Source organism: Megalops cyprinoides, chromosome 19 (genome assembly GCF_013368585.1).
Source record: "Megalops cyprinoides isolate fMegCyp1 chromosome 19, fMegCyp1.pri, whole genome shotgun sequence".
NCBI lineage: Eukaryota > Metazoa > Chordata > Actinopteri > Elopiformes > Megalopidae > Megalops > Megalops cyprinoides.
In genome coordinates this window covers 21244566-21365985 of record NC_050601.1, presented here as the reverse complement: position 1 = coordinate 21365985, position 121420 = coordinate 21244566, and the positions used below count along the sequence as shown (strand labels likewise).

Sequence of the window (121420 nt, the reverse complement as noted above, 5' to 3'; positions counted from 1 at the left end):
ACTGTTTTCACTCTAAGAACGGATAGCGGTTTTGAACAAATGACAGATGAAGACCACCACTGTGTCTTCTTCATATCTTGTCCCCTATGTGGAATTCATATCGAACTTTCCAAACGATTATATGTATTTGGTATGCTTGGGTGTTTGCAGAAAGCTGCTTAGCTTATGGTTAAAGGGTCCTCTTTCTGTTAGATTACAGTCCCACAAAGTACAAAGGCTATCCCAATCATTGATTAGTTTAAAACCATCCCATCAGAATTCGCAAGAAAGCCCAGGGCACTGGCAGAACTAGATAGATGGAAGGCAACTGAATTTAGGCAATTTCTACTATACACAGGGCCAGCAGTCCTAGCACCTATATTGGACATATCTATTTACAATAATTTCATGCTGCTCTTTACATGCATAATGATTTTAGCCAGTCCATCGTTATGCAATAAATTCAATGGTTATGCTCTTAGCTCTTATGGTCTAGACTGTACTGTTATTCTCAAGAAATAAAAAGTAAAAAAAAGAAAAACAGAGAATGCCTGGGTGCTAGCAGTGATGAATCTGCCCAAAGAAAGTCAGGAAAAGTGGAAGCAGAAGCTGGAGAAACAGCAGGAGAAGGTAGAAGTAAAACAGCACATGGATAGGATAGGAAATGAGGACACTGAGCAGCCCCGCCTCAGGTGTAGCCACACCCTCCAAGAGGGCAAGGGCAAGAAGATCACTCACTTACCAGCAGCTAGGTCAGAAGACCACCCAGGTTTTTTTTTTTTTTTTTTAACATTTATTTGAATTGCTACATGTATACAAAAGTTTCATTTTCTTAGGTTTAGAGTGTCCAACAGAAGAGTCTGGACTTTTTTTTTGATTGGTTTACTTCTAGAATTAGCTAGCCAGTGTAGGGCAATGTACTAGCCTAATAAGTTGTTTCCAAGTGCACTAACTGGCTGATGGAAAAACTGATTGACAAAAATTTAGCTAATTTGTAATGCAGCAATCTAGCAATGTAACTGGCAAGTTTATGACATAGCTAATCAGCAGATTAGCTGCCTAGTATTATCTGTCCAAAATGAACAGAACATAAAGTTAGCTTGCGAGCAATCTAGTTAGCCCACATGATAGCTGGGTAGTAGGCTACTAGTTAGCAAGCTAACTGGTTACAACTAAAATTAGTTATCTAGCTATCTGATATGCTAGCAAACTAACATGTTAGCTAGCATGATGGCTAACGGAAAGCTGGCTGAAAAAATTAACCAGCTAGTGATGGCAAAGTCACTAGCGAGTAGGTCAGATGTTAGCCAGCTAGACAGAGAGCCTGTTAGAAAGCAAATTCTCTACCTAGCTAGAATTAATTACTTAGCTTGCTAATATGCTGGCAAAGTAATGTGTTAGCTAGTGTACTGGCTAATGGGAACACTGACAGTAAAATTTACCAGCTAGTGATGAAGCTGTAAATACCAAATCACTTCATGTGAGGACACATTTGTGGTAAACCTCACAAGGTGGAGAATGCTGGATGCTGGCTGTGAAGAACGTGGCTGAAGGAAGTCAGGTGAAGCTGGATAAACAACAGGAGATGGTCAAAGTAAAGCAGCAGCTCTTGCCCAAGTGCGAAAATAAGAGTGATGCGTGGCCTCACCTCACACACAGCCACCCAGCACCCAGCTCAGCAAGACCACCTGACCCCAGCCTCTCCCAGCAGGCCCAGTGCACTGAGACGCGGAAGGTCAGCTCTACCGTAGCATTCAGTGGAGACATAGAGCTTCAAAAGACCAGGAATGCTTGGAAACAAGCAGTTAAGAAGCTGGTTGGAGGCGACCAGGACAGGGGGGAGGACCCTGAGAAGGCCAGGACTGAGGAGCGGAGCGCTTCACAGGTGTCATCAAAATCATCTTTGAGAAAGCCATCTATGAGCCCCACTTTGCTGGCACATGTGCCAAAATGTGCCACTCCCTAGGCAAGGTGAGTGTTTGGTGAGGTTTGTCCATTTCTGTCCAGCAATAAACCTCCTGTTTGTGTCACATGTCTGGTACACTGACACTTCCAAAGTGATGGAATAAGGAACTAATGTTCTACATGCTGTCAGATTAGTGCTCCTCTACCTGTACACAGCCTTTCTCTCAACACATACCTTGTCCACACTATCACACCTTGGCCTCAGTTGTATATTCGTTGATCCAAAGGAATGTGGTTTCCATCTTGAATTCCTTTTCTCCCCCTCTGCTCAATATTCTCATTGTCAACGATTTCACTCTCACAATTTAACTTCACTTTTGCTGAATCTCTGCCGCACAGAGTTTTATACAGTTAGTGAAAAAGTTGACGTCTTTCAGGAAAAACAGAAGAGGCTGCACGCTTCCACCTTGGTAACTAAGGGTGGTGTAGTGTTGGTATCATTCAGAGGGTGATAGGGTATAGGGTTCCTGCTGAGGGTGTGACTTGTTTAAGGATATGTTAGCAGTGCTGCACAAGCGATGATACAGACCCACATAACCACATTACTTAATGAGGAGCTAAAGGGCCAGATGCTGTCTGTTTGCCCATTTGGCTACACAGCCTTTCTCTACACCTTTACCATGCAGCCATCTTGGAATTATCAGCAGATGCTGGGATGCATAGGACTGTGGCCTCCCTTCTAAAATCTTTTTTCCCTTTCAGCTCAACGTGTCCACCAGCAGCAATGCAGGAGTCACAGTGAATTTCCGCTTGCTCCTGCTGAATCTCTGCCGCATGGATTTTGAGAAGGGGAACGAAGATGGCAATAACATGCATGAGAAAAATGACCATCGCCGGCGGTCTCTTGGCAACAAGAAGCTCCTCAGTGAACTGTTCAGAGTGGACATGGTGAAGGAGACCAGAATTGAGACCTAGAATAGATCAGCGACCCAAGATAATTAGTCAGGTCCATAAGGAAGCAGAACTGGAGAAGGAGACAGAGAGGGTTGAGGTGCAGCAGCAGCACCTCCTTCTCAAAAACGACAACAAGGGCAGTGGAGGATCATTCCCTGCCTACAGAAGTAGTGGCCTGCAACAGCTGAGAACTGAACCTTAGAGCAGGTCTGCATTGGCTGTATATCAAAGAGTATGTTTAACAGCAGGCTGTTTCAGTTAAGAAATCCCTTAGCCTAATGTAGAAGATGTACCTACTGAATGTTGAGTCTATTTCAGTGCAATCAGACGATTGTTCATTCCGCTGTCTGCCACAGCCTGAAGCATTATAACAGTCAACGTCACACTTCCATTGATAACGCCCTGAGCAGCAGACCAAGTAGGTCCACGCCCTTTGTAACACAAGCTGTGTTATGCCAGCACAGACGCATGCACACTAATAGCGTGCTTTATGTTCCGCTGTGTTGTGAGAAATTTAGTATCTAAATAGATGTTAAAAAAGACCCCCATAAATTTTTTGTTATTATTTTATTTACAGATTGTCTATATGCTTGTTAGCATTTGCAAAAGAAGAGTAGTGAAGAGTGCCAGTTTATCACAGCTAGCAGTCAACATTGTAATATCCTGTTAGTTTGGGTGAAATAAACCTAAAATTACCAATATACGCGTGTTCTTCTTCAAGTGTGCAACAGTGGATTGGCGCATTTTGCATCTATACTGCTTGACTTACATGTAGGTGACGTTTTATGGAATTGAGAAAATGTCACTTCGCCTGACACTTGGCACCAGTGGGGAGAAGCTGTCTGAAGCGATATCTCTGAGTGAGGCTGAGGTTTTTACCCCTCCTGCCACTTTTCTACAGAGCAATTTGCACCAGGACCCGACTACTCTAGTTAATCCCAGCCCGCAAAAAAAGTCTCAGTGCACCTATGACTACCTCAGCCCTAGTTACCCCAGGCTGAAATTATTTTAAAATTTATTATTTATTCTTATATTTTACAAAGTTAATTCTACATAAATGTAATTTAAACATTAACATAAATTAAACATGTACCAAATCCATATTTTCAGGGTTCTGCTGACTCTCGAACTCAGTGCTAAAGATTCCACCGAATCCAGAATTCTATTTTTTTCTTTGACATAAACATCAATACAGTCCTAAACAACAATAAAGCACAAAGCATAATAATGGATATTATTTTTTGCTGAGTTGAATCTTTTTTATTTTCACAGCACGTTTCAGTATATTTTATATACATAAGCATATCCTCGACAATGTAATAATAAAATCAAGAGAAAACAATAGGCTACAATATTAAATACAAACTTCTTGCTCAGATTTGTCTTATTATAGAGAATACTATAACTCATGGTAAATTGTACCAGCAGGACATTCAGCCTTTATAAAAACATAATAAGCTTATAATAATCACATTTACACTTTCTTTGTGACTATAAAGTAAGTCATTACAAATTTGTTACATGTATAAATTATGTTCTCAGCACAATAGTATGCTAAAATATGAGCTCTCATAACAAATTACAACCTGTATTGTTTAATTTTTTTTTTCAGTAAATAAAGAAAATTATGTTGTTTGCTTTACTAATCATTAGCATACAGCATTTTGCTATTGTTTATTTATTTATTTTTTTTGATTCATTTTAAATTAATTAGATATAATAGGACATGACCTGCTGTTTTCGCCAGCAGTGGGAAAGCAGATTCGGTTTGCCTTCTGCCACCGAATTGGGTCCTCTGTTTTAGCAATTCGATAAGTTTCGAAGTAGATGGCATTCATCTCCATCTCAAGAGCATTTGAAAGGGCTGTTTTTGAGGTGCTGAGGTTCAGCGTGTTTTAGTTGAAGCTGACGGGATGAGTCGATATTCAGACCATTGCACTGCTGTAGTGGCAGTTGCTTCTGTGGTTGAATCAGACTGACAGCCAAGGGCCACAGCTTTACCCGGCACTGCTGTCTTTCACTCACATAAATTTTCGCTTTATATCTGGGGTTCAGACTAACTGCCACAACTGGCAAGTCATTTACCTCATTTCACTCAAACCTGTTTCTAACAGAAGACAGCATTGGGCTTTTTTTAAACCTAATTCCATGGTCCTCCATGTATATTGATGTAGATTATGGATGTGCAGATGTAAATAAATTATATGTAAAGCAAATGATAGCAAATGCTATCAATATGTCAACACATTCTTGTTTGTGTTACAGATACAAGGTCTTAGGAACATGTAAACAGATAATATTGTTCCTGTAAGACAGGTACAAGTGATACCACAGGAGAATTTTGGCTTTTACTGAAGTGCTTCAGTCTTAAGTATTTATTAAACACATTCGAAGTGCCTAAAAATAAGACAGTCTTGTAATTTGGTCTTTGTTTTAAGTGTAAATTTCATTTTATCCTGAGATTATTCTTATTTACAAATTACATTGTATTAAGAATCACTATTCGTATAGTTTCACACAAATTTATTGTAGCCTCCAAGCTTTTGTTTCGGCCCGGACATGGAAGAAAAAGTCGGGGACAGAGGATTGCCATCCGAGAACATTTATTACCTGATGTTACAGGCTAACTGTAGGTTGTGCGAGTCATCGAAAACGAAGTTGCCTATGGTTTTCTAACGGTCGAAGCAACTTATTGGAGGAAAAGGGGCGCTGCTTATAAAATGGCATAGCACTCACACTCTCAGGCGACAAGAACCGCCAAATGTCGAAACATCAACGTGTGACGCACTTTAATTAGATGTCCCCGCCTTCTAACCCATAACTGTCCAGTAGCGACCACGCACCCCTTGAGATTGGGAAAAGAAACCCCGTAATTTTGTGTGCTGCCACTGAACCTAACTATTTGTGTGTGTGTGTGTGTGTGTGTGTGTGTATGTGTGTATATATATATATATATATATATATATATGTACACAGTACATGCTATACCATATTGTTACGTAATTATGATGTAATAATGGCGCAATAATGATGTACATCTATAATAACGATTGTTCTTTACTGTCGGTGTTGGTTGTTTGGTACAACTGTGATAATCGAAACTTTGGCTTGTTTATCAGTGATATTGGCGTCAATTCACCCAGAATTAGGAAAGGATTTTGGCCTTGGGATTCGCCTGGATTAGTTCATTTTCAGGGTCAAAGGTAATTAACATCTCACTTGTGTACATACATTTATGTGTTTTGTTTTTTTCCTTAGTAGAATAGAGTTAATTCAGAAACAACAGAAAAGTTTAACTAAAAGGAAAACCCTTTTAAACGTATTTATTAATTTATTTTAAAATGACTATTTTATTTTCGCGACAGAAAATCAGTAAGTTAATTTCCTTCGCGTTTGTCGTCCAGCAGAACGGTTAAGACACACCTGATATCTTCTTTCGTGGCTCAGTGAAATCTTGTCAATATTACGAAAAAACAACGAATTGGAAAGACTTTATAAATAAGGTGATATTTACAACGAGCGATTCACACTATTCAAACAACCTGTCGACACATTACCTAGGTAGTTAATTAGCTAGCTGGCCAAACCAAGGACTGATTACCTTGCTACCTACTGTGCTAGATAGTTAGCTTATGGGAAACGTCACCGACGATATTGCTCATGACGTGGTTGCCTAGCAACGAAGTTAGATAACGGTTTAACCACCTAACCGTCATGCTAGCCAAATACGAATAACATAGGAAATAGAAAATAAAATTTGCTAGCGAGTGATCTAGGTATCCTGTAACTTGGTCACCCAGTTAGCTGTTGAGCTAAGGTTAAGTGCCTTAAACTAGTTACCCAGCATACTTGCAAACGAATCTGTTAGCTTGCGTGCTCTCCTATTTACGGCCATTTGCATGCAGCTAGTAGATACCAGGGAGTCAGGTGTAGCTACATTTTAAAACACATTGTCATTAATTGAAATGGCAGTTTGTTAACTTTTACAATAATTAATAGAAGACAGAGATCCTTCCGATAAAATATAACTTAGAAATGAAACAGTTCTCTGAGTGCGATGCTAGTTTAATGAGTCAAAACCACAATATATCCTCATAATGTGAAATTGTTGCATCCCTAGTCACCTCTGTCCAGTGATCATAGAAACCCCCCAGTTTGGTGTGTTGGAATGCACTGATTATCTTCTTGATGAATACATGAACCCAGGTAAAATGACTTTATGAGAGGATGCGTTTGTATTAATACTCCTTCTCTCCTGCCTCAGTCCTCTGAGATGGGTGGTCGCGACCTGTCCCAGCCGGGACAGCGCTCTGGGCCACAAAAGATCATAACCGGCGTGTCATTCAGTGGACACGTGCAGCTCCATAGGACAGAGAATGCATGGAAACCGGCATCGAAAATGCAGGTCAGAGGTGGCGAGGACAGGGGGGCCGAGGACCGTGAGGAGGTCAAGACTAAGGAGCTGTTTGGCCGTGTGCGCAGCATCCTTAACAAGTTGACCCCCGAGATGTTCCAGCAGCTGGTCAAACAGATGATCGAGCTGACCATCGACACAGCGGAGCGCCTCACAGGCGTTGTGGACATTATTTTTGAGAAGGCCATCTCTGAGCCCCACTTCTCTGGCACCTATGCCAACATGTGCCACTGCCTCAGGGAGGTGAGTATGTCAGTCTGTCCTTTCTCTCTGTTCCATTTATAATCTTCTGATTGAGCCACAAGTGTAAAATACTGACTGACCTTTTATTTTACTTAATGAGGAGGTAAAGGGCTAAATGCTATCTATTTACCCATTTCACTACACAGCCTTGCTCTATCATACACCTTGTCTGCGCAGCCACCTTGGCTGAACCAACAGATTCTGGGATGTATAAAACTGTGGCTTTGCTTCTAAAATCCTTTTTCCCTTTCAGCTCAACGTCCCCACCAGCAGCAATGCTGCAATCATGTTGAATTTCCGCTCACTCCTGCTGAATTTCTGCCGCATGGAGTTTGAGAAGGTGAACAAAGATCACCGGCGGTCTCTTGGAAACGTGAAGTTCATCAGTGAACTTTACAGAGTGGACATGGTGAAGGAGGCCATTGTGCACATGTGCATCACCACTCTGCTGGAGAACCGCAGTGAGGAGGCGCTCGAGTGCCTGTGCTGCCTGCTGTCCAACGTCGGCAGGAAACTGGAGTTTGAGAACAGCAAGGTACTGCACAGCGCGGCATATCCTTCAAACAGAAACACACACGCATACACACACACACATGTTCAGTCTGACTGTTCCCTTTCCTCTCTCTATCTACAGCCTCGTGTGGATCAGTACTTCAGGCAGGTGGAATGGATTGTAAAGGAGGGGAAGACCACATCCCGAATCCGCTTCAAGTTGCAGGATCTGATGGACTTGAGACAGGTAATACCTGTATTTGATTAGTCCCTGCCTGTGTTCTTCGTCTCCCCCTTCTCAAAAATGTCCTTTCTCAATTAATCTATATCCCTCTCCCTGGTCAGTGTGGGTTATCTAACTGTTCTCTCCGTTTTTTCCCCTCTGTCCTCCAGAATAACTGGGTCCCCAGGAGAGGTGATCAGGGGCCCAAGATGATTATTCAGGTCCACAAGGAGGCTGAACTAGAGAAGGAGGCAGGGAGGGTTGAGGTGCAGCAGCACCTCCTTCTCAAAGAGGTCAGCAACGGTAGAGGGGGGCCATTCCCTGCCTACAGAGGCAGTGGCCTGCAGCAAGGTGAGGGTAAAAGGACCATCCCTACATCCGCCAAGTGCAGCCCCGTTATCCGTGGGAAGCTCGGCAAGACCATACAGGTGAGAAGAGAACCACCCATAATAGGTGTAAATTGGCTGGAAAATGTGTAGTGCAGGATGAGTTTGGCCATACGTGTCACGACCGTTCCCCCAATGTAGTCATACAAGATTCATGCCCTATGTATTAATTCTAGATCATAGTTTACCAGCACAGAGAGGTAATTACAAGTTTTAGCATTGCTGATTCAACCTTGAGTATATGGGTCTGATCTTTCCTTCCTTGGCTTGGATGATAAGAATTTTCCCGTCACCATCTTGTTCAAGGGGACAGACACTGTTGGGGAGCTAGGGCAGGGGCAACGTAGTGGATTTATGCTCCAACCCAAAGACATGAAATCACTTTATGTGAGGATACAATTGTATTAATGCTCCTCCTCTCCTGTCCCTGACCCCAGCCCTCTGAGATGGGTGGCCCCAGCCTATCCCAGCAGGCCCAGTTCACTGAGCCGCATAAGGTCGTCTCTACCGTAGCATTCGGTGGAGATGTACAGCTTCACATCGCTGGGAATGCTTGGAAGCCAGCAGATAAGAAGTTGGCTGGATGCAACCAGGACAGGGGGGTGAAGGACCCCGAGGCGGCCAGGACTGAGGAGCTGTTTGGCCGTGTGCGCAGCATCCTTAACAAACTGACCCCCGAGATGTTCCAGCAGCTGGCAAAACAGATGACTGAGCTGACCATCGACACAGCGGAGCGCCTCATGGGCGTTGTGGACATTATTTTTGAGAAGGCCATCTCTGAGCCCCACTTCTCTGGCACCTATGCCAACATGTGCCACTGCCTCAGGGAGGTGAGTGTGTCAGTCAGTCCGCCTCAGTCTGTCCTTTCTCTCTACTCCATTTATAACCTGCTGTACGAGGCACAAGTGTAAAGTACTGACTGACCTCTTAATTTACTTAATGAGGAGCTAAAGGGCCAAATGCTGTTATTTTTTATATTTAACTATACAGCCTTGCTCTATCATACACCTTGTCTGCGCAGCCACCTTGGAGCCAGTATCAGCAGATTCTGGGATGCATAGGACTGTGGCCTCCCTTCTAAAATATTTTTTCCCTTTCAGCTCAACGTCCCCACCGGCAGCAATGCGGGAGTCACAGTGAATTTCCGCTTGCTCCTGCTGAATCGCTGCCGCAAGGAATTTGAGAAGGGGAGCGAAGATGGCAAGAACATCCGTAAGAAAACTGACCATCGCCGGCGGTCTCTTGGGAACATAAAGTTCATCAGTGAACTTTACAGAGTGGACATGGTGAAGGAGGCCATTGTGCACATGTGCATCACCACTCTGCTGGAGAACCGCAGTGAGGAGGCGCTCGAGTGTCTGTGCTGCCTGCTGTCCAACGTCGGCAGGAAACTGGAGTGTGAGAACAGCAAGGTACTGCACAGCACGGCATATTCTTCAAACAGGAACACACACGCATACACACCACACACGTTCAGTCTGACTGTTCCCTTTCCTCTCTCTATCTACAGCCTCGTGTGGATCAGTACTTCAGGCAGGTGGAATGGATTGTAAAGGAGGGGAAGACCTCATCCCGAATCCGCTTCAAGTTGCAGGATCTGATGGACTTGAGACAGGTAATACCCCCCTCTTATTTGTCTCTGGCCCCCTGCACATCTCCATCTGCCATTTCTCAGAAATGTCTTCTGTTAATTTATTTCTCTCCCTCTCCCTGGTCAGTGTGTGGATTAGCTAACTGTTCTCTCCCTTTTTTGCCCCTCTCTGCTCCAGAGTAACTGGGTCCCCAGGAGAGGTGATCAGGGGCCCAACACGATTAGTCAGGTCCACAGGGAGGCCAAACTGGAGGAGGAGAGAGAGAGGATCGAGGTGCAGCAGCAGCTCCTCTTCAAGAAGAGCCAGGGCCGTCCTGACATCCTGAGCAGCAGACCCAGTAGGTCCACATCCTCTCTGACATGCACTGTCTTAAGCCTGCACCGGCACTCTCACACTCGCACTCTCTCTCAGACACAAAAGCCTCAGATGTAAAGTCTCCTGGTTTGTGTGTCCCCTCCACCAGGATCTGGACGTACCTGCAGCATAAGGGTGGAACATATTAGTGGGAGGGGCTGAGAGGGTGGGATGAGGGAGGTTCAGTGGGAGGGTTGGAGTGGCTGGATGGGATGGTCCTGACATAGACCATGTGCTCCTTCTTTGCAGAAAGTGAAATTCACACTGGGAGAAGATGGAGGCAGGTTTGCTAAGGCACAACAGTCATACAGGAGCGACAGAAAAACCAGCTTTGCTCGCTGATGCCCCCTAGAGTGAAGGAGGAGAAGCTCGTGGTGGAGCAGGCAGGACAATAATACTGAGGATTCTTCAGCTAGAACATACATTTTATGTATTACCCTATTTGTTTTCTTTTAACTCATGTATATACAATAAAAAAGAATACTTCAAATGAATGGATATATATATATATATATATTTTATATACAAGAAAGTGCTGAGTCTTGGATCCATCATTTCATCGCATCTGTACATAAGCCCTTTTGTCTTTAATAAAAGCAAAGCTAGTGTGACTGTTTCTAACAGTGACAATACTTACAGCAGTTTAATTAGTCATACTGACCCCCTCTCACAATCATATTGACTGGAGCTCAGCTTCAGCACTCTCTGTCCTCCTCTCTCCTAGCGAGTGATTATAGCTGAAATGCAATGCATAATTTTAATTATGATTATCCTAAAATGAAGTTTTGCCACATTTAAGCAGGTCTTAAAAATGTTTGCATGGACAAAAAGTAAGACTGGGGTTGTTCTGGGAGTCAGGGCTGTGCAGAGATGACCTCTGAAATCAGGGGTCAGTCTGGTGGGAAATCCCAGTTTCCTGGGAAGATAAAGGAGACATTAAAGATGGACGGGGGAGGTCCTTATGGGAGAATCATCCTAGTTACTCACAATCAGGCTACAGAGCACATCTCTTTCACAATGCAGAATGATGAGAGCTCATTTCACTTCAACACTAACATTACAACAGCCCGTATGTATTGAGTGTAATATAAATAAATGGGCTCCAAGTGCTCAAAAATTCTGAGAGTGATGACAGGTTGGTACTTTTATGCTTAAGAATAAAATATATTTTTCAAGATTTAGACTTAAAAAGTACCCTTATTTTGGCAGGTATTTAAGATTCCTCATGAGTTGTCCCAACCTGTTCAAAGTTGCCACCAGATGGCCTCGTTTATGTGGCGTGGATGCATTTTTCAGGAGAGGGAAGATGTTTTGCAAATATTTGACAACACAAGGCTGTTTAAAATATATAGCCTGGTTAAAGAGGGTGTTTTGTCACTCACCTCGTCAGAGACATTGCCACTGAGTAAATGGGAAGAATGTCAGCATTTAACCACTAAAACGAAGGTAATGGTGTAGTATAGTAATGGAAGTGCGGAAAAGCTTTTCCTTCACTAGGATTTCATCTGACCATACAGAAAGAGTGGCAATGAAAAGGTACTGAAACTGACATGAGGAACAAATGTAGACAGTGAGAGCGTATTACTGGAGAACATTCTGCCAGAACACTGAGGAGCACACTTACAAAACAGGATCAATGCAGAGGAAATAATATGGCACCATTACTATACAAATGCAATTAATAATAATTAATAACCCGGACCTCACCTTAAGAGACCTAGAGATCCAGACCCATTTTGCTTTACAAACGAATGAGAGTTGAGAGAGGGGGGAACTGAAGAGCTGTCGAGGGGTAATGCGCTTTATCACCGTAAGAGGGTGTAAGAGGCTGAGATTTCACCTGACCAGTTGCACACAGGCTGAGAATTAGCCGTCTGACAAGTGATATACAAGCCCAGTCTAAAGCGTTTCAAGTTTTTATTGTACGAATATTTTGTTTTATTGGCATCGCGCATGGTTTTTAAAGTGGACTACACAGTTGCGGAACACTTACAGACGAAGCGAGTATTCTACTGTCAGTCCGGCTAGCTAGGTTCAGCAGTTCCTCTGCAGGCATGCTATGCAATGTAATTGGAACTGCTCAAACACCGGACCTCATGCAATCGCAGACAGTATGGCGTCCCATTGTCAGCCTCGTCGCACATGCGCAGTAGCATAAGGTGGTGACCCCTTAAACATTAGGCAACCTAGCCGCTATTAGCCCACAGCTGGACCGCGTGCACCCTGGTTGTGAGAGAGCCGCTGCGCTGCGGACCCAAGAGTAGCGTACCAAGTGCTTTCAGAGGAAACGCATAGCAGAACAGTCTGTTTAATTAAGTGACGATTGTGTTTGTATGGAGGGCGTCCATTTCACTGCAATATCCATGCAGTGGTGATATTTAATGTAGTGTGAATTGTACACATCCTTGACTTTACTCACCTAATTCCTTGTTCCTGCTCATTCCCTTGCAGAAGCACACACATACACAGACAAACATTCTGTTAGGTGGGCCTGCTCTCTCTCTCTCTCTCTCTCTCTCTCTCACACACACACACACACACACACACACACTCACACACACAGTCAACTACACATCACCTCAATAAAGCTCTGAACCAGAAACCTGACTAGAAGCCTGGTGTTCTGACCGACACACCACCATGACAGCAACCTTCTGAAGCTAGTTCACAGGTGAAACTGCCCCTTCAGTTTCAGCTGATTTATTGAATATTTTACCCGATGTAGTCTTTGAAAGTCACTTCTCACGTCCAGTCAGCATGAAAATCAATAACCAATGACATGATTAAAATGAGTAGATGCTTACCATATTCCATACTCAGTAAACTGACATAATTTGCTTCATTGTGCAGTAAAATCTAGACTTCTAGTCTGAAAGTGCCATCAATGCACAGACTTAATCTACAGCACACACAAAATTTCATACTCAAGCTGTTGGCGACCCTACAATTACATGCAAGTTACGCCCAATAGGTTCCTTAGGTTCCTTTCCTGTGCAAGCACCCATAGTTTTGGGTTGTTGTAGTCAGCATTCAAAGTACAGACAAAGTTCAAACTAATACTTGCAGAACAGAAGATAAGAGAGCTTTATTGTCATTGTCCAGGACAACAAAATTACAGTTTCTACCCCATGTCAGTGCGATGACAACATATAACAAAAAAATTTAAAACAACAAGAATATATACAAAATGTGTGAATATATAAAATATGAGTGTATGGAACATAAATAAATAAATAATAATAAAGTGTCTGTGCATTGGCAGGAACGGTCAGCAGAGTATGTAGAAGTATCTACACACCTGAAGTGCTGGTATGGTAGGAATGTACTCCATAGCTGATACCATAAAAATCTCTGTTTCACGTATATCTGATTATTGCACATGCCCGTATTATTGCATTAGATTGTGTTGTATTAAAGTGCAGTGCACAAGGTGTCAAAATTTTGCAGAAAAGGTAGTTTGCATTGCATTGCAGATAATAATGTTATTATTGCACATGTCCATGGTTCGTTGTTGCCTTCTGTGGGAGGTGGGGGGGGGGGGATGTATTCAGCTGTATTACAGCTCTGGGGAAAAGCTGTCCTTCAGTCTGGTTGTGCAAGCTGAAATACTTCAGAGTCTCCTGCCAGACGGGAGGAGATTGAACAGGTAGTTACTGGGGTTAGTTGAGTCCCTGACAATGTTGTGTGCCCGTCACAGACAGCATGATCTGTAAATGGTCTTGATGTCTAGGACTCCTGATTACTCGCTGTAGTGCTTTCTGGTTGTTCCTGTTGCAGCTGGCATACCATACAGTTATACAGTATTTCAGTATGCTCTCTATGGCAGACCAACAAAAGTTCACCAGTAGCTTCTGGGGCAGATTTGCTCTGTTTAGTTTCCTGAGGTTCCTGAGGTCATGGGTGAAAAGTGCCCCTGAGGTACTCCGGTGTTCAAGGTCAGGGTGGATGACGAGTACTTGCCTACTCTGACTGTCTGGGGGCAGTTTGTTAAGAAATCCAGGATCCAGTTGCAAACTGATGTATTGAGACCCAGGCTATACAGTTTGTTGGGGATTATGGTGTTGAAAGCAGAACTTTAGTCAATGAAAGCAGAGCTGTAGTCAATTTTAGGCAGCATGTACAAATTTGTGCAATGGCGTCTGAGAAAACGTCATTGTGCAAAGGGTGAGGGCAGACTACAAAACACAAAAACGGGAAACCGAGCCATTTCAAACCACATCACAAAAATCAAAAACATTCAAATATGCCAAGGCAGCATCTGATTTTTAGGTCATTTTAGGTCATTCACAGTGAACCTGTGCTAGCACAATACAACTGTACTAGTTGTATTTCGCCTTCAGCTAGCCCATGCAAGACAAACAATGTTGACACAGGTGCGATTGTGGCACACTTTTTATTCCAGCTTTTCATGAATGCAGTGGTCGATGAGAGAAAACTGGCCTAAATGTCAAGCCAGAATGCAGGTAATTTGTTAGTAAGTGACAGACACCCTCGCTTCAGGGAAACTGTGATTCATCTCACATGCACGTCCCCCCGCAAGTTCTTCTTTCATTTGTCATGAATTGGTAACAGAGCTGGGGGACTTTTCGGGGAAAGACAAAGGAGGGGTTATGTGTACGTATTTCAATTCTAGATCAGCTCCTTGCTTTCTGCATCACATTAAATGAGCATCTGCTGAATGACAAAATGTATAGCAAACATATATTTCATACGGCTTTCTTCCAGCATTTGCAACAGATGGTTATCTTGCTCTGCTGTTCAGAATTGTGATGTATGCAAGTGACTGAATGCTTACTGTAATTCTGTCAAAAAGTCACTTGCTGGTGGCCTTAAGGACAAAGGATCACTGGAATAAACCACTATTTATCTATTTATAGACTAAAATTATGACATATTAGTATAACACTAAATTGTAATTTACTGTGCTGTGTGTTATGTATAAATAACTATAAAAAGGCCATCCACCACTATGGATTATTCTATTAAAGTTCTAGAATATGAGAGTAGTAAAAATTCTGAAGGAAGAGACAGACATTAATCCCATTTCCATACTGTCTGCACATCAATCCCATTCATACTGACTGCAAATCAGCCACATTCCCATGCTGATCACAAGTGCATCCTGAGCCCATATAAATTCCACTGTGCACTAACTAAACATGAACTGCACTGCACACACTGACCACACCTGACCTGTACCCAGAAGTGTGCTGATCGCTGAGTGCACTTCAACTGTGTGCACACTAACCACACATCAAAATATTTCTGCAGCCTGAAACTTATACTTGAGAGGATGGCAGTGTAGCATAGTGGCTAAGGAGCAGGACTCATAACTGAAAGGTTGCTGGTTTGATTCCCCTGCTGGGGCACTGCTGTTGTACCCTTGAGCAAAGTACTTAACCCAGAATTGTCTCAGTAAATGTCCAGCTGTATAAATCAGTAACTTTAAATATTATTACCTATTTAAGCTGCTCTGGATAAGAGCATCTGCTAAATGCCAACAATGTAAAGACTGTAACTGCTATGACTGGATAAATATCAGCAAAGGCAATCAGTTTTGATCAACGACCACAAAACTTTATTGGCTATTGCTGTGGTGAAGGCACAGATGAAAGATAGGTTACACATACACAGACAGAACCAGTTGTGGCATTTCTCTCCACAATGTGACATACTGTGATTCCCACATTATTACATTATCTTTCAGGACATCTCCCTCTTAGCAGTCACGTCAGCAGCCCAGGACTTCACAGTCAAGACCCCAGTTTGAAAAAAGGCCTACAATGCCATACCCCTAAAGAAAGACCCATTTTCAAGGAATGATGAATAAACAGCTGTACAGTGACCATTTTACCCTACATATAACGTAAGTTAGCACACTATTAGCATACATAGCACTTACATAGATCACAAATACCAACCCTACTGTTAGTAAATTAATGGAATGTTCGAAAACAAAAAGGAGTGTAATGGTAAGAGCTTTATTCTTAATGTTATGTTTAAGATGATGAAAGATTTTTTTTATTATATAAATTTAAGGATGCTAGCTGAGCTGGTTGCCTCACAAAGATCAGAGGTTCAGGCCCACGTCTTCATAGACCATCTTGTGGGGGCCTGAGTGAAAATCTTGCAGCCTCTTGTACAGCCTCTTCACCTGGGGGGGATGCAGAGTAGAAACTGAATATTGCCATGGCAACAGGTTGACCTCGATGCGCAAAGAGCGACCGGTGCAAAGATGTGCGTGTGGCTCGTGTTGCAGACTGTAATCCCGAACCCCATGAGGCGCGGTGGGGTCAGTGCCCACGAGCCCCGCCCCCCACCCTGCAGCGATACTAACCCTGGGGGTGCCATTACGATGCAGAGCAGGACCACGGCGCCGGCGGCCAGGGCGCTGACCATCACCAGAGCGGAGGACACCTGGGCCCGTTCAGCCCGCCCCTCTTCTGCACACCGTCAGACGGGACAGAGCTTTGTTATTCGACAGAGGAAATCAAGCCCTGTTGTCACTTTCATCAAACATTTCCCTCACTGATGACATGGAGCTGAGAATCCGCACAGTCACTCTCTCTGTGACAGAAAAATCACTCACCCTTCTTCACGGAGGCTGTGGGGGTTCCTTCCGTTAAGGTGGGAGGTGAGGGCCCCACTGTGTGAAAGCATTCAGAAGATCAGAATTCTGCTCTCATAGGTACACTCACTATATCAGAACTCTCCTCTTACTGATACACCAAAATTCACAAGACCAAAACTGCACTTAGTACAGAAAAAGGTCTGTGTCTGGATCAGCACCGGAGCAGAAAGCAACAGGCTTCGAAGACCTTGCTGAGCCTGTCTCCACAAACTGGTTCTGTTGCCGAGCTGTTGATCAGAGCAGCGACCACAACTTGAGCTATCACTCTGGTACATGAATGTGCATGCAAAAACAGTTAAACCATGTATACTCTTACCGGTCACATGAAGCATTGTAAACTGCCCATCACCTTGGACTGTCTTCATGTTGTGGTCTACGAATTTATTGTACAGGCACCAGTAAAGGCCAGAGTCATCCTCCATCAGGTTGCTGATTGTGACGGTGAAGTTTTCGAGCTGTCCTTCTGTCTTAAGCCTGTGTTCGAATCGACTGCCTAGTGTTAGTTTATTGGTATCCTTGTCCAAGTACAGAACACTTTTCTCATCAGGCAGGCTATGATACAGGTAAAGCCCTTCTTGGTCCCGCAGTGTGGTGGAACACACCACAGTGAACTCCTCTCCAGGCTTCAGCTGCAGGAACCTCATGCTCCTGATCCCTATGGATTAGAGAGAAACACACAGACACATTAGCACCGGTGGAGCATTGTTTCATGCTACCCATCCTTGGCCAGCTTCAACGGCCAAAGTTACATGGTCACTGCACAAAATGACATCTTGTTATCCTAAACAATATGTTATATTGTTAGATATTTATACATTCAATTTTATCATATTTAATTACATTTTAATAACTATACAAAACTGGTGGAAGCAGATAAAAATACAGATCTTTTAGCAACAGTGTTTATCAGACGTGAATAAAGAAGTGTTGAGCTTTCAGGGCTTAGCTCATACCACATATTCAAGGCCTTAGCCTAAAAACAGAAACTGCTCCAACTCCATTAGGTTCAAAGGACAACAGCATGGAGAACCTATTCATACTCACCTTCAGCCCAGGTGCTGAGAGGGACCAGTAGAAACACAAAAAACTTCAGAGGTCTAACCATTGCATCAAATAATGTAAAGCCACTGTGCGCTGCAGCGGTAAGCGTGCGTCCTCAAAGCTCAGGAAATAAGTGACAGCTTCGCCTCTGCCTCCTCAACCAATAAGAGCACCCAAAAATATCAGCACTGTGTCACGTCATCTTTTTCTACATGGGGGGAAAAAAAAGTGATATGTGATTTTATCTTATTGTGCACAGAGGGTAGAGGTTGGGTGAAAAAAAGCAAAACTTTAAACCTCAGGCTCATCAATATTTCCAAAATGTATTAGAAACAGATCTTTTCACACATGGTTTGTGAATGAGAAAATCGGCAGCATCAGTATAAACACACGAGTTGTACAACAGCACCAGCTTTTCACAATTTATTTCAACCTGCTCTGGAAACATTTGAAAAAGTCAGGGAACATGACTTAGACTCATGATATAGTTTATATTAAAGGCTGGTATTCTCACCAGCCACTTTTATAATGAATATAGCTCACTTGCAATTGAATAGTGCCAAACACCATGCAAAACAATATCCTAATGTTTTGCACAAGACATTGACTAATCGATGCAAAAACAGTAACACGTTCTGAAAGAATCTAAGTAAGATTCTACACAATACATAATATTAATAGCATTATTTGTTAATTGTTCCACTTCTTCGCTCGTTGTTTGGTGATGCACTGCCCTCTGGTGGAAGAGGTTTTGAGGTATCTCTTCCAATAAATGGAAGATCGAACTGTGTTTTTAACATTTTTTTTTTAAATGAAGTATGACTGTGTATGCACCAAATGTCAAATGTCACCATAGTCAAGCACTGGGAGGAATATTGTTGAGACCAATGCCTTTTTAGCTTTGAAGCCTAACTTCACCTGTAGCTTTTGGACAAAATTTTCAATGTGAGATTTAAGATTTAGGCCAAGTAGTTAACCCGGGTATTTTTAGGTTTGGACTTCCTTAGTTAATATTACAACACAAATTGCCATAAAACAGGATAAGCGCTCTGCCAAGACAACATAGCCCAATGCCACTGTTTATGCACCATTATGCTACAAGAAAAAAAAGGAGTATAGGTGCCAGTATATTATTGGGGTTATCAAGTGGGCACCTGCCTTCATCAATGTTTCGTTGAGTTAGGCCCAAGTCACTTCAGGAAGGCTCAACAGTTAGTTCTGGTGTCCCAGAACCATCCCCCTCCATACCTGCTCTCACCACCTGTGCTACCAACCTACTCTATTAAACAGCTAATAATGTAATGAAAAACAACTGATTACCTAAGTGGCTAGCCACGTACTCATCTCAACCACACTGAAATACACAGCAATAATCCAGCAAACTGACAACGCTAACATGGACAATAATTTAAACTTCCCCACTGCTGAGTCACACCAAAATGCACACGCTAGCATGTGTACATTGATCCTAGTCCTACCAACTACTCACCACTAATAAAGCTCCCTAACTTAGTACCAACTCAGCATACAAACACTAGCGTACTGTGGGAAGCTGGGTTTTTGCTTTGGAATGACAACTCTGCAAATGCTCTATTTAGCAACTAACACCAAAACCAAGAAACACACACTGACTGGGTAGGAGGGAACTACATAAAAGGGGAACACAGTCACACTCACGGTGGGTAAAACAACACACAACAGTCCATCACCCAAGGCTTGCTGGGAAAAGTCTGCCCACCACCCCCAACGCTCTACAGTACTTACTACCGACCTTATACTTATCCTACCATCGAACAATTGGCGTTGTACTACCATGTTCCTTAAATCAAAACCAACAGAAAAACACATATTTTGCGTTATACATCTCTCTGGCCCCTGCTGAATCTACGTATCTAAGCCTTTTATTTTTGTAAGCCTCGTCCACTGAGTCTTCCCTCGGCACCGTCAGCTCTATAAAACATACGACCTGCTGACTAACCAACCATAAAACTATATCTGACCTCAAAATAGTGCAATTTCCGACAGAAATACACTCCCAAGTCTACTTGCATCCCCCATTACCTGCTCCCCCTAACTGTCCTAGCTCATGCCTGTCTGAAACCTTTATTCCTCTACTTTTCTCTACCTCACAAACAAAATGAATTGCTAGACTCTCAGTCCCATTACATATTGAAATCACCTGTCTTCTCCTCCTCTCAATTTCAGCTGCTGTATACTGCAAAACCTGGTTATGCCTCCAAGCATACTGCCCCTGTGAGAGACTGGACTACTACCTGGACTCACACACATTAAGATGGTGTTGCTAACTGCTTACTGTCGGATGCCCCTTCCCACCCCCACCCACAAGGAGCTGCCTCTGCCACCACCCCTTGCACTCTCCTTACCCCTTCCTATGACCCCATTTGACTGGATGCCACTAACTGCCACACAAATTTCCATGATGCGCTTTTACTACATTGTATGCCTTACAAGCAGTTCAGTCGGTTACTATCAAATCAATAGTAAGATATCTATTTAAATCTTTATTATTGTACAAGCCCCCATAATCTTGCGTGGTTTAGAAGTATTTTTATTGTTAATTAATGAACAAATTAATGGCATCATTTCACCAAAATTAGGAAAGACTTTGGCCTTAGGACAGTTGAAAGCCTCCAGTTCATTCAGATTTAATTTTCATTATGATTATCAAAAAACGGCAATATTCAGTTTTGCCACATTTAAGCAGGTCTTAAAAACTGCATTTGTACTGATGAAAAGTAACACTGCGATTGATGTGGGAGTCAGGGCTGAGAAGAGATGACCTCAAACCATGGGCAATCTGATGGGAAATCCCAGTCCCCTGAGAAGACAAAAGAGAGATTAAAATTGGATGGAGAGGTTCTTTCAGGAGAATACATCTTCTCTCTCACAGCTAGTCTACAGACATCTTTTACAGTTCAAAAAGAAGCCAGGCAACAGTTTAAACTGGCCCAGTGCTGTACAAGGCATTTCTTTGTTCTTTATCTTGTGCTGGAGTGCCTTATCCCAAATAAAATATTATAGCAGAAACATATTAAGGACAATATCTCCCTAACAATCTGCATCTATAATATTTTTTTCCGAGTATCTTAAGACACTTTAACCACAGTGTTGACATACACTCCTCCCCCCATGGATGAGTAAACGCTCAAGTAACCAAACTGTGATAAATAATCTTTTATTTGCAGTACTAAAAATATAACAATATATGTTATAAAACAGACACCTTATAAGCAAGATTCTGAACACTGCAATCCTTTTGATATTATACCTGTGCGGGGTCCATTTTTTACCCATTTATAGAGACCATGGTTCTACAGTGATAAATTCACAATTGTCCATACATATTTACAAAGCAGGTACAAAAGTAGTACATTGCAGAAATGTGTATATAAAACATAGAAACCCACATGTTCACACACATGCTGACAGTCATCCTTCACTCAGTGCTCATTTTGCTAAACTGAAGGGACATTTTAAGCAGAAAAAAAAACTAAACAAAAAAAAAAGATTTTGTCTGGAGTTTTTTTACAGGTTAGTCTGATAGAGGGGAGAATGCTGGATCTCGAACGTGACCAAAAGGATTTCCCAAAAACTCCCAAAAACGATTCCACCGTTCCACACTGCGGCATAAAGGACAGAGAGGAGTGAACGAGGTGAACTTTAACACGGCGCTCAAATGGTCTCGCGTGTCGCCTGCGGTGTTTTCCAGTGCAGTCATTTCCCGCCATCAGTAAACACAGAGCGCGCATGTTTCATTAAGAATGCCACAGACGAGAGAAGCTACGCTACCATGGAAGACCGTTTCTAGACTAAAACAAATCGGAGATTTTCCTTTTGTGTCCAAATAGCGCCATGGCTAAGCTTAACGAAAGTAGTCCGACAGCTGGCACGGTCCTGTATTACACTGTCTTGTCTGGGGGGAACGCAGATCTTGCTTCTGCGTGGGAGGTACCATGCCGTTAGTGCAGGTCAGGTCTCAGCTGCGGCTGTGGCTCCAGATCCACACAGTCAACCACCAGAGAGCTTTCAGTTCACATTCTACAATAGGTGAATTTCTGATTCATAGCAATACCATAATACTGTAGGTTTATATATGAGAAAATGTAATTACATATGTATCCATTGATTGTCATATGTTCCTTCTTTGGAGCTTCATTAAACTGGGGGTTAATACCTTGATATCTGTGGTTAGATAAGTGCTTAAAGCACTGCTATAATGTTCTATATGCACTATAATGCATTTATGGAGAATGATTTACATAGTTTTCCATACCATACATTGATATAGTGACATTACACTGAGTACCCTAACTAAGTACACGTTCTGTAAACTGAACTTGTAACAGTTGCCTTTTATTTGGCCCTGTCTCTTTAAGAATTTGATATGTTTGTTATGAAGAACCGGGGGGAATGTTGGGTAGTTGTGCTTCGTCCCCTTTGGGGGAGACTTTGCTTGTTCGTTTATCCCTGCACGAACAGTGAATAACTGTGGCAGAACCTAGTGGGCTGGTTTTTGTAACCGTACTAATTTCTTCATTAAAGGCTGAGGTGCACCGCTGCTCCATGGACGTCTCATTGTTTTTCATTACCTTCCCTCTCACCTATGAGCTAGCGGAGTCACGCGTTTTCCTAAGCCTTGTCACCCCGCCGCCATTACCGGGGTGGTAGCGAGGGCTAACAAGGACTGTCACAAACTGGTGACCTTTGGGTTATGACCCCTGCATCACACTGGTGCCTGCTGGCACATGGATTCTGACAAAGTGTCACTGTCATGGTATAACAGCTTTAGATTCTTCTTCTTCTTCTTCTTGTTATTATTATTATTATTACTATTATTATTATTATTTAATTAACAGACATGATGATCTAAGAGGACTCATTATAGTTTGAGACCTTATGACACTCTGAGACTCTGAAAATGATAGTTCGGACCAGTCCGGGCATTCACTGTACCCCTTAGTCACTGAATCACTGTGTGAATCACTGTGTCAAAATAAACACAGCCAAACATATCCATTATGAAATGAGTCATCAAAATATAACCACATTTCACTTGTGACACCTCATAGCTACCTTTGGGAAATGGTCCTGGTTGTATGGCTGTCTCTGTTCCACGTTCCACATCTCTGATCCACGTCTCTCTTCCACCCGCAAGATTCACAGGCCAATAAAATGATGGCCAATTTCTGATGGTCAAAGGTGAAGTTCCACTAATCAGTTAGAAATTCATCAATATTGAACTGTATCCTATTTACTTAATATGTCCAATTATATAACAATCATCATTTCTGTGATATTTCTTGTAATAGCCCATCATTTCCCCCTAGAATTTATTGTACTTTGGCTTATCAATAACCTTCAACTGCCTGCACATTCTCATATTCTATATAATTATACTATATTATACTATATTATAATTATTTTACATCTTTTTACATCTATAGTATTTTCACATTTTATTGTAATGATATGTAATTTTTACTTCTCAGTTTATTTTACATTGTGATTGGTATTATAATAAATCTACTTCACTGGTGTCTGCCATGTGACTTCACAAGCATTACATAACTGTAATAATTATAACGGTGTACTGTAGGTCAACAGCACATTTAATTTTCCAGCAGTCAAGGTAGCACAGGAACAGGAATACTTTGGTGCTGCTGGCTTTAAAGAAAGTGCAAAATAAAAAAATTAACAGTTCATACATCATTTGTAATGTATTACACATGACAACATAGCAGCCATTTTGAAGTGCAAGCACAAAGAACCATTCCATAACATCCAATGTACAGCTTCCTCGAAATTAATCGTTTAAATAAATCAGTGCTCTGATATGCCTTGTAAATCAACATTTAAGTACAAAAAGTGCAGAGGGTGATTGTGTGGTGCAACACGCAACAGCAGATACAGTATATCAGTCATTACGCCTCTGGTGAAGAAGGCACCTGCATAGAATTTTTCAGCTCATTGCTTTCTCTTAGGATCTAATAGGAGGTGATTATTCTTTGCAGTTGACTCTTATCATTAACCAAGATAATTAACACATTAAAGCAACAGCTACATTTTTGTGGTATTGACACAAAACCATGAATTTAGCTGTCACTGAATTATAATATGTTCAATGTGAGAAGTGTGTCAGCATGAAAAGTATACTTTCAGCATTCAAAGTTTGAACAGTCCCATGCTGTATAATCTCAGGGCAACATAAGATCAGTTACCACGAGACACATTCAGTGAATCTCAACCTGCATGCTCTCCCCTCAATATGTCACACGGGCCTGCTAAACAAGTAGCTGTTCCTGGCTAATGGCACATTCAATCTGTTTACTGAAAGAAACAATTATTATATTCCTGCTCTGACCAGCTCAGCCAGGAAGTCATTCTCCCTTTTGGCATCTGGGCTGCATGCTGCAAACAACAGGGTGTGGCCATCAGTTGTTAATGTGTGTGAACCAATCAGTTGGCTCCTTGTGTTTAAAAAAATGGGTTTATTAATCTGAGCTGTGTATTAGTTACAGAGGCACTTAACTGTCACAAAACTACAAAACAAAAAAACATTTAAACATTTGTGCAATTGAAAAAAATGCCCATTCTGATCAGCTGACCTAAGTCATACCCCACGCCATGCTCCCCCTTACAGTGACACCAAGGCCCCCACCCCCCCCCATGACATCACAGGGGCCTCCTGTACCACAGAGGACCACCCACGGTTTTATGCCACTTATGGTGCTACTGATGTGCTGAAGTGGTCAGAAGCTGGACTCAGGGACCGGCCTCTTTCTGCCAAGTGAGGCGGTGCTGTAGCAGACTCTCTGCAGAGTGATGTGGGTGGGGTTTCGGGGGGGTGTGGCCACAGGGACTCTCTTGCACAGCGGGGCGGTGATGCGCGGTGTTGCGTCCAGCCGGGTCGGGATGTGCGAGGAGCTTTGGGAGCGCCGTATGTCCGCGAGGCCACGGCCCATCCCGCCGTTGGCCATGTCCCCGTAGTGTCTGCCGCCACCTCTGGGGGCGCCATTGGCGTTCTGCTTGGTCAGCCCGTTCGGCGTCCCGTTAGGGGACGGGTGGGACGGGCTGCTGTCGACCCCCTCGTTTCCGCGGCACTTCCTCGGCCCGTCCCTCCTCAGGAAGCCGGGAGTCAGCAAGCAGAAGAGGCCGTCGTCTCTCCTCCCTCTACCGTCCTGGGTCAGTGCTGTCGGCTGCTCCCCCTGCCCTCCTGCCCTGGCTGCTGCCCCCGCCTGGCCCGTGGCTCTCCTCAGCACGCAGTCCGGGTGGTGTTCGAGGGCGGAGCCACAGTCGGACCCGAGCTGGGGGGCTGCGGCGGGGTTCCTCTGGGACCGGGCGTCCTGGTTCACAGCCTGGTCTTGCTTGGTCTTTTTGGAGACCCTCTTGGCGAGGCTCTTATCCTGCTTGAGGCTGCTGCTCCTCTCTGGGGGCTCCATGCGCTGGCCCTCCTCGGCCGGGCCGGTCATCAGCGGGACGATGGACTCCTTGGTGCAGCGCGGCCGCCGCCCCGACTCCAGGTACTCCACCAGCTCTCCTGGTGCGGCTGTGGGCCTGTGCCGCTCTTTGGAACCCAGTGACCAGCGCAGGGGCAGCACTTTGCTCAGGCCCTCCCTGGCCTTGGTGGGTGTCCTCATGCTCCTGCTCCGGCCCGGGGTCCCGTGCACAAACGGCCGGGTCTCAAACCCTCCTGCAGCCAGAGAGGGCAGCATTGGTTAATGCTTTAAAGCGCCACAGGCACGCCTCTATGAAGGAAGCAACCCAGGGAACGTATTTAGTCAGATACTACTAAGTAAGTGCACACCCACCCATTTCGCACAGGCCACCTAACTGGTGCACAGCACAACTGCAAACAGAGGGCTACACAACTAAAAGCTTTCACTGGGTTTCATCACCAGGCTCTTATCCGTATTCAAGAGAACTGCGACTCAGTCCCAGGTTTCAGTTAGACAAGTATGGAATACAATTAGTAAGGTAAAATCTTTATAACATTCCAGAGCAGAATTAAGGGTGCACTTCCTGTTCTTTTTATATGCTGCACACATACTGTTTAACTCATACATGTTCTGACTATTATACTACCCTACTGCACACTCTATAGCTTGAAACAATCAAAAATTCAACCAAAGTAAACTTATTTTGAGTCCACTGTCACAAAACGCAGGACGCTATGTTTTTCACAGACAACTGGAAAACTCAAAATTCTGGAAAAACTCAAAATTCTGGAAAAAAAAAAACTGGAAAACTGGAAAATCAAACAGCACGGAAAAGGTGGTTGAAAGACATACCTGAAAAGGCAGTGGAAATGAAAATTAACAGGTGGAGCAGAAACAAATGATGTAATAGTCAGTAATAATGTAATATGTATGTAATGTATGTAATGTAATAAGTCAGATTCTAAAAAAAGACTTTTTACTGTTACTGTCGATCATTCCAGAGTGCAGGTCTTTACTGTGTAGATATTTCAGAGTGTTTCACTGTGCAGAGATTTAAGTGAGCAAAGAGCTGAGCATTATAAGGTGGAAAACACATGGAATGCTGGGAGTTACGGTCGGCACACAGATGCTCACCCCTCTCTCTTTTAGGGGTGTCGCCGTGGAAGACGGGGGACTCCGGAGTCTGCGGCCCGTGGGAGGGGCAGCTGCTGGACACCCTGGAGACCAGGCTGCCCCTTTTGCTGTCTCCGGCCAGGCGAATCAGCCAGTGGTCTGACGCTGAGGAGCAGGTGGAACCTGCAATGAGAGGGTTCCAGAGTCATCCCGCACAGACCAATCCTCACTCAACAATGCCCGGGTTGCCCCATCCACTGGCTTGTGACTCCAGCTGCTGGCAACGAGACTTCGCCTACTGGCACGTGACCCCCACCCACTTGCATTGTGAATCCACCCATTGGTAGGGTGACCTTGCCCATGGTCCTGTGACTCCTCCCACCTGCAGTGAGAGAGACTCACCCTTGACGGAGCTGCTGGCTGACCAGGGTGGGATGGAGTTGCGCTTCTGGTAGAAGAGGATGTAGGCCCCCCGGGTGCACACCTCCCCCTCCGGCACCATGTCCACACTGCTGTCGTCAAAGCTGTACCACTGGCCGTCCACTGAGTTCCTGCAGTACGCTACACAAACACGCGGATACAGCACACACACACACACAACGAGGCCACATACACACACACACACACACACGCACACACACACACACACACAGAGGACCGCAACCACACAGACAGACATACACAGGGACACACAAACACAAAACAAACACACACACACCCACATACACACAGTTCTAAAGTTCATAAACGTCCCCCTGATTCTGTACTCCCATAGCCATGCTGCTGCCATCCCTTTTGTAGCCTTAGCTTGCTACACCTCACTCCCATCAGAGATTTATAACCAGATTTATCCTGCACTGCATGACGTCTATTGTAATATATTACAATAATTTATGGGAAGGCACAACACAATAGAATAAGTAACAGATGCATTGTTAATTTATGTTCTTTTATGCTGTTCCTTTGTTATGTTCTGTACTGTTGCCTTTCTGTTTTTTGCATTGCTATGGAGATGCGTTTCCAACACCAGTGCCCTAGATATATTCATAAAACTGAATATGGTAAGACTGAATATGGGTACTTGGGGTACTCCAGAGGGCAGAAGGGGGTTAATGACTCAAACATAAGGGACAGGCATTATGAATTTGGCTGGGGTGAAATCCTTGGGCTGAGAAGGGAAAGTTCCAAAGTGATGCTGGAAACCTCTGTGCTGGGAGGTTCATGCGTGTCTAATTCTCCCGCCAGCGCCCGCCCGGGCCTTACCTGTGTAGTGCCCGCCGTGCATGCCGCCGTGGTGGTTACAGACGGCGTACAGGTCGTAGAGGAAGTCGTGGGGCGGGTCGGCCTGCCTCCAGGGGGCGGGCCAGGGGCCGAGGGGGCGGGCGCCACGGCCCCCCTTGCCCACGTGGGGCGCCATGTCGAGGCCGGCCAGCGGGAAGCGCACCAGCGTCAGCAGCTTGGTGCGGCGCTCGCCGGCCTGCCGGAAGCGCTTCAGGTGGAGGATGAGGATGTCGGGCAGCGTCCACAGGCTCATCTTCACCGTGCCCTGCTGAAGCTGCTGGCAGTGCGGGCAGCGCCAGGCGTCGTCCGGTGCCAGCTGGCCAGGGCAATGAAATAACGATGAGCGAATGCCCCTACATGTCACCTGACTTTAAACACCACCCACAGGTGTTTTTCACGAAGGAACTGTAGCTTACATTAATTCCAGTCTACAATTCTATTTAACATACGTAACATATGTGGCAGATTTATTAGCCTGGTCTGACACTGTTGCTCATTCAGCTTGAACAGACACACTTATGTATGTAAAGAGTATATAAGCATATATGAGATTACCACGTTGGGTTTTAACTTGAATGGACACATAGACATAATATGTTCTACTGTGCTGGACTCTGGATAACAGCATCTGCTGAGCCTGGGTTTTAGAGAGTAATTACAGTGACAGGGGTCTCTGAAAGCAAAGATACTTTGGAGACAAAAGGTCTTTTACAAAGGTACTTTAGAGACATTTCAGCGACTGACAAAAGAACAATGCGTGCCTTAACCACGCTTCAGAGGCAACCACCCACGAAGCTGTGACGTCCATTTATTAGGGAGCCAAGCACAGCAGGTGCGTCTATGTTTTTCTGCCACTTTGTCCACAAAATACACAGTTTATCAACCACACACCCACACTAACTTCACTGCAAAAAACAGCCCTTCAAAAATAAGAAATAAAATAATTAATACAAGGTGTTTTTTGCTAGTAATAAGTGAAAAAATCTGCCAATGGAACTAGTGGAAATACACAGATATTCAAATGCACCGTCTGAAAACAAGTCCTTGTAGCTCAAGGAAATTTTGCTTGTTTGGTGACTGTGTCTTATATTAAGTGTAAAGAGATATTTTGACTTGAAAAGACACAAATATGCTTGGTGAGATTTGGATTTTTTGCACTGTTCTTTCAGAAATGGAGTATTGTGAGGATAGAGCACACAAATCAATTTGTGATTTGACAGTTCTTTCTTCCCTGTACTGCACTTCTCCTAGGTGCTGTTATAAACTCAAGCTAGACAAGTGACCACTGTGAAGACTGATACTGAACCGCTACTTTTATTCAAAATTAGGCTAATGCATTAATTCATGAAGGTATTACTGCTTCCTTATGTATCATTGATTCCTTAAGTGTTAACTTTAGAATTTATTTTAATATTTATGTAAATATTACAAAGGGACGCATTTTGCGCTGGATTTACTAAATTGTTAAGTCATAGGTTCATACAGTACATGTTCTTTTAGGTTGCAATGTATGATCATTCTCATGTATGTTTGTATGTCTGTATAATCACAACATTTCGGGCTCAACACTTTGATTGCCTGACTTCCAAAAAGTAGAAGACTAAAGAGCAAAGAGAAGCAAACATGACTTTCTGTGATTTACGGGGAAGGCCAAGCTAGGCCAAGCCATCTCCTTTCCTCTTTAACTCCCCTCTCTGCTAAGTCTCTAAAGTAGGCCACTACAGCTTCTCACTAACAGCCTGATCTGAGGTTTCAAACGCTCAGGCTTTCCAGATAGCCATTCGAGGGAGTAACTGCCATCATAAACTGAAGGGGAAAGGGGCGATCTTCAGACAGACTAAATGGCCAGGTTTTCTGTTACCGTATAGCCCCAGACCACTCCATTGAAATGTGCTGCGCAGATACTGTTTCATGCTTTAACCTGAGGAGTTTAGACACTGTGTACAAAGCTTGCCTTCTGGGACTGTGACGGACAGAGCTTAGTGAGGTAGTCAGGTGGGAAGGGCTGTCCCTGGACGTGGCCATTTTGGCAGGTGGGTAAGAAGGCTACCTGCTCCTCTTTGGTGTAGAGCTGGAAGCACTCGTCCAGGGTGCAGCTGTGCTGCTGGAGGTGCTGCTGGTGCTGGATCCTCACGCTCTCTGCATCCCGGGTCACCTCCTCCTGGATGTTACCAAACACGCTGTGCACAGAGAGAGAGAAAGAGAGAGAGGCATGGGCACACATGGATGCACACACACACGCACACGCGCACACACACACACACACACACACACACACACACACACACACACACACAGACACACACACACACGCACATGCATATACGCACACACACACAGACACAGACACACACACACGCATGCGCACTGGCACACACACACACACACACACATGCACGTGCACAGGCACACACGCACAAGCATATGCACACACACACACACACACACAGACACAAAATACATGCAAACTCACATGCTCACATGCTACTACACATGGGCATGCGCATACGCACGCACACACGAAGACGGAGGCATATTCTCGTGTCAGTTTCATAAATCACCATTTTATAAGTACAGGTATTAGCACTTTGAAAATAATCCTGTAGTAGTATAAAGCTTGGCGAATGAACTAAAAGACAACAGAGTCCAGTGCCTACCGCTCTTTGGTCTTGTGGTCCCACTCGATGACAAGCTTGACATGGGGCGGTCCCCCTGTCCCGCAGAACTTCAGGGCTCTGAGAATAGAGTGGGGTGGAGGTCACTGCCTTACACCAGGAATATCACTCTCCACATTTTGGCTGCCTAAGCTACACTCCTACTCTCCTCTTCTTCCAATCTGCATGCACTGAAGAACTAAACACCTGATACCATCTTGGCTGCAGTCTGTCTACATAAAACTTTACATATGAGATAATACACTTTCTCAAGAAATGGAACCTGCTTTCTGTGATTATGCACTGTAGCCAGTTACTGAGGTGAATCTACTTTAAGTGTGTGGCCACCACGCACTAAGCCAGCTAGTGTTAGCTAACTGAGAAGGAAGAAGTGAAGCAATGGCATGGAGTACATGTAAATGGTAGCTCTTCATATAAGCGGTAGGTCCCCTTTGGTCATTTGGTCAATCATAAAAACCCATATATATGGTTGGTCCTAGGTTTCCTAGGACTAGGAAACAGAAACAATATTCCACAATAAACTTTTAATATTCTTGGAGTGCATTTAACTGTACATCTTTACATTATGTTATGTCATATATGTGTGTTAATATTTGTCACATAAACACTTACTTATTCAGATAGCTGACTGCAGAGCAATGACACCAGGTGCAAACTGATGAATTGCAATGACCACAAGGGGGCAATATTTGACTAAAAATGGAAATTGAATGCTTTAACAGAATATTACACATACAAACACATATGCATATGCATATGCACATGCACTCATATGCGCAGGCACACGCACACACTAATTGAAGCTCCTGAATTAACTAATTAATTAATTTGCAATTAACTGTTGCTTCTTCCTATAATAAACTTTGAAATAATATTCAAATTTTTTCCATCTTTGTACATAATGAAATTCATGAAATTTAACAAAACTACCCCACAAACCCACCACAACATAAAAATATGTTATGATTAAAATAATGCTGAAAGTGACTATTGTGACACAGCACTTAAAACATATTCAGTTTCTGTATACGTTTATTGTTCAGTTCAGTTAAACAAATTCAATGCAGATTTCACATAAAATCCAAAGATGAAAACCCTGCAGGCTGGGTGAGGGAGGCGAATGAAGCGGGCCTCATGTGCTGAACGCTCAGGGACCCAACACCTCCGAAAACGCCTAATAGTTTCTCAGTGACAGAGGTGATGTGGCAGGTCGCAGTCACATTCATTTGAGCTCACGCGCAAACGCGCGGCTGGGCGCTCTGCCCAATGCTAAATGGACTGGGGTGTGGAGCAGCCCTGCTACTGTGGCTCCAAAGCACCTTTCACTCAGCAGAGCTACCGGTTACTCAGTGTCTCACTCAGAGTGACCTCCCCACACCTTTTCAAGAGGGAAATATTGGTCAAAATGAACATAAATCTTTATCTTTAAATTTTGAAACAAAGACACACTGGGATGCCACCTGCACTTCAGTAAAATGCTGACGAGATGATTGGCCTTCATCATGGGCCAATCACAGTGACTCTCTGGGTCGCACATTCACTCAGGACGGGCGCAGCTCATTTGCAGAAAACAAAAGGAAGTTGCAGGGGGCTTTCACTGAGCACAGGCTGTCTCACTTCCAGAGTTAGTTACTTGTTGCTGCTTGTCTTTAATATCTTGTGCTTGCAAATTTATTAGATGCATGGTGTTCTCTTTCTTAGCAAGTCTCTCTGGATAAGCGAGTCTGTTAAATGACGAAATGTAGGGTAAACATGCTTTGCCAACATAATATTTATTAACACTAGTGTCTATTTCAACATGTTATGATCTTCACTAGTTTGTTCAGATCTGTTGCTGTCAAGACATTGCCACGTGACATATCTCCCCATGAGGTCAACAAAGCTGACTATAAAGAGCGTTCTAAATGTGCAGCCACAGCGGTCCGCTGTTCTACATTACATTAGCTTAGCAGATGCTCTTATCCGGAGCAGCTTATTTTACATTTCACTCACTTTTACGGCTGGATTCTTACGGAGGGAATCTGGGTTAAGTGCCTCGCCTGAAGATACAACTGCAGTGCACCATGTAGGAACTGAACGTGCAATCATTAGGTTACGAGCCCTGCTCCTTAACCACTACCCCACACTGTCTCCCCAGTTTGCCCCCATAGCTCACACCTGTTCCGCGCAGGGACTGGGTCCTACACTGCCACCTTCACACCTGCTCAGTTTGCCTGTACCTCTGCCTCCACTCCACCGCTCCAAGGTGAGCTTCTCCATTCACAGTGTAGTGGGCACTGTGGAAAATGTAACCTTTTTCAGAAATGAAAAAAAGAGTGGACGCGTACAGATGCCACGGACCCTTATAATTCAGATAACATTCAGATAACTCCATTCTTGCGTTAATCAAATCCGTTATCCTTATCTCTGGGTATAATTTCTTTACGATGACATAAATGTGTGGGGGGAAAAAACACAGGCAAATAGACCGAGATTTCTATCAAGCTGGCACAGAGGCTGATGCGTAGTCTTTGAAAGTGCCGGGATGTGTTTAGGCATATCCGCGACCTGGTGTGGGAACAGCCCTTTGGACTCCACCGTTTAATGGCTGATGCATCATAATGAAACCTGCTGGAGGCTACACTTCCCAGAAGCATCACGTGGGAGTTACTCACCACCCATAAACTGCACGCAGTCTCTGCAATTCCCATCAGCTAAATTCCAGCCTCCTCTTCCATCATGCTGCTCACCGATCGATTATCAAAGTCTCGCTGCCCATCATATTTTGAAGCAAGGGGTCTCAGCAGAACATCAGAATACAAGAACCCACAAGACACAAGAGGGGGCCATTCAGACCCTCTTATTTTATTTTATCATTTAAAGCTTGTCATCTAGAATGAGTCCATCACATTGCCATTTTGTGCTGAAGGACCACAGTGCCTCTCTCTACAAATGTGATATACCTCTGCGGGTCCTGGTAAGTCATTCCATGCACTCAACAGCCCGGAACAAAGACAAGCGACATTCCCTTTCTCCAAAATGTTCACCCCTGCCCTCTGGTTCAGCTTACAGAATAAACACAGGCGCTAAAGGGTTTGGGACAAGACAAAAAGGACAAATAATCCACCTTCACAAACAGCAGAGGAATCTGAACTGTGAGCTCCGGAACGTACAGAAAGCCCCTGGAAATGACCACTCACAAAACGCGGATCAATATCAGCTGCTTTCTGAGGAGATGGTGACTGAAATCTAGCAATGCCAGCAACTGAGCTTATCTATTTCCTCTCTGTGAGACTCAAAGCGGTGTTCCACTGTGAATTCCCAGAGGATGGACCCTCAAACATGCGTTCAATTGACTTGCCCGAAAGCATGCGTCCTTTTCTGGGAATATGGAGTCAGCTGATGCCAAAGCAGCATTAATTATCATGCTCTGGGGTCTGTAGGTCTCTAATTAACAAATAATGCATCCAAATTCCCACTGCTCTGTTTAAAGTCAGACAGAACCCAAAATTAACATAGCCAGTGATCTAAAAATCTAAGTTTTAAAACTAGGGATTTTTTTTTTACAAAATTGATGATACATAACTGTCTAGGGAAGCTGACATGTGGATCTAGTTAAGTGTTCTGAGTAATATTTTCATGAGAATTCCACACAGTGACACAGATGGGCCACCTACACTGCTTCTTGGCAAAGCCAGCGATTGTTGTGTGGCCAGCAAATATCGCAAACTGATCTCATCTTTCAGCTTACCGTATCTTGTAACAAAGTGAGATGAATACAATGGTAGGCTATTCATTCATATCGCATTGCTGTGCATAGTCTAGTAGGCATGCATTCTTTTACGTGTTTGAGCACTATGTCTTTAACATTCATCAGTGCTGAAAGGTCTAGCTCAGAATAGGGTAGGGAGTGGGCAGAAGGGCACTCTGCTTGAGGTGCCAAACTGTGAATTAGATGCTCACAGCTAAGAAATGATATTAAAAAAATCAATATGACAAGAAGGCCTACGTCAGGGCTAGTGTTTGTTTTTCCCGGTTTTTAAGCTATGTTTAGTTGCAGCTAGATAACTGCCCCGCAGGCATAGGTGAGGGATACAGGTAAGAAATGGTGCTGGCCTCACCTGTCCACTGCGGGGTGACAGAGTGGCCGACTGTCCTGAGGGGACAGGTAGCTGTGGGGCGCCAGTCCTCCGACCACGCGGATCTTGAAGAGCACTCCTGCATTCTGCACGAAATCAGAAAACACACACACACACACACACACACGAAAATCACATTACCAAAATACAAAATTCCTCCAGAACTTACATCAGCAGGTACCTTCATAAGATCTTCATAGCACTTCATAGAATACACTTACACAGTAGAATTATAATAATATAATATAATAATACTACATTGTGGCGCATTCATAACAATTTTGGTGCTTTGTGACAGATTACAGTTATGCTGCGCTTTATGTAAAAAAAAAACATGCCATACAGTAAGCCACCTTCACCAGCCAGCATAAAGTGCCTTTGCTTACATTATGCAGGCTTTATAATATAATGATGTCATGCTTATAAAGATGTTGTGTATGTTATATGAAGCCCTTGAAATAAAGCGTAATCTAAGTGATGGCTCTGTGGTACTAAGTGCACTGAACTCTTTTAGGGGACATGAGTCTATTGACTTGCTGGTGATGGAAATATATTAGAAATATAGAAATGCATTTTAGTCCGTCCTGTTGGCATTGTATGGCTGTATTGTCACTAAGCCTTCTAGCTTCCCAGCACAACAAAGATGGTGGTCACCTCTTTTCTGCCAAGGGCAGATGATGACTTGTAGTTGGCTGTGATGAACAGGTGTGTCTATTGGCTGAATGTGAGGAGAAGCCAATGATGTGAATCAAAAGGCTGTGGACCACAGCATCTGAAATAATGCAATGCTGTGGGAAAACCGAGATGGAGGTGAGAGAGAAGTCAGTTAAAATGGCCCTCAGGTTTGAGTATGTGTCCAGCTGCTACATGAGACTACGCAGACTGTGTTTAATGGTAGTTAGATGGTACGAAAGTACAAGTCTTTAATGAGTCAGAAATCAGTATCAATGTGGTTATGTACAATATATAGTACATACTGTACAGGTGTGTGGTATGCCCTGCCAACCTGTAACTTCTCAATATTGTGTAACATTGCCAGCTGTAATTGGCGAGTTGCCTTTGGTCAGTGCGTCGGGCATGCTATTTGGTGTAGTGAGCTTTCATAATTCATTGAAAACGTGTGGGTGAATGGTACTAAAACATCGTGCTCACCCTTAACCCAGAACTGCCGGTCTGTGCAAGGGGTCTACGATGTTTTGTGCTGCCTCGGAAAGGGAAAAACTACAAAAAGCTATATCTCCTCCATGTTTTGGCTACCTGCCTGGCTCTCTCACACAGTGCCAGCTCTGATGGTCTCTGCCTGAGTGCAGAAGGACCGCGAGAGAGCCAGGCGGGTAGCCAAAGGATGGAGGAGACGAGCTGAGTCACTGGCCACACGAGGACAGCGGGGCATAAATCTGGAGAGCGTTGGAGCTCGCCAACCAGCAGCCAGCACAGACCAGCAGAGTGCAACAATAAGCCACCGCTACCGCTGGAGCGGTTTGTTAGCTCGATAGCACACATGAGCCTTGTGCTAAGAATTGACATTTCCTGTTGCTGCCACCCCCCTCCAATTACGCATTCCTATTTTGGCATTGCAGTGTACTGTATGTCAACAACTTCAGGATGCACTCTGTTCTGACTTTAAAGATGATTGAGACAGAGGATTGTTATTAACATTAGGGACAATGCAGTGACACGGTTTCCCGCTGACTGATGCGGACAGGTAGTGATAGGAGCAACAGCAGACCAGCAATGGATGGAGTCCGCACGGATGTGGGGCGGAAAGAGGGGTACCGGTCAGGGATAAAAGTCGCAACCACATTTAGGGGGCATGGAGGCCGACGATCATGATTCGTCAAAGTGCATCTGCATTTATGTCCATTTAAAAAGATTCGCTATCATGGAAAAAAACCTCTTTCTTTACTACTACTACGGTACCTGTGCGAGCTGCGAAATACCCGGTTACATCATGTTACTTGCTTAGCAGGTGCTATTATCCAGAGCAGTTTATGTAGCATATGTTAACAATGTTGGCTATTTATTGAAACAATTAAGTGCCTTGCTCAAGGGCACAACAGCAATGCCACATAAGGGAACTGAACTGGCAAACTTTGCTCTTTACCACCAGCCATGTTCCTTATCACTATGGCGCACTCATGCCTAATTCAAGTCTTCATTTTTTAGTGAAAGTTCAGGTTTTGTTGGCTGATTGCCTTCCTGCCCAATCCTCCACATCCTGTAACAGACCAGGATAAAGCCCCTTGAGATCAAGACAGCTCCAGGCTTTAGAGCTCAGAATAGCCATGATTCCATCAGCAGACAGATCTCTGCAGTGGTTGTACATAGTTTGACTTGTTAGATACTACCAACAGAGACCTGTAGAATTCTCTAAATTTAACTAATCTCTCAAGAGTTCTTTTTAACCTCCACAGAAAACCTCCTTGACATCCTGTACACTTACATACAACATGGTGAATATGGGTTCTATGTGCTAAATTTAGGAAGGAAAATTCACTGCAACTGAAGGCCTGCCTAAATGCGACTGCTACAGAAAAGTAAAGTGGTGCAGTTATTTGGATTTGGTCAATTTCCCTTCCATTTCCCCTGAGTTCCACACCACCCCCGGCCCCAAACCCGAACATTTCACACCGTAAACAAACTTACTGTAGTGTGTACGTCTGGGTGCAGGGCACATGCAGGCACCAGGTGCTCATAAGTGCCATTCTATGCTGATGAGTGCCACTGCCTCTGCTAATAAAAAAAAGCCCAGAGTCTCAAGAAGTTATTGTGTTGGAAGTCGCTCTGAATAAGAACATCTGCTAAATGAATGTTAATGTAATGTACTGTAATGTAAAGTTCATAAAATCATTGTGCTGGAAGTCGCTCTGAATAAGAGCGTCTGCTAAATGAATGTAATGTAAAACGAATAAATTAAAGTTAACATAATGTAAACAAATACATTAATAAAGTTAATAATTTCTAGATTCAAGCCCACGAAAATTAACAGAGAGACAGGGAGAGGTGTGACGAGCTTTGAAGTGGAGGGCTGTACTGCAAATTGCACATAGCTGAATTGCCGAATAAAAGCTGCCTTTTGTCCTTGGTGCTGTCTGAAGGGCCAGCTGGACTGAGGAGAGGCATATGGCATGGTGGTGTCAGACAGTCAGTGCTCCTGTTAAGGACATGCGACACGGATCCAAAATGGGTCACGACCAAACCAAATCAGCAGGTGTGCAGATGGAGCACTTTAAATATGTCTCGCTCTCATCGAGACTTGAGTCATTGAACTTAAGTGATGTTAGCTGATGCAACAAAACAGAATACAGGAAGACCGGCGTGCTAAGGCCTTCCTGGGGTTTCAGTGAGACTGCGCAAAGCCACACGGCAATGGGCCAATTGGAAGTGCCCCACCACACAAAGGACCACGTCTTGACTATGAGTCCTTTGCTTCCCTCACACCATTCCTCTGTGATGTTCCCCTTGCCTCCAGACTCCCGAGATGCCTGAAGGCACTTGCATATATCTCACAGGCCCCATGACAGGACGACAAAGGGGAGCCATGGAGTGTGTGTGCTGGGCTGAACTCTTACAGCGTTTATTCTTAAAACTTCATAAAACTGTCTCCTAGCGACCGTCCTGAGGTTTCAGGCAACTTATCTACACTAATTTCAGGCAACTTATCTAGCTTTGTGTCTCTGGGTAGCCAGCAGGGGGCGACAGAGTTACTTATAGTATCAGGCCTTCCATGTTTCTACAATAAACTGATAGAATACACACAAATAAAACTCCATTTGGAAACATGTAAGAATGCTGTGGGGTGACCGTCTGAGGGAAGTCTGACACCTAAAGCATCATCAGAAACAAAAAACACTTTCAGATCGTGAGAGTCAAGCTGTACAAAATGTATCTTCATCTGTTCGAGCTCTTCCAAAATGATGTGTGGCAAATTTGATCCACGTGAATGCACTGTTAGGAACAAAGCTTGAAAGTGTAATTTGAAACATGAAGAAAAATGTTGTGCTTCAAGTACCAGTATCACTTTTGAAATGTAACATTCCTGCATATGGCTTTGTGAAGCAGTTGGTTCAAAAGGGGACCAGAGATAGGGTGTTGAGGGAACTGTTGATCTAAATGCTACGCTAAACCCCCCTTCTGCTGAAATTTTCACACTGAGAGAGCTGAGTGATTCTTCCATAACTCTAAACAGACTGGGCAGGCTTTTTCTATATATTACATTCCGAGTTATGTACCTGTCATCATGTAAAAGTTGCCTAAGAGGAACTCCTTAGGATCAACTGTAGGATAACACCAGGAACTCTTTAGCTGAACCAGGAAGCAAAGCAGGGTCCATAGTCTCCCTGGTGATAAATTATCTCTGGTGCACATAATATACTCAAAGATAACTCACAGTTAACTTTAACCTCAGCTTAGTTGGGTCTGTTCAGCATGTGAGTGTGCCAACAACAGCCAAGCAAAAAGCAAAGAGAGCCCTGCACTGCCCTCCTCAGCTCATCTGAAAGCACAGTGCATACCTAAGGATGATTAGAACAGTGAGAGAAACCTTTCACTGTTTCTCCTGGCAGACACATTATCTTCCCTGTCTCTCTGCTTGTGCTCTCAGGCAGCTGGAAATACACTGTTTCCAATTAAAAGCACTTTCCTGGTCCCTGAAGTTAATTAGTGTCCACAGATTCATATTCAGGACTATTCTGATTGCATTTTAAATTATTTCTTTTTTCTTTGTTAAACTTTGCTTAATACCTTGGGTATCTCTCCTAAATCACTGGCGAATGATGAGACACGAGTGCACACGCGCACACACACACACACACACACACACACACACACACACACACACACACACACACTCCTGAGTTGTGTCCTGTGGCATCACATTATGAGTGTGTCCACTAGAGGCCCCTGTTGGTTGCTATGACAGCCAGGACTCTATAATACAAGCTCTGACATTAATAATGTCAGGGATGTCAACTGACACGGAGATGACAGTGAGAGTCTGGACCTAATACAAGTTCAGCTCTGAAGAAAACCAACCGAACAAACACACAGTCCAAGGCTGGAGCCAAGGCCAAAGGCACTGAGACAAGCCCAACCCTTATTAACAAGCTCTCTTGTCTTTCACAGACTGACGTGCGAGTGGGCACCTTCTGTCCCTGTCAGCTCACCTCAGCTAACCCATGGATCTTAAGTGCTTGATTATGTATACAGAAGAGAGAATGATGAGGCAAGGGGGAGTGAAAACCTAACGTGTGTGTGTGTGTGTGTGTGTGTGTGTGTGTATGTGCGTGCGCGTGTGTGTGCATGTGTGTGTGTTGCACTCACATTATTACCTAACCTCCGCAGACACAGGGTGGATAAGCAAGCACCTTGATGAAGGTGCACCCTGGTCAATAGATGAATTCAACACTGAATTCCACTCACCATGTATTACAAAGCATTACAAGACATTTGTCATATTCACTCTACCCATTTGTAACATGATGCACCTTAATGCGGTTTCAGACAGATAATCTTCACCCTGTAGCATTAACTTTCATCAGTGTTCCATTCTCCTAATCAAATCATTTCCTTCCTAAATGATCTGATAAATTACTGCTCTGAATCACAGATAAACCAAGGAAATGTTTGCAAGCACCACTTTTTCATTGAGCAATGAAATGCTCGGTTAACTGTCACATACAGTGCCAGTCAAAAGTTTGGACACAAATTTCTTACTTTATTTTCACTATTTCCCACATTGTAGAATAATTGTAAAGACATCAAAGGTATGAAATAACACAAATGGAATTATGCAGTGACAAAAAACAAATCAAATCAATCTTATATTTTACATTTTTCAAAAGACTCAAAAATATTTTTTTGTTAAATTTTTTTGGAAAATACATGTATCATATGCCTTTTATACATACATATGCATCAACTTCGCTATTTATATTTACAATTGTCTATGAAAAAAATTTCAAGCATTTAAGCTTAAGTCTTTAGATAAAAATGTCTTTGAATGCATGTTTAACATTATCTTAACATTATCAGGTGTGTCCAAACTTTTGACTGGTACAGATTTTAAAATGCTGGTTATTTCATTGCTGGGTTTTGGGGGTTTTCTGTGTCTTATTTTGAATGTCAAATAGAAAAGTAATGTTGTGCAGGGTATCATTTTCTATTGATGTTAACAATTGGGCACTAGCATGTCCTACGATCAATGCCAAAAATGTTGGCCTCAACGAAAGACTAACATACTTTGGAGGTAAAGATTGACACTTTTAATGTGAATACCTTGCCTTCATCTGCACCTTGTTAATTTGGATGTTCATTCTCTGCTTTTTAACTCAAACAACAGGCATAAATAAAAAGCACTTAATATCCTTAACCACCATTTCCCTATGCATGCCACTGACGCCATTCGGTTCAGTTTTGAAGATTTAACTTCCCTATTCCCTTCTCGGCATGATCCCAGTAATGATTTAACAAATGACATCTGAATCAATTAGCCAAATGAGAAGAGAACAAAAAGCCATGTATACAAATCATAATGAAATTCCTCTCCTTTGCTATTCCACGCCCAGAACCGCTCTTGCCCTCCCCATTCGTACTTTGTGATACAAACTGATGCTCATTTCTCCCCTTCATGCATTTCAAACACATTCCTTACATTTTCCACACTAACTCATACCAATTTCCAGCAAGGGGCCTCACGTGTAGGCGGAATTCACACCGAATCCGTCTCTCGGTTGCGGCCGTCTCCGTGGCTGTGGGTCTCGGCGGGGATGCCTACCTGCACCTGCGTCCCGTTGATCATCAGGTAGCGGAGCTTGGCGAGGACGCTCTGCTGGAGCTGCTCCCAGGGAATGTTCCGGTCCTCGAGCATGAAGTACGGAGGACCGAATCTGCGGACCGGAACACATAAACTGCTCACGCACAGAGGAAGCGCTTCACACGTAAAACACGCAATAAAGCCCCCACCAGACAGCTGACGCATTTCCCACTTTTGTGGCTAGAAGCGTGTTGGGGGGTTTTCTGTGATATTCTGTCCTGGAGTCTGGGATTCAAACCCGACACCTGCTGGATACAGCGCACTGCAACGGCAGCTGCTCTTGTCCACAGCACAGAGGGGAAAGGCGGTGAGCTTTAGTACAGGCACATTTTAACTGATTAAACTGGTGGTGTTTAAGTGTTTAGGCCATGGCTGCCACTATCCAATTCCAAAAACGACCCATCAGTATTTCTGCAGCAACCGAAATGATCAGGATGGATTCAAGACACATCACACTTAAGAATACAGAATAGACTACAACGGGTACAATCTTCCAAAATGACAAACAATGAAATGTTGAAACAAACGAAATCTGTAAAACCCACAAAATAATCACTAAATCTCTTTTCAGAATGACTTAATTTGTTTTGTAATGATCAATCAAACTGTATGTGTTTGAGATCAGAGGACATTTGCATTTGACTGGGGAGAACACTAATGTGTAAGGAACTTGGAAATCTGAAAATCATAGAGCTGACTGGGAGAGTCTCAAGCCTTTACTGACACATCACACTCTTGTTACTGAATTATAGAAGCAGCAGGAAATATAGCCTTGGGGCTTTGGAGGTGACAAGCAGCAGTAGTTGTTAATGACAGGCTGCAGCTGCTGTTCCTGTGAGTACAGCCAGTGCTGTCCATGGTCCTGTAGCAGCCCTGTGAGTAGGACCAGAACTATCTGTGATTCTGAAGCACGCCAGTGAGTGTGGTCAGCAATGTTCATGGTCTTGCAGGTAGTCTGCCAAAGCACTTGGGGTCTAAATGCTAGCCTCATCCCATCAAGATTAGGAATTCTGCTAAACATATTATTGTTCCTATTGTATCCTATTATAAGTAATAATGTTGCTTAAGGACAGGGGCTGGGGAAATGAAAAAAACAAAGCTTAGTACAGCAATTCAAAACAACAACCATTGTTTTTGCATCGTGGCACAAATGCCAAACACCCTGAGAGAGTAGGATCCGTTTCATCCACCTTCCTTCTCTCTCTCTCTCTCTCTCTCTCTCTCTCTCCTGATTAATCACTTCAGTGTGTCGCCTATCATTCCAACATGCCCCTCTCATTAATGCACGGGCAATACCTTGAGAGGTCTGCAATTTGCATCTAAATCGATACGACACAGCATAGCACACCCTTAAACCCAATTTATGTTATTATCACTCACCCAAGGGAAAAGGTTTCATTAGGCTACAGAAACAGTGAATGCAATCACGGTGCACGCAGCCTGATCACTGTTAACACGGCTCCCTGTTCTCATTATTAATACCCCTGGCCTGCTTTCCCTCAGCTGTGTGTGACATATTTTCCATGAATAGCATGTTCACTTGCAATCCTTGGCTAATATGTGAAACAGCCCTGGTAAATATAAAGGGGCAAACAACTCACACATAGTAGTATTAGATAATTATGAAGGGGGTCACAGAGACACCTGGAGCAATCCCCATCTGAAAAGGCCCTGGGTTTTCATTGGATTCATTGGATGTGGCCTTACCAAAGATGTTTTCTTTGTACAACTCATCTCTGATGAGAAATTGGGTTTTAGTCAGGCAAACGTAAGTGTTTAAGTATATTTCTTACCAAGCATGACTACCAAAAGTGCACTCAATATGATTAGGCAATTAGCTTCACAGATGCTAAAATGTTAGTTGTATCCTCCAAATGTTGCGCCGTTGTGGGACACATTGCCACAGTAGGATTAGGTGCTGACAATGAGTGTCAATGCCACATCTCCAGAGGTTTTAATCAAAGAAAAGCTTAGCAAATGTGACTGTTAAGGGACTGGCACCTGAGCTCCAGGTACGGTATTCAGGAATACACTTCACGACTTTCTCCTCTCCAAAAGTTAGAAGCTAAGTCCAGCTGCATAACTTTGAGGGAGCAGACAGCAATCACTGAAGCAGCTGGACAAGGCCATGTTTTCTCATAAACCACATTAGACCCAAGACTGGAGCAGTTAGATTTATTTGATAGCATTTTGGGTGACAATGGGCATTATTATATTATCAATACTATCATCATCAAAACATAACTCTCTAATTTGACATTTGAGGCAACGACATTTTCATTGCTGGGGGTTCTGTCCTGGTGATTCAGAATGGCAAACATAGTGAAAGTGAAAGGGGTGGTTTGCTTGGTCATTTTGTTTAGGAGCAAGACTATGATTGATGCGATCACCCCTCACAACACAATCCATTCTAACTCAGACCACCTTTTCAAAAGTCAGAAAATCAGGCACTATATTCCATCTATTTTCCATCACTGTGATGGAAAACTTTAAGCCATGTATTTGAATGGATTACCTTCTGTCAACTTCTCAATTTTCATAAAACATACACAGTGTACAACAGCCATCCTCTCTGATCTCAGAATCTGACATGGTCACACGGAGTAGCTAGACCCATTGGAGACTGAAGATGACACATTTACAGTACATTACATTTGCTTAGATATTCTGATGCTGGATAATTTAGATAGCTATGCATTTTTACAGGTATTCATCCATTTACAGAAGTGGATACTTACTGAGTCAATTGAAGCAAGGTACCTTTCCCAAGGGTACAACAGCGATGGCCTGCTTTTGGAATCAAACTAGCAACGTTTGGGTTAGGAGCCCCGCTCCTTACCACTACACCACACAGCCACAGACCTTCATAGTCACACAAATGGACTGGTGAATTTAAACAGCCTACTTGCCAAATGCAAATTGCCTCCTTTCACAACTACCGTAAAGCTGTGCTGTGCGCAGCCTGAACCTGGGGGTGATACAGCGGTGCAGGAGAAATGAAGGGTCAGGGTCAGAAGATGGGAGAACCCTCATTACTGGAGTTGCCTTGGGAGTGCATATCTACCCTCAGATTCTCCAGCACTTGAGAACCCATTTGGAGCACAGTGCACTCTGTCTCCATGAGGGCCCTCAGCCCAGAGTGAGCTTTATTTGATTATTTAAAGCTCCATAAAGGTATCCATAATTGGGTTCATCCTGGGACTCATTTCCCACAGAGACACTCGAGGAGAAAACAAGGTGAGGTTAAGTGGGATTGGGCTTGGCTGACTTTGCCTCTGGATTTTATGCAGCAATAGCTGGTAAGTCGTATTCTCCCATCAGGGGGTGAATTATGAAGCGCAAATTCTGGCACATCCTCCTAAAGTCTCGTCCCACAAAAGGCAGGCAGGCGAGGGGATGGTACTATTTGGATTCTCCAATGATCCCCTTTCCTTTCAATCCTATGTTGTACTATATGGAAAACAACCCTAAAATCAGCCCGGGGTGGGTTCGGTGTGTTTACTTTGATGTGAGGTGGCTTTGCAGCCCCATCATGGCAAATGGAACATGCAAATTTCCTTCGTAAGAAGAAGTGGTTTGAGATCCCCATAAACTCAAGAAGGACGAGACTCCTTTTTTACACGTAATGACTGTGGCATCCAAATATTTGTGGCGCTGCCCATCCATGGAGTAGAACCGTGTCCACATGTGTCCCACACTCGCCACAGCTGGAGCAAGGTGCGCAGATCCTCACATACTCAATCACGCGTGGCACTTAAAGAGCACTTATGACAAGTGGGGAAGCAGACTGATCATGTGATTCTCAGGCCCAATGAGATGGCACAAGACGAAAAAAGAGGCTCAAGGTCGATGCAATTGTGCGTGAACTCAATCAAGCAATCGTTCATGCGAGATCCTGACATAGGAGGTTACACTGGAATCAGACAAGCTCTGGTGCATTAATTCAACTGCACACCTGTAAAAGCTATCCCTGGTTTTGTCAGCTCATTAAAATTCAAACGTATGGCTTATTGATCATTATTATTTCATGCACAGTCGAGTGGAAAGATGAAGTAAATCTGCAACATGGTGATGAGGCCGACCACCTCCTTGTTGACCCAATGGCTTCAATCACAGGATGCAGCTCGGAGTGCAGGTAAAAAAAAAAACAAAAAAAAACAAAGAACAAAACAAAAGACAAAAGCAACCACAGGCGGGCAAACCAATGATCGTAACAGAAAACATGCACACACAAATTCTCACGCCCATGGCAAAACCTTTTCTTGATCTAGTCTTAAAATATGACCATAAGGTCTTCATTCTGAGAAAAAATGAAGAAAAAAGATGAAAAAATACAAAAGGTTTTGAGCTGGAAAAAGGAGAAAAAAAGGAGAGCTTAAGAAATGAAAGCAGCAAATTCCAAAATTCAACCTATAGTGTTCTTGCATTGGAACAGTCTGGTAATGGGAAACATTGCAAGATCACGGACCGTCACTGCCGTGCAGTTTGTGCTAATCGTGCATTCCCAGAGCTGCCGCTCGGCTTACTGCTTGCGCTTTTGTCTGCATAAAGAGGTGGGAAACAGACCAGCCACAGGGCCCACTGCTATGAGTCTCACCCTATCTGGATCGAACACTGACAATCATCAGTCAGTTCACAAGGCAGATGAAAGCTGTGGGCAGTGGGCTCTCTGTGTGGAGCATCTCCCTCACCTCACAGCGTGCTGCCCTGTCCCCGCGGCGTTGCACACCAGGAGCAGCACCCTCCCCGCGCCGCCGTGGTTCAGGAACTCGGACGAAAGGAAGCCCGAGGGAGGTAGCCTTTGACCTTCGGGCCCGGAGGAGAAAGGAGAGGAGGGGAGGCTGAGAGGGTACCCTGTAATGACAGAAATGAAAAAAAAGGGGGGGGGGGTTCAGCACAAGGCCATTCACTTCCCTCGATCACTGGCTGTGTTTGGAGACCAGCCCGGAGCCACACAGGGCACAGATGAGCTGCAGACGGCGGCCCCGTATATCCTGCAGCTGCCCGATGTAGCATCTTCAAGCAACTCATCCATGCTTTTGGAGAGCTTTTAACGGGAGTGACGGAGCATGGACTGCGACCACCACCAGCTCTCTCAGGTACCTCCCACCCCAGTGTGATCAGCGGTGTAACTGAGGTGTCACGCGTCATCAGGTCCCCCGCTGTGATCAATCAGATGGGTAATCTTGCTCCCTGGACACAAAAGTGCAAGTATTGATCTCCTCCAGTTCATTGACCTGACACAATCTGGGGATTTAATTACATGCAGGTGTCTTCCTCCATTGTGGCGCAATTAATCGCTGCCGGGGTGGAAAGTCGCCCTATCACCTGCTGTTGATCTCCACTCAGTAAATAATTCCTCCCAAAAGCAGGTCTGTCTAACAGAATGTGCTTATAGAATATGTCTCATATGTTACTAATCAAACATTATTATGATGCCCACAAAACTGACCATGACAGGACCACAACATTGGAGACGTTTGGCACATCCTTTGCTATTCATTAATGAACAGTGCACCCTGATTCACTACAACAGGCTTTACATGCTGACTGACATTTGTCCTTTGTGGTTGCAAGTTATGACATAAATTTCAACAGTGATACCTATAAGGGGTGAAATACAAGTTCATACCATCTAAAGATTAGTGCGTATTTTATATGAGTCTGACACAGCACATGATTTCCCCCCTCTGTGTCTAAATCCTAGGAAAGGCATCATAGTTATAGTTTGTCTCTAAATCTTAAAAATGATATTGAATTTCTATTGAATATAAAAGGTTTCAAAAGGCCACAGATGATTTCATCATTCACATAATCTAAAGACATCATTTAGAACAAAGTGGATGATGACACAGTGCTTGCAGTCAAGTATGCACACACGAGCATGCATACATGGACACACACACACACACACACACACACACACACACACACACACACACACACACACACTCAAAGCAGTCCCGTTCTACTTGATGTACATCACCAGTTTAACAGAACCTTAATAGTTTTTCAGCAAACTTTGCCTGCACTTAGCATAGCATTCATATACTGTGGCAACACTAACAGCATGCTGACTGTAATGCCATGCCTTAACACTCCCGTACAATCAAGAGAAGCTGAGGGTTGCTATGTGGCAAAGCAAATTCCAAGGGACTGTTTGAGTTTACATTCTCAATGTTTACAGAATGTGTAAACTTGTAAAGGTCACTGATCTGGTATGTATTCGGCACCTCCGATGGAACAGTTCTTCTGGGGATGATTTTCAAACGCTTAGACTTTTTCAAAAAGAGCAAGAGCATCACATGACACGATACACTAAATACACGACTCACTGGGGCAACAGGGATGCTGTAACAAGACCATATAAAAAGAGGAGCCAGAAATGACAATAAATTGGCACCAAGCTCACAGCAGGGCTAACATTAAAGTATATGAGTAAAACACGGCCCCTAACAATTATCCCCAAGAACAATGTGTTTTCATGATGCTACCTTTAAGTGATACATAAACACATTACAATATAAACACAACACTGTCACTGTTGACAGATACAACTGATATGGCTGATACGACCTAAATTAACTTGGATCACACAGCTATTGTCATGGTGACTAACATGTGAGTAATCACCTCAGAGAGCTGCATCACACTGCATTAGAGCTCACTAAAGGATGGGGTGATCATAAAAGCAATGCTAGGCATAGCACAGGCCTATACACTAGAAACCAGGGCCAGGCCACAACATGCATTTTAAGGCGGTGTTGAAAGATGGGGAGTGATTCTGCAGTTCTGACAGTTACAGGGAGTTCATCACCTGTTATGATGATAACTCTAACAGCCAGACTAACTTGCTCATAGTCACTGTGCTTATGGCAGTAGCTGGCTGATAAGTGCCAACAGTGGAATGGAAAATTTACGTCGCTACATCATAACCACTATTAGTTCCCATATTCTGGACTCAGTGACCTATCTAGCTGACTAGCAAATTTCATTATAGCTGGTTAGCTCCAGGCTGCTCACCACACAGGCTAATGAGGTGACATTTGCTTTTCTGTTTACCAGTGAACTTTAACAAACTTTAACACTAGCTTTGTGTTGCATTATTGCGATACGCAATAATAACTTTCATTTGTCACTCAACTGGCCTGGTGACAGATGGCCTGGCAATGGTGGCTTGACTTGGTCTCCAAGTATGATATTTCTTCAAACATGTACAGATGGCATATAAATTCATTTTTAAAGCCTACAAATTAAACAGTCCAAAGTATACCAAAAAGTTGTACACAGCACAAGTCAGATATAGTGCTATGATTTGAAGATTGTAGGAGTATGTTTCATCCACAGATCAATGGTCTGTGTCCTGCACTTTTTGGGTGTTGGTAAGAATCCTGCAGTCAGAGTTTCATCTGACCTCCTGTACCCCCTGCCAGCTGTGAAGAGAGGGAGGGAGGGGTGTTGATTGGATGTGAGGCTAAACACTCAATGCTGCGAAGGCCGTAATTAAACTGCTCAGCCCCTGAGGACACCCTCAGCCGAGCCTCCCCGGCGGCTTCCCCTCCTCCTCGCTCCGCCGTCTGTGCGGATACGCTCACCTCAGGCAACCCCCCAGGAAAGATGCAGTCCAAAACCTCAGAGCTAGGCCGGGATCATTCCCACGTTTTATTTTAGAAACAGGCCTTATCCTTGAATATGCCAACCAAACACGCATCGATCTGTTCAGATTAAGTCAGTAAGATTTGCTCTCACAGAGAAATGAATATCCTCTCACCAAAACCGTTTAGCGACCATACAGGAGGCAGCACACTCATACTCACAGAACTCACGGAACTCAACACAGGTGTACCTACAGATTTAAACTTTAACATTAGCCACAGCTTAAAACAGCACTCGCTTTGCCCTGCTTCATGCAGCTGTGTGACATGTGTCTACATCACACCTGTTTAGTTTTTCAAGGATTTTCAGCCTGGGTCCCATGCCAGTGGTGCCTGATTGGATGCTCCTGCTCCCAGTCACCTAGTGCAATGAAATACAAGCAGGGACCGACACCTTGCAGCACATTATGGGTCTCCACCAAAGAAGGCCTATTAGCCTGACAGTCAGTGTAGCATGTACCCCTCACACCGTTGTTACTGCTTGCCTTTTTAAACAGACATTTGAAATGAAAGGACCACTCTTTCTGGCATCAGATGAGATGATTGGTTCTTAAAAAGACCATGACTAATACATAAAAGCCCTAAACTCAAATGAGCTCTTCCCTGTCCCACAGTTAGTAATTCTAATCCCTGCCATCTGTATGCATCCATAACATTTGCAGTCATCCTGTTTGGAAGAAAAGAAATACAGATAGGACACAGACAGACACTAGACCTTGCTCTCTTTTGCTGATATTCTACCAGCCACACCTACTTGAAGCTTGACATGTCTGGTGATTTTGTCACACCCTCTGGGTTGGCATAAATAAGTACCACGTTGCATGTTAATCAAAAACCGTAAATCTGTGTTATGACAAATGAAATAATTTTGGAAAAAAAACCTAGGTTAGAGGGCATGGATAAAAAAACGAGGCACTTAAACTACTTACTCTAAGGAAAATATGCTCTAGGCCTTGACAACAACAAGGGAGGTTGCAGACATGCCAGAAGACCAACGAAAGCTTACTTAACGTTATCAGACCAATGTAAACACTCCACAATAACACCAGAAGGATTCAGCTTCTAGCCATTACCCTCCCTGCCTGATTCAGCATCAAATAAACTTTGCTGGGATTCGCCTTTGCTGAAGAGGAGCGGCTCTTTACTTAATCTGTTTTTCTTTGTGCTCGATTTGATTGCGGCTGAAAAAGACGGTCGCTTAACACAACCGATTCTAATAAAAAGACTAGGAAAAATAACAACGCAATCCTTTCATTGTGGCTTAGCCACAGAGAAAGAGGGGGGAAATCCACCGCTTCAACGTCCCAGGATCGTACAGTCCCAGCCGAAGAACTGATAAACTTTATAAAACTTTGTGTGAAGTCTGGTAGCGCTCAGCTTCCGGCACAGCATAATCAGAAGCGCATAGCTCACCCTCGGCCGGCGGTAATAATCCCGCCCTCAAGTTTGGTTTGGTTTGTTTGTTTTTCGTTGTGGCTGCTTTCGACATTGCGGCATGAGTGATGTTTACAATTTGCAGATGCCTGCCAAGCATGGGCGTGTCGTAAACCAACTGCCTCTGCCCCCCCAGCAAGCTGCCTGGAAACGGCACCGCCAAAGAGATGCAGCACCGCGCTGCATTTGGAAAGAGATTTACAGACATTAATCATGTTCATACGTCTTCGCCTTGGTGGGAAAGCAGCTCCAGGCATCAGCTTGCGGTTGAAATGTGCTAATATAGATTTGTTGATACATGCTTACAGCTGGTGCTAAACCAGCTGCCGAATGGACTCACAATACATGCTAAGAGCTTGCAGTCGCTGCACCAGCTGTTATATGGATTAGTAGCACATGCCGAGATGTTTCTGTCGCTACGTCTACTGATTACTGACTCGCGACAGTACCGTTAATTATGATGTTCAGATTTAAATACACTGGATGGGTGTCACGTGACCCGAGGAGGGCACGTCAGGGTATATCACTGGCATGAAAGCGCAGCCCCTGAATGGATGCAGTGCTCTGCTTCTATCTGGTAAATCCTGGGTGGGATTGAAACATAGCTGCCACTGTGATCCCCTTCTGCACCCAAAGCCGGATATTCCCATGCCTCCTGCAGAGAGGCCTGGCACCAGCAGAGAGGCATGTGCCACAGTCTGGGCCCCAGTGCGTCTCAGTGTGATCATCGGATGGACGCTGATACCATTCACAAAAAAACGGACCTGTCAGGAGCCGGCATTAAGGCTTTATGGTCAGATGTGACATCCTTACGTAATCTGAAGAGGTGCGTTATCGAGTCAAGCAGGCTAACATTTTCCACTCGGCCCTGATGAAATCATACCCTGGAAGGTTACAGCACATATCCCCAAACGGAACAGTGATCAAACCAAGCTGGACTGTCTGACACGAGGGAGAGAGCCAGAGTGGTGTAGAAGGGGCCACTGCCTGTTGACGTGTTGGGCCACTGTGCTCTGTGACATTGGAAAATAAAAAGCATATAACAGACTGCTTCTCCGTGCCTCCAACAGCACGTATCCCACAATGCCTGTCTGAAGCTCCGGAGTGGAAGGTCACCATCTGTCAGGCGCACTGCTAGTGGTAACGGCTCTGAGAGGGGACGCGCTTCTTCTGTTTTTAACATGGGTGCATCCCCGTTCAGAAAACCAAAGGGCACGTTCACGGGTTTCACGGCAAGTTGTGTGAGAGAGATGTGACCTGGAGCTCTGATGTACTTTGCCCACCGCCTTTGCCATTTCCTCCGGTGTGTGTGTGTGTGTGTGTGTGTGTGTATTCATGAGTGCGTTGGTGTAGTGTGTGAACGTCTGCATGTGTCCCCAAAGGCTGTCTGTATCACAAAGGGAAATGGTTGTATGTAATGCAAATAGGCTCATTATCTTTTCCCATGAGCCCCTGTTTCCCATCACATTAGTCTGTTCATCCTGAAGCTGAGATCACAGTAACCAGCGCGGCTGGGTTTTTTCCCATACCCGAAACATGCGGTTATTAAGACATTCCGCTCAAGGGGAGACGCCGAAGCGAGTGCTTCCTAAAATTTTAACGATCCCGTTTGAGCACACCATGCAATATTAATCGCCATTTTCAGAAATAAGCAAGGTTACAAACACAGCATGGGACATGGTTATGACATGGAGAAGGCCAAGAGCACTGACTGATGCTATGTTTATAGGAGCGAGGGCTTTGTGGTGCAATATGAACACATTTTCAAGTTACTGTGCCATATTTATCCTGTACATTTCACTAAGTGCTGTCAACATCTTAACTTTAGACAGCCGCTGCCAATATTATGAGTGTGCTACTCTCATGTTTGCATACAGAGACATTTCTCCGTAAATGTCTGCCACTGCAATCATCCCACTAGCATTCTCACTGGATAAAATAAAAACCAACCAGGGGATCTGTATGAAAATAAAACCCAGGGAAAGTGATTGGCTGGAACTGCCATGCCACTATGAATTGGCATTGTGAAGGGGTACGGTCTTGTGGTTTGCCACTGTGGACACATCTGACTTCCCTTGTGGTTCGTTGGCACCAGAAAGCTTCAGATCAACAATACCTAGAAATCTGAGCATGCGCTGAATGCCAATTGCGAGGCAAGTTACCAAATTTCTTCCAAACAACAGCCCTTCACACTTTTACCTTTTTTTAAACATTAAGCTGTCCTGGGTAAGACCGACCATCATGGAGTGCATTAGTTCGTACTTCATTCTTTAGAGATTGTTTGAGGAACAGGATGGGGAGGGATTTCCCATTAAAACCCATGTGGGCTCTGGGAACGATGTAATGGCTTGATGGATAAACAGTTGACCACTGACCACACATGCATGTGCAATCACGCAAGTATCTGTGACCTGTAAACTCCTAAGAAGAGGAATCTGAGGACAGCCAATGCACCTAAGCAACCGTAGAACTCTCAAAGTCCGCAGACCACTGTTACAGAAGCAGACAAGACTATGCTCCGTAAAGAAGTTCAGATGTGATATGACGATGGCCGATACTCCGCGAGTGTAAGAAATGAACCAGGACCAGAAAGATGGAGACTCCAATAGCACAGTGCCCCCATCACTGCACTGGGACATGGGTGTTCTGCTTCCAGAGGGGTTACTGACTATTGCCTACTGCCCCCTGCTGCCTCCTCCCTTTGAACATAAAACTTACGTAAATAAGTAACGTTAAACCACATCAAAATATGCAGTATATGTGTCATGCTGAAATTTGAAGAATATACTGAATATAGAATACATTGTAAATATGTATTGTAAATATTGTGAAATAGATCCTCTCCCATATTCATACAGGAAAGTGGTAATTTATACTTGCTTCCTTACTTCCTTTTCTTACTTCCATATATCCAAAATCATATTTAACATGTCATTCTCATATACTTTCTTCAGAAGGAACACATAACATCAGACACATAACATCAGACAGTCATTTGCAAGCCATTCTGAAAACATTTCTGTTTTATAGTCATGAAAAATATGCACAACAGGTGCCATGAAGATCACCAACAGCCCTCTGACTAGCATGTGGGTAGCCTTGCAGGCATTTGGCAGTGTGCTGCCGAAGATGCATGCATTCAATCATACTTCCCTACAGTTTGGTGAAGGCAATTTCAAAGGCAGTGATGCAAGGCTAGCTTCATCTCATTTACAGTAACTGTATCTGCATGCATTTTGAATACAGAGTGTATCGTTACTGCCTTGGAGAAGTAACACAAGGCTTTAAAAAGGCAAACAAACTGATAGGGGTTGTTCACTGGAGTGTCATTATGACAGAGAGCAGGCTAACAGAGAATCGTCTATGCCAGAATATTCCATCCTGTTCTTCAAGCCTGTGCATTCTGCATCTTGGAAAGCCACACCAGACGGTCTTTTCCCAGAACAACCCACAAGGATTTGTGCTGTGCCGGCCCCTGCTGTCATGGACCGGAATGGGAGCCTGCATGGCATCGCTATGGTTACCTGAGAATTGCAAGGGCCCACCCCTCCTGCAGAGGGGTGGGGCCTGGAAGGCGTAGATGACGTCGCTGTCCGCTATGCTGGTGAGGTCATCCTCATCGAAGAAGGAGCGGCGGAATCCGGTGGGGTAGATCTCTGTCAGGATCACCTGGCCAGATGGAGGGATGAAGAGAGAGAAAGAGAGAGGGAGAGAGAGATACCAGGGAGATGTCACCAGAGTACAGGGTATGTCCTTCTCCTGTGACCTGTGGTCATACTCAGTGCCTTGTTAAATCAGGGAATTCTTCTCTACTTTTCTCTAGTGGCTCACCCTCCCTGGCCAGTGATGGGGAGGCGCAGTGGCGTCGGCCCATCTCATGAGTGAGCTTACGCTCATCTCCCCTCAGCTCGCGGTAACAGACACCACTGCCTCCAGTATAAACAGTGAGCGCGACATAGCCGAGCATCCGAAACAAAGAGAGTGCACCAGACTGCAGCACAAACACAGTCCTTTTCTCCCTGTTAGATGGAAATGTATGTCTTGGGGGGAAGTGGATTTGTGATGGTGCTGGCGGATGTGCCGAGCATCAGACGAGCAGAAGGATCAAAAAGTATCAAAAAAAAAAGCAAATCATTTACTTCAAAACACAACATAAACAAACCGGCCTTGGGCCGAGCACAGCCCAACTGTTGAAAACAGTGAGCCTTGCTTTCTAGCTACACACCTGTATTTAATATGCCTCCAATTTAATATGCCTGCAGGAATAATTAGCCAATGGCTGCTTCAATTACACAATTATAAAAACAATTACACATTTATAGACAGACTGAGCCAATCACAATTAAGCTGCTTTACATGCAATTGGCTGAAATGAGCTCAGTCATGGTAAATGAAAAATGAACACGAGAGACAGTTATTAATATGGAAAACAGCACCAAAAAAGTCCAATGTATCTACAAAGCAGCAAAGATACCTTGTGTGAGCAAGCTCTACAATTCAAAGGAGAGGGCAAAAGTTTCATTGCTGTTGTAAATCTTTATGTTCATCAGCCGCCTACAGCTTTCCTGCGAAGCCGGATCTTACCCTCTATGGTCAACCTAGTACCGCCCGTAATCAATAGCAGTCGGTCAGAGTGAGGTTCATATGAGTTTGTTGGCCCGATCAGGCTATTAGGCTAATTCATGCCACATGCAGATACTTCAGTGAAGGGAGCATTTCAGCTTTATTAGTGTTACAAAGCTGATCTCTGACTGCGCTCAGTATTCTGTGAAGTTAGTTTGTCTGCGTTTGATATTTTTGTTTACAAGTTGTTTTCAAGTGTTGTTTTCATATTCTGCTACTGAGCGTCAGGGGCTCAGCTTAGACATTTTGCTCCCATCACCAATTAAATTTAGTTTGTAATTTTCTAGGTTTTTTGCCAGTCCATTGAACTTCCTTTAAACAAGCCCCAGAAAAATATAAATGTCAATGATAAACTCGTACAATATGTGCTCTCCTACAGCAAAATGGCATTAAGAGTGTCCTTTTGATGGCAAAAAAGCAGAGGAGAACCTAAATGGATTAGATCCCCTCTGCAGTTTGGGAAGCGTGAGGCAGGGAGGCAGGAAGAGGCGAGGTAGTTCCCTCCATGTTAGGAAGGGGTGGCCGGAGGCAGTTCTTCCAAGATTAGGACAGGGTGCAGCAGTTTTTCTGAGCATACCAGAAAGGGGCATGGCAGTCCCTCCAGTTATATTCAGACAGAATGTGTGTCTGTGTGTATGTGTGTTTGTGTGTGTGTGTGTGTGTGTGTGTGTGTGGGTGTGTGTGTGTGTCCACGTGTCCCTGCAGCTGAGAGAACTTACCTGGTCCGGAGAGATCTTGCCCTCGTCCGCCACCATGCGGCGCAGGCAGGCCAGCGACCCAAGCAACGGCACCGCCAACCCGATCCGCAGGTACCGCTGGCCCTTGGTGCTGAAGACCAGCGTGACACAGAGAGGTCTGTAGAGGTTGGGGGGGGGTTAAACTCACTCAACTCGGGATTATACTGCAGATATATTGCATTGATCATACTACATACTACATACATCATATTTACCCCAGGAAAAGACAGCATGTTGTTCAAACAACAGCATATTTACAACAATATTAATACATACAGCTTGTTAACAGAAGGCACTTGGAGTTTACTTTGTGTATGCTACTGCAGGTATATTAAACTCAAACAGGGTGGTTTTTTTCTAAATGCTACTCAACTTTTTCCAGAGAACTTCAGGGAACAGCTGTTTGTCAGTTTAAAAGTGTAAAAATAAAGGTGCCTATTTAGTACCAGCAGAAGTGTGTTCAAAGACTCTGATCTCCCCCATCTGTCCTTCAAGCAAGCACTAGAGTAGCTAAAATTGACTACATGAAAATGTAACAGCTCCGTAAATGTTTCCATCCCTTCAAATCACAGAAGGAGAGGCAGCAGTGAGGTGCAGGCAAAGATGCGGCCTGTCAGAGCACTTCCACCTGGTGATGGAACCCTGCCATGATCACAGGACCTCCATTATCCCTCCCACTCCCATTGTCTCAGTAACTCCCACTGCAATTCTCTGTCCCTCCCACTACTATTCGCTCCTGTTCCTCTCTCTGTCTCTGTCTGTCTCTCTCATTTGCACCGCTGTGCAGTAATGTCTTGCATTGTTTCGACTCAGCTCGGCCATGTTCACTTCACAGACTCACAGTGAACAGGCTGTTGCTGTCGAGAACTGCTGAAGGAACAGGTGCAGCAAGCTGGTCATGACAGTTTTGCAAGGGTTAAAATGTTCTGCCATGATGCTCGCCGCAAATAACAGTTTGTTATGCTGTGTGAGTCGGCCCTCATGAGCAAAGCATCAGCACAGCTGACACCACCCGGGTCTTCTGTTTAAGGGCCCCTGCTCTCAGGCAAACGCAGTGGCACCTCGAAGGTGATTCCGAAATGGTACTGAATCAGGAACACGGGTGGAAAAATCTCCCCCTCGCATCCTCTGAGGGTGATTCTCAGGAAGCCTCCTGAGATGCCACTCCCAGAGGACCTCAGTTGAAAAGCAATCAATGTGCAATCAAACCCTGAGTGCCCGTGTCCCCCTGAGGAATTCTAATGCTGCTGTGGTTTGAAATCAAGGACCTAAGAGTGGTCTGCGGGCAGACACTGTGGCTCCGGTGCGCCTGATTGGCCCCTGGGGTACGACCTTTGGGGGGGGGTTGGCATTCGAAGAGCAGAATTTCAGCAAATCAGCACCGACTGGCGGCCACACCCACCCACCTCCCTCTCCTGCTCAGAGTCTTTTCAGGCACGTCTTTAGATTTCAGACTGTACTGGATCAACATATACCTTGTGTTTCACCGGCTCTCAATTTTTTTTTTTTTTTAAAAGGGAGGATCTCTTGGAGAATTGATTGCCAAGCTCACGGCTGGGATGAGACACCGACTGTAACGAATGCAGACTCTGGACAAACCCCCTAACAATCTGTAGCCGGTGATTGGTTGGACGTAGCATTTGCTAGTTGCTATTTCAATTACACCATTCAAGTGCCATTAGCGCAATCAAAACGGCGAAGATCTGAGGCTGAAGCCGACAGATTGTATTTTGTTGACCCCGCAGAGCCTTCTCACAAAGTTCCGGAGTCTCAAAGCTGTCAGACTGTCTGACTCTCCAAAATGTGACTCAGTGCCCTCTGCACAACCTGCCTGGCATTCTCTGCAGACCGCAACGCTATTACAGGACTCCTAAAGGACAGGCTGTTGTACACCCCCCTCGGCTGGTGTGCCGTTTGGTCAGGATTATAAACAACATGCTTCTCAGGCACCCACACACAGTATAGATGGCCACACGCCAACGACAGCGCTCATACACCTGTGAACGAGGGCCCTCAGTACTGCAGAAGTCTGGCAGAAACCCTAGGGGCAATTCACACTTCATTAACCCCCTGAAGGTAGCTGCGCATATTCATACTAGTGACCCTGTTTGGTCATCAACAGGGCCACTTTGCATGTTGAGGCGCTGAGGACAGAAAAACGCAAACTACAGACAGCATTCTCTTTTACGATCATCTTGCCAGTTTACGAAATGGATGAACTGCGTTTTGAGAAGCAACTTGGAAAAAGCAACAGTTGCATTTGATTCTGAGTCAGGGTTAAGCACAGACATTAGCTGAGGCTGATGGTACGTTAGAGAGCATGCTTCGTGGTGCGGTGTGAGAGCTACAGTATCACGGCACAGCCAGCCCGATGGAGTCCCGAGGGGGCCGGTGGTGAAGGAGGTCTCAGCCTCGCGGCTCCGTATCGCCTCTGTGTGTGCAAAGTCAGAGCACAAACACACTCACTTGCATCCCCTGCCAGGGCGGGCCATCAGCGGACCTCGTGGTACGATATCACGGGCCCGCCCACATCAACGGACACAGAGTAGTCTGGCAATGAGGAGGCAAAAAAATGTCTGGAGGGCTTCTCTGAATGAATCAGTATCACAGACACCAGAATTTCCTTCAAATGCAGTGCAAGCCCAGCTGTATGTGTATGCATGCAAATGTACAGGCAACACTCACATGCATGTGTAAGTGAGGGTGTTCACGTGTGTGTGTGTGTGTGTGTGTGTGTGTGTGTGTGTGTGTGTGTGTGTGTGTGTGAATGTGTGTGTGAATGTGTGTGTGTGTGTGTGTGTGTGTGTGTGTGTGTGTGTGTGTGTGCGTGCATGGCGCAGGTCTGCGTGAATGTTTGCCGAGAAAAAGATGAGTGACAGCCACATATACTGCAGAGATCCATCTGCTTCCCCTCAGAAGCTTGAGCTCCATCTCCAAATCCCTCAGTCCAAAACCAGGTCCCATTGCTGTCAGAACAGCAAGCTGTTCACTGTGCTGGCTGCTGCCTCTCACAAGAATCCACAACAAAGTTTGCTTCACAGGAACAACTTCCTGCTTCCAGGAAAAAGGTCCAGAATAGACTCCTACAGAATAGCAGGATGTTGTGTTTTCCTACTGTAGCTTGCATCTTCAGACCCATGTCTCAGCTGCCAGGCATCTGTGCTAGCCTTGAACATTGTGGGTTGGGGGGAATGGAAGGGGGCAGGAGGGGGCACCCTGGCACCTCAGAGAGGGCGTGGGAGGTGATGGCTGTGTCGGACTGACATCTGATCCCAGAGGAGTCCTCACTCCAGAGTCCTCATCCTCCACAGTGGAGTCAGCACTTCTGAGCTGACCTCAGACCAGTCAGCAGAATCGGACCTGACATTGCACCACTCCGGGTCTCATTAGGAGCCACTGAGAATGAGAACAGGGGCTTCAGTGCTCACACACTCAGGCCCCTTTATAAAGATTAGCAGCAGCAGAGAGAGGCGTTAGGCCTCTGACCCCCTGGTCAGAGTTAGAAACTGACGCTGAGTGGTGGAGCCACTGATGTCTCTCTCTGACTGTCTCCCTCTCACTGTATCTGTCTCTGACTGTCTCCCTCTCACTGTATCTCACTGTATCTGTCTCTGACTGTCTCCCACTCACTGTCTCTCTCTGACTGTCTCCCTCTCACTGTATCTGTCTCTGACTGTCTCCCTCTCACTGTATCTGTCTCTGTCTCCCACTCACTGTCTCTCTCTGACTGTCTCCCACTCACTCTGTTTCTCTCTGACTGTCTCCCGCTCACTGTACCTCGTTGACTGTCTCCCTCACACTGCATCTCTCTGTTACTGTGCCCCTCTGTTGAGGTGTGGTTGTAGCTCTGTGCTGGCGCTGCTTTTGACGGCGCTCACCTGGTCTGGCGGAGAGGGATGGGCAGGGAGATGCACAGGAAAGGGTCGAAGGTGTTGCTTTGCTTAAGGCAATGAGGGCAGGTGAGGGAAGACCTGTGGAGAGAAGACAAGGGAGTGCAGTCAATACTTCATGGAAGATTCAGCTCAACCTGCCCCTTGTTGAGCTCAAAGCCCAAAGCCATTTCAGAGCTATGGTAACGTTTTTAAAAAAGAAACAGATCCAGCAACGTTGTCATAAGGCATGAACGGCTTTCAGGGATTCCAAGTTGAATGCCAAAAAGGGGGCACTCTTTAACACAACATCTCACATCCAATCTAATCTCTCAGCTGCTGAAAGTTCTTTTTTCTACCTGTAGTTCTTATAAACATTACCCGCGCTACATTAACATTCACACCGCCCTGCTATAAAGAGTAAGACTAATCCGCTGTGTCTCAGGGATCACTCACTCTAAAATCTAAAGACGACTGTCTGTGATGGGAATACTCCATTAAGACAGAGGAACCCTCAAACCCCTGCAGCTCTTTAACTTGAGCCTTAAACAGTTTTCTGTTTAATTTTCTAAAGTGTACTTGCATTTGCACACCTTGAACCACGGCCAACACTGTGCTTGAGGTAAATGCCTCCTTATTTCATCCATCATGCATAATACATGATACAAGTGCAAAAATATGCAAAAGATTACTATGCATATCCAACTGAAAGCACTTGATTAAAACTATGTAACACAGAAATGTATGTTGGTTCAAGTTCTCAAAAAAACATTGGCTTAGCAGCCGTTTAGAATCTGGTACACAGAGCACAGTACCTTTTTAATTGACAAAGACTGAAATCTGCATCCTGGATGTATTACAACATACACGTTATGAAGAACGTGTGCAGAGTGTGAAATATACTGCTAATTGCCTCTTCTCCACATCCGGGGCCTGGCTAAGGCCAAAAGGAACACTAGCTGGTGACACTTACCCGAGTCCTGCACCGGATTTTACTGAACCCAGGATGTGACAGTGTGGCGTTACAGGGACACTGCGTGTGCTGGGCTGCAGACGAGCTGCGGGGTGAACCCCGCTCCAGAGAGGCGTGCAGCAATGGTGTGGGATTGAGCTGACAGGCGCGGGCCCAGGGCGTCACTGGTGCTCATTTTTGGGTTTTGGCAGAGAGTCCCCTTGGGCTAAGCACTTGACAAGCAATGTGACCCTTATTCCTGACACTTATTCTGAGTGAAATCTTGATCTCCTGCTCCTTGAGCTCAGCGCTGAAAATCTTACATTACAACGAGAGGAGGAAAGAACAGTGCACTTTGTGTAAAGCGAAATTATACTGACCACACCAACTGTGTTCTTCATGGGTTACTATGCGGTTATTATATATATATATTACACGTGTTATTACACACTTGTAGTTACACCACTGTTACACTTGGATTAGGTCAGTTTAAATGTCATATTTCATCATCTGTCCCGATTTTCATTATGCACTGGTGAAATCAGCTTGCTCTGTATCTAATCATTCTGATTGTGTTGTAGCTCTTTCAAAATGCAGCTCTCCTTCACCCACGCTGTCCCGTGCACAATCAGACAAATGAGCAGGACGTCAGTCTTCTGCCAGGATATTGCATTGAGCATTAGGCTTTTTCAATGGCCTCTTAAAAGCACCACAAAGATTAATGCACAAGGAACGTGAGTTCTGTGCTGGTTTTTTTTTCTGGCTGGGACTCACGTACCCTGTTCACACTTTGCAAAATTAGCACCATATCACTGAGACAACAGACAGGTGCGGGTGTGAAAGCATGCAGCTCTTTACGGTCTCTACTAACTCCTTTGAGGATGACTAGACTACACTGCTGTCCTGTCCTCTTGAAAGCCTTTTGAAAGCCATGACAGCTCCCCCACAAAGAAATACTTCCTTCATTGGTTATCTCAGCATTGGATTAGTTTCTTATCATACAGAAATGTACTAAATAATACATAGTTTCAACTATGACAGGACCATCGCTCCATGTACCCATAAACTAATAAAGCTTTTCTTTTTTGCATAGTACATCTTTCACTATTAGCATTAGTGATAGAAATCTGTGATGTGGGATGCCTAGCTTGCCTGCCAGCTCCAGGCCCACCAAAGCAAGGGCCGAAGGAACAAAGCAAAGGCCGAAGGAACAAAGCAAAGGCCGAAGGAACAAAGCAAGGGCCGAAGGAACAAAGCAAGGGCCAAAGGAACAAACGCAGCACAAACGCAGGGGGGGGTACCACCCTCCGACACGGCGCTTCCATTTCCACAGACAAAACCTCCGCTGTAACGAGTCATTTATCAGCGCGGCTCCGCAGCTGTGGCAGGTGGGGACGGCGCCACCGGGTGATGGGAGACAGAGATGGCCATTTTTCATCATCAGCTGAGAGTGTAGGAACGCACATCTGATGGGAGCCCAGCGCACGGCAGGCATCGCTAAACACCGCTAAGGCCGATTCACGGGATTTGCCCATGAGACGGCCTTTCGCGTAACACCTGTGCCCACGTGCCCCTGTTCCATCCAAACCACAGGCTCTACCCTCAGCCATGTAAAATCACTTATCACTCATCACTGAACATATACAACTTGAAACTGGAATAGATTTAGCATTAAAAAGTATTTCAGAATTAACCAAGTACATACCAATTCAGAGTTTTACACTGTAGTTTACACTGTAGATGTACAGTAACTCTATGCAGTTGATAAAAGTCAGAGAGACAATTTCAATAACAGTGTTTGTGGAAGGAGTGCATTACCACACACAACATATTCAAACCATATTCACGGTGCCAGTCAGCCACTGACTCACACCAGGTACTTTCTGCCTTGAACAGCTGGTCAAGGATCAGCTTTTCAACCTCTATCCTTACTACAGCCATTACAGTAGAAAGCTGAAACTGATCCAGGATCAGTGCTTTGAAGCAGCTTTGCCTTTTTGACATGACTGTTCCTGGGTTTCACACTCCCCCCAGGGGACTGCAAGTAAAAGAATAGCATTCTGCTTTCAACTGCACAACACTGAAACATATTTCAGCCATTTACAGTACTGTATGATTCGTATTTAGCACAAATTCAACAATGCTGCTGAAAGAGGCATCATTGAACTCATGACCATAAAATGTAAATAATGTTTGCTGTGATTGGGTAGCTGTCCACACACCACTGCTACCACCCTGGGAGATGTCAGGGATGCTGTGATTGGGTAGCTGTCCGCACACCACTGCTACCACCCTGGGAGATGTCAGTGATGCTGCTCTTGCTAGCTGATACTGTGAAGCCAGTGTCAAAAAGGGTAGGTGGATTTCTCCTAACCGATTCTAGTCCTCTGGCAAAATAATACTAAAAAAAGGGCAGCTATCTCATGAGACACGGACGCCCTCTCTTCTCCCTTTCTCCCGGAAACACAGAGCTAATTGGTGTGGGTGCTCCATTCTCCCTGCCTCTGCTTGGGCCCACCCGCACGGCCACGGCATAAAGGGCCCGGCACCACGGGAGATTAGAGCAAAGCCAACCGGCCCGAAAGCCTTTCCTGTCCCCCCCAGAGCCGACAGGCGGGCGGGGGCGGGAGAGGAAACGCACGTGGGAGAGAGAGAGCTCCAAGCAGAGCTTTTCCATCTCTCTTGGCAACAGCGTGGGCCGGCCAAAGAACCCCTCATTGTAGTGAACGACAGTGAGGTGGACCCAGACCAGAAATGCCAAACAGGGACCCTAAACCTTACAGGTTTGATACTCCACTGACTGAACTAACCTGGATGAAAATATGAGATTTTTTGCTTCCAAAACAGATCCGGGAAGCAGATGTCGGGGTGGACATCTGGGTCACACCATACGTTCAAGAGCCTGGTGACGAGTGTAAAGAGGAATCTCCCCTCAATGGACTTTAAGGCCTACGGTTATGGACAGGGATATGTCTAACATGTTAGGGATGTGTTTTATAGTTTCAACGTATATCTTTTTGTTGAGCTGTCACCAATGAAGTACAGTTCAGCACGCAATTTTAACACAGCTGGTCATCATGTAACCACAAGTACTGATTTCTAACATGCTTCAATGTACTGCCAATCTAATTGTAAATAACTTGGCTGAAAGCTATACAGTGAAGGCACAATCTGGATAATACCAGATTGTACTGAGCTGGGTTTCACCCAATGCTAAATGAAACTTGAAAAAGCCCCTGAAATAATTTTAGACAGACAGCTTCAATTGGAATAAGATGAAATGGGGCAATTCAAGGAAATGGAAAGCAAAGTGGTGTTCATCCACTGGTAGACGCTCATCTCGGCCGGGGACCAGGTTGCTTTGGTTCTGCTGTTGTTAAGCGGTCCTGAAAATGACAAACGTTTGGCTTTGCAGACACTCTGAGGCTGCAAGGGCAGTGGTGTGGATAACAGAGGGAAAAAAGGAGACGTCCTTTATTGCGCTTTTGATTTCGCGCTCGGTCTCTGAGCTGCACTGACAGGATCAGTCAGTCGGGGAAAAAAACCTACACACCATCAGATAAACCCAAACTGATGGCTAATCACTCAAAATTGCAGGAAGCTGCTGTACACAATGAGCTGTCTGGCTGCGTGACCGAGTTCTGCTGTTTAGCTGCTATTTTGCCGGCTGCGTACTGGCAGATTTGAAGTAAAAATGGTACCGTAAGTGTAATTTAAACAGACTGAGAGCCGGACGAATCCAATTAAGCATCTTCATCGAAATAAACGTAGTTACCCATCAGAGACCAGAACCTTCCATTACAGCTGAAATACCCCTGGTGACACTGCGGATGTGTTGTGTATGTAAATGAGCTTACACACAGCCCACGGGTTCACTGGCCGACCGTGCCAGGACAAATGCATTTTTTGAGCTGTGATAGCGGAGGTGGTGCAGGATCCAGAGCTGTCTGTGGCGCACAGTAGCATAGGACCTCCATGCCATTCTTTGAGGGAATAACATTAGCATTGATGGATATTAGAACGGCAATAAACAGCAGGTGAGGCAACCCGTCCTGTTTCTCGCTCTGGTGCAGCTCTGCAGGTAGTTCTGCAGGACAGAGAGGAAGCAGATGGTTTCTTTCACCGTCTTTGCTCAAATTTCACTTGCTGCGTTGAAAATTTTAATCCCATGACGCTCTTCTCTTAGAGCGTAACTGTCACATCCCTTCAGTGCCAGCTGGTAGTGAGGGCAGGTAGTGTCTCTTATCATCTGTTGTTGGTAGATAGAGTACCAAACTCTAATCTCTGAAAGGAAAACTTTACCTCTTTGCCAATCAGCAAGTCGGGAACTCTTGGTAGTGAACGCAAGCACAGTCAGGGTCACTGGACCTCTGAAAAATGATGCATTCAGTCCCATCTTCTGCCAGTGCCACCAGGCCCACTGAGTCCTTGACAACAACCATTCAAATACATATACAACCACCAGGCAGCCACCTTGGCAAATGGCAGCCATTGCTCTCAGAGATGTAACCTGCTCTACCCACCAGCTGAAAGTGAGTAGGAATGCTCTAGAATGTCTGAGGAAACATCAAGCTGGCATCACTAAAGTCATGAAACTCACAACAATACAGGCACATGATATAGTTCTGCTAAAACAAAGATTGCTGTTTAAATAAATTTAAATAAAACAAAGGCATAAAGATCACTTAAACCAAAGCTGCCATGATACTTTTTCTATATAAAACTTGCTGTATATGATGAAACTGGACTTTGTAAACACCAGAGTACTGAATTTTGTGCCCACCAGGCAATACGTTTCAATGGGGTAAGTTTGGCACAGGTCTCCTCTCCTTATCTCCAAAAAGGACTCGCTGACATTTATGGAGACTAGGGTATACGTGATTCATTCAGCGGGGAAATGCGAACAGCGTTCGGGCGTTTGTAACATACACAGTGATATTTCTCTGAAGCAAAGACAAAATAACTCCGTCTGGGGGGCTCCTGCTTGTGCTGAAAAGCATAAAATAATAAGCCAGAGGATAATTGTCTGTTGCAAAATAATAAACACAGGTTGCTTGGAGACTGCAGCATTTTCCTTAACGCCACATTGACTGCTTCTATAATTAGCCACCGGTCTCAATTAGAGTAAAACACCACCTCACACGGAAGGCTCTGCGCAACGCTGTCCTCGATTGCCTTAGAAGTTTCGAATTTTCTTCTTTCCAAGACGCATGCATGTGAAGATACTGCTTCAAAGGAAGGACTGGCTGGGCGCAGACACACCCCAGATACTCCCCTAGGAAATGTGAGCTCATGTTTTTGGAGCAAACAGTTACTGCTGCATTAAAAGAAATAACTAAGAGACTAATAAAACATACTTGTATGGATCATATTTACTGGTGTGGTGAAATGTGGTGAAACTTGGGTTAGGTTCATCAATACACTGGGTGTTTGGGCAGTTCCCTTCACAAAACACTCACAAACACAGTTCTAACTCAGGATGGTTAAGGTTAATAGGGGTCATTATAAAGTCAGGACATGATGTCATGCCTTCCTGTAGTCCTGACCACTGGTCACACCTAGGACACCTGTCTATTCCCCAACAGAGGGGGGAGTTAGCTGTGGCCCTGTGGCCCTGTTACCCTTCCTGTGCCATTATTCAATAGCCTGACACATATGGATACAAGTTTGGCCCCACAAAGATACATGATATAAATTACAATGTGTTATAAACAGCAGTGAATCTGTACATGTGAGAGTCATCCCATCACTAAGGAGTCATAACAGCGGTGATGTGCACTTTTGCTTAAGCCCTTCCTGACGAAATCAAAAATAATAGAGGATCATGTCAATCTTGTGTAATCAGACACAAAGCGCTATCCGCGAGAGCATCCCTTTGTACAGCAGGCCGGAAACGCCGCCCCTCTCAGACCCAGGCTGCCTAGGATATTTACCAACATGCAGAGCAAAGATATGGAGTGGACACAATGAGCTGTGTAATCAATACTGTCAATAAGGCGCAAATGGAAAAGCTAATGGCTTTTGCAGCGCCTTCCCAGCAGCACAGACTCTGTAAGAGCTTTGGGAACATATCAGCTGAGCATTAGAGACAGTGGCACAGCTCCATCTTTTGACCACTACAGTACAACTGCCCTGCCTGCCTCCACCTTTTAACACTACAGTACAGCTGCCCTGCCTGCCTCCACCTTTTAACAGTACAACAATGTCTTACAACATTAATCTCTACAAATTCCTCAACTACTGATCATTATAGTCCATATGTAAAACTATGATGATATTGCTGAGCCAGCATACACACTGGCCCCTAAACAGCGGCTCTGTACAGGAAGGCAGTCCCAGGTAATGCAGGTCAAAGGTCTAATTCACCTACACAGGCACAACATAAGTGCTCAGGTATTCGGCCTACTTAACTTAGTCTGGGACCTGTGTCTTTATTGCTGTTATTGCTTTCACATTATTTTTATTCATCTGGAGAAATGTGACTGGTTAATGAACAGTCATGTTTAATGCAACATTGATATCTGATTCCACGCACTGCTAGTTACTGAGAAAATTTTATCCTTTGGGGGTATCCTTTTTCACAGCTTCTCAATCTACCTCACCCTTTTAACCACTAAAATACAGTAAAAACTGTCTCTGTCCAAGTATAGCTGCTTCAGCTGTCTCCATCTTTTACAACATTAATCTCTACAAATCTCAGCTACTAATTGTTACATAGTGTTGTACTAAAGATCTACATAGTCCTCTGAGCACTATGCTTATTACAGCCATGGAGTTTCTTCTAATAAGGCTGGGTGAGGGTGGTAATAAGGCTGCACCCTGCAGTGCAGACACCTAGGTACGAAGACAGAATAAGGCCCAAAGTAATGCTGGGAAAATTGGATGCCTCTACTGGGATTTTTACATGCCTGACTAAAACCCCTTTCACCTGGCAGGATCATAGGAGCCATTTGTCTCCATTGAGATGTTTTTCAATCTTCAAGCCACTAGCCAGATGGACCCAGCTGCTAATAAACACATATTATACCATACACAGAAGCTCAGTGGGTGCCTGGAATCTCCAAGGCACTATGAGGATTTGCAGAGGTGTTAAAGGCCAAGACTGAAGAAAACCTGCATGGACACAATGTAGTCCTCCTACCCATTCTCACACCACCAGCGACTGTTTTTCACACAAGTGCCACAGGCTAGCATTTCCACCAACATCATCTAAGCAACTCACAGGCGCCTGATGTGACAATACAGTGTGCTGAAGAAAGGTGAAATAAGGGGACCCTGGCCAACCTGACTGACCCAATCCCCCTGCAGGACAAAGGCATGAGTATTCCATCATTGCGGACTTGCGGTCATTGGTGGCTGATGACACAGTGCAGCTTGAATTTGCTGGGCTGTAGGGCTCCGTCTGAGCTTGAAGCATAGACCTTTAGTGATTGAGCCACTTAGGAGCCAACTGCATTACTTCATACCAGAAGACACAGAGTAATACAGTGCGTTTAATGTAAGTAGTGAAATCCTACATGCGAACACATCAACATCAACATTACCATGAATCATGGACTTACTGTCCAATCAGGGAGCAGCATTAGTTTGAAGCCATGCACACATTTGACTACACACCAAACAATTATTAGGAGCATTACCCTTCAGTGCCTTTAGGGATAGTTAGAAGAGGAGAGGATTATAAATCAAAAACTAACATTTCAGCATTATCATTCTGGCTCAGAGGCCTCTAAAGACAAAATATGACAAACTACTGTGTTTAAAAATGTATCAATGGGAACACAATGAACAATGTTTTCTCCCTGGTCATATCTGATAGCCACAGCACTCAGCTCCACAGAATTACCTCTCGCTTCTTTCACTACGAGCGTCAGTCCAAAGCTGTTACGTTAAAGGTGCTAACAAACATGTTTCGGGACAGCTGGCATTACGGTTTTCCAGGAATACACCTGTCAGTTCTCTTTGCACCTCTGTGATTTACCCATTTGGTTTGAAACGGAGCTGTGGGCCTCCGCAAGCGAGGTCACAAAGATTACGTCTGCAAGCACCTGCGGCTCAGTCGTTGTTAAGGGTAGCAGACCAATTGGAGAGGAGATCTGCTGGTTTCCACGGCACCAGCTGCTGGGGGGGGGGGGGGGGGGGGCAGGCAGAACAACAACAAAAACTTTTGTGTAGTGTCATAACTGGTGCTTACATAACAGTAAGCAGTGACAAGTTTTCACCAAGAGAAGGCCACTCCAAGGCATGCTGAGAGATGACCACGCTGTTACTTGAAGGTCTTTTATGCAATACCTTTGGCTTTCTTATGGCCTAAAATAAGCTGTTCTGGCAGGGGAAGCCAAGATAAAGAGAAACTATCATATGTACCCAGTTACAGAGACATGGGTGAAATCTCCAGGGAATGCTGTGGTGAAGATGTAGAATGGTCCTGGGTTCAGTCCTGGATTGGGGTTTGTCTGTAGCCGGCTTTGGGATTTCTGAGATTTTTGGTTCACTCAGGAGGGTGTACTCTGCCCAGAAGTGCTACAACTAACACATTTTGTTTCACTGATTGGAGAATAATTGATTGATTGAAAAGGAAGACAATGGGTCACCTTTCTTCCCCATGGATATCATCAAGCGGATTTTGTTTATATAGCAACAGGCACTGCTGTTTTGTAACAGCAATTTGTAACAGCAGAATACAGCTGTATAAGGGCCAGGGAAAGTAGTATTCTTGGTACACTGCAGCAAACTAAAAACTTTCCCTGAGGTTTATTTTAAGACATTTATTAATAATCCAGACATTTACATTTATTCATTTGGCAGACGCTTTTATCCAAAGTGACTCACAAGTGAGGCAGAGCACAAAACAGACCAGTTCAATGTTACACTACACTCAAGTTATCACTGTTAAAGATAAATGATGGTATTTATTTCATCATAACATTTCATCATGATTCACATTTCATCATAATATTCATTACAGAGAGTGGCAATTAACAGTTAATACAGACCCCTGTCAATTCCCCTTGACCTGGGATTAAATTTATGTCTGAAGAAAATAAACTTGATCCACCTTCAGCGGAACCTCTTCTTTTTGGAAGGTGCAGCTAGGGGTGGGCATTTAGCTGCGCACCCAGCCTTGTCATTATCGATGTTTCTGCTTGCTAATTACAGGAAACACTGGACTGAAATAATTAGGGCCCTGTCTAAATAATTAGGGTATTGCACATCCCTGTCGACGGCACATCTTTCACAGGAAATAATTCCGCCACCCTGACGTGCAGTGTGTCTGAGCATTACATCTTTGTTCAATCAATGAGAACAGGATATTAGAATAACTATTACTGGACAGGGGGAAAAAGTCCCATGCCAGGATATTTTAAATTACACATGCAGCTCTTACTTCTGAAAACTGTATAAGCTTTGTGGGGCTAATGACATCTGTAGCTCAGGCTAAAGGAATCTGAAACATTACATGGCAGGATCTGTAGACGTTGGCCTACAACAGAACTCCTACTCTAAGAATAGCCACCAACAGCAGCTTGCAAAAGACCGACGGTCACAGACAACTGCATGTTTAGCTGTATAATTAAAACAAATGTACTCCGGTGATATTTATTTCCTTCCAAAAAAATACACTCAGCCAATGCATGTTTTAGAGAGAGAAAAACGCGTATTCACCTAAATAAACCCTGCGTGTACGCCATGTGACTGGTCCAATTTTACTAAACCCCCATGAAGACAGAGGTGAAGAGCATTCTGGGACAGCAACCCTGAATTGTGTGTCGTGAGACCGTTGCAGCCTTGACTGAAAGCACGCATCGCAAAATCAATTAGCGGAGGCCTACAATGGCTCCATCATCAGTGTGAGAGACCTTCAGGGTGATCGATTATCGATCACTAGATCAGTAACAACATTTGACACGCGGCTGAAGACTAATGGCGCTTGCATCCGCTGTCAGTGCATGGTGTCCATTTCATAGTGGAAGTAATACCCCTTCTTTAATATCCAGCCCACTTTCACATGCACCCGTGTTTTTTGTTCCACCGATCTGTTGTGTCACATAGGCTAAATGCTATGAAATGGATTTCCTTTATTGCTGGAAATGATCCGGTTTCCTCTAATGCTTTTTGCCCTTTATGCGTCACAGCTGGCATTAGTCATTGGCACTGGGAATAAATTCTACCGCTGAAACCACAGTTGGGTTTAAATCACTACCCCTCACTTCTTATAAGGACATAATTCCTGAATCATAACAATGTTACTTCCAATGCAAAATTCTCCCTCTCTCTGCCAGCCAAGTGTTAATGTACTTGGGCAACACAAAGGCTGAAGTGATTCTAAAGCAGCCAAAACCGTATATCAGCTACTGCAACTACATCACAGCAAAAGAGCTTCAGGAAGTGCTCCAAGACATGCAGAGCACAGACAAGTTTATCTAAATGGAGAAACTTGAATGTGCTGTTACAGGCACAACCCCTCTATGTCACCTTTATGGTCCATTAAGCTCAAGTCCTCCCAACTAGTGGTTGCATTGCATCATGGGAGGCCCTACCCCCCTGTGCTGAGGTGGATCCACAGATATTCTATATACAGACACAGATGTTCGGCTCTGCAGGCTTCACATTGAAAGGTCTTTCTGCTGAAATTGTAAGTGTTGTGTTTGCTTGCACCTTACAAAGTTTATAAATTATGGTCTGTCTGGACATCCATAGGTAGCACAGCAACTCAGACAGCACTGGAACCTCCTGAACCCTCCAAGACAAGAGGGTAAGCAGGATGGAAGCAGCGCAGGCACTGAATATGTGGTCATAGTGCATCTGTGGCTTTGGGCAGTGTGGAGAGACCATGGTGGTCAGGAAGGTGGACATGTGCTGGTCAAACACTCACTTGTACTGAGCCTGGAAGTGCTCCTGGACAAAGCTGTGAGGTCCCCCAGGTCCCCTGTGTTGCGGTGCATTCGCGGACCCCAGGACCGGGCCATCATCTGCTCCACCGGGACCCTGAAACAGGAGGTACACACTCCATTAGTGTACTACCCTCAGCGTTACACCCACAAACTCTAAACACTCCATCCACCCTAAGTGCTACACCCACAAACTCTAAACACACCATCCACCCTCAGTGCTACACCCACAAACTCTATACACTCAAAGGACAAACCTCAGAGACTCAGAGAAAGAATGTCACCAATAGTGTTTGATTGACTACTTAGTAGGAATGAAACTAAATATAATTTTGAACTTCACAAGATGACAATTTAACAAAACGTTTGTGTGCCCCTAAGGACACACCATCATGTGTTGTTAATTAGTTTACCCATGTGCATGCACAACTGTATATTGTAAAGTGCTGTATATTTTTAATGTAACGTGCGCTAAGCTGGAGAAAAGCACTATATAAAGTGCACAGTTGTTGTTATTCCTATTCTTGTTATCATCATTCATAGTGACCATATTGCTACTGATAATAATAGTTGGGTTGTTGTTAAGTAAGCATCTCCTCTTAAGCAGTTGAAGCTGGAGGTCTCTTCTATTTGTCTCCCCTGTAACTGTACATACTATCGACAGCGACAGTGAGACCTACTTCCGCTACCCGCAGGCAATGCTGCGTTCTTTACAGACGCACAGGTCCTTATGAACAACAGCCGAGACAAAAAGGCTGGGATGGGAAAGGAGCTCTGTGTTGAGCGTTCGGGGCATACATGATCGATGAGACCTTGTAGCCATAAATGACAGTCATGTGACAGCTTTGTTTTGCATTGTGGAGAGAGAGGAAAAAAAAAACCCCATACAAACCTTGAACTGCTTTCTCTTGACTGCTCTTCTACTTGAACATAAACACAATTATGTTTTTTCCAGCAAGGCATGTAATTAAATAAAAAAAATTGAATGCAGCTGAACCGTTGTTTATGGTGGGTCTTGTGTTAAAAGAATGTTAAGCTTTGCAATGGGTGATAGCAGTTGCCACTCACTAACAAACAGAATTACCAAAGCAAGGCAGCAGTGCATTGCAGAAAAACTGTGACATTCTCTGTTAAAATAAGTCTGGTATCAGCTAATGAAACTCTATTCATGTACACAGTATGTGTCTGTCTGTGTGGCTATGAGAAGGAGAGACAGAGCGTCTGCGTATGAGAGAGAGCAAGAAAGACAGAGTGTTAGAAAGAGCATGGAGAGACATGAAGTGTGTGTCTGAGAGGGGAGTGTGTGTATATGTATGTGTGTCAAAGGGAGGGAGAGAGAGTGTGTGTGTGCTTGTGTGTGTGTATGTATGCGTGTGTGTGTGAGAGAGAGAGAGAGACAGAGAGAGAGAGACTGTGTGTATGTGTGTGTGTGAGAGCGAGAGTGAGGGGAAGATGTGTGTGTGTGTGCTTTTGTGTGTATGTGTAAGAGAGAGTGTGAGGAAGGGTGTGTGTCTGTGTGTGTGCTTTTGTGTGTATGTGTAAGAGAGAGTGTGAGGAAGGGTGTGTGTGTGTGTGTGTGTGTGTGTGTGCTTTTGTGTGTATGTGTAAGAGAGAGTGTGAGGAAGGGTGTGTGTGTGTGTGTTTGTGTGAATGTGTGCGCATGAGCTTGTTTTTGGACATGAGGCGGCAGCAAAGGTCTGTGAGCTCAGAGGGACTCTAGAGCAGGCCTTGCTGTGAGCTGAGAAGTGCTCAGAGGTCCTCCTCTGTAACTGGGTACATAAGACAGTCACAACACCGCAGTGTTTAAGGCCAAAGGCCTTCTCCCTCAGCTTCACTGGCCATCCTCCAGCAGCGCATAACACCTAAAAACACTCCACAAGCTTCATTCTCTGCACTCCTTCAGTAACTCTTATCCACTGAGATTTAATTAATATCTACGTGAGTGGGATTAGTTAGAAAAAATCTACTCTTAAACCCTTTGATTCCTTTACAAGGAAAGGAAATATAAAACTTAAGATCAGCAACCATTTAAAATGCCAACTATGGCTGTTGTCTGAAAAACACAGTTCACTTGGAGATAGTTTCTAACAACCATCCTACAAGCCTTCGAAATGTATTAAATATTATCACCTTACAGACTTTGTGTTGCATCGGTTTACTCTCAGACAATATCATCTCCAATGTTGTGCATGATCACATACACATTCACTGATGTGTAAGCCAAGCCAACACATTTTACTGCTTCCTCCTGTTTTCCCTTATAAACAGAAGCTGTGTGAGGCTGTTTCCAGGCTGATAACTGAAGCGTGACCACTGCTAACAAATGAAGGAGGCAAAAAAAGGAAGTGCTTAGAATTTCTGAAGGAAAAGGCAGACATGTGCAAACAAATGAATGCCTGCCTGGCCTTCACATTTCTCCACCTGACCCTGAAGACACTGAGTCTAGCTGAACTCTGACCTCTGAGCTCCAATGGACTCAACAGAACCCCCCCCCCCCCCCCCTCCTTTTCTCTGGCACTCACATCTCGCTACCACCCTTTCAATCTCTTTCTGACTCTATTAGCCTACCTCCGTTTCACTCGCTCTCTTCTCTCTCTCTCTCCCTCTCTGTCTCTCGCTCTCCCTCTCTCCCTCTCTCTCTCTCTCTCTCTGTCTCTCTCCCTCTCTCTCTCTCTCTCCCTCTCTCTCTCTCTCTCTGTCCCTCTCTCCCTCTCTCTCTGTCTCTCGCTCTCTCTCTCTCTCTCTCTCTCTCCTTTTCCATCCACCCTCTCAATTCAGTTCAGCTCAACTTGCTTTATTGGCCTGACAAAGACTGCGTCTGCATTACTGAAGCATTCGTTAGAACATAAAAAATACATTAACAAATTAACGACAAAGGACGACAGACATTATCTCGCTCGCACTCCCTCTCTCACTCTCCATAACTCTCTCAGATTCTCTATCCTCTGTTGGCCCCCTCCACCCCCTCTGAGGAGTTGTTGCTGTGGCCTGGTGATCCCTCTCTTTAAGGCATTTGGAGTTTGTGGGGGGAGGGGGGGTGTAGCCTAAACTGAAGACGGCCCCCCTCTGGGCCTGCACTCAGCTCCCAGTCTGTACTTGCTGCTCCCCCTCCTCCTCCTCTTCCTCCCAGACAGAGCCGCAATGAAACTGGGACGCTAATGTTATCTTTAAAGAAAAAAGACATTCAGAGAATCCGGTCCAGACACAACCTTACACTGTCTCGCCGAATTCAACTGAGCAAAGTCGTCTCTAGAGACGAAGAGCTTTGGGGCAGAAGCTGCCGACACACACACACACACACACACATACACACACACACACACACACACAATGATACAGCAGTTAAGAGGCAATTCCAGCTGATACCCAATAGTTTGTTTTCCAAATATCGTTTAATGCTTTCTACCCTTTTATCAGAAATCACGTGCATATTAATCTTTTTAACACTACAGGTCCCACAAACAGCTGGCAAATGGAGGACAGGTGCTCCTGCTTGAGGTCGTCTGACAGGCGCCTGGGGGGACTGCAGGGTGCTGAAGACAGCGTGACGAGGGCACCCCAGCTCACGCAAGCCACACTCCCCTGGCGGACCGATGCCAATAGCTCCGCTGCTGCAGACCCATGCCCATGCGCAGCAGACGACACACCTCACACTCAAACCTGGGTCTGGGATGTAGGGCTCAGCCTGTGCTTGGAGCAAGAACCTTTACCAACTGAGCTATGCAGGAGCTTGACCTCACCAAATCTTTTTCAGGCTTAAACTCCTACAAAACCACTCTTCATCTCCTCAGCGTGACTCTCGCGCTGCCCTGAGCTCTGTGGCACAGCCCTCAAACTCATTACACCTGCAGCCTTTCTCCAGACATGCTGGCACTGCGTCTTTCTCACAACAGCACACAGCAACATAAAGGAGCAGACAGTGGACATGAGGCACAGGCGACAGAAAAATTAGCACACAGTTTGCTTTCGACAGATTCAATGCATGTCCAATCACGGATAATCAAGGCAGAAGCTGGGTTCCTGAAAGCATATACAATTCATGGATCTCGTGAAATCAAACCTTGATGAGAGACTGTGACTTCTTTTTCATGAAGGCCAGATCGACCTCAGCTAGTGTAACAGACCTGGGCTTCTAGAATGGATGCACTATGCTGAAATGCGGAAACATGCCCTTCTGTAGAAGTGCTCCTAGCATTTCGCTGATTGTGTGTATTCAACACCATCAATAAGGCAGGATCAGGCCACAGCTAACAGGGCATGGGAGACAGGAGGGACCACATTAACACTGACTGAACCAGGTCCGAGCTATGAAACTGGGCAGTGTTGGTGAGGGGTTTAACCAGGACAAACCTGGAGCCCCTCAGATAGGGTTAAACACCAGCGTTGGAACAGGAGGCTTCATTTCAGCCTTCAGAGATACCAGTGATGCCTGCCTGTTCAAACAACAGAAATGGCTGCTTCTGGGGTTTCAGCACTGAGGGGGACTGCGGTCAGCTATGGTCACCATGGCCACGGTGTGCTCCCGCCCGGGTTCGTCTCCACTGCTCCTCTCACCTCTGCAAGCAGCCAAGGGCATCCAAAGGCACTGCCATCATTCAAAAGCAAATCACAACATGCTTAGTAACTTCCTGTCTGCTACAGGTCTCCCCACTTATACTCAGCATATGAAGTGGCATTCGGCATTCATTACAGTCCCTGTTGAAAAGACGCTGCACTTTCTTTTTCGGAACTGTTCCAGTGGATGTGAAAACGGGGGGGGGGGGAATAAAACCAGCTCCAGCTCTTTTTCAAAGTCTTTAAGCCCCATTGTGAATGTGCAATTTTTTTATTTTTAGGAATATCCGCCTTATATATGGGTATACTGTAGGTCAGACAAAGACTGGATTGTAGGATTTTGTGTGATTTCTGGTGACAGGGCCTTTGTAAAGAAAAAAAAGAAAGAAAAAAAGCAAGTTGTTGCTTTTTATTAGCCCTGCCTTTTTCCCAGGATTTGGTGCACTCCATTTCAAAACAAAACTCAAAACAAGGTCAAAGGTCGCTTGGGCAGGGGAAGAATAGACGCTGATTGTGGAAGCGCCTTTTGTTCATACCTGCTTCTGAGACAGAACTTCAGTGAATTCTATTTCCCCCACCCTCGCCAGTGTACCTTGCCAAAAATAGAACCCTACCAGAAGCAACAGCGTGCGGATGCTAATATCCAAGTCACGCTAAGCCGCTCGGTTGTCACACTGCATGTAATCCCCGCAGCCTCAACGCCAAGGGAGGCGTGTTTGGGTCCTCCGCTGTGCTGAGTAAATGAAGACTCCCTGCCTAAGTACCTTCGGCGGTGTAACTGATACGTGGGCTCTAGATAAACAGCCGCGATTTCTGCTGCTCGGGCTCCTTTCGCAGATGGTGCCAGGAGGGCTGCAGCATTCTGTTCGGTTTAATCACGTCCCTGTCTTTTGGGGGGGGGGCTGCTGCTGTGATGCCGTTACCCACCAATGAGGCCAGCACAGGTGAGGCTGCTGGTGTGTGGGTGTGTGTGTGTGTGTGTGTGTGTGGGGGGGGGGGGCGTAGGGGTAGTCCCTCGCTTCCCTGTCCAGCCTCTGAATCACTGTGATGAAATTGAAATAATGGGCAGAGTTTCCCCTGTCACACTTACAGTTCACTTGCAGACAGGCTCACCCAGAGAGGGTAGCGTATCTTACAATTATTATGTTCTGCATTTGGAAAGCTGGATATTTACGGAGAGGATTCAGGTTTACTGCCTCACCCAAGGGTATAAGGGCAGTGGCCCAGCTGCAAAGCACCAACTTATAGGTTATGAGCCCTGCTCCTTACACTGCCACACTGCTAAGCCAGGATCCAGGTGAGCATCAGGCATTACTCACTACTCACATCATAATGCACTGCCCTATGTGACCTCACTAAAAAGGCAAAGTGGGTATAAAACCCATGGCAAGCGTTTGACTTGATGTAGCAAGCAAACCAATCGCTTGACGCAGGCTTTGAAAATCCAACTACTTTTTCCAACTTAAAATTGATGGTGATCTATATGTCATCTCTACATGACCTTGGTTGTTCTGTTGTTTTTGTGATACTCTCTATAACACACACTCTGTCCAGCTGTTTGTGACAAAGCAATGGTTAAAAGGACAATAATGAATATATATTTGATTGACTGATTAAGTGTTGATACAATTCTGAGAACAGACATGGGAGACATTGGCAAAACCGGAACTGATTAGACACATATAAGGGGCAGGCATTAATACATGCAGACTGCAATGATGCAAATTACAATGGGCAAATCAGCAGACTGATAGAGCTGTCTTCTTCCGCGGCTCTTTCGCTGACAGGCAGCAGGGCTCTGGCAGCCCCTGCTTTGCTGCAGAGAAACTCTCCACCCTGCTGTGTCAGGGCAGCAGCGGCCGAGCCGGCAGGACTAACAGCCCTAGTAATGGCCGCTGTGTGAATAATTCAACGCAAATTCAAAGGCCGCGTGGAACTGGCGCTGCCAGCGAGCGCGGCGAGGAAGCGCTCGAAACGCCGGCTGCGTCACCGACGCTCATCCGACCTTTCAGGCGGATGAGCACGGGGAGGGATATACTCGGTCAGAGCTCCTCTACTCTCCTCTCCTCTGCTCTCCTCTTCAGAGCTTCCCTTCATCTCCGCTCCCTCCCTCCCTCCGAGAGCGTGCTCCGCGGACAGCGGGGCGCTTGCTAAAAATAAGCCCGCCTTGAAAGGAAAGGACAGGACAGGACAGGACAGGAAGAGCCAGGCCCCTCCCCCCGGAGTGCGCTCTCGCCGCGGATACGCAACGCCGCTGTTCCGCCATATGCTCGCCTCTGACCTGAAAAAAGCACAGGCCCGCTGCGTTCAAAGGTGTTCGGCGGTTGGGCGCCACCGCGCCTGCAGGATATCAGGAAAAGCGCACGCACACCTGTCGCACGGTCACCTGCGGTCACCTTCGGCTGACTTCGGCCATCCACGGTCACCTGTGGGGTCAGCCTGCTCAACAGTTGTGGCCCCAACGCTGTTAAGCTGTTAACTTTCCTGACGTAGACCTAGTGCTGGGATATCATGACCGAGCTGGAAGACATTCCTGTCCACTGTAAGGTTATATTGTATAATTTATTACTTCTAACTGGAAATATATGTACTGGTTGGCACAAAAATCTATGGTCAATCATGTTGTCCCACTTACTGAGCAATTAATTCATTTTATATGTTTTATGGACGTACAGCAGTACACTTGAATGGCTTTTCACTAAGTCAGTGCTGCGGAAAACACTGCTGTCCTTGTGGTGTAATAGCATCATGCTTTGCACCTGTCTGAGTCTGTTGAGGTAGCACAGGCACCCCACAGTGCAGGCCAATGTGAGAGAATCTATCCTTTCAGCGCAGATCTTACTCCCCGTCTTACAGCCTAATGACTAATGAGCGCAATTTGGGCTGAATGGAGCTGGTGTCACTGGCGTGAAACGAATCGGGGAGGGTGCTAAAACAAACTTGACACCCCTGGCTCGCTTCCCCGTCCCCCTCCCCCTCCCCACTGCTCTTGGGAGGCCCAGTAATCACGTCACAGCATTAGTGTCCAGCTGGGAGTCCAGGGAGGAATGTCTCTGTCCAGGTGCGAGTGGAAGGAGGAACAGGGAAGTGCGTGTTCCTGCTTTTTTTCTCTCACCCCTGGCTCCTGCTTTCCTGTTGGATCCTCTCGCTAACACTCTCCGGCGTTCCCTCTTCCACTCGCTCTCACTCTCTCCTTCTCCTACTATCTCCCTCTCGACCTCTGACAGGGGTACAAGCTTGTTGACCTCAGAGAGCAACCCCTCCTTAGAACCAAGGCCGCATGTCATCGGTGCCTCTCCCATCAATATTTAAACCATGCCGTTGCTCTGAGGACGGAGGCCGCCTGTACGGCACTCGCAAACCAGCGACGGCTGCCTCTGACGGTCTCGCTTTGGCCTTGTTAACCCCCGGCGTGCCACTCCTCTCCATCAGCACTGTGGCCACACGCGTCTGCTCTGGCCGTTGCTATGGAAATGAGGGCCAGCCCAGTTCAAAGACAGGAAGAGAAATAAGCCTCCGCAGATGCGCACCATTGGCAGTGGCTGGAAGCCAGCTCCGCCTTGGCGGCGGCGGAGAGAACGGTCGCCCGTCGGACGGCCTGGCTGTGTCTATTCAGTGGCAAACATTCATTTGCACAAAAAAATAAACCGGCAGCCAAAAGGAGGAAAGCCGTTCAGGTGAAAACAGGGCATCAGGTTGTGTTTATATCAATGTTGCATGCTGGTTGCCATGGATACGAGAAGTGACCCAGCTTGAATGGCGTTCCCGGCTCGCAACATGGACCGTGTAACCGCTCTGGGGGCATTTTTGGAGCCCCTACTTGTGAGACTTTTTTTCCTCAAATGTAGAGAACTCTTTAGTAAAGCTTTAGTAAAAACCCATTATCACTCTCACTTTCCACCGATTTCCTGTGATAGCTTCAGCCGAAAGCTAATTTGGGGATCGCACATCAGCGTCAGCTACATTCTGTGGGTCACCTGCACCATACCCTTAACCATACCCCCCCCATTTGTACTGTTCAGTTTGAACTCACTCAAGCGTGGAGCGCTGAGCTGTGCTTGTAGCCAGAGGATTGCAGGTTCAGTTCCAAAGTGGTAGCCTTGTTGCTGAGCCCTTTAGCTAGCCACTTAGTTTGAACTCCAGTAAACATCCAGCTCTATAAATGGATAATACTTAAAGTGTAAATGTAACCAGCCATGGATAACACTGTCTGCCAGGCAAATGAGCATAATAATATTCCTCCATGCTATTACTCAACTGCAATCCACCATGCGACACGCAGATGCAGGAAGAGGGCTCCCGGCTAAAAAAATAGTCATGTGAGGTCTCACCCCGTGCAGCTGACAGAGGGGAGAGACCCGCAAACGCAGAGGAGAAATGAGAGAGCCCGGGGCCTCCCTTTTGAAGGGTCTGTGCGACTGGCGGCCCCTCTCCGCCGAGCAGGGTCATGTGACAGGAAATGCACGTGCTGTGTCCCGCCCCCCTCTCTCTTCTCCCATCTGTGCATTAATTGAGGCCGCAGCACGTGGTACACTACACCACGGTGGAGGATGACAGGGCTGCGAACGGCAGATGATAGATGCGGTTAGGATGACTGGGCTTTGCCACAGACGTGGCCAGATCGGCTGACAAGAAACAGGAAGGAAGGACACAAACTGGATGAGGAGAGTGACATGATGAGAGCAAAAACAGAAGGCAGCAAAAGAAAACAGCAACAAAGCCCTGTAACAAAGCCCTGTAACAGAGCCCTGTAACAGAGCCCTGTAACAAAGCCCTGTAACAAAGCCCTGTAACGAGCCCTGTAACAGAGCCCTGTAACAGAGCCCTGTAACAAAGCCCTGTAACAAAGCCCTGTAACAGAGCCCTGTAACAGAGCCCTGTAACGAGCCCTGTAACAGAGCCCTGTAACAGAGCCCTGTAACAAAGACCTGTAACAAAGCCCTGTAACAGAGCCCTGTAACAAACCCCTGTAACAGAGCCCTGTAACAAAGCCCTGTAACAGAAAGCAGTAGCAGAGCTCTGTAACAAAGCTCCATCAGACCATCAGAGCGCTGTCATAGAAAGCTGTATCAGAAAGCAGTCACAGGGCAATGTAACAGAAAGCTTTAACAGAGAGCAGTCACAGAGCATTGTAACAGAAAGCTGACATAAGATAGTCTGAATAAAATAATTCCAAGCCTAATAATGGAATCAGAACAGGTACGACAGTACATCAAACCCATTGTAATCTTCAGCTATAGGGGGGCGGGCGCCCGTAACGGTGGCTGTGCTGACCTACAGGATAAACCAAAGCACTGGCACTTCCTCCACAGCCAGCGTGGAGGGTGGGTGGCGGAAACAAACACAGACCGGCCGACCCACTGCACTCTTCCAAATCACAGGCTTACCGCTACAGGAGCCCTCTGCTCTTAATACTGTAGAAGGTGGTCCGAGTGCCCCTTTAATCTCACACTGCTACTACTCAGTCCACATGCACTTCTCTACAAACTGACCCGCTTCCTGAGATCTCTGTGTTCTCTCTGACAAGTGACAGGTATTCTCTGTGCTGCGTGGACTATTCACGAGACAGCTCAGCCCCGCTCCTCAGTGCAAAGCTCCACCTACCCTTACATGTTAGGGGTGTGGCCAGTCCCAAGCAAGGTCACAATAATGAATGGAACAACTCCACTCAGGACTATGTGAAAGGATGAGTCAGCTCCGCCCACTCTGATGATGACAAATTAAACACTGAGGGCGCATTAACACAGCTGCTCCGTACATGCTTACTTCCCTCTTCAGGCACCTGTCAAATTAAAAAGGGCATCATGTACTCGCTCATTCTTCCACCCTCTCAGCTAAACAAGGCAGGAAAGAGAATGCGTGGGCCAAGGAAATACTCCCCATACAATGGGTATCCATGCTCACCACGCCAGACCCTGTGGCTGTGATTAAGCATCCTCTAGAGGTTCATAGGAAGCCATGTATTACTTACTTACACTGCGTGCCCATACACCAGCATATAACCAGATATAGTCTGTAGCTCAGAGATGTGACAAGCGAAGTAAGGAGAGGCACAGATTTTGAGGTTTAAAGATGCTGTTTAAAGGGCTGTTCATTCTAACTGTAATGCACTGTGTCTTTAATATTGAGTAAGCCTTTTTTATTGTTTCTGTTTCAGGCATTTCTCCTTCATGCGTCCTGACCTACACCACAAACACGATTTAATGTTGGGGGGGGGGTTGCAAAGGCTGGACCCATGGATTTTGCCATTGACGCGATCTTGAGGTTAAGACAGAAAGTTACATTTGCAATACTATTACCAATCTCAGCTTATCTTTTTAATGGGACTGTAATTACATTTCAAACACACTTTTTTCCTCCCTCTTTCTTTTAACGGGAAGGTAAACACGATCAAAAGCTGAGGCAGGAGGACGGGCTGAGGCGCCCGTTCGGAAACGCCGCCAGCGAACCGAGTCATTCGATTCATTAAGGATTTGCGGCGTCTCACAAAAACGCAGGCTGGGCTCTCTGCGTATCAGAGCCTCTCCACCACAACTCGTTTCATGAGGCCCACAGCAGCACCAGCAGAACTGTACCCTTTTTGCAGAAGGGAGGAAGGGAACATATTGGTAGCTGAGCTCTGGCCCTGTGTTTGCTAAAAGGCCATACAGGAAATCGCTCAAATCTTCTGAATGTGCCTGGGGCTCCTGAAGGAAAAAGAACTCAGTCCACAGTGACCCAGCAGATAAATCCGTGACCACCTGCGGACCTCACACTCAGTCCTGAATGGAAAACCAGGCCGAAGTTCATTCCCCTACGAGAGACATTTCCTCCTGCCCCCGAAACACTTCGCCCTAATTTTCAGTTTCCTTTCAAGCCTAAACAAATGCCATATATGCATTGCATATACTGTATGTATATGCATTTTTTCTCTCAAGATTACAAGGTAATGTGAAAACAATTGCACATATTTCTTTTCAACAAACACTCAGGGCTGTGTTAATTTTATAGTTTCCTTTTTGAGGACATCCATAGGGTCAAACCATCAATAAAAGCCAACATCATTTTTCTATATCTGCTTTTACTACTGCTATATCGCTTTTATTCTGCATGTGTCAATCCCAGAGACACATACACTATACAAACCTATTGGAATCAGCATATAATGCAATGGTGCCCGGCAGACATGCCCTGATAAGGAATATGAACTATAAATTATTACACAATGCTGACAATGTTAACTTATTCCTCCAATTCGTTAAAATACAATAACATAATACAGGGGTGGAGGAAGCAGCCCAGAAAACAACTGTGTTCTTCAGTCATTTCAGACTGACTAACTGGCAATGACATCTGACCGCTACAAGAAGCCCCTGCCATTGAGCGGTGCCCGCTTGGTTCTTGTTTAAGAATGGACAACGGATATAGATAAGATATCTGAATATTTAAAGCGCTCCTGAACTATTAAAAAGGCACTTTGAAACATTTACAGATTTAATAAAATGTTTCCTGAGAAAAGCGTTGAATTTTTCAGGCGGTGAAATCCATTAGAGGCCTTTAAACAGCGGGAGGAGAGAGTGTTCTCAGGCTTTGTTTGATGTAGGCTTCAGCTTCCAGGGGCCGGGCCAAGCTCAGAGATGTGCACAGGGATTCCTTCTGATGGCAAAGACCAGAGTTAGATGCGCTGCAAAACAGGGCAGGTTTGGCCTGATAAAGGACAGACTCCTAACTCTTCAAGCCGGATAGTGTTTCCGAACAGGTCCTAGAGTGCCCCATGTAAGCTGCATGTGGGTTTTTGTTCCAGCTAAGCTCAAATTGACCCTGTCTGATGGAGTGTTAAGAGCATGCTTGAGATGTACAAATGAATATTACAAAACGCATTGATTTACCTTCTTTTTAACAAAAACATTTCCATTCACAGAGTGTGCCTGTTCCATAAAGGATTTGCCACACACAGCCATACAGTGGTGTAAAATCCAGACCCATGCTCAGGTATCGGCTCAAATAAAGCCAGAGGAACCAGGACATGGGAAAAACCAAAAGGAACAGACACAGTGGGTTCCCTGGACCAGGTCTGGCATATGCTGCACCAGGGCGACCGCACAGTTGGGCTGTAGTTTGAAATATTAATGCGGAAGGTCTTTTAAAAAGAGGATGCGAGTGCTGAAGGCAGGTTTCTCCATCTCGGCCGATCGATCCGCGTCTAATGCTCCTGCTGTTTATGGCACGGCGCTGCCCTGATTTTAAGGCCCTCTCCTCACCTCTGGGGAGAGTGCTTTCAATCATTCATGAGGGCTCTCCTGTCATTGCAAACAGCACGAGATGCCCGCTGGTCCTGAACTTCAAGCCTTCAGGCAGGGGGCCAGAAATCGTGTGATCTCGGTTGAGATTGTTTGATTGGCCAGGGGAAGATGAAGGGAAGTACTGGGTCAACCGTGCGGCCAATCGCATTCATACCCTTTTGCTTCCTGTTGCTCCCTTTCACACCCCCTCCTGCTGGACACGCTCCTCTGACTCTGAGACAGGCCCTCAGAATGGACTCTGCAGCGTCTGAGCCTGAACCCACTGCATCTCTACAGCACCACAGAAGAACCCACTCCTGGACCCTGACAGCCACAACACAAATATGCCGTCTGTAACAATAAGCCTTCAACCTAAATCACCCATTTCTGGCAGATTTCAGCCAACTGTTTAAATGCAACCGCTAAAGTCACGTACCTAGGAGTCACTGCTCTGTTTAAACACCATCTGGTATGGTGCCATAAACAGTCAACCTCATCATGACTGCCTAACCGTAGTGACAGGCTGTTTAAACACAAATATCCGGTCACCTCTGAGCAGTGAACACCTACCTCTTCCCTGCACTCAACAGCATGCATGCATTCACAGTGCAGCAAAGTGGCCACATGGCAAATGAGCCATTTCGAAACCAGAGGGAATGCTTGCCGTGAGAGGCTCCTGTGCTGATGTCATTTCCCATCAAACAGTAAGTTAGCAGGAGCAGTAAATGTAAGCCAGCATAGAAGGCCTCACTCTTACAAACAGCTGAGCAGACCTCAGGCCAGGCAATTCCTCCTTCCCCTAGGACTTGCCTGTTAGCCAGAACACATACACTATAACTGCCCAGTTACACAGCTGGGCTTAGGGTCACAGTCTTTCACTTTTTCCTCACTGGCCTCATGTTCTAACATTGTGCGACATCCAGATACTGGTACTGACTCCACAGCAAATGACACAACAAATGCTAAAGACAGAGACTCATGAAATTGAGATAATTTTAAGTCCACTTACATTTACATTTATTCATTTGGCAGACGCTTTTATCCAAAGCGACTTACATAGGTTACAGTTCTTTACAATGTTATCCATTTATACAGCTGGATATTTACTGAGGCAATTGTGGGTTAAGTACCTTGCCCAAGGGTACAGCAGCAGTGTCCCAGCGGGGATTGAACTGGCAACCTTTCGGTTACGAGTCCTGCTCCTTAACCACTATGCTACACTGCCGCCCACTTGAGTGTGCAGCACACAATTTGGTGCTGGTGAACAGTTTACGCGGTGCTGACGGAAACAACGGCAATCATCTCAGCCAGGATATTTTTTTTTCCTACCACTCCAAGATGGCAGAGTCCATGTATTTTTCTCTTATAATGCAAGTCACTAAAGCAGTCCACCGAAATTCTCCTTTGCCCTCCAGGATGGGTGGAATTAACTCCTGAAAGGGAAAGGATTACGAGGCTTCCCCCATCCCCCGTTTCCCGATGGCTCGTAAACGGGGCCAGGTTTTGATGGAGGCTTTAAGAGACAAACTTATCAGCATCAATAATGCATGAAGCGGGCTTGAAGACAGCAGGGGCACGTTGAGAAATATTTTATAAGGCAGAGATCTGAAAGTTTCTTTGCCTTGTGCAAATTCCAGGTACAAGTGGCAGGATTGCGTCTTCCATTCTGGGCTCTGCACTACTGTGTCACGCTGCAGGCTTTCACAGCGATAAACGCACAGAATGCACGAGGGGCGGCTAAGAACAACAGACATGAGTCACGACCGCTTTTCCTTTCCTGCCAGGAACAACGAGATCTCCCTTGCGAATGGTCATTTTCTTTGACACAGCAGTCTCTCCTCACCCCATTTTGCAACTGATAGGGGATTAAACGCTTGATTTCTGAAAGCCAGTCTGTCCGCACGCCATGAGCACCATGTCATGTGGAGTCCGAGCTGACACAAGGAAACAAAACGACTCCAAAGTCTATAAGGTCATCATGTGTGTCACCTGAACAACGACACTGACAAAAGCTTCTCTTGACATACTGTAAAATGTCTATTAGTAGTCCAGGCGTTTATTTGCTTGGAACCCAAATTTGCCCCACCGCTTGAAAGAGACCTGCTACCGTTGGAAACTAGCGCTAAATGGCTAATGATAAAAAAATGAGAGGAATCATCATCTTTTATTGCAAATCTACAGTATTTCTACAGTATCAGTCTTCATCTGAGCACTTTCACATGTCAATTGTTGAAATAAATTATTTTTAATAGACCTGGGAGTCTGGCGGCAGTTTGCTTCCTGCTCTTCTACTTAGCCATACACACCTACAGAACTCTCATTTGTACTTCTCTGAGCGCAAAAACTTTCCTTTCACTCTGAGAGCTCTGAAATGACGCTCCACTCTCCACTCAGCAGTTGGTCTGGCCACGCCACCCCTTTGATGGAATGTGCAAATGACTGCCATCATCCAGAAAGAAAATATGTGTGCTTGCAGGTCTGCACACCTGTTCATGGCACCAGGAGCCTCTGCTCTCAGGCTGTGACTTTAGTTGTGCTGCATAAAAGGCTCAGGTGAAAACTGTAAAAGGCAAATGTTTCAGCGAAAGCTTTCTTCCGTGCCTTTGTTCGTGTTACACCCACAATGACTTCAGAGATCTTGGAGTCAATCAAGGCACGGACAGAAATTCCTCTATTCTCACAGTTCTCAGACTCCATCTGTTATATTGTTTATTGATCCCAGACCTGCTGGACTTAGAAGACACAGAGAGAGAAAGAAAGAAGGAAGGAAAGAGAAGGACAGAGAAAATGAGAGAAAGAAAGGGAAGGATACGGGGGCAGACACAGGGGTAGACAAAAAGGCAGAAAAGGCAGATTTTTGTTTGCATTACTGACTTGATTCTATCTGGCATGGCTTTACTTGAAAATCCCTCAGACTCTTTACAGGTAAATTATATAACTAAACCGGGGAGTTTGAAAGTAAGTGCAGGGTTAAAACTGACAACAAATAAAGAGCACTCCACACAGAGTTCTGGTGCAAAGCAGGACTGACTCCAACCCAGCGTAATAATAATTGCATTAATGAGGCAGAGGAGCTACTGGAACAATTTGCAGCCCCCGGCTTGATTCGACACAAGGAAGTAAAACTTCCGTTCTACGCAGACAAGGTTCTACTGTTACCCCACCTCAGTCCACTGAGGAAGAACTGTCTCATACAGACCCTGGCAGTAAATCTTAAAAAGTAATGTCATTCCAAAAAATGCTAGGTTGTAGTAAAACAGATACACAATACACTCTAAGCAACACCGCCCTGGATTATACCATTTTTTAAAAAAGGTTGTCTCAAAAATCAAAAATGTCCCTTAAATTTACACTGCATCCTCTCCACCGATAGCATGGCACGGCATTTGGTGGGCTTTGTAAGATACTGAAAAGGAGGGCTGGAGAGAGAGAGGGAGGGAAGTGGAAGCGGTATTTGCAGAGTTGAAACAGAACAGAAAAACTCTGTTGTTTAGGTTCCTTAGGAAAAAAGCAGAGGGGACACCTATTAGCTTCTATTTTAGACACTGCATGTGAGTTTCTATTTTCTCTTTTGTTTCACCGTTGAAACAAACAACATTCTTGAAATGCTTAGGCTACACAATTCTGTTTAATGCCATGTCAATAAAGCTTACTTAAACTGAACTGAGAGAGAGATGGAAAGACAGAGAGAGATGAGAGAGACAGAGGGATAAAGAGACAGAGATACAGACAAGGCAAGAAAGGGCAAGTCAGAGAGAGAGAAAGAGAGAGACAGAGAGAGAGAGAGAGAGAAAGAGGCAAAGCAAATCTAAGAGGCCCCATGAGTCCATTCATGGCCTTCCTACTGCTGGAAAACCTCCACTATCAACTTGGGAAAAGGGGAAGGAACGAAAGTGACCCATTTCATTGCACTTGAATCTCACTCACTCACAATGGACCAAAACACATTCAACACCCATTTACTGTAAGACACCTATTTCATAACAGGACTCTCTCAAAACCCATTCTGTAAAGTGAGTTGATGCGCATATAGAACAGAAGATGGCACAGATGTATTTGACCGCCTGCATAGTTGGATATTCTTACACTGATGAAAACATGATCATTACTACTTGGACTTTTTCTGTTTACGTGCTCGGAGCACTCTGAATCAGCTTGAATTACATGTGTCGAAACGATGGGAAAGAAACTTTAAGACCAATCTAAATGCTAATTTCCCACAGCTACGAGGAGAGACACAGGGGATGATCCGATCTATATGGTTAGCACTGCTTGACACAGTGTCAGTCACTGCACATCTGTTTACGCAACATTTACATATCCACACACATCCACCCGCATATGAATGCATTTCCATAACTTGGGGTATCTGATAACAAACCCACACTTTGCACAGCAATTCGGGTTTGACGGTAGGTGAACTGCAACATTTCAGGATCAAGGGGGTTTCCCCCTGCCAACACTCCCACGGGGTGGAAAGGTCATTCATTATCAATGTTTAATGAGTAGCACAAGCTAAACGACAGAGCCACGATGGAGTTCTGACACTAACCTTTCCCAACGTCAGAACTGGGCAGCAGCCCCATCATTTTATTCATGTTATTCATGGAATGTCGATAAGCTTTCCCTGCACCATTAATCAGCAGTGGAGGATGCTCTTGCCAAATGGCTAAATCCATTCCTCCAACCAACACGGCAGCCAGGCAAGTAACACAGGTGGCCAATGGACATGATACCTAAGCATAATACATGCTTTAGAGAGCTCTTTCTCAGATCAGACGCATGCACTTTACACAGAACCCCAGAGGTGGACCCTGAATAGAAATGTCATCCAATCTGATTGAAAGATGTTCCTTTCTTTCTTCTTCCAATCTGAAAGAAAGGCATTTTTTGACCCCAAACTACCAAAACAATTTTCAAGATACATTATCCTGCGATTATATTGTGTACAAATATTACTTTGAGGATTTTATGATCATGTGAATCTTTCTTGCATCGGTTACTCTGCACCTTTTTTCCTTATATTACAAAGAAATATTTCCATAATGACAAAAATATCTCTAATTACAAAAAAAACCTTATTTAAAAATTCCAACCATATTCACACTAATATGGCTCAGATGTACCTTAATCATGTGCACACATCAGAATTTGAAAAGATAAAGGAACATGCATATGTCATATTAATGTGTCCCTGGTCCATTTTTTGTATCCATCTTTGATGAAACAATAGTATTTTATGTTTGTTAGTCTTATGGTTTTGTTGTGGAAATGATGTGTGGAAGTCTTTACTTACGTGGTCAAACCAAATTTAGGATACTAATAAGTGTGGTGTCAGTAACCTGTAATGACAGGCCAGGAACGCAGACCACTATCCTCAGACTGCTCGTCCACTGCCATGTAATCCCTGCCATCCCTGGCACAGTCATAAGGAGCCAGAAACCAAACGTTGCTGGTTCATTTGCATCACAAAAATAAATGGCTGTATAAATGGGTAACATGTAAAAACTAAGCTATGTAAGTCACTCTTGATAAGGGCGTCTCCTAAGCAAGCGTAATGTAATGGAACATGGGTCACAGAATCAGGGCAGTTCATAACAGCCCCTTTGCCCTCCGCTCCAGCAGAAAAGCTCAGCTCATTCGAAACTGTGACTGAAGTTATTTTTGTGACAGCATGTGGCAGTGGCATAGATGCCAAACTGGGGAGGGAGGGGGAGAGAGAGACTGATGTCTGAGGAGACTGGCTGAATGCAAGCTTTTAAGTACCTCGACAACATTTTAAAGTGCCTAATGAACAAGAGAAAACTTCAGTGTAAGTGCAAGTCCAAATTGCAAAAGTGTCAGAACGAATTTAGGATGACTCAACAAATCAAACAAAATAATTACATATTATTTAATTACAATCAGCTCTTTCCAAAAAAAAAAAAAAACACAGTGACTGAACACAGAGCACCTGATAATGAAAGGATAAAGAGCCAAAAATAGCGAGGACACAAGAAAAAAGACAAAGAAAGATGAGAGAGCGAGGCAGAAAAAATAGAGATAGAAAACAGCCGCAATATCACTGTAGTGAAGTCCGGCAACACCTGCATATGACCCAGGAATCTCTGGAACCTTCTCCAAACTGCATACCACCTGAAATGCCACCTGGCTGCAACACCCAGGAGACCTTCAGGGCAAATAGCACAGTGCCACCTTTACATCAGCCTTCTCTGAGCCCCTGCTGCCTCCCTACAACATCCCAGCTGAGCGAAACACAACCAGCCCACCCAAAGCCCTGGACATCAGCAGCCCTGCCACCCAAACAAGGCCAGAGACTAGCCCAGCTATAGACCAGCTCAGTCCCAGCCCAACCCCCTACTTCTACAGGCTAGCCCTGCAAGTGACTAATCAAGGTCTGGCCTGCCCAGTATTTCCATATGCTAGCCCAGCACAGTGAAGTTGCAACTGTTGAAGGCCAAGTGGGCACCAGTACCACAGACCTATGGGAGATAACACATCCTCATTTACACCCAACTGTAAAGATGAGTATATGGACTGTTACATTATTATTGCAAACCTGAATAATGTCACCTCTGGATTGAATCAACATTTGTTGCTGATGTTTCTACTCAGAACTGAATGCAAGTTTAATTCTTTCCATTTATTTGGTAATTGCGCCCCTGCCCAAATTGTGTTTTTGATGAAAAACATAACACTTGCATCTAATTTTGAGTGAGAACATATACTGATTGAATCCAGTGGTTCATGACTATAAACTATTGTATACATCTAAAAGGAAATATATTGCATGCATAATACAATGACCTGCACAAGAAAAAGTGATGTACAAAAAACTGAAAACGTTCATCTTTTTCAAAATGGGTTTGCGCTAAGAAATAATCAATATACCATCAAGGATAAAGCGTCTTACAATTATTACGCGGAGCATTCAAGGCCAAAACTCTTTGTTTGGACTTTCAGTAAATTGACAGTTCAGGTGAAACATCAAAGACCTAGACGTAACCATCCTACAAGGCACGTGGTGTCTCTGCCACAGCTTTAGCCTGTATGTTAGCGATGGTGTTTGAGGGGGCTCCTGGAAGACAACACCTCCTCACCTTCTGGCAACTGTGACAGAGCTGGGTCTGCAGCGGATACTGAACAATCATCTACACTAAAAGCCCTGATTTTAAACACAAGCCAATGCATACAGGGCAGAATTAGGTAAACGCCCACCTTTAATTATCATACAAAAAGGGCAATAAAATCCTGGATTCATTATACAGTCCTAAAAGTGCCAGAAGAAGAGAGTGGGGCACCGCCAAAGTAATGCAAGTTAAGCAGTAGCATCGTTTGCTTATTTGCTTTATAGCATTATTTTTTAACCTCTTTTTTTCAGTGTAACCATGTACCATTAAATAAGCATTTTTATACAAATCTCAAGCCTGCTTGCTGGGGAGCTTCCCTCTTGAGTTACGGTGGATGGGCTTTTTTAAGCATGGTCAAGACTGATCATAAAACAAAGTATCGAAAAATCATATATCTATGTTTATGTAACCACATATGCATTGATTTGATACCTCTTAAGTACAATTACCATTTTTCATTTTTCTGAACATACCAGGGCACATTATTGATGTTTGTGTTATTGTCAATATGATATATTCATGTATGCCGTGTCAATAAAGCGTTAGAAATTGGATTGAGAGAGTTAGAGAGGAAGAGATCGAGGAAGTAAGGGAGAGAGAGAGACAGAGAGACAGAGATGTTGCTCCCTCAGGCAAAAGCACATTATATGGTAGACTGAACGCAAGACCAGGCACGCACAAATTTCGGTGCCTTCTCAGAACAGAGACATGACCACTTGGTCTTCCTCCCAGCGGAAGACAACGAACCATATCGGTTTGTACTCTTGCTTGAGCAGCCTCCTGGCCTCCCACAGCCTGGCCGAGGCGGCTGACCAGCATTGCTGGTCTCAGGCTGTCCGTGTGCTGAGAGCCGTGAGACTGTAACCCCGTGCGCGACGGGAAAGGGATTACCCAGGTAACACTTAAACACTTGAGTCTCAGCGCCCACACGGCAGTGAAATGGTCCTTTTTGTAAGGTTTGGCTGTGGTTCACTGTAAGGCCAGTGACTCAGGTGACTGCTGAACCATCTTGCCTGAGGCCTAAGAATTACAGGTCCACGTGAGGAATGGACAACGCTAGCACCGATACCTGACCTTCAGAAACACATGTCTGTCAGGGCCCGCTTGGTATTCATAGGCAATGAATGTAAAGCAGAGAATGAAGCATACATGAAAAAAATCAGAGCAGCCACTCCATGTACCAGTAATTGACAATACAGATACGACTTTTTTTCCTGGAAGAGTGGGAAAAAAAATCTAAACGAGTTCTTTCATGTTTGCCAACAGAGAAAATCACTGCCTCTTCAGCTTTTATCGGAAGGCATTCCATACAGAGAAAGCATTTTCCGCAAAACACTGCACAAACCTTTTCATTAAGCCCACAATAATGTGCTTGTAACATGCTTGTTTCTTCCATGTTAAGGACACTGAAATACATGCATTTGTAAGGATGGAGTCTGAAATGACCGATGCACTTGCCAACAAACACTGAGTACTGAAATTGCCTTTCCTTGGTGAAACCATAATGAATTTGATTTCATTGCACCACATTCTCAGGAAATGCTGCCCACAATATGGATTCAGCCAAGAACCATATTTGAGACGAAGTCACAGATTCTTAATATACTGCCCAGACAGTCAGCTCAGCACCTACGCTGTCTCTGACATTGCTGAGGCTGCCAGTGTGCTGATTTGCTGACTCGCTATACGCATTCTTTAAGGGGCGTGGTCTAAACCAGAACATCCACAGTCAGCATGGGAACACAGAAAGCACCAGAATCTCCTAGAACCTGTTACCAACTGCAACCTCCTAGATGTAGCATGGAAGGAATGTAGAGGCAGAGTGAGACGGAGTAGATTCAACACCCCGGTTCCTGTTCCTTTAAGAACTGAGCTGCAGCCGCATGGCCCTGTGGCAGGTGGCATTGGAGCATCCTTTCAACTCAGCACCCACAAAAGAAAATGCCTGCAAAGACATCCTCACCTACACAGAGATTAGCAATTAGCATCTGTGTACAGAGATACCTTTCTGCACAGATTAGTGGCTGTGCACTGGAATTCGTTTCTGCATAGAGAGTTGTGGCTGTGCACCAAGATCCTCATCTGCACAGAGATTATGTTCTAGCAAAAAAAAAATAAAATTTCATTCACCCCATCTCAAGTTCACACAAAGTAACCCACTCCTTTAACCAGCCAGTAGAGGAACTTTCTTTTATAACATACAGGAATTATCTGATTCATGCCATAACTGCGAGTCGGTTCAAGAGGGGCAGCTGCAGGGAATTTAGCTTCAGCAAACAGAATAGGAATCGGCTGAGATCCTCATCTGCGCAGAGATCAGAATCTGAGAATATGGATCCGTGCCTGTGTGGGGATTTGCTTCGGCAATCAGAGAACTGCATCTGCGCCCCCAAAGACCAAAGTCTACACAGAGATCCTCGTCTGCGAGAAGATTAGCCTCTGAGCACGTGGACAGGGACAGGGACAGGGGACATGGTCAGGGGACCGGAAGCCTTGGAGCGGGGGGTGCTCTCTCACCTTCGCAGACGCTTTGGCCTTGTTGTTGTTGCAGTTCGGGGAGGAGCTGACGTCCTCGTGCACGCGGTCCAGCAGCCAGAGGAGGAACTCCAGGGCGTCCTGCTGGGAATTCCCTCGGAACTGGGAGCTGTACTTCGACACGGTGCTCTGGGGGAGGATAGAGGAGAGAGGCCTAAAGTCACTGCCTGCAGGTTTAACTGCCCTTTAATAGCTCTCAGTTCAACCATTTTAGAAAACCATACGCCTGGCTAAGTGCTCCCCTGCAGCATAAATATGCTTTTTACTCTTTCCACACAAGATCATTTCCATTGTTATTTTCAACAAATCCCTTCTAATACTTCTTACATATTCACAGCAACTATGCTTTCGGATGGATATCAGCTTATGGGATGTTGTAGTAAGGTGGAAAACAGATGTAATATGCAATAGGTGTGATGGTATTATAATACATATGACATTATTATATCCATCAATGTCTCGGCATGTATTAAGCACTGCACTGTCTTATATCGGCATGTAGCGCATAACAAAAGTAAGCTGAACTGTGACCTCATTTTTGCATGCTGATATTTAGTGTGTTGACTGGTTAGCCTGTAGCACAGATATTCTATATCATGACCAGACACTCAGCCTCTGTCTTCCCTCCATCCTCCATACTATTACTTTGATTAAGAGGCTCAAGGTGGTAACGTGAAGGGTCGGTGCCATCTTCCTTAGGTACCAAGATGGTAGACCTGGTAAATGTCTGTCAGAGCACAATGCTAAAAACCATCACATCTGATGAAACCCACCCACTTCACTCTGCAGTTTCTTTCAGTAAATCTGGGAGGTCGATCGCTCTGAAAACCTGTACAAACTGTGCGAGACTCTTTCATTTCAATTGCCACATTGCATGTGTCACTCTCTTTTTGGAGTTTTTAAACTTATAACACTTCAATTTTTGACAATTTAATCAAGGTTTTATAGTCTGGATATTTTGTATGGTTTTGTGCATATTTGCTGTATTTCCTGCTCTGCTTGTCTTATTAACGACCTGTGTTTGCACCAAGGCAAATGTCATGTTATTAACATGACTAATAAAAGACTGAATATAAATCTGACTTGCTATTAATGTTCTGTTTTAGTCCACATTCCTTAAAGAATATTCACAGCAAGCCACCAATCAGAACAGAGCAAAGCACAAAGAGTTGAGTATCAGGTCAATATATAGATCACCTGTGTGTCTGTACAGTGGCCTTGGGTCTGACTCCACTGTAATGGACAACCTCTGAGTTATATCAGTCACCAGTGAGACTCCTCCCTCCCCTGTGTGCAGTCATCAAATAAACTCAAAGGTGCTTCTGCAGTCACTGCTTCTGTGAAACAGGTACTTGGAATTACATCCAGACCTCCAGACACTGAGCTCCAAACAATGGTGATCCAAAATAAACACCCCAACAGAAAGTAACCACCTGCCATATCACTCCCCAACTGCTTTCATGTTCGTCCTTCCATCCACCCTGAGACTACACATGCGGTATTGTCCTCTCTTTATGGATTTAGTCAGAGGAAACAGCCAGGTTAGAAGCATAAACATCGATTCAAAGGATGACATCGAGCCACAGAGAGCAGGTGTTCCACGCTCGAATCACTGAGAAGTATTGTGCATACTGAATAAACGTGGAGCCTTCAGATCTTCAGTTTAAAGATGGGAGTTGAGTGGGATTCAATTATAGGGATATCAAACGTAATACACCTATGAGCTAATGCTATTGCAGATCCCCACAGTCTGGAGCGGATACGAAAGGAACGCCCACGCAGGGTTAGCGTGTGATCTTCGGTAACGGTTGTATGGTGGACTGAGAGAGGAGGGGCTGGAACAGCGCTGACTGTGACTTGTGGTCCCTCCTAAACAGCAAACCAGGTGACTCCCCCGCCCAGCAAACTGCACTCTGTCCTGGACGAATGTCTGCGTCACAGAAAGCAGGCGCATGACCGAACCCACCGTCTAATTACAGGCAAGAACAGCAGACGGGTTTCAGCTTCTCCTGCCGAAACCTGCAGCTTTAACAGTCTGTGTCTGTCACCCTTGCCAATCCCAAGCCCCAGCCCCGCCCGCACACCAGAACTCCAAAGCGTGGTCACGCTGTCTCTGTCTAAACAAACACCTAGTCCCCCCCCCCCCAAACTTAGCAGGGTTTGTTAATTAACACAACTGCAGCAGACAGCACTTCATGGGGCTGCGGGTGCGGCTATGAACTCCGGAGGAGCTCTAACTGAGAAACAACCTCACACACGCATGCAGCCGTCAGGCCACGAGGGCTCCCGGTGTGAGAGTCCTTAGAGAACCTGAGGTTACAGTGATGTCTGCGGTGTCTGACAGGTTAGCAGCAATGACATCGTAACAGGACGGCTTCATTAGGACAGGGCTGTCAGCTCTGTCACAGAAATCTCATCTCAACGGGAGCTTTTCTCTCACTCCGCTCAGAATAGCTAGTGAAGTGGGTTTTCCCAGTTTACTAAAGTGACAACATCCCTTTTTGGTTGATACAAAAATACAGTTTTTTCCCCATTCAGAGTTTGCTATGCAAGTTTTCTGCACTAAACTCATTAGAAGAGATGCCTTGCACAATGAAGTAGGGCCTTTACAGATAATCCATATCAATTCTGTGATATAAATTTGTGCAATGCCGATAAAAAATTGTGTTGATATGAATTCAATGACTAACATTCAACCAATACTTGCCCTTAGTTTTGACTTTTAAGTTAAGGGCAAACTTTTCTACCTTCTGTGACTTCTTTGTTTGTAAACTCGTTGAGGAAGCACAAGGCAAACCTGCTTTGATTCAGTAATTCCTCCACAGCCCTTATTTGAACCTGCCCGACTTGCAGAGCGCTCTGAGCTGACAGAAACATTTCACAGACTGAAATATTTGTTTTTATCCACCCAGAAAGAGAGCATTCATTCATTCAAACTTACAGTACATATGAAAGGTAACAGAAGTCCACACTAAATAAGTACATTTAATAAAAAGACAAAATTCCTTTCCCCAAGCAGTCTGTAATTAAAACAAAGAAAGCATAATCTATGTAACAACATCAGCCTAATTATATGCTATGCATCATTTCTGTCCACTAGATCTAAATTATATTAATCAAAGACAATACCTCTGTGTGTGACAACAGAATTACCTCAGTTGGCCCACTGTAAATCATGGCACTGTCACCTCTCAAGGAAATCTCACTAAATGAGACATGATGTAATTGCAGACCACAATGTTCATGTTCTGTGCAGACCCGTGAGAGGCAATTACTATGGTTGAAACTGGAACGGCCCCTTTGTAATATTTCTTACTAGGCCTGCTCTGTGATAAAATGAAATCCACAGAAAACAGCAAGCATTGACAACTCTTGCTTGAGCCTTGAGGTTCAGTGTGTGTGCAGCTCATCCACATAAACACACTCTTGGCGGTTCACTTTCAAATATGTATTCACTTCTGCCTGAAAACGTGAAATCACATTCAAGCCCTGTCTGGACATACATTTTCACAATAACTATTACATGAACTCATAAACATATTTCCAATGAGCAACCTCTGATGCTTTCCCTAACATTTTTTTTACACACAAATGTACACACAAATGGCAAAACGCAAACCCCAGTGTCTGTCTGGAGCCTTGGCCTCTCCTTGGTGAAGCTCCTCCTTGTTTTATTGTATTGTGAGACACTTCACCTCCAGGGCCCATTCCTCCTGACAGAGGTATCACATTCGTTGAAATTGAGGCTATACTGTTTCCATTTAATGAAGAAAAACAAGCCGTCAATATGGCATGCATTCAAAGGCAACTTTTGTATTTTTTCTCTTCTTAAATCTGATATTATAAAAACTATATCAGGTTAGAAAGGAAGCATCTGAACAAGTTTTAACAATTTGTTTACCCATTGACTAACTCCAGCTGAAAACAAGCTCCTGAGTGGCAGTGCTGGTTAAGGTGCTTGTGCCAAACTGAGGCCAAACTCTCTCACCCAAGATTTAGCTTGGGTTTAGCTGAGGAGTTTTCAGCAGTGGAACACAGCTGGCTTTGTCCCCTTGTTGTAGCATGTGTCACCGCCTCAGAATGTGGCTAAGACACTAAGTGACCAACTTTGCCAATTGCTCCATAACTTGCTCAGTATTGGTGTAGAAAATGCCCCGGACTGCTTTTGCCTAGCCACACGGCTTTTCTTTCCATTTATTGTGCTTCTGCCTTCTGTGATTGTTTTTATTTGTTTGCTGCTATTGTCTCTTTTTCCATGAGTCACCTGCTGTTCTTCGCCGCTGCTTTTTCTATAGGGAACAGTTTGCCAGAAACAGCTGCTGGCGCATGATATTGTTGAACACTCACTCTTCATTGGCTTTTGGCAGTCTCTCTGTCTGCAGTGCACAGGTGCTGGCAAAACCAATTATCATAGCTTGTAAGAACCCAATACACTACAAGATCTACATTAATATGGGGGTGTACGATTTTGTCATGCACAAGCATTTCGTATTTCAGCAAAAACTGTTGCCAATTCACAAATAAATCCTGTAAGCCAGGCATTGAAGCACCGAGCCTAAGACAGGTGGACAAAACTGGCATACTGAGCTACCCTATAACTGTACTTGAATTCCTATGTCCCATACCATGTCTTGATTATTCAATGTAAACTCTAAGGTACAGCAGATCCTCTAAAAACAGAAAGACAGTGACAATAGAAAAATGCCTGACATTCTCACACATATGGATCTAAAGTAGAAATGAGATCAAATACTCAATCATTTAAATATCTGAGGACAAGATGACTACTTGATCACCTGGATCAGCATGTCTGTAAAACTGTTTTTCCTTTCAATGTGATCAATATTAATGGCAGCTATAGGCAGCTATATGGCAGCTATATATCTTAATAAAACAAATCGCCCGGCTTTTCTGCTCTAACAGTATCGACTCATTGATTGAACAGAATGTCACAAAGTCCGAAGAATGACTCGCCGCTGAGCCGTTTGCGTAATCGCCCACCAGGAGCTGCGAGGCAGAATGAGGCTTGATGCCATTCGCCTAGCAGTTCTGTTTAATTTTTCCGCTGTACTTTACCCGATGCCCCTGCTGAGAGGACAGCAGGACAGATCATAATTCAGGCCAGCCGCCCTTTCTATTTTTACCCACCGAGGACGTTTCGGAGTGCATCAAGCTGAATCTTAAAAAAGAATTCTGCTTACCTGAAGATAACCGTGCATCAGGGCATAACATGACCTCTCTGGGGACAGCAGGGAGAGAGAGCGCAGTCTTGCCTTTGACTCTCAACACAGAATTTCCTTGTGGTTCATGAAAAAACACCAAAGTTTTCAGGTCCTGCCTCCTCAAATGAAATGTTGATTAAATGAGCATTAACTGTACGCCAATTTCTTTTGTAACAGAAGGAACACAAGATGCTATTTGACTCATTGCATCCATTTTAGCACTGTATCTGTGGTGTCCCGACATGTAATGCTCTCTGAAGGTTACACTTTCGGTGACGTTAGCCCCTCTCTACTAAATACCCCAAATTTGGGATGTCTATGACTATTAAAATGATAAGTACATAGGATACAACAGTAAGGCACCTTGGGCAATCTTGCTTTCGGAGAAAGGCAACCACGCACACTAATAAACCCTGAATACTTTATAAATCTTCCGGTTCAGACGGTTGAGTAAATAAATGATTGGGATTTACTCCGACTCGTACCTCGCGAGAACAGAACTTCACAGCACAATGCTAAAGTGATTGATTTGTGTTAGTGATAGATTAGTGTTATTTGTGTTAAATTATGCAAATGTTAATCAGAACAGTAAGTTGCTAAGGCCTCTCTGATGACGGCGCGCGCACAAGTCCTGTACAGAGTCTGTCCTGCTAGTAGGGAAGGTGTTCTAAGTAGGGCTAGGAGTTGGTCTGTGGAACCATGGATCAATAAGTTGTTCCCTTTACGATGAAAATAAATTTCACATTTGATATGCAACTCCATTACATTACACTTAATGTTTAAGAACAGAACATCTGTATACACAATTAAGACTCCATGGCTCACAAAGGCTGGAATACAGTCTTACAAAGGTGTATTAGAATTATGCCTCCTGCCGGTTATGGAAAATGACGCATACCAATACGTACGCAGGTTCAGGGCAATGCTAAAACTAAAATAGATTCCATCGTTCAGCAGTGCATTACAGAACACACGCTGGCTTTGGCATTTGCAGGATAGCACAGACCACATATGGCGATCCTTTTGCGTCGCACGTGGCACAAGTGAAATGTATTCAACCAGCCTCTCTGCAGCCTTACAGTTAACAGCCGGATCTGATTTTCAGCAGGTAGAAAGTGTTGTTCAATGATAAAAACGAATCTACCAGACTTGAAGAACACATTTATTATTGCTTACATGGTTTTAATATTCTTTGTAACGTGAAATAACATTAACACTTTTATTTACTCATACCGTACAAGCAAACGAGTTTCAGAAACGAATTGTCGAACCACAGTGAAATGCTAATTTTATTTTATTATAATAATATATAATATATAAAAACATATAATGATGAGGAGAAGCAGTGGCAGAGTTAATTATTCTGCTCCAGTTTTCATGTTTCATTAGCTCACTGCATCTGCTCGAGAAAAACTTTGTGAGACTGGGTGAGGCTGACAGCGCAGCAGTCTGGTGGCCGGACTTGGCTCCATCAAAATATGCCCTTTGAAGTGAAGGGCCTCCTATGAAACTATCAAACTCCATTTGAGCTCAGCTTTACCTTTTCCCTTGCAATTTTGTATTTTAACGTATTTTGTGCACATGAGCGGATCTAATATAATTTAGAAGAACGCGCAGATGAAGCCTGTGGAGAAACACCCGCAACCATAGGCGTCATTTACGCTGGGGACACTGGGGATATGTCCCCACCACTTTTTGTCGTGGCCCATTTCGTCCCCACCACTTTTTGAAAGCCTTTAACACATCGAATCTGTCATTGTCCCCAGCACTTTCCAAAACAAACTGACTCCCATGCCTGCAACTAATCAAGGTCTTATTTGCACAAAGATTCTGTAGATTATGCACAGAAAACACTTTTTATCATTTGTTTTAAAATGTGCTTTCATTTAGAATACATACTTCAGGTAGTTGTTGATAAAGGAGACATTTTTGTCCCACAGTGAGTCATAAAGATGTCATGCATGTGGAAACTGAACTGGGAATTTGGATTGAACACAACACTCAAATTGTATCCATAAAAATACTGACATCCTTTCCAGACTTTCCAAGCACTTAAGTGGGGATTACGCGTGTGTACCACCAGTGTAAATCAGCCATATAATGAGTATATATAATTTACCACTTGTACAATCATTCAAAGGCACAACACAGCTTCCCTGTCACAATAAGGATTTGTGCCCTGTGAACATGGATTTCAGAAACTGAGAGAAACATAACATTATGCTCTTACCCAGCAGGGCTAACTTTGTTTACATATCATGAAGTATCATGCCTATGGGTACAACATCAACACCATCTTGGAATTGAACCAGGAAGCTTTGGATCATCAGCCCTGCTCCTTACTGTGCCACTAAGCTACACTGTGACAGAAACAGTGGGATAATGTCAGGGGGTAAGAAGAAATATGACAGGTGCATTTTCAGACAGAACAACGAACAAAATCACAGCCTCTTGTGTGTCGGCATGCTGCCTTCCAATTCCTGACGCTTGAAATGACATTAAAGCTTGTGAGACAATTTAGTCACCCTGGTGACTTTGTGGAGTCATGCCTACGGCGCACTGGCTTTGTGACGGCAAACAAAACCACCTTTTCTCATGTCACCAAAAGAGTCCGGTGGCCTCATCCTGTCCACGTTGCCTGTGAGCGCACTGTTGATTTTAATTGCAGTCCTGCAATATATTTTTAGCATTTTTACCTGCTACAGTTAAAGTTAATTAAACTAAAATCAGGACAATTGAAATCGAATGAATGGAATGGGCCTCTCACAGTCCCTTAGCTGAACCGTTCCTGAACAGTTCATTCATTCAGATCACATATTAATACAAGACAACGAGACAGAGCTGCAAATGCAGTCCCCAAGGCTGTTTGTAATATAGCGTGGCCATTGTGGATATCCAGGTCTCTTTTGTGGCCTGTTGTTTATACCCTGGCAGAAAAGTCTAAAAGCAGTATTTGAGCCAGACGCCCGGTAACCTCCTGTCCTCGGACTCCATTGGCCCACAGCACTTGCTGCCTCGTTAGCATTCATCAAGTAGGGTTTTGTGGGTACATGCTCAGAATGTAGAGGAGTCCTGAGTGATCCCTCCGCAGCAGACTTTGTGGAGCACTGACATTAAGGCCATGTTTTTGTCCACATTACTGTAAATCAGAATGATTCCAAGTGTACTCACCTCAACTTGTATGCATAATTGAATACACTTACTGTATGGACTTACTGACTAATGAATCCACTTTTACTCCTTAATTGAAACCTGTCATCCCAAAAAGTCAAATATTTCAAAAATGCCTGTCCATTTTTAATGGAATCTCTTGTGTCTGACTACTTTCTACACCGTCAGGTTCATGCAATCGAAGCTGGATATCACACAGAAACAGTTCATACAAGTCAAGTACAGCATCACCTGTATGATTATTCACATTCATATGAAAGAGTGGGAGACCAAAAGAGGACAGAGGATGCTGAAGGCCCAAGCCTGTGAGATCCTGGAAGAGGACAGTAAGATTGGCCAATCTCTGATGTGTCCATCTGACATCCACATGTCTATGTTTGCAAGGGCTTGTGGCCAAAGCAGCAGTCACAACTCTTGTGTTCCACACCAAACAGATAACGGGTATTCTGGAAGCCGCACTCCAAGAAAAAACACTCCATGAAAAGTGACACACTTTCTCTGCATTTCCTTCTTGATACTGTGTGAAACATCCTCCATAAAATGACGCTGATATGCACGGTGAACTTAATTTCTGTTCAATTGAACCGACGTCAAAAAAAAAAAACATTACCGTTGCCTTTTCAGGTTCAAATCTTGTCAGATGGCTTTATGATGTCAATTTATGTGCTACTACTGTGCCATTGAATAGATGTCAGTTTCTCCATCAGCCAAAGTCAGCATGCTTCCCAAGTGTGAACTGCTCAGTGGCAGCCATTCCAAACACTTTGATTAATTAAACTAATCAATGATGTGTTTGAGATGATGTCAGCAGGTAAATAATTACCCCTCTGAATTCTGCTCATCCAATATACCTTCCCTCTGTCTTCAGATCTGACCTTATTAATTGATGGAAGCCTTCCAACAGATACACACACATCAGTCCTTCATTTGTCCGTACTAAATGCTGGTCACTCTCTCTCTCTCTCTAAGATGCACCACTGCCAAACTGGCAAATCTTTAAACAAAGAACAGCAAATTGTACAACATCTGACAGATACAGTTCTGCCATGTTACAGATGACAGCAATCCCAGCCTGACGCTGGAGTCAGCTCATACTGTAAGTGTTGGACAGCTATCCCAGGCACACACACACACAAACACACTGACACTTCAGGAAATGCCAGCAAGACTCTTGTCTGCTAAACTGTTGGGCTGGAAGAGAACTGAAAAAAGCAAATTTCAGGGTCAGCCATCATCTGAGACCCAGTCTACAAGCAGGCCTATTCCAACCACTCTACTATTGGGTTCTTTGTATCAACATGTGTCAACGACATCATTCACACACTCAGGGTGGAGAGATGACAGCACGCTTAACGGTACCGGGATAGACTTGGTAACATCTGCTAAATAACATCAGACACATAACATCAGCTGTTTAACATCAGACGCATGACATCAGCAACATAACTCAGCTGGATGACATCAGCTGGTCTCTAATTATACACCTCTGCCTTTCTTCCATGATTGCATTATAAAACAAAATAACCTTTGAAAACATTGCAATAAAGCCAAAAAATTAAAAATTGCTTTTAAATTTAAATACAAAGTTGCACATTTTTAAACCTGCACAAGCTGTGCTTATGGTCTAACAAACATACCAAGGGTGTAGATTCATAGAGCCTCTGGAGTCCCCTGGTTAGTCAGTGATAATAGGTACCACATGGGGCCTAGTTTGCCTAGCCTACAGATACAGATATTTATCACCAGTATTCAGACAGAAATATATCTATTGACCAAATCTATATTTTCCTGCTCTTTTCATTGTGTCTTCTACCCAGCCCACTTTGGTGACAGCCAATAGAGAGAGAGAGGCAGGCCCTGCAAACTTAATGGAGTTCAATTCAGATGTTTTCACTTCTTTCTTACAAGCAGAGGCCTTGCTAACGATTTGAAAATGCAGCTAAATTCTTCGTCTGGAGTATCATATAGTACACTCAGACAGTGTACAATATATACAGTTATCACAATCAACACGAGGTAATGAATCAAACAATAATATCAAGTATTATTGCTACGAGCAATTTACGCATTTCATTGGAAGGGTAGTAAAACGTTTGCTCGAACTTGACACAGAACACATCAGGTGGAGAAGTACTGTATATGTTACAGTATACAATAAAACCACACTGACTAAACACTAATGTAGAAATACTTTTTTTTCACTTTTAGTCAACTCTCGGCAAAAGTGATTGTTTCATTAATTCCTCGCCAGGCAGCTTTAGGCTATACTATGATGTTCTTTGAAAGGCCAGTACTGTGAAGGCAAGCGCTCTGAGGCGCAGCTGAATTCGGGATGGAGGAAAGTCACCGTGTTTAAAGGCACGGTCAGCGCTGTGCATTCAGATTTGCGGTAACAGTCATTATAAAGTGCCTGGGCGTGTTTCATCCCGTTCACTCCATCCTGCTTTTAAAGTGATTATTACACGTGAGTCAGCATTTTACATGGCGTACAAGTTGTCACCCGTGCCAAAAGAATTATGTCATAAAGATATATAGTGTAACTTTTTTCCTGAGGCCGCATTAGGTTATTCGGTAGGTTTTACTGAATGAGTCATTAAGTCACCCCAGTTCACTGTCTAAAACTGTCTCTGATGAGATGTTGTCTCTGTTAGAGTCCGTCGCACACCTCATTCGGTCGGCTGAATCAACATTTCCGTCCCCGGAATACATCTTCCAACATCTGAGAACGTTGCACAGCAAGAATCCGGTGCTCATAGGGTACAGCACCTGTCTCACGGGCAGCCACAGACTAATGGCCATATGGAGAGATCAACACCGGCCCACAGACCTTACCTGTGTAGATTAACAGGAGCATTGCAGCACGCATGTAAAAAGGGCGCTGGGCGCTCAATCGCATGAGACGTACTGTTGCTGTATTGGTTCCGATAGCCTATAGTACATGAAACACAATTCTAAAAGCCCAGGTGAGATATTAGATCAACAATATTCTAAACTTCGTTTAAGAAACTCCAGCGTCCAAACAGTTATCTCACATGGGTTGGGGCCTAATTAAAAATTATTTAAACTATTCTTTGTTCCGAACATATTCTTGACGCGCTTCTATGAAACGCAATTGTCCTGGACTGCAAAACTAAATCCGACTTTTCCCATCAAAGCTCTCCTTTTGTATGTATTTTCAGAGCGGTCACAAAAACTGCAAGAAATGTAAATAGATGTAAAATGTGAAAGAGCATTTCACCTGAGAAGTTCCGACGCGACTGAACCTACCTTGAACTCCACCGACAGCTGCGGCGTATACTCCAGAGTCCAAAGTGCCCTTACCAAACAGGCCAGCTGCTCGGTCATCTCACCCCGAACGTGTTGTGCGTCTTCATTTTTTACAATCCCGTTCACTCTCTGGGCGAAATCCGATTTGTACTGCCCCAAGCCGAGATATTCGGCGAGCAGGTCCGTATTGCTCAGACACTGCACCACGGCATTCATGAAACAGGTGTTGCCATGGTTTTTCAAACCCAGGACCCCGGGGGTCTTTTCCCCATAGCACCAAGACAGTCGTTCTTTCATCGGTCCGCGGGAAGACAGTGTCACACTCTTTTTGACAACACGCTCCCCCGCTACCTGATTATTCCCTTCGAAATTTCCTGAGTTGGCAGTAAACGTGCAACTGTCTCGGAACCCGCCATCGTCATCTTCGGCATCTGGTGGGTCGATGTCTCCGAAGTGAGCCAAAGTTTTAAAAATCTTGTTCATAAAACTTCCCACCGACTTAAGTGATTTCCTCCGAAGAAGCTTTCCCGGTCTCTGTTTCTTTTCTCCGCGCTTTGCCGCTTTGGTTTTCGCAGTTAGTTTCTTCGCTTTTTCATCCTTTTGGATATCCATGTTGGATGAAATTCCCGTGGCTCACGGATAAAAGATAAAGCGAAAGCGATTTATCTCTTCGCGGGCTGAAGTTTGTCACGCCAAAACTGTATCACCGCCACAGTGGTGTACATCGCTGTAGCACCGTCGTGCCAAGGCACACAAAAACACCCAGACACACGCAAGTGATGTCCCTCGGACATTCCGATAATTACTCCAAGCGTCTAGGATGCCTGAATTACAAGATAGGTGGGCTGATTCCGAGGCATGGTGTTCCGGTCACTTCCCCCTCCGCTCGCGTTATTTCAGTCGATGTGTTGCCGTTAGGTGTTTCGTGTCCAACTGCGCCTTTCCACTTTGATAACAATTAGCCTGATTTAGTTCCAGAAAGTGCCGGTGGATGCCGACGGCTTGTTTATGTATGCGTTTTGTTTAAAAAAAATGCGAAGGCTGTTTTCCAATCTGTAGTAGCCCAGTTTTATTTCACGTTATAGCAAATGACTTTATAGATTTCTTCCGTCGATTTGCTTACTTCTTAATTTCCTCTATCACTGCTTTTGCAGTTGTTCTATTTTAATCAATTGGCACATGTCCCACACAATGTCATCTTTCACATCGTAGCCTATACTTCTGTAATTCTACATTCTCCGCACACGGAATTTTGCCTCTGAGGTCTTAAGAGACCCCTGCTGGTTTAAAAGGAAACCGTTTGGGTTTTTGCGTTGGTATGGAAGCAGATAAGTTTACACTAGGCCTATATATGATATGAGGTTGCTAAATAAAACACTTTGTGCCTGGGAACACATACACACACGCACGCACACACACACGCACGCACGCACACACACACGTAATGTAAACGGTCTACATTTTAAAAGCAAATGACAGGCTTCAGAGTATCCGAAGAAGTGGTATATTTGTCAAAGTGATGAATGTAGTTGGCTAGTAGTGGATTAATGTTTGAAACATTGTACAATGTACAAAACACCTAAACTGGGGCTTTTATTGTCCACCTAAACTGGGGCTTTTATTGTCTACCACAGACTAGAAATACACCCTCTCTGGTTAGACACATGAAAAAATATCACAGATGAATAATTTATAACTCTGATTTAAGATGGCTAGCCTGCATTTTTACATATCACTTTAGTTTTGGGTACAGATCTATAGGCAAGGATTCTACTCAACTCTGACCTTCCCAGAATGGAACCTCTGGGGTAACATCCTGTCACAATTTAGCAGCACATTGTTTTCATATGAGACACTTTTCATGGACTAAAAATGCTTTTTGTTTTTCTGGGCAAAAAGTAAAAAAGTGAAAATCCCAGAAGGCCCAGCATGGTAGCCTGTCATTTCTGAACCAGGAGGGATCGTAAGTAACATGAGAAATGTTGCCAACATCATGAAGAGTGGTCAAAGCTTGCGCATACAGTATGTCTAGCTGCCAAATTTGGCTCACTGTACAAGATCACCATTATAGTGAGACCTGCAAAGAGGATTCTGAATGCACGCTGTTGGTACTGTTGCAGCTGTGCTACTATAAAGCTGCTGTTCAAATACAGATCAATTTCCGAATGCATTACAGCCACAAATGAGGAATTAGACTGTCAGATAGAATTTTGAGGGCCAGCAGTAATCTGTATTTACCAAACACTAATGGGCTCCTTGGCTCTTCCCACTCATTCAGTGAAACCACAAAGACAACAAAACAATGTTTCCTCTTGGGCAGGAGACTAATTGTTCGACATGGAAGCATTTAGTATTCAAAGAGGAGTTTGTGTTTTAATTATCTTCACCGAGGCATGAGAAAACCATACAAAGTTCCTAATCACATTCGTGTGAAACTGCCTGTACTAATTTATGTTCCCTGCCCAACCTCCTCCCCAAAACACACACATACACCAGACACACTTTCACATTGACACTTGTAGGCACACAACACATCTCGGACACATCAAGGGCATTCAGATGAAGACCAATCACACCCAAACATTTAGATGTTCTGTACTGTAAACTGCTCTAGGTACTTCTTGCTGCATGCAGCTTTGCACTGTTGTTAGAATCTGAATGTAAAATTAATTATTGAGTCAGTTTGTGTGGTACTGACTCAGGAATAAATTTGTCTTGGGAACAGCCACCTCACCCTCTGCTCTCTGGGGAACATGAAATGATGCATTAGCTGACATAGGAGTCTGATAGAACTATGACACATTGGGGAACCTTGCTCTTTATCTCCACAGCATCATATACCTGTGTATTATAGAGAATCGTTAATTCCTGAATACTTAATACAAGGATTTATTCAATCCATGCCTTTAATTCATCTTATAGAGATAATGGATTTCTCCATTTTCAATTTAAAGGCCATGCCTTGTTTTTTCCACTTCTAAAGAAATGTTAATATAACTCAAGGTAATTCAACAAGCACAAAAATTACCGACCGGTATCTCTTCTCTCATTTCTATCTAAAACCTTGGAACGTGCAGTACTTAACCAACTCTCCCCTTTTCTTCTCAGGAACAACCTCCTAGACCCCCATCAGTCAGGATTCAGAGCTGGACACTCAACAGAAACTGCACTCCTGGCCGTGACAGAGGCTCTCCACACGGCTAGAGCCTCCGGCTCGTCATCTGTCCTCATCCTCCTCGACCTCTCTGCTGCTTTCGATACAGTCAACCACCAGACACTATTATCAAAGCTGTCTGAGATGGGCATCTCTGGAACTGCCCTCTCCTGGTTCACGTCCTACCTGACTGGTAGATCTTCCCAGATCTACTGGAAAGGCTCCACCTCTGCACCCACCCCCCTCACTACAGGAGTCCCACAGGGTTCAGTACTGGGACCCCTACTCTTCTCAATTTATATTAACTCTCTTGGCTCAGTTATCAAATCGCATGGTTTCTCCTATCACTGCTATGCTGACGACATCCAACTCTTTTTCTCTTTCCCTCCCTCTACCCCCCAGGTCAACGAAAGAATCTCTGCATGCCTGGCTGACATCTCCAAATGGATGACATCCCACCACCTGAAGCTGAACCTCAGTAAAACGGATCTCCTCTTCATCCCAGCCGGCCCTTCCCCCCAGCATGACCTTTCCATCACCTTCGATGGCACCACAATACCATCCTCTCGGACAGCAAAGAGCTTGGGTATCACCCTCGACAGTAACCTGGACTTCAAGGAGTACATTGCTCGCACGTCACGGACCTGCCGATTCCTCCTCCACAACATCAGGAGGATTCGCCCGTTCCTAACCACATACGCGACGCAGCTCCTTATCCAGGCCACAGTTCTCCCTCGACTGGACTACTGCAACGCTCTCCTTGCAGGCCTCCCAGCATGCACCACCCACCCTCTCCAGCTCATCCAGAATGCAGCTGCCCGACTGATCTTCAACCTCCCCAAATTCTCCCATGTTACTCCCCTGCTGAAATCCCTCCACTGGCTTCCTGTTGCTGCCAGGATCAGATTCAAGACCCTGACCCTCGCCTTCTCTGCAGTCAACAGGACAGCCCCTGCCTACCTCCAAGAACTCATCCAGCCCTACACACCAGCCCAACCCCTACGCTCAGCAGCAACTGGACGCCTTGCTCCCTGCATGGTCAAGGCAGGAGGTGCTCGTTCTGCCAGACATCGGTGTTTCGCCTACATCGCTCCCCAGTGGTGGAACGAACTCCCGGTCTCGCTACGGACAGCTCCTTCACCCCAGTCCTTCAGACGGGGCCTGAAGACGCACCTCTTCAGACTCTACCTGGACTGACCCAGCACACAATTGCTGCCCCCCCCCCCCCCCCGCCCATCAGTGCTGTCGTAAATTGCTGTGCTTTTTAAATTGTGCTTTTAAATTTTGTCTCTTGTTGCCGCCTTTACCCTGACGCTCATTGTGCCGTTTGAAGTTGTTGAAGTTTGCCGTTCGAAAGTATATCGTACTAGTTGCCCTTTAGGCTGTAATTGTAAAAATCTGATAGTACTGCGTCCTCAAACAGACCTTGCTCTCAGCTGAGAACTGTCTCATTGTGGAACTGTACACATCCTGTCCCCGTACTGTCGCTGTACCTACTGTATGCACTTTTGTAAGTCGCTTTGGATAAAAGCGTCTGCTAAATAAATAAATGTAAATGTAAATGTAAAAATTAAAAAGTCCGCTCTCAGGCTCGAAAAATATCCTTCACACAATTCATTCAAAATTCTTAAGAAACGATCCATGTTTTCAGCATTTGCTGAGGCGTTAACATTCAGTCATGCCCCAGTTGTCTGTAGAGTGCAAAACGGTGAATGCAAAGGTGAATGCATTTGACCTCTGTGCCCAATGACAGAGGGTCTGTTTTTGTCTTTCGTTAGGTAATGCTGGGTATATAATCTAACACTTTGTGAGCCCTATCTCTTTTTGTTTCAACAAAAAGAAGAAAAAACCGTTCCCCTCCGAAAGTGCATAATACACTGCATACAGTATGCTCCAGCTCTAACTCTTCAGCCACTTTGAGATGAGGTAAAAATGTGGTGTTCCTGCTATCTGCTGGTAATATCAAGCATAACTGAAGTCATAATAGTCCTCTGAAAAAAGAACAGCAGCAACACAATGGATGACCTTTTTCAGACAGAACTACAGCAAGTGGCAAAGCAAGAATGGAAGGGGAAAATGGAACGGGGACTCAACATTCTGTTCAGTTTTCCATCTTTAATGGTAAAATAAGAATCACTTCCCCTCAGGTTTACAGCGGAAATGGATACAATATCATACAATATAATCTCATATGATGTGATGCCATTTACGATTTAATATGTGGTATGGAACACATTAAGATATGACTGTAGTGGGATCATGTAAGGTAAGGTAAGAGAAGCTGAGCCTATCCCGGCAGGCCGCGGGGCTGGGCGGAGCCGGCGCCCGACGGTCACTCGCTGTCAGGCCGCGGCAGGTGTGGGAACCTCCACCTGAGCACGGCTCCGTCCGCACTGGTGGTCACAACGAACCGGCTGCTGGGGCAGATCCGGACACTGGAGATGTTCCCGCTGTGGCCGACGCCTGCGTGCGTCACCTCGCCCGAGGTGTAGCCCCACACTTTCACCAGCTTCTCGTCCCCGCCTGCACAGAGAGACCCGCCGCACACGCGAATCACTGCTGAATGTATGAGCTAAAGGCTACATCTACGACTTAGAATTGTCTTTATCTGAAGGAGGTAACCTGGGAAAACTATCAACACCCTCTTTGTTCGCACTCCATTGTTTCTCAAAAGGCACACCAGCACTGTCAACTGATTCACTTCAAAGGACACAAAAGCTTTTTTCAAGCAGGCTTGACATGAAAGAAAAAGATTTTAGAAAGCAATCAACGCTGATTCAGAATCACGCCTGCCTTGAAATATTTGTCCATAAATGCTGAATAGAAGGGGTTAATCAAAACTGAAAGGAATCATCACACAAGCCTGTTTTAATTGAAAATGTATCTGACAAAATGAAATATTACATATATTTTAATTATCAATTCACTCAACAAGTTATAATAAAGACAGGCATATAATCAAATCAAAACACAGATGACCAAACTGATGATGGGCAGTGGGCACAGGTGGGTTGGCAGCTTTTTTAGTTAACAGTGAGTGCCATTTGAATGCCATTTTGTTCTGGGTTCCTGACTATTTTCACATAATTTGCACACAAAAGTATTTATGGTGAAAGACAGACTTGTCTGCAAATGCACCAAAAGCCTAAATGTGTTTTCACTGTATAGCCAAACATCTTTCTTAATTAGCGGTATGCTGCATGAGTCAGCGCTGAAGTCAAGTCATTCAGCCATTCGGGTAGAATGGGCAAGTTCCCTGTTCTAACAGAATGACCGTGACTCTGTAAAGCCTACCTGTGACTATGTACTCTCCGTCAGCTGAGATGTCCATGCCATTGATGGATCCCAATAGAGAGCCCTCCAGTTCCCTCACAGGTGCTCCGTCCAACACTTCCCAGTAGGCGATCTGTGCAGAGAAGCAGCCCATACCTCGATATCGAACACTTTCTAGCGCTAGCTGTGTGGAGGGCTTGCACACTGAAACAGCATAAAGCAGGTCACCCACCAACAGCTATCATCAGGGTTTCAAGGACAGGTTGCAGCATGATCACCTCTGCTAAAGAGATGGCAGAGATAGCAGCCTAAAATATATAAACAAAGTATTGGTTTCCAAATACATGAGTGTGCAAAATGCAAAATGTCAAGGACATTCGCAAAGCAGTGTACTCATTTAATTTTCTTCCAACCATATAAAGTATTTAAAATAAACTAAATAACACTTCAGTGCTGTTCTTCTCAGTTACACCTACATTTGTAATGCTAATGCATTCTTTATTAACAGATACATCTGTTGGAATATCTCTTTTTTGTTTCCACTCATAAAACTGCAAATTTTCCTTTTTTTACATTATTATTCAGATGTAAAGAGGCTTTCCGATTAAGAGGCCTCATAAAACCGGGGTAAGATTCTACTTGTTTGTGGATTTAAAGCCGTCGCCTTGAGAATCTCCTAACGAGTCACCCTGTATGCAAATAGCAGCCGCCACCGTCTATCGAATGCTAGCGCGCGGCGGTTAAAACATGTTTGTCTCGCCGCGGGAGAGATAATCGTCTCTGGGTCTGGCAGCTGTCTCCTTTCAGCTTCAGCTTCAAGCCACGGTTGTTTTTTGAAGATATTTATAGCGCAGAATCACCACTCTCTCCGCAACTACTGAGTGTTTTTTCATGCAACTTTAATTACACATGCGTAAAGGACAGACACCTATCGTTTTCTGTGCCCCGTGTGCGGTATGCCAGCAATGTGCTGCGTATCATGTTTAAGAGGCAAAAACTGAATTTACCTGCGGCAAGAAACAAATGAATGCCTTCTGCACTTATAATCATTGAAAAAGATAGATGAGATGATGATGACGATGATGATGATGACAATGACGGTTGATGTACACAGATTATACTGTGCATACATTCCCTATGAATAAATTGTAATTCGAAAACGAAATAGTTTCCACTTTTTGAAACAATATTAGTGAATGAATATTAGGGATTGTTTTATAGGATGGTTTATGACACCCTTCCAGAGAAGGATGGTCATCTATAGAACACACTTTAAAGTGTGCCTTGAGAAAGGATTTCTTCACATTCTTAGGTGGGTGGCTTACTTAACTCATGTTTCACGCAGTATCTGGATACAACACTGGATGTACCAGAGCAGTGCCGGTTATTCCTCTTGCTCAACCACACAACGGCAGTGTCCCACCGAGGTATCACACCCACAGCGGTGCTGTTGCAGGCCCAGTTTACACTGCCGTCACAGTGAAACAACGTGAAAGCAACACGGGGTAAACCTTTAACAGAAGTGGGGAGGGAAAGAGCCCTGCAATGGGGTACAAACCTCCAGACCTCATTCTTATGGCCATGCTGGGATATCAGGGAGATAGACTGTCATAACCAGTCTGTGGTGCTGAAAGGAGCCGTGGGAAGTCAGCATTACACATACAGCACAGCACCTTCTCAGCACACTCATCCAGAGTGACTGCTGGACATTTTTGAAACAGTTGGACATTTACAAAGACATTCTGGGTTAAGTACTTTGCCCAAGGGTGCAATATCAATGTTCCACCTGAGAAAATGAACTGGCAACCTTTGGGTTCCAGGCCCTGTGCCTCCCTCCAAATTCCTCTGCAGCCAGCAGTGCTGGCATGGTTATGTTGCTCTAGCTTCTCATTACCGGAGAACAATTCGTTCAGTTACGCTTCCTGAGTTTATCATTAGAAAATGAATATGACTCTGCACATCACTATTACAGCCTGTTTATGCCATTCAGAATGCATTCATAATGCAGAATGCATACTGAGAACGTCAGAGAAATACTGCAGAAGGTGCTGAGAATTCGCCATAGAAAATGGACAACTGCATACTTTAACAGCAATGTTACTAATGAGGATTAACAAGGATAAAGCCTAGGCTCAATGGAATCACAATGTGGGTTTTTTGTCAGCCTTGGGTAGTGCATTTATGCTTGCCTTACTGTTTCTGAAATTGCGCACCGAGTGTGTCAGTCACATTTCCAAGGCAGCTTGTGTGAGTGGCAAAACAGCGAAAACTTTAGCCCAGAAATACAGCCAAACTGCACAGGGGCATTGAGGGGCAAACACTGAAGTGTGTAACTGCTCTTGTGTTTTACAACTGTCCACAGAAAGAGTGTCAACCAGCTTTGAGGGAGGAAGCTGCTGGAGCTGATGCAGTGTGCTCTTCTCAAGCCACTCCAGTCAAAGGCCATAGTAACTGCTCTGAGGTGGCCGGTGCCGACCTCACAGCGCGTGAGGAGCACGCTCAATTTCTGCCGATGAATCAACGCTTCTCTTCACCAAAGCGTAAAAATTAGGGGCTCACAGCGGACGGCAGGACGCTCGCTGAGAGGCCTGGCGGGGTCGGCCCGAGCGGTTTATCCTAATGGTGTGCAAAGCCGTCCCCTGGCACTCCACTGAAACGGAGCCAAACGACGGATCTGTTTCAGGCAGGATATCCTCGCTGTGGGATGCACGTGTTGCTCATTAATGGCAGATTTAACGCAAGGGGATTCTGGTCTTTAAAGAGGCAGTAGCAGCCATGTTGGGGGGGGCGGGGTTGAACATGGAGGTGCCCACAGCTGGCCGTGATACCCAGTCCTGATAAGGATGAAGTTTCCATTGCAGCATACGCAGAGCTCTCATATCCTCACTCTACAGCAGTCAAGCCACCCAGGCTACACTACTGTAGTGTACCGTATCACTTACTGATCCCTGATAAAATGAATACAGATGGTATTTTCATTTCAATACTGTTCTAATTCACAGTAAGATCATCTGAACGTGTACTGACTAAAGTTCAAAGTTGCCTCAAGTGGAATGTGTATACTTGCACATACACATGCATTTGATAATAAACAGGAAAAACTACAGAAGAGCAAAGCTTTCATGCCCACTGCGTGGAGTAAAAGCATGAGTAATGCAATGTGTTAAAATGTTAAGTTTCAAGCAGTGTCTTTTACGACATACATCAGTGGATACTTGAAGTCACAGGATTCAAGGTAGTAATCAACAATACTGAGCTTTTGAGGAACTTTTAGTTGACTAAAAGCCACTGTTTTACACAACAGTTAGGCAGTTACTGAACTTTTAGAAAAAAAGTTTGGAAAATGTTGTAAATGCTTAAAATTTTGCTGCTCAAAATTCAGGACATTGAAGTCCAACTGAGTACAGATCACCTTCACAACTGGGACAAAAACAGCAGTGAGTGTGGTATGAAGGGGTGTGAGATGGTTTCACTGGTGCACTTCATTACCCAGGAGCCCCTGTGGCGATATGGTGCGTGGTGCTCCCTCTGTGAGCTGTGGAGTCCTACCTTCCTGTCCGTTCCGCTGGTGATGATATGGAAGCCCTCGGGGTGGTAGCAGACACATCTGAACATAGTGTTGCCCAAGACCATCTGCTTCCTCGCAAATGAACTGCAGAGCGGGAGGGGAGGGTAGACCGAGGAGGACATAAGGCATAGTGTGTTAGTATCATCATCATTACTCTCACAACCTCTGGTTGACTGGCTGTTCCTGCCCTCTGTGGCCACATATCCCAAACTCCCCTTCTTCCCACAATGGCTCCCAGGAATGGCACTAATTATTTCTAACTGTCAGAACAGTTCACAAACATTCGACTCTGTCCAAAAACACACCTGTTTGGACCTGAACCCAGAACCTGAACATGCCCTTCAACTAGTGCCCAATATCTGCTAGATATGCATCCCTGAGTGAAAACTGATTTCATGTCATATAGCTCCTGTAGATCATCACCAGGCATTCTGATTACAGTGGCATGATTTAAGATAACATCATGGATCCTTATTCGGCACCATGTGAACATTATAATTGAAGATAAAATTGAACTTATAGATCATTGTTAGGTTCACACTTCACATAATACAGATCTAGGTATGTTAACTGGTAATTGTTAGGTTCTGTGTGTATACTAAAACAATTACTGTAGAATGCATATAAGACCATCTGCTAAATGACAATAATGTAATGCAAATGTAATGCTATTGTCTCAACGCAAGCTCTATTATATGTGGGATCTATAAATACATACAGCAGATACAAATAGGAAAAGGTAAAAATCATTCAAACAATCATTCAGTCTAGGTCGGTATGCATGATTAAGGGGCATGTTACTGCTACAGATCACTGTTTGGCATTACATTCACTTTACTATAATGTAAGTATGTTGCTCTCAAGGATAATTCCCAGGTACTATTTTTAGTATTACATTTTGCATTTTCACCCTGCTTTCAGATTGATGCCTACTTTATCTAACTACACCTCTTCTACACCTCTAGTTAATGCTGCCTGGATTGTTCCATATTAGTCCTGATAAACCACTCAGGATAAGAGCATCTGTCAAATACATAATAGAGATGATCATAACAATGTCGACAGTGTTTGTAGTGAGGCAGGGGGTGTTGGCCGGTCCTGCTTACACCAGGTCCCAGATGATGCAGGCCCCGTCCGCGCTGGCTGAAACGCACTCCTTGTCGTCGCTCTTCATCGTGATGAGATTGACGGCGGCCTTGTGCTCCTTCATGGCCTCCAGGAGGCGGTGGGAGCCCGGCACCACCTCCCACACCCGCACCTGGGCCCCGGCGAGGCAGAGACCAGTAATTCATCGCGATAACCAACACCTGACATCAGAAGGATCTTTCCACCACAGTCATTTGCATGCATGGCACGCACAGCCTTACCCCTACCTGTTGGGATTACTGATGGTTCATGGGTTCCTGCACTAAAATCATGCTCTGTAGTTTTTAATTTAAGGTGTCCTTTCCACAACAGAAGATTTTGAGCAGAACATTGCTATGGTAATAAAACAATGATATAAAATTTGAAACTGGTGTGAAGAACTCTTGCTTACTACAAGCACATTTGCTAGCCCCAGTGCTTCAACAGCTAGCAGGTACGGCACAAAAGTATTCTTTGCCCGTATTCACGATTAAGCGAGATACAGCTACAGTATTCAACGTTCACCATTATCTAGGCCCATGGTTTACCTGCCCCTCTCCACCCCCACTGACGATCGTCCTGCAGTCTTTGGCGGCAGCCATGGCGGTCACACCCAAATTGTGGACATTGTCAATGATGAACATCAGTTTGCCAGTCTCAGGAGTAAAGCCTCGGATCTGCCCGTCACACCAGGCTAGAGAACACAGGGAAACCACAGGCTGCATCAGGGACATGAATTCTAACATGGCTTATAGGGCCAGTAACAGATTTCAATGAATTCTAACATGAAGTGCAGTGTGAGAGACAGGTTTCAGTGAATTCTAACATGGTTTGCAGGGTCTGAGACAAGTTTCAATGAATTATAACATGAACTTCAGTGTCAAGGACAGGTTTCAGTGAATTGTAGCCTGGAATGCTGGGTTAGGGACAGACTAGAGTGAATATGGAGTGTAGGGGCAGGGATAGATTACAGTGAATTCTAACACAGGGTGCAGAGGTAAGGACAGGTTTTGGTGAATTCTAACATGGTTTGTAGGGTCTGGGAAAAGTGTCAGTGAATTCTAACATGAAGTGCTGTGTCAAGGATAGATTTCAATGAACACAGGGTTCAGGGGCAGGGGCAGGTTTTGGTGAATTCTAACACGGAGTGCAGGAGTAGGGACAGGTTTCCATGTTAGAAGTTCCTCTGGACGCTCACCGCTGATGATGCAGCGGCCATCGGCCATGAAGGCCACCACATTGCACGTCAGATTGGGCACAGTGATGCGCAGCAGCTCCTTGGAGGTGACTGTGTGCCACACTCTGATGTCATTCTTGGAGGAGGTAGCGAAGAGTTCAGAGGTGCCACTGAGAAGAAGATCTCATGTTACGCAATAGCAGTCGCTAGCGTCACTAATTATAGCTTGGCTAATTTTTAGTGATACCACCATGTAAAGTGGGAGTTCTTACAGCTCCATCTAGTGGTAACAGTTAACCACTGCAAGGTGGTGGTCAGCACAGAGGACCAACAAAGGATAGTAGTTTCGCTTCGCCATTATTTGTGTATATATGTTTGCATTAAAGCAGCTTTGTCGGACTGCCATTTTAAAAGGACACATAGATCTGCTCTCTGAAAAAAGAATTCTCATACGACGTGTGTTTCAAGCTGGATCTTGAAATCAGTATTCCAAAGTTTCTGGAAAATGTCAGTAAGATTTGAAAATCAGGAACTTGACTGTGAATGTCTAAAACACAGCATATTTATAAATGCTGGGTATATATACACACTCCCTCTCTTTATTCTTGATCTTTAAACAGTGGTTATATCTACAGGCTCTTCCTCTGTGATTTTTTTATGGTGGGCAAATCTACACACTCTTCCTCTGTATTCTTGATTTATAAATGATGAAAAAATCTACACACTCTCCCTCTGTATTCTTGATTTATAAATGGTGAATAAATCTACACACTCTTCCTCTGTTCGCTTGTGGAATGGCTGAAGGTGTGCCTGGCCCTTTGGTTCATGTGTCACTCACAAGGGGAAGGCCACGCAGTTCACAGGGTTGCTGTGGCTCGTGGAGATGAGCTCCTCTTTGAAGTCATTGTTGATGCGGTAGATCTGTGCCGCGTCCGTCCCCGCAAACAGCTGGTTTCCTTGCAGAGCGAGGGACGTAACACCTCCCTCCAGCTGCAACGTCCTGCCAAGGAAAAAGGGGCCAATCACATATGTGTTGTTGATGTATGCAATTGTGGACCAGTGACATCATAAAAATTTGTCTTTTCTACCAGTAGCAGTGTGGAAGCAGCTAGTGAATTGGAATAGGGATATCTCCTGTAATGAGGAGGTTGCAGGTTCAGTTCTGGGAGTTGGACAGAATAGCTACGCAAATGCAAAATGACAAAACTCACATAAGCGCTTTGAAGTTGGACTCTTTACACAGGGAGATCAGTCCATCTCCAGAGCCCACCAGAATCTCCCCTGTTTTCAGCATCTTCAGATCATTCACCCCCTTCAGAAAAGAGGTACAGTCACACTTAAAGCTGCAGAACACATTAAGCCCATAGGAAAATAAATTCAGTACATGCTAAAATCCACACTCTGACAGCATGTTTGAAAGTACTGTACTACTGTTTCTTGTATAATATATGCCTTTACAATAACAGTGACTCTTCACAGGAAAAATCAATGGCAGTACTCAGAAACACCTGAGTAAAAGACTGGAGTAAAAAAGATTGGAGTAGTCAGTAAAGTCAGTAAAAGACTGGATACATACAGGGTGATGGGACCATAGTGCCCCATTGACTGTGGCTGCCTATTAAGATTATCATAAAAACAAGTATCTAACAATAATAATTCATCTGATATTATTCAATATTACTAATAAATAATAATAATATTATCATATGAAATGAAACAATATGTAAATACCTATTTCATCATATACTGAGCACAGACCTTATACTGTTGTGCTCTTTCTAAACAATGGTTTCAATGATCATTTAAACGAGATTATGGAATATTCAGTTCACAAACGGGTATCTATCTAAGAAAAAGACCACCAGGGACCATTGAACAACATGAAAACATTTATAGTGACAAAAATGTTTGCAAACGTAATGCATATTTACAGTAGCTGAGGTCAGTTGTTCTTGCTGCTCTTGTAATGTTTAATATGCCACGCCATGTTACACTTATAAGTTTCTCTGCATAAAAGCATAGGACATATAAATACATAAATAAATTCAAAACATGTTAAATAAAGTCAAATCGTGCAGCTGGTTCTTTGTTCATGACTGTTCAGTGGGGGTCTCTGCATTCACTATTCCTGGGGGGGTCCAGACTCTTGAAAAACAGCACGCATACATACAATTTCCCTTGTTTCCCCCACCTTGCTGAACTTCTGCTTCAAGGGCCCATAGCAGTTGAGCAGCCTGGTGCTGAGGTTGATTTTCAGGATATCTCCGCTTGTGGTGCCGCAGTAGAAGAAGCTGTCGTCTTCCGAGACCTGTGAGAAAAAGCGGCTACCAGATCTGCCAGACTCGGACATGCATCATGCGCTGATCCCAGCACAGTGTAACTCTCGACATGTTTTAAATGGCGTTAGGCACTCTGGGCTAAGTTCATGTTTTCTCCTTTTCAACCCTTAGTGATTTTATGGCACCAGCAACGTGCTCTGACCTCAATGCATATCACTATCCTCCTGAGCTGTCCTATCTGGCACTCTGTGGGGCGGATCTTTCTGCTGTTCATATCAAGGTCCCAGACGCGGATTGTGCCACTGCAGGAAACAGGTGAGTGCTATGAATTGACTGTAACAGATGACTGTTGTGATGGCCGAGGAGTAACAAAGGCTTTAACAGTGAGGTTGATATGGTACTAACTGCATCCTGAGATGTGTTGGGTCCCTGCCAAAGCAGCTCAAGCCAAAAGACAGAAAGACTTAATAACACAATAGATTCGGTACACAGGAACCTTTTGGGTATTTTTGTGATGCTGGAGTGAGGCACTGTGGTCAAGAAAGGCTTGTTAAATGCCCGACAGGGTATGGTCAAACCCTAAATTGAATCATATACTCCGAATTGATTGTAGTAGTATAAAATGATAACATGAAAGGTACATGTATAAGTTATGAAAGTCACCTTGGATGGGGGCATTTACCACCCAAGACCAACATCAGTGAGGTCTGCTGTAACTCACACAGTAGGAGAAATGGTGAGGTAAGAACAGGGTTGGATTTAAAATAAGTAGCCTATGTGCCACGGATTGTTAATGGACTTACTTCCCTGCAGACAAAACGATGTTGTCACTCAGGTTGGAAAACCGCGCTCTGAGGCACAGGAGGCCAC

The 121420-nt window shown here is 44.7% G+C and overlaps 3 protein-coding genes and 1 long non-coding RNA gene across 4 annotated transcripts in view; 1 reads left to right on the top strand and 3 right to left on the bottom strand.

Moving 5' to 3' along the window:
• The first annotated feature begins 7111 nt into the window (after positions 1-7111).
• On the top strand, positions 7112-10675 carry LOC118794675 (eukaryotic translation initiation factor 4 gamma 1-like). The gene is made up of 8 exons (XM_036552924.1): positions 7112-7495; positions 7749-8030; positions 8130-8234; positions 8381-8638; positions 9034-9426; positions 9697-10008; positions 10107-10211; positions 10652-10675. Exons 1-8 carry the CDS (start codon positions 7112-7114, stop codon positions 10673-10675), a joined length of 1863 nt encoding a protein of 620 aa, XP_036408817.1.
• Positions 10676-16892: 6217 nt separating this feature from the next.
• Positions 16893-17563, bottom strand: LOC118794049. The gene is made up of 3 exons (XR_005005725.1): positions 17490-17563; positions 17132-17188; positions 16893-16985 (listed from the first exon to the last, which is right to left on the bottom strand). It is a non-coding gene; the product is annotated as an uncharacterized LOC118794049 (long non-coding RNA).
• Positions 17564-24950: 7387 nt separating this feature from the next.
• On the bottom strand, positions 24951-106795 carry LOC118795174 (ubiquitin carboxyl-terminal hydrolase 43-like). The gene is made up of 15 exons (XM_036553564.1): positions 105975-106795; positions 94297-94443; positions 71819-71931; positions 60000-60092; positions 56104-56239; positions 54286-54430; positions 46364-46526; positions 41634-41745; positions 34841-34944; positions 30723-30800; positions 30116-30245; positions 28048-28381; positions 27187-27345; positions 26806-26967; positions 24951-25925 (listed from the first exon to the last, which is right to left on the bottom strand). The coding sequence occupies exons 1-15, from the start codon at positions 106584-106586 to the stop codon at positions 24985-24987; spliced, it is 3429 nt and encodes a 1142-aa protein (XP_036409457.1). The 5' UTR covers positions 106587-106795; the 3' UTR covers positions 24951-24984.
• Positions 106796-111460: 4665 nt separating this feature from the next.
• The window catches only part of LOC118794674 (cilia- and flagella-associated protein 52-like), an 11835-nt gene continuing 1875 nt past the window's right edge, over positions 111461-121420 (bottom strand). The window contains exons 4-14 of the mRNA XM_036552923.1: positions 121354-121420; positions 120753-120852; positions 120463-120579; positions 119483-119583; positions 119110-119271; positions 118293-118441; positions 117643-117788; positions 117076-117227; positions 115951-116053; positions 112423-112534; positions 111461-111651 (exon numbers count right to left, since the gene is read on the bottom strand). The exon at positions 121354-121420 is cut by the window's right edge and continues 62 nt beyond it. Coding sequence (XP_036408816.1) covers positions 111461-111651; positions 112423-112534; positions 115951-116053; positions 117076-117227; positions 117643-117788; positions 118293-118441; positions 119110-119271; positions 119483-119583; positions 120463-120579; positions 120753-120852; positions 121354-121420 — 1400 coding nt within the window. The remainder of the gene's footprint in view (positions 111652-112422; positions 112535-115950; positions 116054-117075; positions 117228-117642; positions 117789-118292; positions 118442-119109; positions 119272-119482; positions 119584-120462; positions 120580-120752; positions 120853-121353) is intronic.

What these genes read in the sequence shown, in the direction of transcription:
- LOC118794675 (XM_036552924.1), top strand. Translation starts at nt 7,112, where the DNA reads ATGGGTGGTCGCGACCTGTCCCAGCCGGGACAGCGCTCTGGGCCACAA. An exon ending in TGGAGTTTGAGAACAGCAAG is followed by an intron (nt 8,031 to 8,129) that starts GTACTGCACAGC and finishes CTCTATCTACAG; the next exon opens with CCTCGTGTGGATCAGTACTT. An exon ending in ATCTGATGGACTTGAGACAG is followed by an intron (nt 10,212 to 10,651) that starts GTAATACCCCCC and finishes CCCCTCCACCAG; the next exon opens with GATCTGGACGTACCTGCAGC.
- LOC118795174 (XM_036553564.1), bottom strand. Translation starts at nt 106,586, where the DNA reads ATGGATATCCAAAAGGATGAAAAAGCGAAGAAACTAACTGCGAAAACC. An exon ending in AGCTGTCGGTGGAGTTCAAG is followed by an intron (nt 94,444 to 105,974) that starts GTAGGTTCAGTC and finishes ATCCTCCCCCAG; the next exon opens with AGCACCGTGTCGAAGTACAG. An exon ending in AGGCCAAAGCGTCTGCGAAG is followed by an intron (nt 71,932 to 94,296) that starts GTGAGAGAGCAC and finishes CTCCTGTTTCAG; the next exon opens with GGTCCCGGTGGAGCAGATGA.